Below are 144,179 nucleotides of genomic sequence, written 5' to 3'. Positions count from 1 at the left end.
ATTGCTGTTTGTGGGATCTTGCTGTGCCGAATTGGCTGCCGCGTTTCCTACATTACAACAGTGACTACACTTCAAAAGCACTTCATTAGCTGTAAAGCACTCTGGGACATCCTGAGGTTGTGAAAAGCGCTATATAAATGCAGGTCTTTCTAACTTTTTGTTTCAAAGTATGAAATCACATGTGGATCTGAGACATCAATTGAATCTGAGAACTCAGCCCCAATTATTGTAGCGACAGGGCAAGTCACCCAGTGAAAAATACAGTATTATGTTCTGCAGTCAGCCAAACGGTAAATGTTGATTGGCTTCAAACTGGAAACATAATTAATTCTGGAGCCAAGCCTAATATCTACTTGGCTGCAGTCATGGATTTATTCAACCACCACAGGCTGTTGTCGAAATAGCTGAAGATAATAAACTTCTCTAATTCTCTCCCTTGTTAAGTGGAGTTGGATTGCCAATATGGTACTTTCAGTGCAATTATGTCTTGTAAAAATAAAAGAAATCCACTGCGATAAAAACAGACCATTTTGGAAACATACAGTAGGCCAGTTAGCATCCGAACGAGAAAAATAGGTTGATGCTTCTGGTGGGACACTACAAAGAAACACTCGGCCTCACCTGCAATATTAACCTATCTTTCTCTTTCAGATGTTTTTATTTTAGATTTTCAGCATTCATGATATTTCTCTTCTACCCTCAGGGATAAGGGATTTCATAAGGGATGGTAGTGTTGGGAATGGAATAATTGTGCCCCCTAATGATAGCATCAAGTATTCCTAGTAGAGAATGGGTTGATGCAGAATAAAGTTTCACTTGTGGTAAAGTGATAATAGTGGGGTACATTTTCATCTTGCAGCCTGGGTGTAAAACTGTTGATGTGGATTGACTGCCTATTATAGGAACAGCCCGATTTCCATTGATTTCAACATGACCTTAGAAAAGCACCTTCTATTATCTCGGGCTGTCCTTTTTTCTTCATTTCTAATTTTGCACCAATTTGAGCTGAACTTTGGACAGTGTTGTCGTGCAGACCAGATTGAGGCTGACTCAACTTAATTTCATCTTGGATCCTTCCAGGCTGCAGGGAGGGGAAGCTTTCATCCTATCAGTCTGGCCTCGGCTTGAACCCGGATCCCAGAGCTTTAAGAACACTATTCTAACCCATTGCTTTAATCAGTCTTCTACTGCGGATTAAGTTAATAAAGAGCTGGACAGGAATAATTAGAGAACTAGAGACATAGGATAACAGATAGCATCATTTTGAGATTAAAGACTGAAGTAAAATTAGTGGTTAAGCCTGAATAGAGTTTGGGTTTGGATGGTCATTGTAAGGCCCTGATTAAATTGAAAAATTATGAAGAGATTTGGGGAAACTGACCTTTTTTTATTTTCTTATGTCCTTATTCAAATACATCGCGACACAAGACCAAACGAATAGGGATGATTCAGCAAGATCTGAAATGAGATATGAGGTAGATTTTCCAAGCACTCCCCCGCCCCCCCCCACCGCCCCCAGCATTGCCAGTCACGGCCTCGCACACAGCCAGCGGAGCTCATGAAACAAAATTGCACACCCGATTCCGTCTTTCAGATGTGACGTTAAGCCAAGGCCCCGTCTGCCTTCTCAGGGGGACATAAAAGATCCCACGGCACTATTTTCAAGAAGAGCAGGGGTATTTTCCCCGGTGTCCTGGCCAATATTTATTCCTCAACCAACGTCACTAAAAAACAGATTATCTGGTCATTATCTCATTACTGTTTGCAGGACCTTGCTGTGCACAAATTGGCTGTTGCGTTTCCTACATTATAACAGTAAAGTACTTCACTGGCTGTAAAGTGCTTTGGGACATCCTGAGGTCATGAAAGGTGCTAAATAAATGCAAGTTTGTTCTTTCCTTCTTTCTTTAGAATATTAATTGTATTAAGGCAAAATTACTTTGAATATTGTAGAGATAGGGAAAACAACCCTACCTCACTGACAGATTGATGATAAACAAAAACAATATTATAACATTCCTGCATTGCAACACTTCAAAGGTGCTTAAAGTGCTTCAGAGGTCGTGAAAGTACTTTCTTTTTCATTTATATTTGGGGTAAAAATTCAATGATAGAATTTAATGTCAAATTGGAGAAAGAGCTGATGATAAACCCTCCAACATGAAGGATCAACTTGTTGGATTGGGAAAGTCAGGACATGGCCATCTTACACTAAAGTGGGAAAACAAATGCTACTATCTTCTATCATCATGCCAATTAAATCAATTAATATTAGAAAGAAAGAAAGACGTTGCATTCATTTAGCGCCTTTCATGACCTCAGGAAGTCCCAAAACGCTTTACAGTTAATGAAGTACTTTTGAAGTGTAGTCACTGTTGTAATGTAGGAAACGCGGCAGCCAATTTGCACACAGCAAGGTCCCACAAACAGCAATGAGGTAATGACCAGATCATCTGTTTTAATGGTGTTGGTTGAGGTTTAAATATTGGTCAGCTAAGTGTGACCAGATAGGACCAGCTTTCTGATAATCGGTGTGTAAATGTATGCAAACTGGTATTCAAAATAAAGTGGCAGCGATGCAGTAAAGAACGCACTTAGTCTGGTGTATATAGATGAAATTTATTACTGTCAGGACTTATTAAAGTGTGCTGTGAGTTTTACTGCATCTAACAATTACTGTATCTGAGCTGGGAGTGCTTGATGCTGCAATGGGTGAAAAATATGTTCTGTTTCCCCAGCAGTGAAATAATCTGTCATAACGTCATCCCTCGATTAGCACAAAAACAGAAAATAAATTAAAGAGGAGCTGTCTTCTAGACTGGGAAGGGAGAAAAATAATTAAGTCACTTTGTACAATGGGTTTATACAGCTCCTTGTGTTCCAGTGGGTTTGTACACCTCTGTGTTTCAGTCGGTTTGTACAGCTCTGTGTTTCAGTGGGTTTGTGCAGCTCCATGTGTTTCAATGGGTTTGTGCAGCTCTGTGTTTCAGTCGGTTTGTACAGCTCTGTGTTTCAGTCGGTTTGTACAGCTCTGTGTTTCAGTGGGTTTGTGCAGCTCTGTCTTTAAGTGAGTTTGTACTTTCGATATATTTTCATGGGCTTGTATGTGTTTTTGTGGCTATAGGCTCTGTGTCACCCCTCTTGACAGAAATCTTACTGTTAACAGTTCTAATAAAAATACATGACTTTTGCAATAAAACGCTCTTTGCAAGTTTTGGCGTAAGTGTTACAGTGCTGTCATTGCATTGTGGCAATAACAGGAAATTGTACCCTTTCGTGATAGGGCTCTGGTACAAGTTTATGTAATGTGGAACAAAACCCTTCTGAGCCTCTTTGAAAACAGCAATCTTTTTTGACAAAGTGTCAGCATTCAGCGTAGAGTTTAGTCTGGCTGCATGAATGTCGAGCGTTTCGTTCCATCCTGTTTGTTAGTCTGGAACATGCAGTCTGAGCCTAACTATCCCCAGCCAAGGCCTAAACATCTGGCGAACCAATTTTGGAAGAACTTGGGTGTATACTGAACATAAACCAGGTAGGGAGCAGCAGAATGAGTATTAGTTGTTTGTCCTGCGTCTCTTAATGTTATTTAAAAAATAGAATTGTCTTCATTTATTGATTAAATGCAGGATATTGTTTACCATTTTCTTTTGGTCAGCTGGGTGTTTGATACTAGTGGAAGCTTGTCACCTTGTGCAAATGCCAACTCATCCAAAACTCTGCCTTACTCATCCCCTCCTACTCTCCTACCATCCCTGTCCTCTCCGTCCTCAACTGGCTCCTTATTCTCCATTGCATTGATTTAAAAATCCTCATCATTGTCTAGAAATCTGTATGTAGCTTTGCCCAAATTTATCTCTAACTTCCTCCAGTCCTAATCCCAGTCACCACTCTGCTCTTCTGACTTCCTTCTAGTGTGTTCCCCCCTCCCTCTGCTCCATCATTGGTGAGAAAGCTTTCAGTCCTCACAGCCACAAACTATGCAACTGTCTCCCTAAACCCCTCCACCTTGCTGCATCTCTCCCATCACTAAAAGCTTTCCCAAAACCCATCTCTTCAACTATGCCATCAGTCACCTCCCCAACTCAGTTCTATCTCTTTCTTGGTGTCTGTCCCATGAAGCGCTTTTGGACATTGATGGTCCTATGTAAGTGTAAGTTGTTATAAGAGCCTCCAAAACAAACTACTGAGAAATCGATATGAGTCGGGTTCCTATCCACTTACTAAGCACTGGCAAGCTTCCTGTAGCTTGTCCAGCCAGTGCCACTCTACCCATTGGGGCTTTGCCTTTTCGGGTCACCTGAAGATGAGGGGAAGGAATCCCAGGCCCAGTGGCCGGTCTATCCTTCTATGCCCCATTAATCAGTCAGACTGGCTGGTCAACCATCAACAGTGCCCTGGAATATTGTGGTGGTGCTTCACTCAGGTGTTGGATTGCAGAGTCTGCCACAGGGCATCACTCAGTTCCAATCTCCCATCACCAGGTGTGTCACCTTGGAGCCAATTCAAGTCTATGCTCCCTGCTAAATTGCGAACCATTACCATGAAAGAACTACACTCAAAATTTTGGGATCTTTTATACTCTGCCATCAGCTGACTTGTGGTGAGAATGTTGGACTCAGATCTGTCTCTGTGAGGTTTTTGCAGACGTTTGCTTGATCTTCTCATTTATTTCCTGGCTGGAAGTGACCCAGGTCCTTCCCTGTCATGAAAGTATCTGGTGGCTGATGAGAAAACAGCAGGCAGTTGGATTCAAATTGGGCAATCTCAACTGTGTTTCAAAGCCTCTAAGGAGGATTACCTGCTTTGGAAATGTATTGGTATGGAATTCCAACTGTGTACATCAACACACACCACAGTTAGGCCATTTGTAAAATGTCAAACGTGACACAAAACCTTCATTGCAATGATGATCTCTTCCGCTCCCCAATTCACCTTCACTGACAATACTTCCACACTGGGTGGAATATCTGCCACTTCTGCCTCTCACATGCTTTCCTGGGATAATTATCCGAATTTGTGTTCCCAGCCTTTCCCGACAGATATGCATGTTGGGAATTCACCAGCGAGGCTTCCCGCTGGCTGTGCGAACTCAGAAGTGCTAGCCTAGATTATGGGCTCAGGTCTCTGAAATGGGATTTGAACCCAATACCATTTGACTTGGAGCCAAGAGTGCTATCACTGAGCCAAGACTGACACCAACAGAGACTGGCATATCAGAAATTCCTTGAGTAAGAATGAAAAATCAAAATCATGGACTCTCTCTTCCCAAAATGAAACATGCTGGTGCAAGAAGCCAAGATAAGATTTCACTCCTGACAGGAAAACCTCTGTAAAATGACTGTTTTTTAAATAGAGGTTCGTCGTTTCACAGACTGCTGTCACACTGCTTTATCATAGTCCATGAATTGTCTGAGAGAGTTCCATTACCAGCAATCATAGATGCTGCTGAGCCCCACATGTCTGTTCCAGTGTCCTTACATTGAGTTACATCAAAACTACAGCACAGAAACAGCCCAACTGGTCTATGCCGGCGTTTATGCTCCACACAAGCCTCCACCCTCCCTACTTCATCTAACCCTATTTGGATATCGTTCTATTCCTTTCTCCCCCATGTGTTTATCCAGCTTCCCCTTAAATGCATCAATGCTATTTGTCTCAACTACTCCTTGTGGTAGTGCGCTCCACACTCTAACCACTCTTTGGGTAAAGAAGTTTCTCCTGAATTCCCTATTGGAATTATTAGCAACTATTTTATATTTGTGACCTCTAGTTTTGGAAGTGGAAACATTTTCTGAACGGCTACCCTATCATTATCTTAAAGACAACTATCAGGTCATCCCTCAGCTTTCTCTTTTCTAGAGAAAAGAGCCCCAGCCTGTTCAGCCTTTTGCCTTTGTCGCTTTTTTATTAATGCCTCTTCTTTTGCCCCCTATCAATCCTCTCCATCGCATCCTTATATTCACTCTCCTAAACCTTCCCTTCTCTCCCCTATTGGTTTGCCTGCAAACCCCTTACCTCCCTCAGTGTTCCTTACTCCAATCAATTTCAACCATTTAGACCCCAAGCTTGGTGTCACCTGATCACTAATTCCTTCTCCTCTCTTTCCAATGTTTTCTAATCTTGGTGTTGTGCTACACTATGCACCTTGACCCTTCGCCTAGGTTTCTCAACATAAAAAAAAAACGTAGTTGATGAATTGCATTGTTTTGATTTATTTTTGGTCTTTACATCAAGTCACAAAGCTCAAACTCTAATGGCGAAGCATGTTCTGTTCTCCGCCAAGATAACCATATCTGGCTGAATCCTCTTCACTCTACAGGACAGTAACTATCTTGCAATAACGAGTGCTTGAACATTACTGTACGTGTCATACTCTGTATCAAGAAGACTGAAGAAGTTCTGGTGCGAATGTTAGAGGCAGAGTCCTGTTGTTGTGTTGTTTCATGTAAATGGATCAAATGCCACATATATGAGATAATAATACATCTTACTCCCTTATTTTACTACCCACCTGGATTATATAAACATCTGTATTTTACAATGTTTACGATACTACAAATCCTAATTTGGATGAGAACTTGGAACTGAGCCCTCCTGAGAATTCTTGGGGGTCATTTTCAACTTTGCCAGCCAGGCGGAAACCTGGCAGAGCGGATCGCCCGTCCTTTATAGAACCCGCCCTATTTCCGTTCCATTGATTTCCAGCATATTTCATGGCTCTTGTCCATTTTATCTCCTTGGTGTCTTTATAACATCCACTTTTACCTGGGGAATTCAGGCAGACTAAAGCAGGAGTGTCCAAACTCTTTCTGTGCTGCTTGGGTGCTTACCATGGCCACTTGACGGCCTAGAAATTCGATCGTGCCACAACCATTTTTCAGGCGCTAAATGGGCAGATAAGCCTCCAATATGCTGGGCAGGAAGCGCGTGATCATTTCAAGCCAGAAGTGCGTCACCTGCCATATTAGATTAGGCTTCTCCGTAGGTGTCCAGAGCGCATGCCAGAACTATGGAAAACACTGAATAATTTATTCAAATTGTAGTGCAGTAAAAAGATGAGAAAAGTATAAAATGTCCCTCTGGCTAGAAGTCATAAACACTTCTAAAGCAAGCTTCTGCCAGGCTGAGAAGGTTAGAATGCAGGATGGAAGTTGGAAGTTATTTTATTTAAGTCAAGGAAGACAACCCATCAATGTGGGAAAGTGTAGCATATTCATTGTTTTGTATCACTAAGTTAAGATAAGTTGTACTGATTGAATGAACTGAGTCTGACCATAACTATTTCTCTGTATGTCCACTTGATGTGAAGTAAATCATATCTGGTCCCATCTTACAAATGTTTTCACAGTCTGCCTTGGAAAAGATTGCAGAGGAGCACATGCGGACATTTCGAAAGACACAAATATCCAGTTCAAATTACAAGAAGATATTATTGTTACACCCCTGGGTTACGCTCTTGTATAGTTAGATATTGGGCAGTGCAGGCAGATCCCTAAACATAAGATGCTCAGACTTCTTACGGAGGTGACTAGCACAGCTGTACCCCAGGAAATATCTAAGGCAAGACCCAAACTTGTAACACTATCTTATGTCTGTGCAGACTTTTTCCATTGTAAATTCTTATGTCCACACTTACAATGGAAACTGTCTATGCAAACTTGTCACACTAATTACACCTACCACTAGTGGTGGTGCTGTCGTGCCTCAGTGTTGTCCCCAGTTCCTCCGCCTGTACTGCAGAGAAACTCCTGTGCTCTACTCATCTTGACCTCTCTGCCTCCCAAATTGACCTACATTTTGTTATTTAACTATAAATAATGATATAAAATCAAAGTATTATATAAAAATAAAGACAAAATGTATGAATTTAAAATTGGGGACTGATTTACATCTCCCGCCCAGTTCACCTGAGGACTACTCCCCATGGTCTCAACTCCTCATGTGGGAACGCCATGGGTGACTGACTAGTAATCATTCAGCGTGAATGTTGTGATACATCAATGATACACAGCCCGCTGGATCTTGACGCCAGCACCGGGAACTGCAGTCTGCCATTAGAGAAACCCAAAACTAGATCAAACTGCTTCACAAAGTTCACAGTGTGCATCATTAAAAAGATAAATATTCTGGAGTAATTAAAGGGCTATAATTACTGGCTCTTGGGAGTTTGTGTTATGGGAATAGCAATGGATTCAGTTCCTTCTTTTGATGTGCATAAGATGTTTAAATGCATGGCTAATTAACTTGATATCCAGTCGAAATGTACACATCCTGGCTACACTGGAGACTTCCATGCTGCAGTAATACCATTTCATGCATGACTGATACTGCACAGGTGGACTGAGTATCAGTGACTTATTTGCAGTGGATTCATTTTGAAACTGGCACCTATACTATTGAAATTGCACTATGCGTCGCCACACACACAGGTACAAGCACATATATGTAGTCCAGAACAGTTCATATGTATTGGTCAAAACAACCCTGCCAGCACAGCCTTCTCTAACCGGTTCCTCCCTTCTGACCTGCACTGTGCTAATGTCACATGGAAAACATGGGGGTAATTTTAACTTTTGGCGATAGTGTTCCTCAGCGGAAAGGAAAAGTCAGGAGTGGTGTATAACAGGTGGCCGATTGGATGTCACCCGTCTTACACAATCGCCCAAAGTTAAAATTACTCCCGTGGAGCGGATCAATTCACTGTTATTTTTTATTTGTTCTGGGTCTTTAAATTACCCTACCTTGTTCGTGCAAATTAATTTTTAATGGCTTATTCAATCCTTGCTACAATATTAACTTCTTGAAGATCCCTGCAAGTCATACACCATCCTGACTGTGCCATATATTGCCATCACGGGGGTCAAAATCCTGGAATCCTGGGTCGAAATCCTGGGATTCCCAACCGAACACCGTCGTGGGAGCACCATCAAGGTTCAAGGAGAAGGCCAACCACCACCTTCTCAAGGGCAACTAGGGATGGGCGATAAATGTGGCCTGGACCCAGAACAAATAAAAAATAAATGCTAATAAAGAACGGAAACCTCGTGAACTGCTTTGTCCAGGTTTACACTCAACTTGTCACGTGAAGGCCTCACAATGTAGCGACTTGTACTCCTGTTTGATGAGAACTCCCCATAGGTTAATTCTGTCATGTTGTTCTTACTGGGCTGTGCAGCTAATTTCTTTAATTCTGCGCATAATGCAATTTTAAAGTGAATTACATAGTATTGCATAGAATCCACAGCACAGAAGCAGGCTATTTGGCCCAACTTGTCTATGTTGGTGCCTAGGGTACTGGGTACAGGATACCAATGGCAACTAGTCTGTCATTCTGGCAGTTTTTAAAGATGGGTACTTGTTACTTTAGACTGAATTGTTCAGATTTTTTTATCATTGGTGCATGTTGAAAGTTAGTATTGTAGACTTCCCCCTATTGAAGCTGGGTTGAGGTTGCCATAACCTATTTTGCTTTCAAGTCATAAGACCATCCAAGCCACCGTTGGCTGTTTCATTTTGCTGAGGTCTAGAGATTCTCCCTTACTGCTCGTCTATCTTCCAGCAGTTTTTTTTAATTTGTTCATGGGATGTGGGCGTCACTGGCGAGGCTGGCATTTGTTGCCCATCCCTAATTGCCCTTGAGAAGGTGGTGGTGAGCTGCTGCCTTGAACCGCTGCAGTCCATGTGATGAAGGTTCTCCCACAGTGCTGTTAGGAAGGGAGTTCCAGGATTTTGACCCAGTGACGATGAAGGAACCGCGATATATTTCCAAGTCGGGATGGTGTGTGACTTGGAGGGGAATGTGCAGGTGGTGTTGTTCCCATGTGCCTGCTGCCCTTGTCCTTCTGGGTGGTAGAGGTGGCGGGTTTGGGAGGTGCTGTCGAAGAAGCCTTGGCGAGTTGCTGCAGTGCATCCTGTGGATGGTACACACTGCAGCCACAGTGCGCCGGTGGTGAAGGGAGTGAATGTTTAGGGTGGTGGATGGGGTGCCAAACAAGCGGGCTGCTTTGTCCTGGATGGTGTCAAGCTTCTTGAGTGTTGTTGGAGCTGCACTCATCCAGGCAAGTGGAGAGTATTCCATCACACTCCTGACTTGTGCCTTGTAGATGGTGGAAAGGCTTTGGGGAGTCAGGAGGTGAGTCACTCGCCACAGAATACCCAGCCTCTGACCTGCTCTTGTAGCCACAGTATTTATATGGCTGGTCCAGTTAAGTTTCTGGTTAATGGTGACCCCCAGGATGTTGATGGTGGGGGATTCGGCGATGGTAATGCCATTGAATGTCAAGAGGAGGTGGTTAGACTCTCTCTTGTTAGAGATGGTCATTGCCTGGCACTTGTCTGGAACGAATGTTACTTGCCACTTATGAGCCCAAGCCTGGATGTTGTCCAGGTCTTGCTGCATGTGGGCTCGGACTGCTTCATTATTTGAAGGATTGTGAATGGAACTGAACACTGTGCAATCATCAGCGAACATCCCCATTTCTGACCTTATGATGGCGGGAAGGTCATTGATGAAGTTTAATTCCATCTCTGTGTGCTCCTGTAGAGGCAATGGCCCTGGGTTTTTTTGCCTCTCCCAGGAGATTACATGGCTGCGGGGGTGGGTGTGAGTTGGGGGGGGGGGGGGGGGCGAGGTCGGGGGAGAGAAGAAGTATTTAGCTACGATGGTCTGGCCATCATGCTGTGGGGCCAGCTTGATGGACCAGCTGATCTATTCCTGCCCGTCAATTTTGTTTATACTCCACACGAGCCTCCTCCCTATCTAATTACCTCTTCCCACCCAGCCCGTTATCCCACTATTTCCTTCTCCCTCATGTATGCATCCAGCCTCCCCTTAAATACATCAATGCTATCTCCATGTGGCAGTGAGTTCCATATTCTCCCCACTCTCTATGTAAAGAAATTCCCTCTGAATTCTTTTTTTGGACCTGTTAGTAGCTATCTTATATTGATGCTCCCTTGTCTTGGGCTCACTCACAAGTGGAAACAGTTTCTGAAATAATACTGGCTGCTCATGGTCTCAAGCAGAGAGATTCCCCCACCCAGAATTCCCGATGATGTCATTAGCGCTCACTATTTGTGCAACAATAGTATAAAAGACACAGCACAAAGGGAAAGAAAAGTAAGAATAAACAAAGCAGAAGGAGCAGTTAGTTGTTTATAACCTTTCTGTAACAGGGTTGTTTATCTCTCTGTGATATATTAAAAATCTTTGCTGGGAATTTCCGCAGGAGTTTCCGATTGGCCACCAAGACTTCAGCGGGAGACTGTCGGAAACTTCGGATACGCTGCGTAAATGGGGTTTGCACTGGTCTCCCGCTGAAGTTATGGCAGCTGATTGGGAGAACTGCTGAGGAATTCCTGGTGCTTATGTTTGTGTGCACTTCCTGTCAACTTCTTCCATTATAAAGTCCAACACATTGCAACAGTGACTACACCTCAAAGGTACTTTATTGGCCGTAAAGCGTTGTGGGATGAACTGTGGTCATGAAAGGCACTATATAAATGCAAGTTCTTTCTTTCCTTATGTCCACATTTATAATGGAAACTGCTTACAGCTCAAATCCAACAGCAGTGCGATGCGCGGTATGTAACTATTCTTGCTCGCATTAACAAACTGCTATCTCTTTTAACTGAGCTCATTTGTTTTGATAAACAAGAGACTGAATTCCTGCTTTTCAACCTTCGGTGAAGTCAGAGATAAGCACCTTTCATTGTTCTTTAAGAAAATTAAACATTTCCTCCTCTACAACCCCACCCCCACATCTTGATAATTAGGTCAAATGGAGAATCTTCTGCAACGAAATGAGTCTCAAATGACGGAATCATTGCTCAAAAGTGCCACTGATGTTGATTCTACTTGAAGAGCTCATACTGCAACTACTAGTTTCGGATGGCTGCCTGCGAAGCTGATGCGGTTGACAAACCTGAGTTGCACTGCTGACTGCGGGTAATACTGAAGTCAGTCACCAACAGAACTCTGTGCACGCGTGTGCTTGGGAGCTCATTTTTAATGTCGGGAGAGAGTGTGCAGGAGCATTGCTTCTCTCTTAACGTTAAAAAGATTGGAAAGTAACGGACTTGCCTTTATGTAGCGCCTTTCACGGCCTCGGGATGTCCCAAGTAAGGGTATTAAGTCCCCAGGTTGTCCAATAACCATCTGCGCACTTTTAAAATAAGGCACTGCAATGGGATCTGAATTATCCTGCCACTTTTCCATAAAACCACTTTGCATTGATACGAAACTGACGGCATAACTGCACCCCATTTACCTCCTCCGAAAAATCCCTTGCCGATAGGAGCTTCAAGTAATCAGAGTTTAAGGGCCCCATTTCAACCGTGATGTCTAGTAAGAAACTTGTCAACAACTGGTCTCAGTGCCTTTGGAGTAGGGAGAGGGACAATCAGCCAGGGTGTCAATATGCTAGAGGAAAACTTAAATAGCATATTTTAATGTTATTATGTATGTTTTTTTGTGTGATGCTTACAACTCATCACTACAAATTGCTCTCATCACTACCACTATCGGTAACAGATCTGCAACCAGTATTATGTCACCCAGCAACGCCTCAATTTTAAAATTCTTATCCTCATGTTCAAATCCCCCCAATGGCCTTGCCCCTCTCTGTCTCCATAACCCCCTCCAGCCCTGCAACCTTCTGGGAACCTGTGTTCCTCCAACTTGGCCCTCTCGTCCATCTCCCACTTCCTTCACCCCACCAAGGGCCGCCGTACCTTCAGCCGTCAAGCCCCTAAACTCTTGAATTCCCTCCCAAAATCTATCCATCTCTCTCCTCCTTTAAGACGCTTCTTAAAACCTATCTCTTTGACCAAGTGTTTTGTCACCTGTCCTAATATCTCCCTATGTGGCTCGGTGTCAATTCTTATCTGATTACGCTCCTGTGAAGTGCCTTGGGTCATTTTACTGTTTTAAAGGCGCTATATAAATGCAAGTTGTTGTTGTTATAAAGCTCAAAATGCTCTTTCCAGATGTAACCCAAATTTGTCTCGAATCATATTGCTGTCTGTTCCCAAGTTGACACTGGTCTTTTTTTTTAACATGAACATCATTAGATTTTGTTGAAGTGCTAGTTGACAACAGTCTGATACCAGGAAAGTACCTTAATGACTCCTGGGGAAGAATATTGTCACTGCATCAACTTTCTTCTCCAACTTGCACTTAGTACTGAATGCTAGAAAACTGGGAGTTTTCAGAAACCTAGATGTAAAGCTGATGAGAAGCTACATCCAGTCAATGCCCTGATGTCAGCCCCCCTCCCTCCCACCATGGCCTAAGGGGTAAAATGACCTTTCAGTGTAGGACTAGATCACACAGACCAGAAGGTCCCAGCTTTGATTCCTAGTCTAGCCCAAGTTCACAATTGACTTTGGCGCCTTTGGGCTTAGGAGGAGAAAATAAAACGATGAATCAGGATTTCTGGTCCTGATTGCTGTCTGGTGACTCCTGCTGGGAAATATGATGCCTTCCATGGTCAAATAATAAGAACATAAGAAATAGGAGCAGGAGTAGGGCATCCGGCCCCTCGAGCCTGCTCTGCCATTCAACAAGATCATGGCTGATCTTCTACCTCAACGCCATTTTCCTGCACTATCCCCTTATCTCTTGATGCCTTTAATATCTAGAAATCTATCAATCTCTGTTTTGAATGTACTCAATGACTGAGCCTCCACAGCCCTCTGGGATAGAGAATTCCAAAGATTCACCCCCCTCTGAGTGAAGAAATTTCTCCTCATCTCAGTCCTAAATGGCCTACCCCTTATTCTGAGACTGTGACCCCTGGTTCTAGACTCCCCATCCTCCCTGCATTTACCCTGTCGAGCCCTGTAAGAATTTTATATGTTTCAATGAGATCACCTCTCATTCTTCTAAACTCCAGAGAATAAAGGCCTAGTCTACTCAATCTCTCCTCATACAACAATCCTGTTATCCCAGGAATCAGTCTGGTGAACCTTTGTTGCACTCCCTCTATGGCAAGTATATCCTTTCTCAGGTGAGGAGACCAAAATTGTACACAATACTCCAGGTGCGGTCTCACCAAGGCCCTATATAATTGCAGTAAGACATCTTTACTCCTGTAAATATGTCGCCATTCACTATTGAGGCTCACACATTAGGAATGGCCACTCACATGGGGTACTGGAGGGCTGGTCTTGCCCACAGAACCATCAGTATCTTCAGCAGAGAAACCTGGGGGGGTGGATTTGCACCATAATCCCTTGTTATCTGCAGACACCATGTTGTTTTTCCTACGACGTTCGTGAATCACGCTCAGCCACAGTCTTTATGTGGGAGGTAAAGCTACTATTCATTTGAGCACCGATGGAAAAATGCTGAGAAAAGTAACAAATTATTGCACTCCAGTTGTAGCTACTTTGCCAAGAAACGTTAGGTTTGAATCAGGATAAACTCAGATCAGCATAGCTGGTCGTCTGAGATAAAAAAAAAGGCCACTTTGCTAATCTCTGTAACTACACCCCATTGGATCATTCATTGATAAACTTAATCTAAGCAGAAACAATAGAAAATATGTAAGAAAAATACATGTGGACCTGGGCAGTGACTTGACAGTTTGCTGAATCATTGAAATCTGGATGAATAAGGAACACGCTGAAAGTATGTCTGGATCTACTAGTCTGTAGAATGAAAGAGTGCAAAAAAGATTTACTAGGATGCTACCGGGACTTGATGGTTTGACTTATAGGGAGAGGTTAGACAGACTGGGACTTTTTTCCCTGGAGAGTAGGAGGTTAAAGGGTGATCTTATAGAAGTCTATAAAATAATGAAGGGCATAGATAAGGTAGATAGTCAAAATCTTTTCCCAAAGGTAGGGGAGTCTATAACGAGGGGGCATAGATTTGAGGTGAGAGGGGAGAGATACAAAAGAGTCCAGAGGGGCAATTTTTTCACTCAAAGGGTGGTGAGTGTCTGGAACGAGCTGCCAGAGGCAGTAGTAGAGGCGGGTACAATTTTGTCTTTTAAAAAGCATTTAGACAGTTACATGGGTAAGATGGGTATAGAGGGATATGGGCCAAGTGCAGGAAATTGGGACTAGCTTAGTGGTATAAACTGGGCGACATGGACATGTTGTAACTTCTATGATTCTATGATTCTATGATGTAGGATATGTTGAAACTCTAGAGCAGAATGATGCTTAGATTAGCTAATGCATTTTGTGGGATGCACTATAGTGTTTAATAAGCAGACAGCAAGTTGAAATTCTGCGCATCCCTGGCAGTGCCTTCAATCAGAACATAAATCCAAAGCAGCTGGTCATTGGAATTGCAGCACTGCATCAGCTCCGTACAAGGAAGCAGCTTTGGTATCGCTGGCCGATATAGATCTCGGTAGCCACTGAGGAAGGTAGTGCTGTTTCTGCCTTTAAGTAACAGAATAAGGTTGATAGAGGTTGTATCCTCTAGAGTTTAGAAGGTTAAGGGGTGATCTGATCGAAGTTTATAAGATATTAAGGGGAACAGATAGGGTGAATAGAGAGAAACTATTTCCGCTGGTTGGGGATTCTAGGAGTAGGGGGCACAGTCTAAAAGTTAGAGCCAGACCTTTCAGGAGCGAGATTAGAAAACATTCCTACACACAAAGGGTGGTAGAAGTTTGGAACTCTCTTCCGCAAACGGCAATTGATACTAGCTCAATTGCTAAATTTAAATGTGAGATAGATAGCTTTTTGGCAACCAAAGGTATTAAGGGATATGGGCCAAAAGCAGGTATATGGAGTTAGATCACAGATCAGCCATGATCTTATCAAATGGCGGAGCAGGCACGAGGGGCTGAATGGCCTACTCCTGTTCCTATGTTCCTATGGTTCTCCTTGATGAGCTTTCACTCAATCTGATTGGTGCCAATCGGCTGTGTTCATGGACTGTTTGCAGATAAGCCTCTGTTGTTGTTTCTGTCTCAAACACTGAAACTGAGGCAAAAACAGTGAGACCATAAAGACAGTGAGTTGCACTGGTGAGTCATTCCCCATTGTTTTATTGCCAGCAATACAACTTACATGTTATTGTGTCTCCCCATAGAATCGCCTATCTGCACGAGACAAACGTACACATATATGTACAAAGGAAGAACAAAACTAGTTTTTATACAGTGCCTTACCACATCATTCACATGCTTCACATAGAATGTATTACATTGTGCAATTATTGTTGTTATGTGAGTAAACAGTCACTAATGGACAGCAAGGTCCTACAAACATCGATAACGTGAGTGACCAGTTAATCCCATTTAGGTGATGAGGGAAGAATGTTGGCTTGGACATCTTTCTGCTTCTCTTTGAATAATACTATTCAACGAAGAGTATACTACACTGTGTGTGAAGCCAGATTATGTGCTCCAATTGGGTTTGAACCCTCAACCTTCGAACTTCTAAGTGAGGAAGCTAACAATGGAGTCAACATGACACAAAGCTAAGCAAACCCATACAAACACATGCAACCACACACATGAAAACAAACACATGAAGATAAACATATTCACACGTAGTGAAACACATGTGTATACAAGTACACATGAAACACACACAAAGATAAGCATCTTAAAATGTACATAGAAACACACACAGACTAAGCTAAACATAAACTCAAACACGCGTGAAGCAATCACGCACAAGAAGAGACATAAAAGTACATGCATAGAAGACAAACACCATAAAGATGTTGGCATTTCCTCATCAGCACAGTTCCTAAAACACCCTGCTTCCGAGCCCTCTGCACTAAACCGTCCATCGTAGGTGCTGGAGAGCAGCCCTATGATTCGCTGACAGAGCACTGGTGCTATACACTGGAATATCAATGCATGGTGCCAGGCTGTGTTGGGGTTTGGCTTTGTGCCCATAATCCCCTTCGGTGTTGAGTTGCTTATAGATGGAAACCAGCAGAGGGCAGTTATGTATTGAGTTTTGTAGCGCTGTTTGCAACATGAATAAGGAACATTGTACATGTGAAGCAATAGTGGAAGACTCAGCTTACATAAACGATATTACGTTATGCATGTGGTGCAATCTAGGAACTTTGAGAGCTGTTTCCAATAAACAATATTAGACATGGGTGATGTAATACTGGAAACTTAGAAACTTGTCTGAGAGAAAAAAATGCTTTGTTTACAAACAACGAATATGATTTGAACAATTCTCAAGTTGAAGAGCAAAGAGCAATTTAATAATGATGCAATGACATAGTAATCATGTAAATTAGGTTATTGTGTCTGGTTAGCAATGGAAAAGGTTTCCCAAACACTTTCCCACAAATACCGGGTCCTTTAAGGGCTGTTTTAAAGTAGAATGAATAGCATTATGCTATACCTGCCATGGCCATGATGTGGCCCTTACCAGCAAGTCACACCTTGGTCCCTCCCTTTACTCCACTGGTATCATCTCCTTCTTTGAGCACTTCACCTTGGTCCACCCTGCTCATCTCTCCTTTAAAACCGTTGTTGTCCACCACCCCATCAAGCCCTACCCGAGGAGAGTACAGTGACTGCACTTCAAAAGAACTTTATTGACTTTGAAGTCCTTTGGGATGTCCTGAGGAGGTGCAAGGCACCAAATAACAACAACTTGCATTTATATAGCACCTTTAATGTAGTAAAACATCCCAAAGCGCTTAACAGGCGCATTCTCAAACAAAATTTGACACCGAACCAATTAAGGAGCTATTAGGACAGGTGACAAAAGCTTGTCAAAGAGATAGGTTTTAAGGAGCATCTTAAAGGTGGCAAGAGGTAGAGAGGCAGAGAGGTTTAGGGAGGGAATTCCAGAGCTTAGGATCTAGGCAGTTGAAGGCACATCCACCAATGTTGGAGCGATTAAAATCGGGGATGCGCAAGAGACGAGAATTGGAGGAGCACAGAGTCTCGGAGGGTTGTAGGGCTTGAGGAGGTTACAGAGATAGGGAGGGGCGAGGCCATGGAGGGATTTGAAAACAAAGATGAGAATTTTTAAATTGCGGCTTTGCCAGATTGGGAGCCAATGTAGGTCAGCGAGGGTGATGGGTGAACTGGACTTGGTGCGAGTTAGGATACGGGCAGCAGAGTTTTGGATGAGCTCAAGTTTATGGAGGGTGGAAGATGGGAGGCCGGCCAGGAGAGCATTGGAATAGTCAAGTCCAGAGGTAACAAAGGCTTGGATCAGGGTTTCAGCAGCAGATGAGCTGACACAGGGCAGAGACGGGAGATGTTACGGAGGTGAAAGTAGGCGGTCTTGGTAACGGAATGAATACGTGGTCGGAAGCTCATCTCAGAGTCAAATAAGACGCCAAGGTTGCGAATGGTCTGATTCAGCCTCAGACAGTGGCCAGGGAGAGGGATGGAGTCAGTGGCTAGGTTTGTGGCAGGGATCGGAGACAATGGCTTCAGTCCTCCCAATATTTAGTTGGAAGAAATTTCTGCTTGTCAGACAAGCAGCATGACAAATCAGAGACAGTGGAGGGGTTGAGAGAGGTGGTGGTGAGGTAGAGCTGGGTGTCCTCAGCATACATGCGGAACCTGACGTGTTTTCAAATGGTGTCGCGAGGGGCAGCATGCAGATGAGAAATAGTAGGGGGCTAAAGATAGATCCTTGGGGGAACTCCAGAGGTAATGTGGAATGCAAGTCTTTTTTTTTCTGTTGGTTTAAAGCAGTTATTAGGAGAATCTCAAACTATTCTCGTGCACCCATTTGGCTTAGAAGTAAGTCATCTGCCAACCTGGTGCAAAGACAAGGGGGAAAACAGGATAAAATAATGTGAAAAGGAGGGATTAGTATCCTCACAAAAAAATACTTTTGTTAGTAGCCATTCAGACTATCTACTTATCAAATTTGATTGCCTCCAAAAATAAATCTCAACCATTAAGATGCCAGAACGATAGAGTTGGAAGGTACCCGGTTTGCTTCCCAGTCTGTGCTGAGCTAGTTGGCCTCAACCAGGGCAGTAGAGGGTGTGCTTCCTTTGGCTTCAACATCCTTGGACTAGGAAGAAGCAAAAAAAAGCAGTCATGGTTCTTGCTCCTGATTGCTATCCAGTGACTTCTGCTGGTAGTTGAGTGTGGATGTTGGAATGAGCTCCAGAACCATAGCTTGCTGACACTTGCTGCCTAAGCTTGCGGGTGAAGAATGGCTGACTGAGTGAGATAGTGGGAGGCACATGGTGCCCATGGAACCATATTTTAGTATGAGTCAGTGCCATCAGAAGTGGAAATTGGAGGTGGAAAAATAGTGATTTGCATCCTGGATGAAGTCTCTGTTTTTAAATTGGATGCACTAAATTGAAAAAGAAATTTCAATAATAATATTTTAATCATCTCAATTACATGGAATTTATAATTGTAAACAATTTTACAACACCAAGTTATAGTCCAGCAATTTTATTTTAAATTCACAAGCTTTCGGAGGCTTCCTCCTTCCTCAGGTGAACGAAATGAAATCCTCGAAATGAAATCGCATTTATAATTCACAGAACAATGCTTGGTGATTACAGACAGTTTTTTCAACTGCCCGTTGCCAAGGCAATCAGTGTGCAGACAGACAGGTGTTACCTGCAAGGTCTCAGAATATACAAATCACCAAAAAAAAAACTACAAACAAAAAAAAAACAGAGATAGAGAGGTAGAAACATAGAAAAGACAGCAACTGACCCGTTATATTAAAAACAGATAACATTTGTTCGCTGGTGGGGTAACGTGTAGCGTGACATGAACCCAAGATCCCGGTTGAGGCCGTCCTCATGGGTGCGGAACTTGGCTATCAATTTCTGCTCGACGATTTTGCGTTGTCGTGTGTCTCGAAGGCCGCCTTGGAGTACGCTTACCCGAAGGTCGGTGGATGAATGTCCATGACTGCTGAAGTGTTCCCCGACTGGGAGGGAACCCTCCTGTCTGGCGATTGTTGCGCGGTGTCCGTTCATCCGTTGTCGCAGCGTCTGCATGGTCTCGCCAATGTACCATGCTCTGGGGCATCCTTTCCTGCAACGTATGAGGTAGACAACGTTGGCCGAGTCACAGGAGTATGAACCATGCACCTGGTGGGTGGTGTCCTCTCGTGTGATGGTGGTATCTGTGTCGATGATCTGGCATGTCTTGCAGCGGTTACCGTGGCAGGGTTGTGTGGTGTCGTGGACGCTGTTCTCTTGAAAGCTAGGTAATACGCCAACATTTTCATGCACAAGTTCGAGCAGGACTTCTTCACTGCACAAGACCTCCAACCAACACTATACACCAGATACATCGACGACATTTTCTTTCTATGGACCCACGGCAAGGAATCACTAAAGAGACTACACGATAACATCAACAAGTTCCATCCCACCATCAAGCTCACCATGGACTACTCCTCAGAATCAGTTTCTTTCTTGGACACACGAATCTCCATCAAAGACGGGCACCTCAGCACCTCACTCTACCGCAAGCCCACAGACAACCTCACGATGCTCCACTTTTCCAGCTTCCACCCTAACCACGTCAAAGAGGCCATCCCCTATGGACAGGCCCTGCGAATACACAGGGTCTGCTCAGACGAGGAGGAACGCGATGGACGCCTACAGACGCTGAAAGACGCCCTAGTAAGAACGGGATATGACGCTCGACTCATCGATCGACAGTTCCGACGGGCCACAGCAAAAAATCGCATAGACCTCCTCAGGAGACTAACACGGGACGCAACCAACAGAGTACCCTTTGTCGTCCAGTACTTCCCCAGAGCGGAGAAACTACGCCATGTTCTCCGCAGCCTTCAACATGTCATCAATGACGACGAACACCTCGCTATGGCCATCCCCACACCTCCACTACTCGCCTTTAAACAGCCACCCAACCTCAAACAGACCATCGTTCGCAGCAAATTACCCAGCTTTCAGGAGAACAGCGTCCAAGACACCACACAACCCTGCCACGGTAACCGCTGCAAGACATGCCAGATCATCGACACAGATACCACCATCACACGAGAGGACACCACCCACCAGGTGCATGGTTCATACTCCTGTGACTCGGCCAACGTTGTCTACCTCATACGTTGCAGGAAAGGATGCCCCAGAGCATGGTACATTGGCGAGACCATGCAGACGCTGCGACAACGGATGAACGGACACCGCGCAACAATCGCCAGACAGGAGGGTTCCCTCCCAGTCGGGGAACACTTCAGCAGTCATGGACATTCATCTACCGACCTTCGGGTAAGCGTACTCCAAGGCGGCCTTCGAGACACACGACAACGCAAAATCGTCGAGCAGAAATTGATAGCCAAGTTCCGCACCCATGAGGACGGCCTCAACCGGGATCTTGGGTTCATGTCACGCTACACGTTACCCCACCAGCGAACAAATGTTATCTGTTTTTAATATAACGGGTCAGTTGCTGTCTTTTCTATGTTTCTACCTCTCTATCTCTGTTTTTTTTTGTTTGTTGTTTTTTTTTGGTGATTTGTATATTCTGAGACCTTGCAGGTAACACCTGTCTGTCTGCACCATGATTGCCTTGGCAACGGGCAGTTGAAAAAACTGTCTGTAATCACCAAGCATTGTTCTGTGAATTATAAATGCGATTTCATTTCGAGGATTTCATTTCGTTCACCTGAGGAAGGAGGAAGCCTCCGAAAGCTTGTGAATTTAAAATAAAATTGCTGGACTATAACTTGGTGTTGTAAAATTGTTTACATTTGTCAACCCCAGTCCATCACCGACATCTCCACATCATGGAATTTATAGCACAGGAACAGGCCATTCGGCCCAACTGGTCCATGCAGGGGTTTATGCTCCACGAGCCTCTTCCCATCCTACTTCATCTCACCCTATCAGCACATCCTTCTATTCCTTTCTCCCTCATGTACTTATCCAGCTTCCCCTTCAATGCATCGATGCTATTTGCCTCAACTACTCCTTGTGGAGTGAGATCCGCATCCTAACCACTCTCTGGTTAAAGAAGTTTCTCCTGAATTTACCCGCAAGAGTTCACTTAGACATGTACGTCCAATGACTTCAGTAATTCCAAGGAACCAACAATGATAGAGATAAAGTTTGTAGTGTGATGATACTTTGCTCCAACTGTCTTCCGTGTTGCCAGCTCACTGCGAATCAAGAGGCAAAAAGTGATCCTGCAAATCAGAAGGGAACTGATATTTCCACGACAAACATTTAATACAAAAATATTAAGATGTACATGTACATACACGATGAGGAACTGTGGAACGAATGGTGTGACTTGGTGACTCATGATGAGTTGGATACGCAACTGCTAATCCTCATGCATTTTGTTTATACCAAATTTTGGTAAGCAATTAAAATGATAAACATTACACATGAACTATAGTTATGTGCTGATTGAAGACTGGCTCCAGTTTTTAGTCATAATGCTATTTTTTTCTTGATCCTGATATCGTTTCCACAGGACATGAAATATGAGATGTTGACAAGTGTATAAACATGTTACACATCTTCGCTATTCTATTTGTCTATGTTCAAAATCAAAACACAGCAGGGACTGCCATCATTTAATGATTTCTTACTGCATTCCTTTGTCAGCTAGTATAGGGTAATGCAGATTAACTCGTTTTCTTTAATTATTAACTTCTGTTGGTTTTAATTTGTGTGGTGCTGTACCGCCACCTATAGGTTAGGCAGCAGGTCTCCCTCCATTTTTGGAGAAAAGATTGGTGGTGGCATAAACTGAATTAAAAAACTTGCAATTTAGATAACACCTTTCACATCGTTACAGTGCTCCAAAACTCTTCACAGCCAATTAGTTACTTTTGAAGTGCGGTCACTGTTGTTCTGTAGGCAAACACAGCAGCAAGGACCCACAAACAATGTTATAGGTAAAGAACTTGCTTTTATATAGCACCTTTCACAACTTCAGGGCATCCCAAAGCGCCTTACAGCCAATTATGTACTTTCTGAAGTGTAGTCACTGTTGTAATGCAGGGAAATGCGGCAGCTAATTTGTGCACAGCAAGATCCCACAAACAGCACTGTGATAATGACTAGATAACCTAGTTTTGGCCAGGACACTGGGGAGAACTCCCCTGCTCTTCTTTGAATAGTGGCTGTGGGATCTTTTACGTCCACTTGAGAGGGCAGACAGGGCCTCAGTTTAATGTCTCATCCGAAAGACAGCACCCCTGACAGTGCAGCACTCTCTCAGTGCTGCATCGAAGTGTCAGCCTAAATTATGTGCTCAAGTCTCTGGAGTGCAGCTATGAACCCACGACCATCTGGCTCCGAGGTGCCAGTGTTACCACTCAGCCAAGAAGACCCCTTTGCTGGTGTAGTGAACCTACTCTTCCATCCAGAATTAGTAAAAGATTCTCAATGGAACACCAGCCGTCAATAATGTTACCTGTGCCTTTTTCTAGAAAATTAGTATTTTTCTGGACAGAATTAATATTAGGGGAGTACCTGAATTTATATTCCATGAGGATAGGTCTTTTCCTCTGCATCAACGCCCTGGATTTTTACAATGGCTGTGAATGCACCAGAAATTGACAGAAACCACAAACCATTCAAAGCATATTGAGCGATAAAATAGAACATTTTTTGATTGCGACGGTGCTGAGGATCATAAGTGGCACCATGCTAGCACTCACTGGTAGTTGTTTACAAGTTCAGTTCTTGAGAGGCAGGTGAGTAGAACCAAATAGGGAGACAGCAATCCTGGGAGAAAATAAGGACAGGGGCAGTTTAATCAAAATGTTATTGACGATATCTGGAAATACGTTGATAAATTCTGAAAATAAATTGACAATTTAGTCCGTTGGATTTGTCAACAGAAAAAGACAATGGGATAGATTTTTAACTTGCTGCCCAGGTGTTTACATAGAATGTACTGCACAGAAACAGGCCATTCGGCCCAACAGTTCTATGCCGGTCTTTATGCTCCACACGAGCCTCCTCCCATCCGACTTCATCTCACCCTATCAGCATATCCTTCTATTCCTTTCTCCCTCATGTACTTATCTAGCTTCCCCTTAAATGCATCTATGCTATTTGCCTCATTTACTCCTTGTGGTAGCGAGTTCCAAATTCTAACCACTCTCTGGGTAAAGAAGTTTCTCCTGAATTTTTTATTGGATTTATTAGTGACTATCTTATATTTATGGCCCCTAGTTCTGGACTCCCCCACAGGTGGAAACATCTTCTCTGCGATTCCCCATCGAACCCCTTCATAATTTTATAGATCTCTATCAGGTCACCCCTCAGCCTTCTCTTTTCCAGAGAAAAGAGGCCCAGCCTGTTCAATATTTCCTGATAGTTGTACCCTCTCAGTTCTGGAATCATCCTTGCAAATTGTCGTTGCGAATCGGCAGGTACATTATAGAAACTGCCTAATTTTCCTTTCCATTGAAATCAAGGGAAACGAAAATCAGGTGGTTTCCATAACAGGCCGCAGATCCGCAACACAATTTTCAGCCCAAATTGTCATCGCCCCGTTCACGATGGTAAACAGATGGAAACTGCCCCCACAAAATACTAATACGAAAAGGAACGTTGCGTACTTTATTCACCACGAACAGGAGATTAAACACAAATAACAAAAGAAGCAGTACAATGAAGTAGTGTCTCACACAAGGCTTTGTCCTGCAAAAATTCTGTTGGAGAACTGGGTTGGTGGATTAACAGGAGTGCAGATAATGGAGGATTCAATGTTCTATTGTTAGCAACGTGAAAATGGTAATTTTTGTTTAATACAAGTATACATTGAAGTCATTGCTCTCTGCTAAGGCCACTAATTTGAAATAATAGTGACTGAGGAAAGGCTCTGGCTTGTCTTCAGTCTGAGCCCACTTCTCAGGAAGCAATGCCTACGTAGATAGACATTGCTGGCTAATTATCCCCAGTCACCATACATGTCTATAAAGAGTTCAGCGGGACGTGGGATTGCTAAGATGATATGCATCTTTAAGTTAAAAGAAATAATCTGAAGAGGGAACAGTGTAAGACAGTGGATTGTGCTGTGCTTTGAGTTTGATTGGATGAAAGTTTCACCTCTGCCAGTTGTAAGGGTTACTAAATGCAATGAATCTAACCCCAGTTCCTAGCACAGCAAAAACACTGCCTAAATTTGACACAAATTTGGAATCACACTGAGAAAGATCATACAGATGTCTATACAGATGTCTAGTATGGTAAGATTCAGACTGTTTTGTAGTGGGGTGCTCTTCTGAAAGAAAGAACTTGCATTTATATAGTGTCTTTCACAACCTCAGGATGTCCCAAAGCGCTTTACAGCCAATGAAATACTTTTGGAGTGTAGTCACTGTTGTAATGTAGAAGGTTGAGTTACGGTTCAGAGAACCTCAAGAATGTGAACATTAGGACTGGAGGGTCAGACTTGTCCAAAATGTCAGTAATGTTGAGATTTTGCAATTTTCCTGTGGTCATACAAGGATTAGTTTTTAAGGCCACATTAATATGGAGGATAGGGATATTACTTCAATTTACTAAACACTTAAGTGTCAGTTTGGCTCAATTGGTTGGTTTTGCCTTTGAGGTGGAAGGTTGGTTCAAATTCACCTCAATGCAGTGCTGAGGGAATACTGTATTGCCAGATCAAATGGTTCCAGGTAGATGTTAAATAACCAATGGCACTATTTAAAGAGCAGGGGAGTGCCCAAGCCAACATTTATTCCTCAACTAACACAGATTAACTGGTCATTCTTTTTTTTTCATAAAATAAACTTTATTCATAAAATTTATAGCAAAACATACAAAACAGTTGTCATATTACATTCCAAACGTACACAATACAGATTATACAATTTGCAGGTTACATCAAGTACAGTTCAACGAAAACATTGTACATAATTACAGTTCATGACACTCTAGGGTGTCTCTTTGCATTACATTCAATACAGATTTTGGATTACAGATTCATTACAGGTACATTACATCAATTCGAATTTTACATTCTGCCCGGGGTGGTTTTTCCCTGATTGCAGCCCCTCGGTATACAGTGGCGGGAAGGCTCTAAACGGTTGCCTTTCCCCACAGAGCCTTTGTGGCGGCCACACCCATCCTCAGTGCGTCCCTGAGCACGTAGTCCTGGACCTTGGAATGTGCCAGTCTGCAACACTCGGTCGAGGACAGCTCCTTGCACTGGAAGACCAGCAAGTTTCGGGCAGACCAAAGGGCGTCTTTCACCGAGTTGATGGTCTTCCAGCAGCAGTTGATGTCCGTCTCAGTGTGCGTCCCCGGGAACAGCCCGTAGAGCACAGAATCCTGTGTTACGGAACTGCTTGGGACGAACCTGGACAGATACCACTGCATTTCTCTGGTCATTCATCTCATTGTTATTTATGGCGCTTTGCTATTTGTTTTTGATGTTTCTCAGGATATGCTAAGGTGCTCTATTAAGTGCATCTTTTGCATCCCACTAAACGGAAATGAGAAAAATTACACAACATAAACCACATGTTGTGTGTAGCAGGAAATTAAATCGCCCTAGATACAATCATACCTTTAGAAGGACTTAGCAAGTTAACATTTTGTTTCTAGTTTAGAACCTGTAGCTTCGAAATTCGATTCCTATTTTCCACTCCTTCAAATAAACTGCCTATCCACCAAATTTTCCCAAATCATATTTCTGCCTCACTGATACATATTTTTTCCATGAATTTATCTCCACAGTTTGACAGCAGTAAATCTGTTTATGCCCAATTAGGGGACAATCCACACTGTCTTCCTCCACTCATATCTTAAATCTACAAATATTGATCTCTCCACACAAGATGCTGACGAAGGACTGTTTGCATCGAACTTAGGAACAAAAGTAGTCCATTCAGCCACTCGAGTCTGTTCCGCCATTCAGTGAGATCATGACTGATCTGGATCCTAACTCCAACCACCCACCTTGGCTCCATATCCCTTAATACCCTTGGCTAGCAAAAATCTATCGATCTCAGATTTAAAATTATTAACTGAGCTAGCATCTACTGTTTTTTTATGGGGGAGAGTTCCATACTTCTATCACCCTTTGTGTAAAGAAGTGTTTCCTAACTTCTCTCTTGAATGTCCTGGCTCTGATTTTAAGGTTATGTCCCCTTGTCCTAGACTCCCCCACCAATGGAAAAAGTTTCTCTCCATTTACCCTATCAATTTCTTTCAAAATCCAAAGCTATTTGGTTGGCAATTGCCTTAAAATAAAGTTGCAAAGACAAAAGATATGAATGTTTTTTGTGCCTGGAAGAGATGCAAGTCAAGTTTGTTTTTCCTGAGGCTCAGGACGGTTCGCCAGCTTTCAGAAAAATGCCTCATTCTTGTACTCTCTGGTAAGTCAAGTTTGGCTGTCAAATCATTTTAACATTCGAAAAGTGCTCTCTTGTAAGTGGAGTAAAATAATTGTGCAAATTGTCCTGCATCCCAGGCGAGTCCAGTTTTGCCCTAGAACGAGGCACAACAGCGAAGGCGGAAGCAGATTGGAGGCACACGCGCAATAATTAATTTCCTTCCTCTCCAATATCCTCAATTAAGCAGTGGAAATTATGTCAGTATTGAGATCTAAGACAGTGATAAATCTGATTTTATTTTGAAGTAGGGTAGGGCAGGCAAGAGGAATTTAGACCAAATACTGACTATGTAGACAGAGGTGTTCCCTGGAATGGGGTTTGGAAACTTGGGATGTCTGCATGTGGTTCTGAGAAAAGTACACACTGGTCTAAATTTTAGGAACAGCCTGTCTACCCTAATATTATCCAAGGGTGTATTATTTTAACATAAGATCTGGTTTATATCATTTCCAGCCCTACTGTTAGTATCTCCTCATCTCAAGCTGCGGAAATAAAAACTGGAGAAAAGGAAAAACAAACAAATATGAAACGGCATGGTTATGAAGAAAAGGAAAATAAATTGACTGGGGTAAAAAACATGGGTTAGACTTAATTCCATTATGGTGAAGAACCCCACCAAATTTGGGTGTTCCTGCTGGAGTGACTCATGCTAAAGATCGTTGAAAGCTTTTCATAGCCACGCCTAGCACTGGGTGCCGAGACCTAGAGGCGGACTGACCACTATCACGAAACTATATTTAGGTCAAAAGAAAATACACCAAACTATATATAGGCACAATAAAAAAAAAAATCCACTGCCTCAGATACACAGCGTGCACTGGCATTAGTTTGCAAAGCAGCTTACTTTAGTTGCAAAGAACTAACAAATGCTGCATAACCTTTCAGCAGCTTATAGTTTCACCTAAGATTATAAAATACTTCTTCTTCCCTGCACATCACAGGGCCCTGGCTCCAGCCAGCCCTGAAAAGGATTCCTCAAGTCCCGCCTTCCTCTGCAATGATTAGCCCAATGACGGCACCACTCCACATTCTGATTGGAGGATAGGGCTGTCAATCACGCAGCGGAGACACGATGTGGAAAGGCGCTAGATGCATTCTTACTTAAGATGTGTTTAAACTCGGCCACTATATACTTGCCTCTTACTGTCTTCACTCATATTCGAGATTATATTTAAAATAGCTCTGTTTTGAAATAAAACCCCACAGAACGCAGCCAACAAAACCGCGCGGTGCGCGCTGCAGCACCAACTGCTGCAGTCTCTCGTCGCCTTCCCTGGATACGGCGATTCCATTGGTGGAGCGGTCGTCACGCAACCGTAAAAAAGCCGTCTTCTCATAGGTCGAATCCGCCGTCAATCACGCTGGAGGGCGGGCACCACCCACAGCTTTCGCAACGATTGGTGAACCGATTGGCGCAGCTTGGATGGGGGAGGAGGTGATTGGCGGCGGGAGCTGTCAATCAGCGGGAGGCGGGGCCCCACGCTCGCCTACGAGGAGAGGGCGAAGATGAGAGGAATTTAAAACTTGTTTCCAGCGGAAAGTTGGAGCGGGAGCGCGTGTTTGCGCCTCAGTCATTTAATTTTTTGAGGTAACTCAGGCCCTTTTTTCCCCTTACATGAAGGCAGCCCGGCGACCGACTTGAGGCGGTTGTTTTGCCCTCCCCCTCCGGCCTGGGCATCTCAGACTGGCAGACAAGTCGAACCTGCAGCTTTCCTCAGTGCATCTTCACTGAAGGAGTTATTCCTGCAATCACTCTCTCCTCGCACTCACCGTGTGCATATGTGTGGGGGGATACATTTCCACTCATGAACTTTTGCATTATTTCGATTTGTTAAATAATCTCCAGCACCCGTCATGTCTCTTTCTAAAGGTAAGTGCAATAATCTGAGATTGGCTGGGCTTTTTATTTTTTTTGGCTTTTGACTCATTTGCATGGTATTTATTCATTATTATTTGCAATTCCTTCACATTTTCTGGTCCCTGTCGTTGCATGCTTTTATTGTATTTTGCACTTCTTTCATCCTTGCTAATGTTTTCTCATTTCCTTTTTCACCAATGCATGATTTAAAAATTATATATATGTGTAATCTGACATCTATTTTCTTTTAATTTTCCAGCTAACGCTGGAATTATGTAATTGCATGCTCATTTTTAGTCAGTGACACAGAAGTGGGTTTAATTCTTTGTATGGTGTTGCATAAGATCTGTAGGAGGTAATAAGTATTAATGTACACACGCACAAAAGAGGTTATTAAAATAAATGCTTGAAGAGGCTCATTATAGAGGATTTTATACGTGTTCTTTTAAAATTAACTGTAGAATTATAGTCCGTATTAGACAATGGCATAATGCAAAGAAGCAGGCCTGAACAGAAAAAAACAAATCAGAACTTTATACATAAAGATATAAGATGTTGGTTGTTGCTCTAGCAACAAGAACAACCTTGGTACTGTCTCTAAGATCGGTTGGTGCTGTGTTTTGTGTGTGCTAAATGGGGAAAAAAGGTGATGTCTTTCAATGGGATCATCCTGAAGTCTCTTTATTTCCTGTTGCTGCTTGCTGTTTTGTGTAGATGTACTGTAGTCATGGCTGTGAGTCAGCAGTGAGCTGAGTCAGTGTAATATTCCTGAATGGAGGGGTTGACTCATGGCCAGTGCATGCATGGTCAAAGTCACAGAAAGGTACCCACAGGCTCTAAAACTGAGAGATAACATGTTTGTAGGTTCAGAAGGTTTCCTGGTGACTCGCTGTCTGATTGGATTCGTGTCAGTGGGCATAGAAACCTAAGATGTAGTACAGTACAATTTTTTTTTAAAGCAGCCTTCCTTGTAAGACATGTTAAGTTTGGACGAGATTCATACAGCAGCTTTTTTCACTTGTAGTGCAGAGTGTAGATAAACAGTCTGACCCTTTTGAAAATAAGCCTATGCTAAAAAAAATTACCCGCAAATAAAACCTCCACAGCATGGATCTGTACAGCTGAGCACTCTTGTGTTTGGTTTATGCTGGAAATAGTTTTTCCCCCCTCCCCAAACATTTGTTTTCACAAGAGCAGAAAGAGTTCTTAGTGGAAGAAGGAGATGCAAGGATCCCAAAGGGCTTAATGTTCCATCCACGTTTATCATAATATTGTTTCTTTTTATTGTGCACTTTTGGGACCTGGTAAGCAAAAGACTACTTTTTTGTGAAAAAGCTAAGTGCGGATGGCTGCTAAGCTCCAGAAAGTTTAAATCAAAATTTCTTTTTGTGCTCAAGGTGAGGGATGTTAGTGCTGGGGAGAGGAACACTTCCCATTTCATTGTCAGGGTCAAGCACCCACCACCACCCCGGTCAGGTATAGCATAGCTAGACGCAGAATAAAGTTCCCTCTGCTCCGGCGTATGATGTGGCTCAGCCCTGGGGAGGACCTTGCTGTGTGCAAATTGGCTGCCCCATTTCCAACATTACAACTGTGACTACACTTCAAACGTACTTCATTGGCTGTAAAGCGCTTTGGGATGTCCTGAGGTTGTGAAAGGTGTTGTATAAATGCGAGTTCTTTTTTGCTTTCCAGTCCCAACTTCAGAAGAGCATAGTCTACTGCATTAGTATGCCATTTGTGGCCATTTCCCACATAGGCCACCCTGAGTGAAATTGCCAATTAGTGCTGTATTGGGGACAGTTTTGTGCTTTAGGTCCATACACACTAGGACCTAGATTGAGACCGCCCAAATCTAATTTTACATAGGACCCTTATGGCCAATATACAGTGGAGACGTTTATCTCATTAGTCTGTGCTGAATTTGAACTCAGTTCCCAGAGATAAAAAAGTGTCTAACTCTAGAAAGTTATGTACAGTATGATGTGCCTGGATTGCATTCCCTGGTTGACTTAGACGGAATATTACCATATCAATGGCTTGGCGACTGGGATATCTATCTTTCCATGCCCAATACCCACACTTAATCAATGGGCCTTATTAGCGTTGTGTTGCTTTTTTCTTTTTCAGTAGCTGACAAAATGATCAATAACTAAGATTTGGTTACGGTGAGTATTGAAAATCCCTACCCTGTGATGCTCCTTCTTGTACGAGTGTCTGTTTTTGCAACCCTGCAAGATAAAAAACAGTTTGTGCTTGTCAAAACACTGACTTATCAGTTTTGGCATGTTCAATTCCAGACCATGCTGGAATCATTCCTGTGGTAGCACAGTGCCACTGTGTGGTAATACACAACAGTGCACCTGCAATTTCTTCCCCTCCCCCCCCCCCCCCCACATAGTCGCCTGTCAGCATCAGCTGAGTTCCCAATCTCGGCTGTGTCATCACGGGAAAGTGCTGTAGCAGAGGCAACAGGCATCTTTGACAGGGAGGACGGTATCAGAATGATCCTGGTAAAAGCCTGACCTACATGCCACCCTTCCTGCTGGGGCTACTTTGTGGCATGGAGGGAGGGAATCAGGGACAAAATAAATAAATTACCTTTTTATAAGGAGCAAACACAAGCCCTATTTGGTTATTCTTCTCCGATTGCATCGATTTCCCTTTGACAACCTCTGTTCCTGAGCTTGGAGTAATTCATTTGTGTATTAAGGGACACAACTTTTCCTATTTAAATGGAAACAGAATATACCTTTGCCCCTCAAAAGGTGACCGTATTTAAAGCCCATTCTCACAAATTTTAAAAGGAACCCTCTTGCCACAATTTCGCCTCATTCCTTTCCTCCTGTCCTGCGGTATGATTCCATGGATGCCGTCAGCCCTGTGATACCTCCTCACAGTTGCCGTTCTTGATGTCAGTGGGTTACCGAGCTATTCCACTGTGATGCCATAATAGCTAAATGTAAATTTGTCCTTATCCAATATCCAGACACGTGTAATTTTCAGTAGCACTGATCAGGAGCAGGAGCCCGGGATTATGCTTTTCCTTGCTTCTTGTATCAGCAAATTTCCGAGAGTATCTGGAATGAATTTGATAGAGGGGTATGAGAAGTATTGTGGGATCTGATACTTCCTAGACAGTGGGACCAGCCAGATGAACAGCAATAGACTTTTCCAGTCCTCCACATTCCTAGTGTCAACCCCCATTGCAGCGACTTGAGCATATAATCTCGGCTGACACTCCAGTGCAGTACTGAGAGAGTGTTGCACTGTCAGAGGTGCTGTCTGCCCTTGTTAAACCAATGCCTTCTCAGGTGGACGTAAAAGATCCCATGGTACTTATTGGAAGACGAGCAGGGGAGTTCTCCCCGGTGTCCTGGCCAATATCTATCCCTCAGCCAACATCACTAAAACAGTCATTATCACATTGCTGTTTGCGAGATCTTGCTGTGTGCAAAATTGGCTGCTGTGTTTCCTACATTACAACAGTGACCACACTTCAAAATGAGTAAAGTTGGCTGTAAATCACTTTGGGACGTCCTGAGGTCGCAAAAGACGCTGTGTAAATCCAAATTATTTCTTTCTATGTACTATAAACTAGGATAAGCTAACTCAGCACAGACCAGAGATAGAACCTGGCAGTATCCTGTTCTATATGGCTGAATACCACACTGAACCATTGAAGAGAGCTTTATTTTTAAGGAAACGTACCGTGGGCTGCCTGTGAAACTGCTGTCTGCCCAGCCTTCCTGTACTTAAAATTGTGGCTGCATAATAGGGATGCGAGTTTGCTTCACTTTCTTTAACAGAAAAGCATTTAAATTTTCATTGCTGATAGAATTTTATTCTTGGCATTCTAGCAGTTATGTTGCCAGGTAACATATCACAGTTCCCACGACCATACTTTCTGTTGGCTGCAAGTTCCATGCAGGTCTTGGCAATTTGAAACTTGCATCTTGCACCTCTCAAAGTTGGTTTGTAATTGATTAGGAGTAATTTAACACTTTATCATTCTAGCTATTTGTAATCATAATCATGCCACTAAAAGTTCAGATCAGTAACTTCTAGTGATGCTTACAATATCGAGTATTTTGCTGTATAGCCTACGAGCCTGATCGTAATTGGTGAAGCTGAACATTGCAAAGACCACGAACATCCAAAGCCTTTTTACTTACTCTGTAGAAGCTGACACACACAGCTCTGCCTCCTAATATTACCCTGCCTTTTTTTTTTGTTGGAGGGCAAGAAGAGGAGACTGAACAGCAGTGAATCCCAACATCCCATTGCCAGGCAGGGCTGGAGACACAGGGAACAGCAAGTCTGCCGAATGAAGGGGGAGCTGAGCTGTAAATACCCTGGGCTGTATAACCCAGCTAAGGCTTAAGGCACTCTAAATACCTAAAGCACTTCAGATGTAGGTCTGAGGTCCCCTGCTGTTATAATGTTGCAACTTTACTAGTACCGCTTTACTATATGCTTATGTTTCCGGGAAGCGCCTTTGGACACTTTTGTACGTCAGAGGTATTATTACAAATGCAAGTTGTTACTTGCAGAGTGATGTGGAATGGTGTGGAATTCAGCCTAGATTAATTAAAGAATTGTCTCAAATCACTGAAATGAAGGGAAGGCAACAGGATGTAATCAACTCTGCTTATCTGATATTTGGGTGTGGGGCAACTTTGCAGTTGTACTGGATTACTCAGCAGCTGAAACCAGCTTGTTTTTGGATAACATGTATGGAAGTTGCTGATAGATAAGGTGAGTTACAGTTAGCGACATGTACTAGCTAACAATGATTGCAGGAGATGAGCCTTAAGTGACAACTGTTGTGCTCCCAACTTTTACTTTGATACGTACTTTATATTGGTGTGCGTGGTGCTTCGAAAGAACCTTTTGTTTTCAGTCTCTTTCAAAAACTGTGTCCTTTGATGACAAAATAGTATGCCTTGTATTCAAGGATAAATATGGTAACATTTTATTAATTATCAATAGGTGAATAAACAAAATGATACAAGGTTGGCTTGTGCATTGAATCACATGCCCCAGCGTTTAAAATTAAGGCGGCAGAAAAATATATCTGATTGAAGGTAATGATTTGCCAACACAATAGAAGTTTACTTACTCAAAAGCTACTTTTACTTTGGGAGAGCGATCAGTGTGTGTGTCAGTCTCCCACATTTACATTAGGTAGCAGTCTGTATAGGATACATGATGCCGGTGATGGACTGGGGTGGACAAATGTAAGGAATCTTATAACACCAGGTTATAGTCCAACAATTTTATTTGAAAATCACAAGCTTTCGGAGATTATCCCCTTCGTCAGGTGAGTGAATGAATAAGAGGTTCTCAAATCGCATATCTTATATTAGGCTGGGACACTATCACACCAATCAAAATGTGTCGTTGGTGTTCAGACAGGTTAGCCACGGAAAACAGTAGGTCCCAGTATGCTGAATACACATTGTGTCAAATTACACAGACAGAGAGAAAGAGACCCAAAAGGCAGAGAGAGAGAGAGAATATTAAAAACAGATAACTTTTTTTTCCCCTTGCTGGTGAGGTTACGTGTAGCGTGACATGAACCCAAGATCCCGGTTGAGGCCGTCCTCATGGGTGCGGAACTTGGCTATCAATTTCTGCTCGACGATTTTGCGTTGTCGTGTGTCTCGAAGGCCGCTTACCCGAAGATCGGTGGCTGAATGTCCTTGACTGCTAAAGTGTTCCCCGACTGGGAGGGAACCCTCCTGTCTGGCGATTGTTGGATATGCTGGGCTGCAGCCTGTATGAGAACGATCTAAAAGCAGTGCCAACAATTAAATGGATCCAACACTTGAGGGAACCAGGGATGAGAGGTTATGGTTATGACGCTTCATCATCAACAACAACAACACCTTGCATTTATATAGCGCCTTTTAATGTAGAAAAACATCCCAAGACGCTTCACAGGAGCGATTATCAAACAAAATTTGACACCGAGCCACGTAAGGAGATATTAGGACAAGAGGTAGGCTTTAAGGAGCGTCTTAAAAGGAGGACAGAGAGATGGAGAGGTTTAGGAAGGGAATTCCAGAGTTTAGGACCTAGGCAGCTGAAGGCACGGCCACCAATGGTGGAGCGATTAAAATCGGAGTTGTGCAAGAGGCCAGAATTGGAGGAGCGCAGAGATCTCGGAGGGTTGTAGGGCTGGAGGAGGTTACAGAGATAGGGAGGGGCGAGGCCCTGGAGGGATTTGAAGACTAGGATGAGAATTTTAAAATCGAGGCGTTCCAGCACCGAGATCCAATGTAGGTCAGCAAGCACAGGGGTGATGGGTGAATGGGACTTGGTGCGAATTAGGATATGGGCAGCAGAGTTTATGGAGGGTGGAAGATGGGAGGCTGGCTGGGAGAGCATTGGAATAGTCAAGTTTAGAGGTAACAAAGGCATGGACGAGGGTTTCAGCAGGAGATGAGTTGAGGCAGGGGCAGAGACAGGCGATGTTACGGCTGTGGAAGTTGGCGGTCTTGATGATGGAATGAATATGTGGTCGGAAGCTTATCTCGTGGTCAGGTAGGACACCAAGGTTGCGAATGGTCTGGTTCAGCCTCAGACACTGGCCAAGGAGAGGGATGGAGTCGGTGGCTAGGGAACGGAGTTTGTGGTGGGGACCGAAGACAATCGGTCTTCCCAATATTTAGTTGGAGGAAATTTTTGCTCATCCAGTACTAAGACGCTCCTTAAAACCTACCTCTTCGACCAAGCCCTATCCTAATATCTCTTTATGTGGTTCGGAGTCAAATTTTGTCTGAACACTCCTACGAATCACCTTGGGATGTTTTTACTACGTTAAAGGTGCTTTATAAATGCAAGTTGTTGTTGAAGAGAGACTAGAGAAGTTAGGGGTTTTTTTGTAACTAGAGCTGAGAAGGATAAGGACTGTGGTAATGTAAATAGTGATAACTTTTTTCCACTGGTTGGTGAGATGATAACAAATTTAGGATAATGACAAAAAGGGGAGGTTAGTAAAAAAAAACGTTTTTACCCAGAGATTGATTAGAATGTAAAATTCTCTGCCACAAACTGTTGTTGAAGCAGAGCCCATAAATTCTTTTAAAAGGGAGTGAGAAAGTTGCTTGAAAAAGGGAAGGGTATGAGAAGCGAACAGGAGAATGAATTAGACTAGGTGATTCATGTGGAGAAAAACACAGGTGCAGACATATTCTGTGACCAACCTAATGCAAAACAAAATAAGACATACACCTTAAGTCAGTAACCAGCATAAAATAAATTTCTGTGTTAATAATGTGTGAAAAGTGTTAACACTCTGTCAAACGAGGACAGAAGTACTATCTTTATGCTGGGAGGATTAGCTGCATTTCTGCTAATACATGAAATGAAGGAGAAAAGAAACACTTTGCACTTCATGACCTCCGGACATCCCAAAGCACTTTACAGCCAGTGAAGAACTTTTGAAGTGCAGTCACTATTGTAATGTAGGAAATGCAGCAGCCAATTTGCGCACAGCAAGGTCCCACAAAATAGCAATGTGATAATGTTCAGATAATCTGTTTTAGTGGTGTTGGTTGAGGAATAAATATTGGCCAGGATAACGCCCTGGGATCTTTTATGTCCACCTGAGAGGGCAGATGGGGCTTCGGTTTAACTTCTCACCTGAAAGACGGCACCTCTGGCAGTGCAGCACTCCCTCAGTACTGCACTGGAATGTCAACTTAGTATTTTATGCTCAAGTCTGTGGAGTGGGACTTGAACCCACAACCTTTTGATTCAGAGGTGAGGTTGCTACCACTAAGCCACCTCTGACACCAGAGACTTTCATCCCATCGATCTATTGCAAGGTGACTGTCTAACCCACTCCCCTGGCTTTTAAAATATTATGAGTAGGCATTGCCTGCACGTGTATTTGTCTGGTATGAGGAAGTATTAAGCATTTGGAACTAGCAGTTTGCTGTACTGGAGCGCCTCTGAATAGACAGTGGTGTGAGGCTTACTCTGCAGGTGGGTCTCGTGTTTAGAAGAGTGCTGATTTGGAACTGGTAATTCAGGTAGTTTATAGTGCAAAGGAAATTAAATTTTTGCAACCTTTTCTTGCAGTAAACTGGAAATTATACAGCTGATGTCTTGAGTTAGTTTGCTTCATGAGTGTGGAGCGTACAGCATTGGCAATGATTCAGTGGACCAAAACTGCCAAGTGAAAATGATTCTGTGATACGCTGGAGTCCACCCCGTTTACGTTGTGGGACACTGTTGTGGAATCCGATGGCAAACAACTGCTCGCGGAAATTGCAAACTGCAACTTTCATTTCTGGCTGCAGGTTTTCCCCAAATGGCTGGGAAAAGTCCGCACAGATCAGCAGTGATGAGAGTGCATTCCTGGCCTGCGTGGGTTGACTCAGCACTCAGCCCACACACACAGCCAGACAATTGGCAGTGATGACTTTGGAGGAGACCTGGATAAGTTGCCCCTCTGGAGGGAATGCTGCCTCATTTACCTGCCATCGCTGCTGTCGACAGTGAAGTTAAGTAAAATGATTATCCATCTTCCAGATTGGTATTCATTTGAATCCTGCATCCATGCATCGCAGCACAGTAACTCTGACACAAACATAAAATCTTTGCCTCTAGAACTAGCTGTGGTGTTAGGAACGAGAAGTTCTGCAGTTTCATGATTTTTAAAAATATTAGGAGGAGGGGTTCAAGGCTGGTGTAAATAACAACAACTTGCATTTATATAGCGCCTTTAACGTAGTAAAACATCCCCAGGCACTTCACAGGAGCGTAATAAACAAAATTTGACAATGAGCCACATAAGGAGATATTAGGACAGGTGACCAAAAGCTTGGTCAAAGAGGTAGGTTTTAAGGAGCGTCTTAAAGAAGGAGAGAGAGGTAGAGAAGCAGAGAGGTTTACAGAGGGAATTCCAGAGCTGAGAGCCATAGACAGCTGAAGACACAGCCAAACTATAGCAGTATGACAACCTTTTGAACCTGTTCAGTACAGAATTGCTGCAGGACCAGTTTTCTTTTTTGACTTCAGTGTACCAAGAGCGTCTAGTGGAAGAAACATTAAACAAACTGTTATCAAATGGTGGTGAACATCGACATTTTAGGTCAGTTATACTATGCAGTTTGCATCAGTTGCAAAGTGATTTTTAGCTTGGGATCAATGCAAGCACTGTTTGTACGAGTGTAAATAGTGTCTCACATCGCTTCAGCACCACACCTGCTACAGCATAACTGCAACTGATGTCAAATAAATTTTATAAAATTCCCAGGTAGTCTGGGGACTTTTTAAACATAATTTTTCACCTTTTTAATTTTAGCAGTGAGCAGGATTTTTGCCAGCAATGAAAATGAACTGGCATTTGGACATCAACGAGCTCAACTTTCCCTGACTAGCACTAGCAGTTGGATCTGCTTTGATCTAAGCAGATACCTGCCGTGTAATTGACCTACATTGGCTTCAGGTCCGGCAACACCTCGATTTTAAAATTCTTATCCTTGTTTTCAAATCCCTCCATGGCCTCGCCCCTCCTCCAGCCCTACAACCCTCCGAGATCTCTCCGCCCCTCCAATTCTGGCCTCTTGCGCATCACTGATTTTAATCGCTCTGCCATTGGCGGCCGTGCCATCAGCTGCTTAGGCCCTAAGCTCTGGAATTCCTTCCCTAAACCTCTTCGCCTCTCTACCTCTCTCTTCTCCTTTAAGGCGCTCCTTAAAACCTACATCAACCTGTCCTAATATCTGCATATGTGGCTCGGTGTCAAATGTTGTTTGATAATCACTTCGGTGAAGCGCCTTGGGACGTTTAACTACATTAAAGGTGCTATATGAATGCAAGTTGTTGTTGTTGTAATTGTGCCTCTGACCTGTTCGAAGATGCACAGGTAATTGAGGCAAGTGGCTAGCTTGTGTGAATTTGCCCAGTCCTTTGGGCGCGTATTTATCCTCTGTTCAGCTCCTGTCCTTCCCGGCACATCTGAGATGGAACACTCGCTGTGTGGGAGATTGCAGACATGAACCCAACATCCTGCCATTCTGTACCAAGTGCACCAATGAACTGCCCTCCCTGAAAACCTCCAGTACTTGGAAATTACCAGCTCTGCAGAATATTCAAATGAAGGTTAGAGTGAGCAGATCTCTAATCTGTGAAACCGTAACATACAAAGAATAGACGTTGGAAATTTAAATCAGCCACTGTAGAATTGGCCATTGTTTATATTAATGTAACCAAAGCTTGTGATCGATGGGGTATATGTGACAAATTGACCAGGAGTTTAGGTGCCCCTCTGCCTCCTATTCCAGAACCAAGATTTCAGGACAGGCAAGTCAAAACTGGAAGTGAAAAGAAAAACTGCAAATCTGAAATAAAAGCAGAAAGTGCTGGAAATGCACAAAAGGTAATATGTTAATGTTTTGATTGGGCCTTTCACCACAATAGTTCTGGTGAAGGGTACTGCCCGAAACATGAACTCACCTTTCTCTTTGACTAACAGTGCATGTCTGGCACTTCCTACTTTTTATTTCCAGCCGAAACTGGAACTGTTTAGCTGAGCCAAGACATCTGGTCTCTTTTTCGAAGGTGTGAAGAAGTCTTCTTAAATAAGTGCTGTAAAGCCTTGTGGTGATGGGCTAGATTTTCTGACCTTTGACTATGAATCATTGGACAACGTAGTCCAATATTTATATTGGATATATTTATATATCTAATATAAAGTAACTTCACTGGGCTCCCCTGTTGGCTCAGTTGGTAAAGACAATACTTATCTGGGCCTTGGAGACCAGTAAGTCCCAGTTTAGATTCCCGCGCTGTGCTGCATTAATTGATCTTGGCTAGGTGGCAGAAGGAATGCTGCGGCTGGCATTTGCACCTCCGGGTTGGGGAGAGGAACATCTTCCAGGGTTCCCACTTCCGATTGCTTTCCAGCAACCTGTCCTAAACGGTACTCCCATGTGAATGTCAGATGAGGACAGGGTTGATTTGGGCTCCTATGGGTGGGTGAATAACCCGCAGAGACTCAATGTCTAAACCAGCACGGAGAATTGCCACTCGGGCAAGACACTGGAGAATGCGAGCGCCAACAGAAATTATACCTTCAGCGGAGAAGGAGAGAAAAAAAAACCCCTTCATTACATATTGAGATTTACTTTAAGATCAGGTGTGTCAACGGTCATACTAACAGCTGCGAAAAAGATGAAGTATTGGATATGTAGGATGCAGTCAACAGGATGTGTGTATAATAAATTTTTTAAAAACTTCATCCCATACACATCTGCTTCCTGTAAACAGAAAAAACTGAAGTTGATGTTTTTCCATTTCCTTGAGCTTTTTATAGATTTATATAATCTGTTATAAAGGTCTCCTGTTTAAATTCCTCTACCTATTTTAATGTGTTTCAACCTTATTCATGGGTAGGAGTCTAGAGTCCATAAGAGGGGGGCGGCAGGTGGAACTTTCTGCTCTAGTGCTGTATATCTTGGGTTTGACAAAAATTTGATGAGTAATTTGCTGATTCCATCTGTGGTGACTTGGACTATTGGAACATAAATTTATGTCTAGGTGTTAGCAACTCTGTGATATTGACAAGCATGTACATTTCTCCTCCCCCCCCCCCCCCCCCCCCCACAACTCCCGTAACAGTCTTGTCCTTCCCCCACCTTCCAAATATGCTCTCCTACACATTCTTTCCTCTCCTTACATCCTCATTATGTTGAAATCAAAGGGGTAATTCTGTGATTCCACCGAGGAGTCCTGATTCTCTGAGCTGTACTCTTTGCAAGCAGGGTTTCGCAATGGGAGTGGGATTTACTCCTCAAAACACATTGCATCATACAGCACAGAAGGAGGCCATTCGGCCCATCGTATCTGTGCCGGCTCTCTGAAAGAGCTACCATTAACTCCTAATAAAACTCATCCTTTCGTATGGTCTCAAATCCGTGGACCTCCTTACCTCCTTTAGTCTTCTCTTTGGTATAAAATTAAAAGAGGGTGCGGGTGAGAAGTTCAGGTTGCAAAAAGAGAGAGGTAATTTTGATAGATCGTTGACCCTCCTCCCCTGAAGACGACGACTCTTGCTGCGGTGCACCTTCCAGCATCTTGCCCAAGTTGTTGGTCTTCGCCCTTGATGGTGATCCTTTTACTGTGGAGAGCATCACAACTGAACCCCATCTTGTCGTCGTCTGAAATTTTCACACTTTCCAACAGGTGTCACTGGATAATGATCAGGGGTGAGAACCCTGGCTGATTTTTATTTCCCCTTCCACCACCCCCCCCCCCCCCCCCCCCACTTCTTAGCAGTACTTCAGAGGAGTAGATCAGTGCCCCTTCACAGCTACTATTCTGTTATCCTTAAGACTTTCAATCCTTGAATATGACCTGGGAACAGTTGATAAAATCATTGAACCTTTTTTTCTAATCCATATTCTCCTGCCTATGTATTCTGCACTGTGTACAGTAGTGTTGAAGGTTTGCCAGAACAGTGTTGTACCTGGATCTGAGACATTTTCAATAATCTTTGCCAAATATGTTGACTACAGATGTTAATCATAAAATTGTGCTGGAGGATGCAGGATATGATGCAAAGTATAAAAAAAAGTTGCTAAATGCTTCAAACTGCAGTGTCAGGTTTACATATAGATTTACTCATATTATGTGTATATTGGATTTAAACATTGGTCTTTCATTCTTTAATATGTAACATGAATGATTTACATGTGACATGGGTTTTCATAGTGTTCTTGCAATCTTCAAAATCCATCATTGTGGTATAATTAGTAATATGGAAATGCAGGGCAGTGTGTGTGTGTGTGTGTGTGTGGGGGGGGGGTGGGGGGAAGTAATAGCAAAATTAATTTGAGGCTGTGTGCTGCTTTTTAATTGCACAATTTAAGAGTAGTCCAGTGTTATTAATGGATGGTATACAAGTCCTGGACCACATCCTGTTTCCTGCCTTTATATGTCATATTCTCTTGTCTGTTTGTTTTTCGACTGTGCCATTCCCTATCTGAGAGGGCAGGCAGGCAAGAGAGGCAGTAATGGCCCAAGACATTACTGTTGTTGGTGTTGCTAAAGAATATATGGAATGACTTCCTCTTTATTCCTCCCCCTCTCTCTTGTGCACAAACTATGTAGAATCTTGACACATCTCCAGCTCGGCATGGCTGAGATCTGGAGCTTGTGCAGGGAACTGCAGGGCAAAACCTGCCTCCGATCATGTTGTGAAAGAAAGAACAAACTTGCATTTATATAGTGCCTTTCATACCTCAAAACATCCCAAAGCATGTCTAGATGTAGTGCAGCATGTCCAGATGTTAATGTGCTGCATCACCTGGATGGTGTAAATTCTGTCTTGTTTTAATATATTTTTGAGAAGGAATTTTATACCATAATTGCTGGAAAAATAATTGGTCATAAAATAATATTGCCATTTATATAGCACCTGATCATGTCATTGAAGCACCTTAAAATGCTTAACGTCTTGAATCATTTTAAAAGTACAGCCATTCTGCAGAGAAAGCCATGAAATTAATGATGAGTTTAATCTGGGTTTTTTGGTGTTGCTGGCTGATAGAGGAGTACTGACCAGGACACCAGGAGAACGCCCTGCTCCTTTTCATACTGCGTAATAAGATCTTTAATGTCCACCTGAATGAGTCGGTAACCAGAGGACATAGATTTATGATAATTGGCTAAAAGAACCAGAGGGGAGGTGAGGAGAATTTTTTTTATGCAGCGAGTTGTAATGATCTGGAATGCACTGCCTGAAAGGGTGGTGAAAGCAGATTCAATAGTAACTTTCAAAAGGGAATTGGATAAATACTTGAAGGGGAGAAAATTGCAGGGCTACGGGGAAAGAGCAGGGGCTAATTGGATTGCTCTTTCAAAGAGCCGGCACAGGCATGATGGTCCGAGTGGCCTCCTTCTGTGCTGTAAGATTAACAACATGCTGTTGGTGCCAAGTGCTGGGGTTTGGTCAGGGAAAAGAGCAACCGCTCTTGTGCAGAGGTAGTTTGTGCAATAAAGCATTTCCTTCAGAACTCAGCTGTCCATCATAAGTATTTGGTTTTTTGCTTTCAAAATGGTTTAAAAGGGAGAGAAAGTAAGAAACACCTACATAAAGTTCACAGTCACTTTTAGACACAGGGTGTGTTATTTAAAAAAAAACCTCGTACCTCTGTAGCCTCCGTGTCTGGCAGCTTTCCAACTTCCTGTGTGATGTCATGGTCGAGATTGGCTTATTGCTGCAGCTTCTACTCAGCTTCTGGCAGCTGAGTTGAAAGGAAGGACTGAAGCCGGTGCAGTTGGAGAGAGAGAGAGAGGGGGTTTAACATAAGGAAGCAAATTGCCATCAGCCTGTGTCAGGCAGCGGAGAGAAGAAAAGAAAGGAGGAGGAGGAGGAGAAAGCATTGTAAAGCAAATCAGCAACAGAGCGTTTTGCAAGAGCAGCGTGCATGCAGGTCTGCAGAGTGGGGCCCAAAGAGTGCAGCAAGGTCTTTGAGTTTGTTGATGAGACTTCCCCTAAAGGCACGTCACGCCTCAGCTGCACTTCTGGGAACTCATGGACAGGAGACAAGGTAAGTTTTGCAATTTTATTGAGAAACTCCCTATCTAATTCATTGTAAGGTTTATGTTTAAATCTTTCTATATGTGTGTGTGTGTATTGCACACTGCACGATGCATGAAGCTAGCTCAGTGCAGCAGGATTTTGGAGTTAGCTTGTTTACTTTCATTCGTTGCACAATCAGCCTTCATTTACAGTAGCGTGTTTGCTGCAGAGACCTAAAGCAGGGAGTTACCGTGAGCTGCAGTGCCAAACAGCAAATGGAGCCAGCTTCTGGGAGCTGAAGGTTGCTAGCTCAGCACTGTTGCATGCAGTTTTGTCCTTTTAAAGTGACCCAGCATGGTAATCTGTATTGAAATCTGCAGTGCAGAGTCTTTGCACAACACTTAATGGGCACCCTGCTGCTGGGAGTGTTCATTTTAAAGGGAGCATTGGCTCAGGCACCAGTTCAGTCTGCTTGTTGAACATTGTTCCTTTAATAGAAGCATTTGGGTAGAGATAACTATTTGCTTTGTCTGGGGATTTCAGTGTATTTTCTGCATCTGTTTCTGCACTTGCATTGCTGCAGTGTTGTCAGAACCGTGCATGTGTGGAGATAGCAACATTCAAATCAAATATCCATTTAAAATTATTTTCACTTTTGCTGTTTTGAATATTAAATCTTTTTTAAACTTTGAAAATCTGTAAATCAATAAAGCTGTGTAAAATAACCTGAAAAAGAGAGGATTTTTATATTTGCAAAAATTACTTTCAACTTTTTTTATTGTGAATTTTGTGCTCATTGAGGTGATTAATGTTAGTTCTGGGGAGTGGAGCACTTCCCATTTGGGGCATCAAGCACGCTCGGGTCAGGTATGGCACCACTAGAAAAGCTTTATTCTCTGTGTATTTTTATTTAAGTTTGATTAGAGTTTTCAAACATCAAACACCATATAAAGTACGCAGAGCAAAATAAATATTTCAAAATAAACATGCATAATCAGGAGTAAGCCATTGACTTAGTGGTAGCATTCCCGTCTCTGAGTCAGAAGGGTTGGGTTCGAGCCCTGCTGCAGACAGCTGCGGAGAGTGGCGATTGGAGTGCCGGCTCTGAATACTGGATTGATGTCTAGAGGGGGTACTTAAGTCCGATGGGTGCAGGTGCCCCCCCCCCCCCCCCCAATTGGTAGGTAACTCTTTTGTCTCTGGTTGCAGCCCACCTAGGAGAGGACACCAAAGATAAAAACCACAAGGAAGGCAATGGGCTCAAGATCTCATGTATGAGACTTGAGTTAGGACCAGCCCTTGGGCAGAACACAACGGAGGGACGGAGGTGCATAATCACATATACTTGTCCAACCGTATATATGTAAAATGGTGCATCTAGTGTGTGTCACACTTTTCTGTATGCAAATTTTATATCTTTCAAAAAAAGTGAAAGCAATCATTTGGAATATACAGAGCAACTCCCCCACAATAAAAATAATAGCTGATTGATCCAAGAGTTAGAATGTAAGTAGTTTCGAATTGACCTTGGCTATTGCACTTTTTTTTAAGAAATGCCGATGACCTCTAATTGACCCGACTGTCTACTAACACCAAGCATCAACCAATTAATTTCAAGAATGCAAAGCAATTAAAGGGCTGCATACCCGGCCCTTAGCAGCAGAATAATGCACTGTGCATTACATGGTATAAAGTTTTTGTCCTATCCGACATCACATCTTCTGACTTGCAGTGAGTAGTGCCATGGAGGTCCAATAATACCCACATATTAATGCATGCAGTCCAAAATTCTAATACATATACCTGACTATTCAGCATTTTTTAATCCAATTTTCTTCGTACCTCTCCTATAAAAGCAGTGATTCATGCTGGGGTATGGTTCTGCAGGCTCTGGTCACTCTCTGGTGCTTTGGCTATGGATCTTCTTTAGACAGCCAGTTTGGACAGACTTCAACCATATGGCGGACGTATTGTTGAGTTTGATCCCGTTTTCATCCAGTGTCTGTGCATGTGCACTTTCCAAGAGAAGTCACTGTGTAATGATCATAAGTGGCTTATTCTTCCCTCCAACCTTCTAGTCCAGGGTTAGAAGGCCAATTACAGTTTTCCAAAGTCTCTGGGTGAGATCAGCCAACCTGACATGGACCAGGAATTGAAGCTGGAGCCTTCTGGTCAGAATGGCTTAGAGCTACACCAGGTGGCGTCTTTGTCTAATAAGCTATCTAGGAGTTTTTAAATTTGATTTTTAATCAAGGCTTTCGGACATCAAATGCAATGCCTAAGGGATATAAACAAATTTACAAATAAAATCTTTATTTCAGGTTCCATCGGTAAATCCTGTATCTTGATTATCCTATACCTCAATGTTAAGTATGCTTGTGTACTCATTAATGTATGCATAAGTTCACCAAATTAGATAAACCATCCAACCTTTCATTCTCCGTTCTGCACAGTGCAGATGGAGGATCAGTTATATCTAAACCATATTTATTGTGAACAGGCATTCTGGAAAAGAAAGAACCTTGCATTCATATAGCATTTTATCACATCTCTTGGAAACACCTCATATACAATTAATTATTTTGAAGTGACCATTACTATGTAGCAAATGAGCAGCTGTTTTGTGCACCATAAAGGATGATTGAACAGCTAATCTCTTCTTAGTGGTGTTGGTTGAGGGAAGAATGTTGTCCAGAACATTGGGGGAACTCTGTGATCTTTGAATAATGCCTTGGGATCTTTTACATTCACGTGAAGTAGGTTTGACGTCTTATCCAAAGGACTGCACTTCAACCCAGACTCCTTGGTGCTGCATCGGAGGGTCAGCCTAGGTTATGGACTCAAGTTCTGGAGTGGGGCTCAAACCCACAACCTTTCTGACTTACGCCATAAAAGGAGTCTCTATTCTTGTGAGTGTACCATTCTCCCCACTTTTCTTGTCCTGTCCTGCATCTTATGAATGAAATTAATTTTTAAAAATTCCCACTCTTGTTTGTTACTCACCCTCAATGCAAGGAATTGCATCCCATCACTCTATAGCATAACGTGTTGCTAAACCATCAGGGGAGACTCTTGCAGATGAATTCTAGTTTTTATCCTTTAAAAAGTTACTATTTTATTTCTTGGCTCTGAGACCCAGAAGGCTTGTGATGTAATGTTTTTACGAGCACAGAGCAGTAGCATACAGAACACAGCGTCTGAACAGTACAGTGGATCAAGTGCAAGCAAGTTCTGCACCCTCTGATCAGTTTTTATGCAGTTGATCTGCATGTGTTGCAGGTCATGTTCTTTATCTCTCTGTAATTAAACCAGCTGGATGTAGCTTTCCCGTCTCCTTTGAATGTGGAATGTAATGGATGAAAATGCTGGCATACCAGCTGTGCCTCATTAACTGGCAAATCTCCAACGTGATTGAAGATTGCTTTCTTTACTCTGCGTATTTTGTTGATGGGGTCAGAGCCGCCCTAAGTACTGCAGACACCACAGAGGCAGGGTAGTAAACTTACCTCTTTGACCATGCTTTTGGTCAGTTGTCTTAATATCTCCTTATGTGGCTCAGTGTCAAAGTTTGATAATGCTTCTGTGAAGAGCCTTGGGATGTTTCACTACGTTAACAAAACTTTTTAAATGCAAGTTGTTGTTGTCTGATTTATTTATTTTTCTTTATTTTGAATTTCACTGTGGCAAAGAGGGGGGTCAGTTGGATGTTATCATCTTCCTTTCAAATGTCGGTGAGATACTAGTGTCACCTGTTTGTTGTCTCAGCGTTTATACTATAGTGCCAAAGTTCTGTTATTGAAAGCAGAATGCAAAATTCTTACTTTTTGTCCGCTTGGCAATCCCATCTTGGCAAATAATTTTTTAAAAAGGGATAATATGATTACACTCTGCTGTAGTTGCAAATGATCACAGCTGTGGTCACATTTTTACTGTTGTATAACGACAGTAAGGCAGTGGATCTGCTGTTGGTAGTGGATGGAGGCCTATATTGGTATAGCTCCACCACTAGTGGATAATGAAAGGCTAGAGTAAGACGGTGCCTTAAGTATTAGACGCATCACAAAATATTGGAATGTAGAGTCCTTTCGGCCTTACCTTCTAGAACTCATGACAAAGCCCCTCTGCCTTCCTACCTCTCTCCCTGCCTCTTTAAAATTGCCCTTTCGACCATGTCTTCAGCCATCTTTCCTAACATTAGGCCTGTGTCCCATCTGTTGGATATGAAGATCTCTGTGATACCGAATCCCGCCACAACATTTGCCTGTTGGCCACTTTTGAATAATTCTGAGTGACTTAAGATATTTTATTTAGTCCTAAACACTTACTAAGAGCAAATTCTCACTTGGAATGAAAATAAAAAGTGCTGGAAATACACAGCAGGCCTATGAGCTTCTGTGAAGAGAAAAGACTGGATAACATTTCAGGGGTAGACTCAAAGGGTCCTTGTTTAAAATACTAACCTGCCTTTCTCTTTATAGATGCTGATGGATCGGCTGTGTATTTCCAGCATTTTTTGTTTTTATTTCAGATTTTCAAAAAAAAAATTCTGCAAAAGTTGAAGTCCTAACCTTGAGATAGAGGAAAGAAAATCTACTTCCGATTCTCCCTGATCACTGTGATTTATTATAACACAAAGCTGCTTTTATACTGCAAGCTGTTTGAGTATGGACTCTGGGAGGCCAGTGTCTGTGAGCCAACTTCCAGCATTTACACTGCTTAATCCGGCTCCCTTGCACGGTTCACCCAATGTTTTGTTGGTGTACCTGTGTGCCATCAGGATAAGGGAGCCTGACTTAGCTGAGTAAATGCTAAGAGCTGGCTCACAGTTGCCAGTCTCCCAAAACATTGCTTAGTTTGTTGTATCTGCTATGTTTCATTGTGGTCGTTAAGCCATATCGGTTTGGTCAAGCCATTAGCGGAGTGAATCCCAACTTTTGGTAGCTCTAAGATGCTGGTTGTGTTGAGACTGCTGTCCTTAATGTGACTGGCTTTATAGCACTGCGTCAGGTATTGTTTGCTGTAATGTGTGATATCATATGTACAGTATCTGGACATTGGCAGAGGTGCTCCACTACAGTCCCAACATGGAAAGTTGGGGACACCATTCCTTCAGTTTCAAAAGCTCGTTCTGAACGTGGACCACAACCTGCTGCAGAACTGGAGCCTTTAGTCCTAGTCACGCCCCCATAGTTAACTGATGATTTTAAATGTAAACAAACACAAGCTATGTATTACTATAGCTCAGTAATTAAACTAAATTGTAGGTTGATTTTTAAAAAAAAATGTTTTCATGTCAGATTATCTTGGGCAGTGCTTTATAATTAAATGAAGAACATTGTGGCGTCATGCAGTTTTCCATGTGTGTGTCGGTATCTATATTTTTTTTCTCCCATCCCCAATAATATATGCACGCATCTTAGTCATGTAAGGTTAGCAGACAGTGGCGCTTCTGTTGGTAGTGGATGACCGCCTATATTATTGGCATGTCGCTACTGCTGGTAGATAATGATAGGCTAGACTAAGCTGGTGCCATAAGTATCGGACATATCACAAAATATTGGAATGCACAGCTGTCTCTGCCCTACTCTCTGGAACTCCCTCTCTAAACCCTTCTGCCTTGCTACATCGCTTCCTGCCTTTAAAAGCCGCCTCAAAAGCTATCCTTTCGACTGCTTTGTCATCGTGCCAGCTTTGGCTGTGGTAGCACCCTTGCCTCTGAGTCAGATGGTTGTGGATTCAAGTCCCACACAAGAGACTTGAGCATATAATCTAGGCTGACGCCTCATTGCGTACCAAGGGAGTGCTGCATTGTCGGAGGTACTGTCTTTTGGATGAGACATTAAACCGAACCCACGTCTGCCCTCTCAGGTGGACATAAAAGATCCTATTCGAGCAGGGCAGTTCTCTCCGGTGTCCTGGTAAATATCTATCCGTCAATCAACATCACTAAAACTGATTATCAGGTCGTGATCTCATTGCTGTTTGTGTGACCTTGCTGTGTGCAAATTGACTGCCGTGTTTCCTACATTACAACAGTGACTATGCTTCATTAGTCCTTAATTGACTGTAAAGTGCTTTGGGACATCCTGAGATTGTGCTATATAAATGCAAGTTCGTTCTTTTTCTTTCAGCACTGTCCAATTCTCTATGAAGCGCCTTGGAATGTTTACTATGTTAAAGGCGCTGTATAAATGCAAATTGTTGTTGCTGTTAATGGAATTTTGGGGAAAAAGCTAAAATTGAGAATATACAATATGGTCTTATGTAGGACAGAATGATGGACAAGGTGAATCCTTTTTAATGCAAATGTAAGGAATCTTACAACACCAGGTTATAGTCCAACAGTTTTATTTGAAAATCACAAGCTTTCGGAGGCTTTCTCCTTCGTCAGGTGAAAGGCTTTCTCCTTCATCATGGCTTTTTAATGCAGATAGTCCCCTTGGAGAGCAAGGCAGCTTCCAGCCGCACAGTATTGTAGGTGTTGCTTCTGTAGATTGTCCATAGCGCTGTATGGATGGAGTTGTTTTATTGTGGACTGTCAGCTTTAGAACTTTTCGGAACAGGGAAAGGTCAGTGAGTCCAACGACCTGTTCCTTTCTGATGGTTCTCACTGCCACCTACCTATCTTTTCACCATATCCCATCTCTCTCCGGAATCTCTTAAATGCATTCATACTGTTGGTTCAAAGGCCTTTGCTGGTAGCATTAATCTCGTCTTTTCAGGAATATAGAATATTTGAATTCCTGAACCTCTGAAATTGGAGCTGCTATGGTGCAGATTCCTGGGCTGTTAAGATGTTGATGTAGCAGTGTGGGTCATTCACGTACTGACATGCTACCCCACTGCATCACGCTTGCTTTTAGCCGGGATGTTTTTGGTTTAGGCAGCAAGGAGGGTTGAGAGCGGTTGGAATTAGATTAAAGGAGTTTTGAAGGATGTACCATCCCACGCTGGTTCCTCCTGATTATCTACTTTTGCAGAACTGTTCTGACAAAGGCCAGGGAATATCCCCTTTTATCTGGGGAATGGTAGAGGAGGTAACTAGAGAAAAGAAAATATATTCTATAAAATGTCAGGATGAATGTATTATTGGAGTTCTGCGACGATTAGTATAAATCAATGGCAAACTAACTTCCATCATGCTTGTGTGACCATGTTCCCCGTATCTTGTTGTGAGGCAGTAACTTTTACGCTATAGATCTGCCACCACTGTGAAGCCTGTTAACCCATTATACCTCTGCTAAAATAGTGGACAGAGAAACATCATGCGGATGCTTCAAATCTTCATGCGCTAATATCACAATCAGTAATTTCCAAACTTGTGCTCCCACTGAATCACATGGGATACTTGCTTCACTCAAGTGATTTCTTCATTGCTGGAAACATCTATGGGATTTTGTTAATTAATAATGTGTTATAATTCTTTAAATTACAGTCAATTATTCACTAATAAGCAGAGTCGTATTAATGAAGAACTTGACAATACCCACTAGCTAAAACAGTGCTGCACTTTCTAACAAATGAGCAGGTGTATTTACTAAGTCCAAATCCTTGGTGGACATACTAGTAGCAAATGGATAGCCAAAACATGATTTATTTTCAATTTTTGACACGTAGTTATTTAAAATAAACTCTTCTACTTTCCTTCCACTCTTTCTCCCCAACCCCCCACCCCCCCACCCCCCCACCCCCCCCAAACAGCATTTAATTAATAACAGACAAACGACCTGCTCCCAGACATGTACTGAAATGCCTTCTTGTTGGGACGAAGCAAGCTTCATGTCTGCAATGGACTGATAATATAAGGAAAATCTTGTGACTTGCTGTGATGAGAACATGGCAGGAACTTTCTCTTGCAGTATCTGGAGTTTGTGCATGGAATTGACTGCTACTGTATAGATGAAACACCCTTTTTGCCGCACATTAGGCACGGTTCTGTTATTGAGCAATGCTGTGGTTACTGATGCAGCTTGATTTTTTAATCAAATCTGGTCTTCGTGCAAGACAAGCGATGGGAAGCGTGAGATTAAAATGTTTCTATGCAGTCGTATACAGCACTATGTTTTAGAGCTTTGTTAAACAGTACAGAGTGATGCTGCTGCATTGAAGCTGAACACATTTTTGACCCATGTGTTCAAAGTAGAAACGAAACCTATTGAACATCCCTTTCCTAAATCTTGGGCAATTCAGAAATTGACATGTTTAGCAAAGTTTTGTTTTGGAAGGAATTCTCAAAATGACAGCAATTCTAATCAGGACTCTTAATATTTCCCTATCCCTTCTGATTGTGACACTAAGATTGTTTTCAGGTTGTGGCATAGAAATAAGCTCTGATCTTGCAATGTAACTCTGAATCACCACATCAACAGTTTTGTTCACTGAGCAGTGTTATCACTGGGATTTTTTGCATAGGCTAATCGTGAATGTGTGAGATTTTCTGATCGGGTCCACTTGAATTATGAAACGCAGCCAGCGATGAAATTAACAGTTTTGCCGTTCCAAATTTAAGTTGTGTCTTGCTGGACAATGCTAGTGAGAAGCACTGGTGGTAACAGGTCTGTGATGGTAGTGGTGGAAGCAGTTTGAGGTAGTGAATTAAAGAGTATTTTACAAGAAGCATATTGTTATAAAACTAAATGTATGGTCTGAAGTACAATCTTTTGCATGGTATATTGGAATGAGATGTCTTTCACTGTCAGGATAAATTACCCTGGAGTTACAATAATTTATAACAGATCAACAAAAAAGTGGTTGAGAAGAAAAAGCGGCTTTTATTTATTTTTTCAATTTAAGTTTAGGATAACAACAATTAATTTTATCATGATTTCTACTTCCTGTTGCTCGGGGGCCCAATTTTGTTTTTAATTAGCTTATCAAAGAAAATGCCGTTCAAAAGGCAAATCCAACTTGGAAGAGTTTGCTTAACCTTGAAAGAGCCAAATAGTTAGTGGTAATCCTACCTTATTACAGTATTAGTTTTGTATTTTATAAACAGAATTGTTCTTGGCAAAAATTAATCAGCACCATCTCAGGTTAAAGAGTATGCTGAAAATACTTTTCTTTGAATACTGCGGGTTATGGCACAATCTAAAATACTGCCACCTTTAAAATACTTTGGAATATACATGATTTGAAATGGTTTTAATGTCAATTAATACCATGGAATTAGCTTCACCCTTGGTCAGGAGTTGAGAGGGCTGAGGGAAGTTCAACGTTTAGCAATATTTTAAAAAATGTATGTATCTTAGGGGTGTGGTAAAGTGGTGAGCTGGATGGTCTTATTTACTCATTTGCTTTTATTTTGGCGTATTGAGTGTTGCAGGGGGAGGGAATCAGACACAGTGTTTTGAAGATATCCTCCCCCATACCTCACTCTGGGCAATAATGAATAACTAGGGGTTTGGGTAGGGATGGACGTAAATCAAGCTTTAAAAATTGGGACCTGAGTCAGCACTGAATATTTCCTGCATTTTACAATGGTGGCTATTTTCTAAATTAAGGGGTATTCTAACTGCATGGTATAGTATACTCCATTCGGCTAAAAAAAATCCCAGCAGACTAGTGGATTTATCAGCTTTGCAGCAGCAAGCGCTGCTCCAACCAGCAAGATGAATATTTATAGCAAGGCTTACTGCCCTGAGGCCATCGGTTATCAGCCGTTCATCTTTATTTGGACATCCAGGTCATCTGTCTTGCTCTCTAGGAGAGTAAATGTCGCCACAAATGGAGTGAAATGTAAAAGATAAAAGACTCTGACAAGTCTGCAAGACTAAAGGTGTAATACCATGTGTAAGGGAAGGACAGGAAACCAGCTAAGAAAGGTCAGATAAGTAATTTAAATCTGAACTGCTAAACAGGAGCTCTTGTATAGCTGTTCAGAGTAGCGAGTGATGCGTTTATATCCAGTTCGAACTCCGAGCTAGATTGTTGGAAAGCACGTCGAGTTAGAAGCACCTGTGGGAGTGTGCTACAGGGCTTAAGTCAAGCAGATCAGATGATGTCTTGAACCACAAGGGCCAAACTCGAATAACTCATGAATTTCTTCTGAACCCAGAGATAGAGTAGCAGCCCTAGACTGATTCCCAGATATTGGTTAATGAGCTATATAATTTTACGCTAAGATTTGATTTCCTACCATTGCTTGGGTCATTGATCTGGTGGTTAAGGAGGACTTGTATAAGAGAATTGATGTTGATTTGTGATGAGACCCAAAGATACTGCATTGAGCTAGGTAGTTATATAAACCGCTAACGGGAATCTGTTAAAAGTGGGTCTGTCTCTGAGATGGGGCAGGGAATCTGGTTTTATCCTATTGCCGATAAACTATCAAAGAGCAGAATTTGCAGCAGTAGGTAAAGAGCAATTTATCTGCTGCTTCTTTAGTTTAGTGGGTCAAAACACTGCCAGATTGTCTACTGAACTATTTAAACCTGGATGTTCAATCAACCTCTGGTCTGTGCTGAGTTAATTGATATCAACCAGGGTAATATTAGGACCTCAGTTCCCTGGACTAAAGAGACCGAAATCAGTCTGCGTTGCTGTCCAAGATCGCTATCTGGAGTACTCCTGCTGGAAAGTGCCAGTGTGTGAACTTTAGTTGAGGACGGGGCTGTATTGCAATCTCACACCTCTGAAATACACTGTGAGCACTCGCTGGCCGGCCGGCCTTGCACCCTCTGTAAACTTGAGCCCATCCGAAACTCTGCTGCCCGTATCCTAACTTGCACCAAGTCCCGTTCACCCACGATCCCTGTGCTAGCTGACCTACATTGGCTCCCGGTTCTGCAACGCTTCGATTTAAAAAAAAAATTTTCATCCTTGTGTTCAAATCTCTTCAAGGCCTCACCCCTCCCTTTCTCTGTAACCTCCTCCAGCCCAATAACTCTCCGAGATCTCTGCCCTCCTCCATTCCTGGCCTCTTGCGCATCCCCAATTTTCATCGCTGCACCATTGGCGGCCGTGCCTTCAGCCGCCTAGACTCTGGTATTCCCTCCCTAAACCTCTCCGTCTCTCTCCTTCTCTCTCCTTCTTTAATACGCTCCTTAAAACCTACCTTTTTGACCTATCTATTATCTCCTTAAGTGGGCGGTGTCAAATTTTGTTTGATAACGCTTCTGTGAAGTGCCTTGGGATATTTTACTACGTTATAGGAGCTATATAAATGCAAGTTGTTGTTTGTTGTTGTCTATGCTCACACCGAGGAATGATGATTTGGGCAAGGCACCACAGGGTGCCTGACACTTGTGGAACTGCACCTCAACATGAGGTAGTACCTTCATGTAAGCAGGCAAGAAAATGGGGGAGGGAATAAAAGAAAAAAGCTGTTTAACATTCTTAAAGACTGTAAGTGCATGCTTCCAGCAAACTGTTACAAGACATCATGTTGAAGGAAAGGTATGTTCTTTCTGGCAAGAGGATTGCTGCAAGCGAGCTCCAGGTTACAATATAAATATAATGTTATAGAAACAACTGACTGTAGTTGGAGCTGGAACCAGGAAGTAAATTCTCAGTGTGCTGTGAACTTGACTTCCTCTATGGAACACGCACTCCATAACCATGTCACAAGAAGACAGTATCAATTATCTGTTTCTTGGCCAGAGGAAGTCCAAAGTCGCCAATGAGGTGAAGGTGGGGGGAGGAGGAGAAGAGAAGTCACAATCTATTAATGAGTTGATTATTAATCACTTTCTTTAAATTACCAATTTGGCACAAAATGTTATTTTATTTGTTATCCAGATATGTTCTCTGAACTGGTTAATGTGTAGCATGCAGTAAGTACAGAACAATAGTCATCTGGCAGTGAGTCACAGGGCAGTGTTCAAGTGGTTCTGATGGTGTAAACTGTGTGAGTGGTTTATGAACATGGGTAGAATTTAAATTGAATTGCTGCCCTAAATTCCCTGCCAGCCATTTGTTCTCTATAATGGCCTAGAGTTTACTTTTATTTTTAAACATTTATTTTAACCGTTCAGTGTCAACTTCACAAAGTGTGGTAGAGGTGATACAGGAGAAAGTATAACAAACACTAGGAGTGTTAAGAGCTGAGGAAGTTGACATGCATATCTTGTGTATGTATTTGCTGAAAAGTTCACAATAAACAAGAAAGATATAAATGAGATGGTTACGGTAGTATTTTATATATCTTAAAATTGTAGCTTCTCCCAGTGGTTCAGTTGGTAGATGCACTGTCCAGTGTGGAGCAGAGCACTATCGAACAGGAAGGTCCTTGTTTGGATCTAGTCCATGTTGAGTTACCTGATCTCTCGCCCAAGTGACCAGTCTTCATTTGAGAGCCTAGACGGCAAAAGACAGCCGACCTTTCAGCCACGTTCAGGACGTCCCAAAGTGCTTTACAGCCAATGAAGTACTTTTGAAGTGTAGTCACTGTTGTAATGTAGGAAACACGGCAGCCAATTTACGCACAGCAAGATCCCAAAACAGCAATGTGGTAATGACCAGACAATTTTTTTTAAGTGATGTTGACTGAGGGATAAATACTGGTTAGGAAACCATGGGAATTCCCCTGCACTTCTTTGAATAATGCTATGGGATCTATTACGTCCACTTGAAAGGGCAGACGGGGCCTCGGTGTAACGTCTCATCCAAAAGATGCCACTCTGATAGTGCAGCACTCCCTTGGTACTGTACTGGAGTGTCAGCCTAGATTTTGTGCTCTGGAGCGGGTCTTGAACCCACAGCCTTCTGGCTCAAAGGTGAGAGTGCAACCAATGAGCCACGGCTGACACGTGTTTTTTCCAGCAAATTTCACTGGGTATTGATCAGGAGCAGGAACCCTGGCTGATTTACCTTTCCTATCCTAGGGGTGCTCAGACCAGCATTAACATCCCCCCGCCCCAACTGCTGCCTTGACTGTAATAATTGACGCAGCACAGAACAGGAATTAAACTGGCACCTCTTGTTCTTTTTTTATTCGTTTATGGGATGTGGGCGTTGCTGGCAAGGCCAGCGTTTATTGCCCATCCCTAATTGCTCTTGATAAGGTGGTGGTGAGCTGCCTTCTTAAACCGCTGCAGTCCGTGTGGTGAAGGTTTTCCCACAGTGCTGTTAGGTGGGGAGTTCCAGGATTTTGACCCAGCGACGATGAAGGAACAGCGATATATTTCCAAGTCTGTATGGCTTAGTACTACACCAGCCATTGTTTTTATTTACTCATCCATGAGCAGTCATGATTTGTCTCAAACACTCCTGGACCAATGAAACAAAATGACTGCAAGCTTTTGTATCTTTCTCCCAAGGCCTGGTGGAAATAAATCTGACCCTTATCGCAGTACTTCCTGAACAGACAGGGTTTGTAGTGATTCTATCTGACATCCGCATCTTTTATGAGTTGCCTATATTTGGATTTGTGATGATTTTTATGCCTACTTTCTGCCAAACAGAAAATGGGAGTCATGAATTTGCAAACTGATATTAGCAAGTGATTTACTCCAACTATATGGGGCCTTTGTTAAAAGAACTGCATTTCATGCTTACTGGACAGTTCTGACTCTGAGGAGGTGCTGCCTACCTTTTCCGGAAGTTTGAAATATTTTGCAGTCATGGACTTCGGCCAACTCTTGGAGGGTCTGCAATTGCATTTGATGTGACGGAAAAAAAATATGTTTAGAAGAATTGTTTGATGAAAAATTCAGTTTCTGTAAAATGTGGTGTTTGTGCTTTGACTTTGCAATGCATTTTACACCCTTTTAAGAAAAGTACAAACTTGTGTTTATGTAGCAATTTATCACCTCCTCAGAATGCCCCAAAGCATATGGATTACCTTTGAAGCACAGTCACTGTTGTTACATAGAAAAATGTGGCAGCCAGTTTGCTCACAGGAAGATCACAGAAACAGCAAATGAATGACCAGATAACTTGCTGTGGTGGTGTTTGAGGGAAGAATGTTTGCCAAGACACAAGGCAAAATCCCTATTCTTTTTCAAATTGTGCTATGAGGCCATTTACATCCCCTTGAGCTATCAGACGTCAACCCAGTTTACTATCTCATCCAAAGAATAGCACGTTTAACGACACAGCGCTCCCTTTATCAGCCTAGATCATAGGCTCAAGTCAGTAGTGGGACTTGAACCCACGACCTTCTGCCTCTGAGGCACGAGAGCTATCAACTGAGCCAAACTAATACTCTTTTTTTAAGCATCAAATTTCTGTTGGGTATTATAACTTACAGCTGGTGAGGAGTTAGGATTCTGGATATTGGAATGCACAGTATTCCCAGTGAGCAGCAAGTGAATGTACTTATAGCAGCTTAACTGTCATAAATTCCTTTTTGCACATGTCTGAAAATAGGTTTAAACATAAAATAAAAGTTAGTTTTGCTGTGAGATCTTTGCTTAATACATTGGCCTTGGGACAAGTTTTAAAAGAAATGTAGAATAGTGGTTGGTTTGTATTAGGTTAGAACTTTGCAACATGACTGGGAGCACAGGTGACCATTGTGAAACACTGGTGTTAAACGTAGTTAGTCTCTTATATTCCATCAGTAACTCTTTCCAATTTAACTGTGAAGTGGGCAGGGCACTTTTATACTTACCAGTTGCTACAGTGTTGTAAAGTCCACCATTGCGGTCTTCTGTACACTTTGCCTCATTTTCAGTGTGACATAGTTAATCATTAATTGTCATCCAGTGCAAGTGCTGAAGCTGTTTGGATGCACTCGGCTGCAGTGTAATAAACTCCATATATTTTGGAGTTCCTAGTTGTTAGTCTTATTCAAGGATTGGGGCACTAAAATTGTAGGTACAAACTCCAAGTAACAAGATGTAAGATAAAAGCATGCTGACAATTAGAAAATGTAGAATCAATAAAGTCATAGAAAACCCTCTACTGTAATAGTTCGGGAGTGTCAAATATGAAGCTGGTTTGTTTAGCTGCTGTAAATTAGATGTGCCATTTGGAAAGGGGACTCCCCACCCCCAGAAATAATAAGTTTTTTTAATACAGTTTCTATATGATTGAAAAGTTTGCACAATTCATATCTCAGTGCAGATCTTTCTCAAGTATTATTGTACAGTCATATACTTTGCTGAAAAAAAGAGAATCAAAAACCAAGAGTTGGCTCGTGGAGAGGTCAGTTATATTAGCAATGTGTCTCTTTTTGGTGCCCTGCTGTTCTAAGGTCCAGTTATTCAAAGTACTCAGTTCGCTTCCAAGTAGTGAGCTCAAGTTTATAGTTTCACTTTTTTTCTCTCAAAGGTTTATTTTCAAAAATGGCATTTCTTTAACCACCCCCCCACCCCCCCAGTTAAATTGGCATTTTACTTGCTTTTCCAGGCATGTTATGTGCCAACATACGGTAGCATAGTGGTTATGTTACTGAACTAGTAATTCAGAGGCCGAGACTAATAATCTGGAGTCATGAGTTCAAATCCCGCCATGGCAGCTGGGGAATTTAAAATTCAATTAATTAAATAAAATCTGGAACTAAAAAAAAAAGCTAGTACTAGTAATGGTGGCCATGAAACTACCGGAATTGTCGTAAAAACCCACCTGGTTAACTAATGCCCTTTAGGGAAGGAAACCTGCTGTCCTTACCCAGTCTGGCCTATATGTGACTCCAGACCACAGCAGTGTGGTTGATTCTTAATTGCCCTCTGAAATGGCCTAGCTTAGCAAGCCACTAAGTTATACAATCTCGCTAAAAAAAGTCACAATAAGAATAAAACCGGATGGACCACGAGGCACCGGACACGACAAAGGCAAACCAAGCCAGTCGACCCTGCAAACTCCTCCTCACTAACATCTGGGGACTTGTGCCAAAATTGGGAGAGCTGTCCCACAGACTAGTCAAGCAACAGCCTGACATAGCCATACTCACAGAATCATACCTTTCAGCCAACGTCCCAGACTCATCCATCACCACCAGAGGGGGCGATACAGGATATAAGGTCAGGAGGGAGTGGCCCTGGGAGTCCTCAACATTGACTCCGGACCTCATGAAATTTCATGGCATCAGGTCAAACATGGGCAAGGAAACCTCCTGCTGATTACCGCCTGCCGTCAGCTGATGAATCAGTCCTCCTCCATGTTGAGCACCACTTGGAGGATGCACTGAGGGAAGCAAGGGCACAGAATGTACTCTGGGTGGGGGACTTCAATGTCCATCACCAAGAGCGGCTCGGTAGCACCACTACTGGCCGAGTCCTGAAGGACATAGCTGCCAGACTGGGTCTGCGGCAGGTGGTGAGCGAACCAACAAGAGGGAAAAACCTACTTAGCCTCGTCCTCACCAATCTACCTGTCGCAGATGCATCTGTCCACAACAGTATTGGTAGGAGTGACCACCACACTGTCCTCATGGAGACAAAGTCCCGTCTTCGCACTGAGGACACCATCCAACATGTTGTGTGGCACTATCGTGCTAAATGGAATAGATTCAGAGCAGCTCAAAACTGGGCATCCATGAGGCGCTGTGGGCCAGCAGCAGAATTGTATTCTAGCACAATCTGTAACCTCATGGCCCGGCATATTCCTCACTCTACCGTTACCAACAAGCCAGGGGATCAACCCTGGTTCAATAAGGAGTGTAGAAGAGCATGCCAGGAGCAGCACCAGGTGTACCTAAAAATGAGGTGCCAACCTGGTGAAGCAACAACTTAGGACTACATGCATGCTAAACAGCAGAAGCAACATGCTATAGACAGAGCTAAGTGATTCCACAATCAATGGATCAGATCAAAACTCTGTGGTCCTGCCACATCCAGTTGTGAATGGTGGTGGACAATTAAACAACTAACTGGAGGAGGAAGCTCTGTAAACATCCCCATCCTCAATGATGGCGGAGTCCAGCACGTGAGTGCAAAAGACGAGGCTGAACCATCTTCAGCCAGAAGTGCCGAGTGGATGATTCATCTCGGCCTCCTCCCAATATCCCCACCATCACAGAAGCCAGTCTTCAGCCAATTCAATTCACTCCACGTGATATCAAGAAACGGCTGAGTGCACTGGATACAGCAAAGGCTATGGGCCCCGACAACATCCCGGCTGTAGTGCTGAAGACTTCTGCTCCAGAACTAGCTGCGCCTCTAGCCAAGCTGTTCCAGTACAGCTACAACACTAGCATCTACCCAACGATGTGGAAAATTGCCCAGGTATGTCCTGTCCACAAAAAGCAGGACAAATCCAATCCCGCCAATTACCGCCCCATCAGTCTACTCTCAATCATCAGCAAACTGATGGTAGGTGTAGTTGACAGTGCTATCAAGCGGCACTTACTCACCAATAACCTGCTCACCGATGCTCAGTTTGAGTTCCGCCAGGACCACTCGGCTCCAGATCTCATTACAGCCTTGGTCCAAACATGGACAAAAGAGCTGAATTCCAGAGGTGAGGTGAGAGTGACTGCCCTTGACATCAAGGCAGCATTTGACCAAGTGTGGCACCAAGGAGCCCTAGTAAAATTGAAGTTAATGGGAATCAGGGGGCAAACTCTCCAGTGGCTGGAGTCATACCTAGCAAAAAGGAAGATGGTAGTGGTTGTTGAAGGCCAATCATCTCAGCTCCAAGACATTGCTGCAGGAGTTCCTCCATCATGACGTCAGAATTGGGGATGTTCACTGATGATTGCACAGTGTTCAGTTCCATTCGCAACCTCTCAGATAATGAAGCATTCCGTGCCCGCATGCAGCAAGACCTGGACAACATCCATGCTTGGGCTGATAAGTGGCAAGTAAGATTCGCGCCAGACAAGTGCCAGGCAATGACCATCTCCAACAAGAGAGAATTTAACCACCTCCCCATGACATTCAACGGCATTATCATCACCAATTCCCCCACCATCAACGTTCTGGGGGTCACCATTGACCAGAAACTTAACTGGACCAGCCATATAAATACTGTGGCTACAAGAGCAGGTCAGAGGCTGGGTATTCTGTGACGTGTAACTCACCTCCTGACTCCCCAAAGCCTTTCCACCATCTACAAGGCACAAGTCAGGAGTGTGATGGAATACTCTCCACTTGCTTGGATGAGTGCAGCTCCAACAACACTCGAGAAGCTCGACAGCATCCAGGACAAAGCAGCTCGCTTGATTGGCACCCCATCCACCACTCTAAACATTCATTCCCTTCACCGCGCACTGTGGCTGCAGTGTGTACCATCCACAGGATGCACTGCAGCAACTCGCCAAGGCTTCTTCAACAGCACCTTCCAAACCTTTACCATCTAGAAGGACAAGGGCGGCAGGCACATGTGAACAACACCACCTGCACGTTCCCCTCCAAGTCTTACACCATCCCGACTTGGAAATATATCGCGGTTCCTTCATCGTCACTGGGTCAAAATCCTGGAACTCCCTCCCTAACAGCACAGTGGGAGAACCTTCACCACACGGACTGCAGTGGTTCAAGAAGGCGGCTCACCACCACCTTCTCAAGGGCAATTAGGGATGGGCAATAAATGCTGGTCTCGCCAGTGACGCCCACATCCCGTGAACGAGTTTTTAAAAAAAACTGGGTCTGTGCCACGCTAACCTTCCAGGTAGGCCATGCACTGTCATCCACTCTTCCAGGGTCCATGCTGAGAGATGCATGTGCAATGCTTTTGACAAGAAAGCTGCTGACTCTTTATGAACCCTCTAAGCATTGGGGCACAGTGGGACCGTGCTCCCTCTGCCCCTCTACCAATGTTGAAAAATATCCATTTACTTACCCTTTTCACATCCACCAAAAGCCAATTTATGAATTCGGTTGGATGTACAATAGCAACCTCATTATACCTACACCAATGAGTGGAATTACTAACATGCTAACGAGTTACAGGTGGGACAGTGAAGGAAAATGAAAAGCTAGGTAGAGTACTTGCCTAGTAAAGTATCTCCCACCCTCTCAAAGCATGCAACACCTCTCCGTAAATGCCTATTTTTGCAGGGTACTTTCAGCCTTCCCAAACACACTGGGATTATGGAAGACAGGAGCGGCATGTATGCCTCCTGGAGCAGCTCGTTCGATTTTAATGAGTGCTGGTATTTTTCCATATCAGCTGTTAATATTTTTCTGGGGTCAGTCGATTCCAGATCTACCCTAGCACCACTCTCTCGTCTGCTCCAGGCTGGTTTAAAATGCATCTATGAAATTACTCTGGTAGGTACATGGGCCAACCCCAGAGCCTAGCTCAGCACAAGTGGATTTTTGGGCCACGTTTAATTAAAACTTTAGTTACAAATTAAACACTTAGTGATGCAGCACCCTGAAGGCCCAACAGGTGTTCCCCCAATAGACCTATGTGGGTTGCAGTACTGTAAAATATGGATCAATCCAAAAATATTGTGTCCTCATCAAGAGAAATCTTCAGGTCTGTATTCTCAGACTACTAGTAGATAAGCACATCAGTAACACATCCCATATAATGCAGACATTGAAGTAGCATGTCAGATTGTAACTCAACAAAAAGAAAAGTACCATAAGGCTGAGAGAGGAGAAACTGATTAGGTCAAGCAATAATTGGAGTGAAATTGGGCTGTGTGATAATTACTATCTAATACATGAACCTTCTTGTATGAAATTGTTTTGCTATTTTAACAAAGATATTGGGCTCGATTTTTGAAACAAAAGTGTGGGTGCATTGGGGGCCGGAGGGGCAAAGAAAATCGCGTTTTCCAGGAGCGGGCAGAAATCCCGGCTCCAAGAGGCCTAAGAACACGCATGACCCAGAGCCATCTGGGTGCGCGCGCCATTCCCGAACCCGGAAGTCCCGCTGGCAATTGAAGCCGGCGGGACAATATTTAAAGCAGCAATTGAAGTATTTAAACTAGTTAAAAAATCCAAAAATGCAATTAGCTATGAAGGCAAGTGATTTCAACGCTGCCTCAACATGTTTCCCGTGCTGTATGAAACATGCCATGGGAAACGAGTCGTGTTGCAGCCGGCAGCCATTTGGACATTTAAATCCCTGTTTGACAGATGGGGATAAAAGGTGAGTTATTGCAGCAGGGCACTCAGTTCTCTCAGACAAACTTTTGGCTGGGAGATCTTTGTGTTAAGACTGAGAATTCTTGGTTTCCACTCAGAATTGTTCTGTTTACACATATTTACTAACTTTTCGGAGCCGCTTCAAACTGACACCATCAGGATGGGGGGCGATGGCTGCATTCACCAGTACATCCAAGGACGAGGAACATCACCATCCTCGCTAGGCATGGCGTGCACTTCCTCCATTTGTAGCTCTACAACAAGGTGCTGCGCCACAGGCACCTGCACAAGAGTACAGAAGGGAACAACAGAGGGAGCGACGTCACAGGAGCACGACCCTCGTCAACAGGGTCGACAGACCGAGGCTCAGCTTCCTGGACCTCTCTGAGGAGCAGTGCATACGGAGGCTGAGAGTGAGTTGCCAGGTGGTCGCAGACGTGTGTAGCCTCCTTCATGCCGAGCTGCTCCCAGCTGGGCCTGGCAGCATCTCATTACCCGTCACTGTTAAAGTTACCACTGCCCTCAACTTCTTCGCCTCCGGATCATTCCAGGGTGCCACCGGTGACATCGCCGGGGTCTCTGTCATCTGCCCACAAGTGCATAAGGCAGGTCACCGATGGCTTGTTTCGCAGGCCCTCGCAATATGCCAACTTCCCCATGGATGACCTCAGCCAGACAGAGGGCAGTGGGATTCCACTCTGTGGCTGGCTTCCCACGTGTACAGGGTGCAATCGATTGCACGCATATAGCAACCCGAGCACCTCCACACGAGCCAGGACTGTTTATCAACAGACAGGGTTATCATTCCATCAATGCTCAGCTCGTTAGTGACCGCCATAAAAGATTTCTTCACGTGTGCAAGATTCCATGGCAGCTGCCACAGTTCATTCATTCTGAGATCCAACATCCTGGACCTCTTCCACGCACCGAACAGCGTTAAGGGCTGGCTCCTCGGGGACACGGGATACACGAGGCTCATGACACCTCTGAGGAACCCCATCAGTGAGCAACAGCGTCGATACAACGACAGCTACATCATCACCAGGTCTGTAATTGAACATGTGATAGGACTGCTGAAGATGCGATTTTGGTGCCTCGATCGTTCTGGGGGGAGCTCTTCAATACGTACCAGCGAGACTGGGTCGCATTATGGTATGTTGTGTCCTGCACAACATGGCGCAACAAAGAGGGGTACTGGTTGAGGAGGCCCCTTGCCCTCATCCAGCATCCACATCTGCAATCAACATTGAGGAGGAGCAGGAGGCAGAGGAGGATGAACCCATGGGCAGAGCAGCGGCTCACCTGGCTGTTTGTGAGGTCAGGGAGTCACTCGTATGTGAACGGTTCTCGTAAGATCTGAAAGTGAGAAGAGTCCAGTCCTTACACCATCTGGAAAGAGCAGTGCCAACACCAGTCCCGCCCCTGCACAAAACAGTCCTGCAACTACACATACACCCACTGTAAAGTCACCCACTGGGTGGCATCAAGTGTCGCCGTTCATGATGAAGCACACGAAAAGGCGCTATCTCAAAAGCCAGTCAAGAATGGGCAAGACGTGGCAGTAGTGATGAGAATGATAACATTTAATGTGACTTCAACAAAAATCAAATATAAATGAAAAACATGACAGTCTGTCAGGCATCCTTCTGCATGCCCTTGGTGATCACAAATCCTTAGCCTTTCTCTTCCTATCACTTCTACGTGGTGCATCCCCTGTTGCTGCAGCAGAGGTAGTGGTAGATTGCTCATGTCCATGGCTGGACTGCTTAGATGCTTTCGGCCTACACCCTCTGGGTTTTGGAGCCCATGAGGGCCCCTCCAAAGACTGCTCTACCTGCACCTGTGCAGGGATAGACTCAACCACCTGGAGAGGAGGCAGCATTGCGGGTACTGGTAAGAGAGGGGGACAACGGGTGAGACGTGGGAGCGCTTTTAGTGGCGTCTCCACTTCCATGTCTCCTTTCGCTGTCATCCCTCTCCTGGACCAAGCCACGTCAACTCCTACCACCCTGCTCGGGAACAATTTGGAGGACATGTATTGGAAGCCCAGTTGTAAAGTTTCTGCCCGCCTGTTTAAGGTGGCAGAATGTTGTACATCATGAGTCCAAACGGCCGTTGTCAGGGCCTGAACGGACTCATTTGTGACCCGTGCTTGAAGCTCAATGGCGACTAGCCTTCTCTCCCTCGCAGACATTCCCACACCTACCTGCGACACTATCTCAGATATTTCCGCAGTTACGTGCAACACTGTCTCAGACAGTTCCTCACGTCCCTGTGATACTATCGCAGAGATTCCCTCACGTATCCGTGCCACTATTTCACTCATGCAGGAGTTGGACTCCTCCATCCTCTGCGCTACTGTGGAGAGTGTGCGTGGCACCTGTTCCAGTACCTCACAAATGTGCTGCTGTCCCTCGACAATTCTTTTAAAGGATGGCCCCCGGTGTTCAGCATCTGCGTCCAGCTGAGCAGAGCCTGGAGAGGAGTGCACCCACCGATGCGGACTCTCCACAGCTGCCTCTGCCACCAGTGTCTGCTTGTGCTCACTTGTGTGTGGTGACTCATCAGGTGCCAACCCAACTAACTGACAACAAGGACCTACTGCAATGTGAGTACCTGCGCTGGTGGATGGCTCGCTAAGATGTGATGGTGCACCCTCAGAGGCCGGGAGCTCCTCTGAGGAATCACCATCTCCTGTCACTGCAGTCGTTGAAGGGACTGGAAGAGAACGGAAAGCAATATTAAGCATAGTCACCAATGTGTCATGTTGCAGTGAGCTTACTGAGGTGTTCAACATGCCAAGTATTGTTAATATCAATTTATGCTGTGTGAGATGAATGTTAAAGTTGTGTCAGCAGACCTTTTGTGGGGTGCCAGTCTTGGCGTCCCTCGTGGACAGGCACTCGAGGGTGCCGCTGATCTGCATCTGTGTCTATGAGGACCACTACTTGTTCTGGCCTACCTCTAGTCCTCGCCCTCTCATGTGCATTTTGCGCTCTCTTCTACGAGGGGAGAAAGTACAGACATGTGAGAGAGTGAGGGTGAAGTGGCCAGCCGATGAATGCATTGCTTTGGGTGAGGCTGACCGTGAAAAAGGTGCATCAGAGGATGAGTATGAGACCGAGATATCACATTGAATTAGGATTGGGGTGAGTGGTAATGGTGGGGTCACAAATAGGGAGGTGAGGAAGTGCTCAAGAAGTGAAGGTAAGTTAAGGATGAGCCTTACGTGGGTGTGAGGAGTGATGTGATGGAGTAGTCTTGGCAGTGAATGAGTTAGGGTGGGGTGATGTGCAACATGAAATGCAGGAGAATCAGTAAGTACTCACTTTTGTTGACCTGGTTAGGTCATTGAAATGCTTCCAGCACTGGTCCAGAGTGCGGCTGATGTTGCTGCTGATGGTGACCTCCCCTGCCACTTCGAGCCAGGCCGCCTTGGTGGTAGAGGCAGGGTGCCTCCTCCTGTTGGCCGGGTAAAATAGTTCCCTCCTCCTCCTCACCCCGGCCAGTAGCACCTGAAGTGTGACATCGCTGAATCTTGGAGCAGCCTTGCCCCTGTGCTGCTCCATTGGGTCTTCTGGCGCTTCACTCCAGCAAAATCCATTGGAGCAATGGCCCTTTCAATCTAGACGCTCCAGCTGATAGCCTGTCATGCGGGTGCGCAGTCTGTTCTCTGCACATCTTTCGGACGACAAACCTGGAAACAAGGTTAAGGGGCACCAATTAGGTCGCGATCGCGTGGAGAATGTTAAGGTTTTGTTGTTCGAGTTTGCCGCACACCCATTGACCCCCCCCCCCCCTGCCTTCCCACCGCCCTTTTAAAATCAAGCCCATTAACTCTCTTATTTTGGCACCTTTGTCAGACCAGCAGACAGAGGAATTTAATACGAATATATTCATTATTAATGTGGCACTGTGCAGTTTCAACTCAGCCTTTTGTAATCTCCTTCCTTCTGGCATATACCAGGTTATCCATGAGCCACCCATAACTCATCATCTGATGCCAAACTGCCTTATATCAACAATGTATTGTAATATCTGAACAACACATAACATTCTGTGTTACATTTAATATTTGTAAAAGAAAAAGTTTTATTAAAATACTTTTGCTCCCCGCCCCCAAAAGATTGTCAAATCATAAGCATTAGAGAGCCAGAAATTACTATTGTATTCATTCGTTAATATTGCAACCAGTAATTTCATGACTAGTAAATTTACAAAGGTTTATTGGATCAGAGTTGTTCAAAAAGTTATAATAAAAACATGATACAATACTTCCTTCCTTGTTTGAAACATAATTTATTTGGGCTTGTTAGTAGAATGGCTTCAGTTTAGAAATAATCTAATTTTGCGTCAATGTGATGTGAAACGCTTCTGTGATCTTTGATAGAGCTGATATAAATGTCAACATGCATCATTTTCCATGAACCTGCTCCCACTGCATCTACACATATGAGCAGGATTTCAGTCAGGCATTATTAGCCAGGTTATGTTTGGCCTATTTTTTAACTTTCAGTTCCAACATTAATGGTTGTAATGTTCTGTTCTTAAGCCTTTCAACATGGAATTTCCTTTGTGTGTGTGTGTGTCTCAAACTCTGAATGTTTCTTGTCCGTAACATCTGCAAAGTTAATTTATTAACTCTTATAAAATGTGAGAAATGTACAGCAGAACAGATTTTCCTTTGCAGTATTCTTGGACAGTGTCCTGATTGCAAGCTGCTAAAATTGGATGGTGAACTGCAGTCTGACAAATAGTAAAATGTTCTGCTCCAAACCCACGTACAATGTGGATTTAAACCAGGATATTAACTCTGCAGATGGCTGCAGGTTTAGATGGCTAATCTGACGGGTAATTTTTTTTGTATGTAATTTAGTTTCACCAGACCAATTGGACATCCTAATGCGTGCTGACCTAATAACCCTTAAACTGCTGGGGAAATTCCTGGGTTAGCCATTTAAAAAAAAAGTTTTCTGTCCATAATTTTATAGAGCAGATATCATGTTGAAATATTTTGTTGCTTTACACAATGAATTACACGTTTGAGGTGCATTGACTGTTGTGCAATGTGATAGTGCAACAAATACTAATGTTTCAGTAATAAAGCTTTGAAATATCAGGAGTGGCTTTATTGCTGTAAGATTATATGTCCAAAACACTAAAAGAATAACATTTTGCTTGTCTTGTATTCTCTTTCCTCCATTCATTAACTTTCCCCATGATCTCTCATTTTAACTTTACTTTCTCTTTCTAACAAAATTTTCTTTCTTAAAAAAAAAAGTAAGTTTACAAACTTTACCTTATTGGCTCACATCTTTTCTTTCTAAATTTGGACATATGCTTATTTTTTTCAGCAAGGGGAGAAGGCTGAAATTTGGGGAAGGGGGTCCATCTGCGTGCCAATATGGTACTTGCCTTTCTTTTTATGGGTTAGGGTTGCCAACCTTCCAGGATTGTCCTGGAGTCTCCAGGAATTGAATATTAATCTCCATAACACTGCTTCAAGTAACCCAGGAGAAAAATCATAGGGGCATCAAAACAAAATGTGCTTTTTTTCATTTTCTTTGAACACTTTTGTTTTAGTTATAAAAATATTGGCGGTGGGGGAGGGGGGTGGGGAGGCTGTTTCACTAAGATTATTTCAATTTGGTAACAGTCTGTTCCCTTTCCAATTGGCCATGGGAAGGCAGTGCGCCTGGAGGATGGACCAATGGCGAGAGCGTGGGAGTGGGGCAGTTCGAGGTGAGAAGTCATGTGACGAAACCTCCAGGAATACACCCAGCCAGAGTTAGCAACCCTACCCTGGGTCAAAGACACGATCGGACCAATCTTTTGACATTTTTATAATCAAACCAGAAAGGATTGGGACAGGACAAGTTCACATGTTCACGAGTGAAGGAAGCCATTGGGCCCATCCTAGATCATACATTCAGAAAAACTGCGAAATTCCAATTGCAGCATCCAGTTGTTTCATAAATAATTCAAGGTTTTTTCCGTCCAATACTCTTACCTGGGTGTCTGTTCCATGTGTTGATTGTTGTTAGTGTGATGAAGAACTCGGTCCTAATTTTGCCTTTTACTAATTTGAACCTGTGTCCCTTTGTCCTAATTATGTAATTTATGTTATCTTGGATCAGTGGTAGCACTCTCACTTCTGAGTTGGAAGGTTGTGGGTTCTAGCCCCACTCCAGACACTTGAGCACACAATCTAGGCTGAAACTTCAGTGCAATACTGAGGGAATGCTACACTAGGGATTAACTTTGTTGCACGTCTCTGCACTGTTTTCAATGCTTGAAAGTCTACCTTGTGTCTTGGTGACCATAACTGAACACATTACTCAAGGTGTAACAACACATAGTTTGATCATGACTTCCTCTGAGTTGTATTCTATTGTTTTGACTATATAGTTTAACTTTCGATTGAATTTGTTGATTGGTGCTTTGTATTGGTTGGACAAATTGAGTGTCGTGTCTACCAAGATTTCAAGATTTCTTTCAATTTCATCCTTAGCTATTTAAACTCTACTCATGGATTATGCGTGTCTCCAGTTTTTCTTTCTATCTTGTTCGCATTAAATTTCATCACCCATTTTTCTGCCAATTTACGTATTTTGTCCAAATCATATTGTATTTCGGAACTGCCTCCCTCGTTTCCACTGTTTCCCTCCCCCACCCCTCAGTTTGGTGTTATCTGCAAATTTAACCATTTTGCATTGAATTTTTGAATCCAAGTCATTGCTTTAAAATAGAAACAATAGTGGTCACCGCACCAATCCCCAGGACAGTCCACTTTGTGCCTTCCCCTCCACCCCAACATAACTCTTCTAACAAGTACCTGTTGTTGTTTTCTACCCTTCAGCCAATTTCTTCTCCATTCTCAAGCATTACCCTCAATCCTGACCGCTCTGAGCTTTTACTAACAGCTTTTATGTGATTGTATTGTTTGAAGCCATGGGAAACCAACTGTACCCTAGGAAGATGAGCTGTTCATGGCTCTGGTGTAACCTTGGTTCTAGTTAGATTTAGTAACTAGTTGATTCTGAATAAAGTTAAAGAGGGAATCTCTGCATCACTATCTGTTTTAAAAATCAGAGCGTGTGAAAGACATTTCCTATTTTTTTAAAGCTAAAACCAGAAAATGTTGAAATATACAGTGAGTCTGTTGGCATCTGCAAAGAGAAAGTCAGAGTAATATTTCTGGTGTAGATCCTGTTGGCGGAGCTGAAAAATAAACCCTAGTGGGTTTGAAAAAGAAAGGAGAAATGGGAGGGTGGAGAGTGGGGAAAGAAACTACAAATACTTCAATCACAGAGAGGAAGTAAATGGGTTGAATGGCCTGCAAAGTGCTTGCTTTAAAAAAAACAGGAAACTGTTAGATGATATAACAGATCATCTCAGTCAGAATGAAAAGGCATTAGAAGAACAAAAGAAAGGTGCAGCTGGCTAAGACAGTGGAAAGTCCCAGACAAGGATAACAGGCAAGAAAATGGGGGAATTTGGAGATAAAGGAATAAAATCCTACAGTTGCCGGACATCTGAAACTATAGCAGAAAATGCTAGGAACACAAACGTGTCTGTCAGTCCTGAAAAGAGAAAAATAAAGGCCAACACCTCCTGCTCCCCCTGAGAACTGAGCTCTGGTGAAGGGTCTAGGGCATAAAGAGAAAATGTTCGGAATTTTACCCTAAGTCTCATCTTTGGGCCTCGAGTTTCAGTTTCACTTCACTTACAGTCTGGAAGAAATTTTATTTGTAGTTTTAATCTCGTTTCTTTTGTTCCTAAATTTTAATTACATTTTGGCCCCGATATTAACTTGGAGCCGGGAAGAGAGCGGGGTGGGGGGTTTTGTGGAAGGGAAACTCAGAAGTAAGGGTTTCTCGCATGTCCTACTAAATTTAATGGTAGGACCTGCTTTAAAATTTTTCAGAAGATTTCCCACCCAGTAGCCAGCTGGATTCACAGGCTGGCTGCATGTCGGGCAGGAAAGCAGCTTGGATGGTGTGGGGGTTGTGGAGAGTTCGGGATCTTTGGGGGTTGGGGCTCGGGGAGAGATCGGGATCTTTGGGGGTTGAATGGGGGGGTTGATTGGGGGGAGGGTGGTGGCAGTCGGAGATCATTTGAGTGAGCAATTGGACGTTGGAGGGGGTTTCGGACATCGAGGGGTGGGGATCGGACGATTGCGGGGGTCTGATCGTGGTAGGTAAGCTTGTTGGGCCTGGAGGAAACACTCCTGTTCCTCTTGGCCCACAAGCAGTGCATTAAAGGCACTTACCTCATGACCCGGCCCTTCTTGCCTTCTTTTCACTGGCAAGATTCAAGAGCCCCGGGAAACCCGCGCTGGAGGCATTAAATTTAAAGGTTGGTGAAAATCAATTTAAAAAGACCTAATTAACGTCTCATAAGGACGTTAATTGATGCTATAAATACCCGTCCGCCTGCACTAATTAGGGTCTCGACTGTGGTGAGTAGGTTCATCGCATGCATCCAAACGCGCCTTTGTTAAACCCGTTGGAGCCGGGTTGCGGTCGTGCTCGAAAAATCAATTATTTTAACTACCCACCCGTTCTTGGTTAAAATTCCCCCCCAAATATTTCTAGTGTTTTTAGTCAAAACTATTTTCAATCTCTTTTTCAGGAGTTTCTTTTGTAAAGGACAGATGAGAAATAATAAATTGGGTCTTGAATAACTGAGAAAAAAACATGCCAATAATCCTCCCTACTCTGCTTCTTTTTCCTTTCCCTCACTAAACTAGAGAGTGCTTTTAATGGAATTGGTGTGTGGGGGTCTGGGCGGGCATGGGTTAGCTGCCCATTCACATTAGGGCCTGATTTGAACCCATAACAGGCTTCTCTCCCTCTGCTAGCTGTATGTGAAATGACTTTGCAGTTTTAACCTCGTTCCAAAGTGGGTGCAGACCCACAACACCCCCATCTGCCTCTGACTTTTGTACTAATTGGTAATCTCGGGCCATAATGACAGCTGCTGGATGCAGTAGAAAACATCACACTGGTATTGCCCTTCTGAGGTTGGGGCTGAGGCTCTTTGGGGCATTGGTTGGAGCTGTGCTCGACCTGGGAATGCTTGATGCTGAAACTGTCTGTGGATGATAAAATTTGAAAAAATGTTTAATTCCCTAGTACATCCTTCATCTTGCTGACCATAAAATATACCCAATAAATTGTTTCTTTTTATTTAAGAAAAAGGGACAGGTGCTTTTATTTAATTTTTAAATAGAATCGTTACAGTGCAGAAGGAAGCCATTCAGCCCATCGAGCCTGTGCTGGCTCTTTGTAAGAGCAATCCAGTTAGTCCCATTCGCTCGCTCTTTCCCTGTAGCCCTGCAAATTTTTTCCCTTGAAATATCTATCCAATTCATTTTTGAAAGCCACAATTGAATCTGCATCCACCACCCTTTCAGACAATGCATTCCAGATCATAACTACTCGCTGTGTAAAAAAGTCTGTGAGGAAGTCTGTGTAATAATGCAATCACCTCTCCAGCAGAGTTATCTTGTGGGCAAGTATAACGGCGGCCATTATTGTAATTCTGTTTGTGCAGGTGCCAAATTATTTATTTTATTTAATTTTACCTGGAAGAAAATCTCAAGTTTCCTGTCAATGACAGAAGTAGATGACTCATTGGGATGGTGGGGAAAAGAAACAAAAGCAGTGATACACAAACAGTGAACACTGAGTAATGCAGTACTGTGCATAGAGCATGGAGCAGTAGGGAAAAGGAGTGAATTCTACTTTTGTGTGATCACAATTGCATCATACCTATACAATAAATGTTTGAATAAAAAGGGGGAAGAAAAACTGCAAATGTCAGAAACTTCAACATCAAGCACTCCCAGGTGGTAATGCACATCAGGTCTGTCAGCCACAGTGAAGAGAGAGGGTGGATTAACATTTGCTTTCTTTTGCAGCTGCTGATGTGCCTGCTATCTACTTCCGGCATTTTCCATTTTTTTTTATTTCGCACACGTTGAATTTATCGACTGACAGTTTTATATAATACGCCTCTGTTGGTAGAAAAGTGGCCTCGGGATGAGATTTAAGAACATCTTAACCAGAGCTTTCTAAATGTGTTTACACAGAGGCCCTGGGGCAGTACTGCAGGAACACAAAACCACATGCATTACCCAGATATGCTTACTTGCCAATTACCACAACATTTTGTGATACTTATCATGATTTCACCCTATTCTTTTGGGGAGGGCAGGATAGGGGAGAATGCTTTCATTTCATTTCTTTTTAAGCATGTTGACGCACTGGCTGTGCAGTTTCAGTGTTGCATTTATTCTTGTCTTTCCTCCCCTCCCTCTGTTGCGCCTCCAACTCCTTCACCCACATCCTTCCTGGATCAAATTTTGGGATGTTAAACTTGGGCAAGTATAGGCATGTCACTAATGTGTGTTGAAATCTTAAATAAAAGCAGAAAATGACACAAATGCACATCAAGTTGATCAGCATCTGAAAGAGAGAGAAAGAGAGACATTTCTGACGTTAATTCATTTCTCACCATTTAATCTTGACCGTCCTGTCCAAGTCCATTATGTTCCGTTTTTAATTTCAGATTTTCAGCATTTATGATTTTTTTTTGGTCTCATGTTGCACATTGACGAATTTGACGTTTGCAAAATTTGAAAAAGAACAGGGAAGTTCTCCGGTGTTCTGGCCAATATTTATCCCTCAACCAACATCACTTTAAAAGAAAAAGATTATCCGGTCATTATCACATTGCTGTTTGATGGACCTTGCTGTGTGCAAATTGGCTGCCGCGTTTCCTACATTACAACAGTGACTACACTTCAAAAGTATTTCATTGGCTGGAAAGTGCTTTGGGACACCCTGAGGTCATGAAAGATGGTATATAAATGCAAATCTTTCTAATAGGGAGTGGTGGGGCAGGAAAAATTCCCACTAATGCATTATCTCCTCTTTGTTGAGGCAGACATAGCTAAAGTGAAGGTGGTTTAATCTAAACAGCATAGATTGTATTAGTACTATTCACAACTGGACAGGACATCTGAATAACATTTGTGTCGTTGTATACCAGCAATAAATATTGTTTAACATTGTACATCCGAGGAACAACAGCCCTGATTTTTTAACATTTTGATAGCATGGTGAAGTGTCTCAATTCACTGTCAAACTATTTTAATGCTGTGACAATTTGAGCCACTGCTTGAGTTGGTGACTGCAAGGTACTACTTGTTATTCAAAGTGTTTTTTTATCCCATTTCCCCACTTCTGCCAAAACCTTCAGTCTAAATTCTTCTCCTACAGATTGAAGCTTTGCATTCCAATCAGTGTCACCTATGTTTTTAAATGCTTCCAATTTTCTTTGCACTTCTTATGAAGGTGCTGACTATTCTGGGGCACGGTTCCACAGGTGCCAACAGCTCCGAGTTTTAGAGATGGCCATTCTTCATGAGTGAGCCCAAGCAGTGAGTGTTGTCAGGGTGCTTGACTGTGGAGTTTATCACAGTCGAGCCCAATTTACGTGTGCATATTTTCCAATGGGGATGATTTATTACCCCCCACTCCCCTTCCTAACGCAGGGCACGGAGGTCAATTGTAGCACCCTAACTGCTGCCATGAGTGAAATCAGCTAGCTTGGTACAGACTGGGCTGAAATGAGACTACAGCACATAATCTAGACTGATGATGCTGCACTCCCTCACTTATGCACTGTCAGAGGTACCATCTTTTGAATGAGACATTAAATCGCTCCTCGCCTGCCTGTTCAGGTGGTCTGGTGAGCAACTGGCTAGGGAGGGTGATGGAGCCAATAGCAAGGGAACAGAGTTTGTAGCAGGAGCCAAAAATGATGGCTTCAGTCTTTCCAGCATTGAGCTGGAGGAAGTTGTGACTCATCCATGACGTGATGTCGGACAAGCCGTTTGACGGCACGAAGGTGGTCAAAGGAAATGTTGGCGAGGTAGACCTGTCAGTCAGCAGAGTACATATAGAACTGATCCCATGCCAATGGATGATGTCGCCAAGGAACAGTACGTAGATAAGGAAAGGGAAAAGAACAAAGGTTATGGTGCGAAGGAAGTAACAGAAACCATTGCTGGAGATATGCTGGCTGTGTTCCAATAGGTTAGAATGGAACAATTTAAGGGCAGTCTCATGCAGCTGAACCGTGCAGGAAAGGCAATGGAAGAGGATGTCAAAGGCTGTAGAGAAGCTGAGGGGTACAAGGAAGGAAACACAACACTCTCAAAGTCACAGAGGGTGTCATTTAAACTAGGGTGGTTTTGATGCTTTGGGAAGTATGGAATCTAGATTTGGAGGTTTGAACAGGGAGTTTCAGGAGAGACACTTGGAAAAGAAGCATCCTATTGTCAAAACTCAAGTATGGAGGGAGGTCTGTGCCTTCCTGAAAATCCCATGTGGCCTGTTGGTCCTCATCCCAATCTGGCGCAACAAGGAGCTCCCAGGAGGATTAGGCCTAGGTGGATTCAGAGCCTGTCACGTGAAAGGGCTCACTAGATCCTGAAGACCAGTTCATGCCCTTTCACCAATTAGGCAACAAATTTCACCTCCTCTCCGCATTCCCAATACCGCTATCTCCAGATACAGCACTACCTCTAGAACCCAGCAATACATCAGCATTAATAACTCCCTCTCCTCCGGAACATTTCCTTCACTCCCCAACAATCGCCCGCAGATACATCACCACCCTGTGCACTGTCTTCACCTCCAGGATCAAAGACAGGGCAGAAAACCTGAGAGAAGCCTGGGAATGAGAACTAGGCCATCCACTGAGGGAGGAGGAATGGAGATAGACCCTCAGCACCATCATCTGTCTTTCTTACAGAGTCCTCTTTAGAGCACTCTTCAAGAAAGCCCCTGAGGTAAATCAGAAGTGCCAAAAGGACAGAGATTAGAAGCTTGCAGAATCCCTGCGAGTCTGACTTCCTAAGACTGACAACTGTTTTATTCTCCCCTGTTCATGGTTGTGACAATAAACTTGAATTGAGCTAATGTGGTGGTGAATGAGCTACCTCTCCATTCTAATTTAACTCCTAATCTTTTAACAACAAAAGCTAGCGATACAACTCCTCAGTTTTCCTCTTTATCAGAAGCAAGACATGCTTGGTACTGCAAGTTAATAGCAGGTCTGACGGCGTCCAAAAAGAGAAGACAGTTAATGTTTCAGGGGGTTCTGACAAGGAGTCTCCACCCGAAACTTAAACCTATCTTTTCTCTTTTCAGGAGCTGATGCACTGACTGTGCATTTCCGACTTTTTTTTCCCTTCAATTTCTAATTACCAGCATTTGTAGTTTTTTTATCATTTTATCGTAAAATATATCCAAGTTGTCTTTAGGATATTAGTAAAACTTTAATGGTGGGTATGTGAAATATTCATTCAATACCCATTTCTACCAGAAAAAGCACCCAGCAGCTCAATTTGAGATTTCTGTTTCATCCTTACAAATTTGGGTTGTTCCTGGAAAATGTATTTTGAGCTATTTAAGATCAGGTTGAAGTACAAGTGAAACAGGTGATGGCAATAGTGGAAGCAATTTGAGATGATGAGTTCATAGCACAAGCAGCCTGTCAAACAGTATTGGCTTGAATGTAGTTTTCTTTATTTAGTGCATTGGTGCCAATAAATAAACAAAGTAACTTGTATAGAGCAAGTGCAAAGGGAGAATATCCAGTATCAAGCCCTGTTTGCCTGATTATTTTTTGCCAGCTCATTAGCTGCGAAATTTATATGAAAGCTAGCATTCATTTGATCTTTGACATCTCTTTTTTTTGTTATTTGTTTTACAGGAAAAGTGAAGAAAAAACCGAACTTAAAAATCTCCGATGATGTCTTCAAACAGCCAGTTACCAGCCCGACGTAAGATAACCCCTTACTAAACTGGAGTCACATTTCTCTGCGTGTGTGTGTGTGTTTAAAGAAAGTAGCAGAAGTCCTTCCGATGGCTTTGTAGATAAAGGCACAGCTCAGCATAATAATAGACCATATAGACCAGAAGGTTGCAGGTTTGGTACCTGGTTGGTGTTGTGTTAGGGGTGCGAGAATTGCTCGGAGTGCTCTGGGACAGGGTTAGTAAAAAAAAAAATTAGCCAAGGTTCCCGTTTCTCATTGTTATCCATTGACCCCCTGCTGAAAAGAGCCCGTGTGGATGTCACAAGAAGGGGGATTGTGTTTGAGTGTGATACCTGCTGGTACTTGTTGTCTAGGTTCATGTGGGAATAATGGGCACCAGGTGAAGTACTAGAGGGCTGGCAGCACTTCTGCAACCACTAACCAGCCATAGCCAGCACCAACAGGAGAGGAGACGACCAGACTTATGTTGGTTGGGGGAGGGAGGGAGAGGAAGCTGGTTGAATAAGAAGTATGAGGATTAGAATGAATGTTTATTCACTGAATATTGTCAATAAGGTTTAGATCTTTTGAAAATTTATTTAATATTCCTTTATACACTGCATCAGAAATTGAATGAAAATTCTATTTTTCTGAGGTTGTCATTAAAAGCCATTGATATATATTTTGAAAGCTGTAAAAACATTCAGTCTGAAAGAGAATAATGTGTGCTTTAAACCACGAGACAGTGGTTTATAATGTCATGCAAACCTTGGGAGTCTGTTGTACCTTGGAACACCTTCCCAGCCAGATTAGAATTTTTATATAGAATGCATATATGAATATATAACAACAGCAACTTACATTTATGTAGCGCCTTTAACATAGTAAAAACATCCCAAGGTGATTCACAGTAGCGTTGTCAGACAAAATGTGACAGAGCCATATAAGGAGTTATTAGGACAGGTGACCAAGAGCTTGGTCAAAGAGGTAGGTTTCTTTTGATTGATCTAACTATTTACCCAGGGATTTTTGTGCCTATTTTCCTTCTATCTGATATTCTCCCCTCTTTTAAAGGCTCAAGTTTGGGTACAGCTCCAGCGACATCAGCTTGTCCTAGTCTCCAGCACCTTGTTGTAGTGGACCTTCATATACGAAGCTAGACAATAAGCATTAGTAGGTGATTCAACCATGGTGGGGAGGGGTGGTATCAGAGCCGAGTCTGATCCTGTACTATCCTGGCCCTGACGTCAACCCGCAGGCACCTTCCAAGAGTAATTGGATAGCAATCAAGTGTTGGAAGCCTCTTTGATTTCCCTCAGCCCCAGCCCAGGGACAACAGAGGCCAATTTTAATTCCCTCACCATGGCCCTAGCTAAGATTGAATAATGCAGCACAGACTTAGGATCAAACAGAGAACTCTTCCAGTCTGTATGGCCCAGTTCTATGCTGGAGAGTACCTTTACCAACCCAATCATCGGGGTAGCTGTACTTTTGCTCTCTTGTTTAAGCTTTGATGTTAGAGGTTGTCGCCCACATTGTGGCCGTTGAATTTCACCATGTGGCTTTGCATCATGTGCCTGGTGGTAGGATGTTTGACCAGATTTGAATACTACACCACAGATATTTCTTTAATTGTTCCTCATACTTGACAGCGAGAGGAATTTTATTGAAAGATAATCCTGTTTTATTGAGTTCTGACACTCATGTATATATTAAAAATGGTCAATTTCATAATGTCGAGGTGATGCAACTTGTGTTGCTCGGGGATTGTTTTTCAAAATGTGGGGCAACTTGGATCATTTGACAGAACATTAAATCTCAGCAAGAGAGAAGAGTATTGAAGCTATTTAGTTGCTAATGATTCTTTGCTCTCTTTCAACTTGTGCATAATATTGTTTAAATCCGTCGCATAATAACTTTTGCCCACGAAACTTATTCAAATAGTGTTCTGTCAATAGGAAACTTTTACTTGACAATTTTTTCCTTCCCTTCTCCTTAAAGGGCTGTTACTGAGCTAGGTTCCACGGCACCCGACGCTCTTCAGTGCCTTGCCCAAGTGATCGTTGTTAATGTATGAGTCTTGACGGTGTCTGTCGTCAGGCTGCTCAATTGTGGGGATATCACGAGTTGAACCTGACTCTGTCCTCACGCAATGTCTGCATGCATAGCAATGGGAACTGTGGCTGAGGCCAATTGTAGTACCCCTACTTCCATCCTAGCTGCGATCAGGTAATTCAGCACCAACTGGGGATTCAACTTGGGAACTTCTAGGTCTGTACGGTCTAGCCACAAGTTAGATAAACTTTCCAAGCTGCTGAGGGAGTTTGCAACAGGAATTCTTGCTTTTGCTGGCCTGAAAATGAAATATCTCTAATCACCTTTGGTGCCTGACTTGGCCGGTTGTGAGGATAGGTGGTCATTTAATGCAGGCTAAAATCTGAAACCTCGTTCCCCCTTTATATTGCAGTGTTGCAGCCGGCAGCAGTCCTAAATCCGGCATCAGTCCCTTTACTATAAATGAGGAGCCACCAGAGAAGCGGAGAACCACCTCAGGAGGTTGTCATTTTTGTTTCTAGCTGTAGGTGGATTTTGAACTGCTGGCCTGTATGAACGTTCCCATCCATCCAGAAAAGTGCAGCCAAAAAAGAAAGTTGTGTTCTGTGACATTTAAAACAACCACGCATGTGCAAGATCACTCGTGCAGCTTTCTCCATCACAAATGGTGCTGTGGAATCGGTCCCAGTGTAAACGGGGCAGATTCCTGGCCCCAGCATATCACACAGCCTCTTCTCAATGAAGCTGGCCTGTAATATAAGGGAATATCAATTCTGCTTAGTGGTCTGCTGTACACAGCATTGGATTTTTCCTACAGACTTGCTCTCTGAGAGAAGCATAGAAAGGTCCTTTTGTGGTTTCTTTTAGACATAGAATCATACAGCACAGAAGGAGGCCATTTGGTCCATCGTGCCTGTGCCAGCTCCCTGAAAGAGCTATCCAATTATTTCCACTCCCCTGCGCTTATCCCATAGCCCTGCAAATTTTTTCTTTTCAAGTATATATCCAATTCCCTTTTGAAAGTTACTATTGAATCTGCTTTCACCACCCTTTCAGGCAGTGCATTCCAGATCATAACAACTGGCTCCGTAAAAACATTTCTCCTCATCTCCCCCCTAGTTCTTTTGCCAGAATCTTCTCAAACTCCCATACAACTACCAGAAGACCAGTCTCACGTGTAAGCAGTTGCATATTTGCCTCTGAGAGGAACTCGCTGCTCAGACTTCTCAATATGCTTGTTCCTTACTAGAACGGTAGTGCTGTATGATCAGTTTTTTGGGGGGATTTTCCAGCAACAGACTGAGGCCAGGTATTTGAGGAATGTTTGCAGGTTGCTTGGGCCATGTGTGATACATGGAAACTATTCCCAGTTTAGACCTGTTGGAATTTCCCAGGCTGTCCAGATTGTCACTGGAATTTGGCTTTGATGACATTATTTTGGGTCTTGTTTAATGGAGACACACTATCCCTATTCAAGGGGATCCAGCAGGCAGTGCGATGTGGCTCAGGGTTTTCTGACTCACTATTCAAGGTAACAGACCAGGAAGGAACCCGTCTACATGTGGCCAATTTCTATTGTTGGCACTGCCAAGAGCGCTGTCTGCTTCTTTCTTTGCCTCCCTTCCCATACTTCTATGCCCTTAGACTCCACTGCAGTCCTCTGTAAGATATGCTTTTATTTGTACACTATCATATTCAGAGAGGGTACTCTAAATCCGGAAAAATGCTAATCTTATATTTCAATTCTCTACCTTTTTACGCTTTTCTCTGTTCTGATGGTGTTTTCCTCACACTTAGAAATTTGCCAAACAGAGGGTTTGCTTTTTATCAATTTACCAATATGTTTAGCTTGTGGCGTAATTGTTTTTGTACAATTAATATAGTTTGCTGGGAACTTACATATATTTCTGTTTAAATTTCTTTTCTAGACCACCCCGAGATCTGGATTCAAAAGCTTGTATTACAATTGGAGATCGAGTAAGGACTTTTTTTCTTGTTATTTTAACCTTTGGTTAATTTGGATTATTCAAATTTGATTCCTGTGCTCTGGTCCAATGTCCTGTTGAAATGAAATGTTTTAGATGATTTATTAATATATAGCTGAATCTGTTTATTTTAAATTGAGTTAGTGGGATTCCTTTAAGTCAGTACAGTTTTATAACTAAATTCATATATAGTGCATCAAACCATGGTCACAAACAATTTACACTTTTAACAATAAATATTGCATATCAGTGGAGTTTCAAAGCATCAACAAATTGTAATAAGCTCTGTCTAATATACACTGAACTTGATAGATCTCAGTAATGAACAAACGCCAAGGTTGGGTGCTGCTATCTTTTGGATGAGATGTTAAACCGAGGCCCCGTCTGCCCTCTCAGGTGGACATAAAAGATCCCATGGCACACTTTGAAGAAGAGCAGGGGAGTTCTCACCGGTGTCCTGGCAAATATTTATCCCTCAACCAACATCACTAAAAACAGATCATCTGGTCATTATCACATTGTTGTTTATGGGATCTTGCTGTGCGCAATTTGGCTGCCATTTTTCCTACATTACAACAGTGATTACACTTCAAAAGTACATCATTGGCTGTAAAGTGCTCTGGGACACCCTGAGGTCATGAAAGGCGTTATATAAATGTACGTCCTTCTTCATGGGTTCAGTTTGTCCGAAGATGATGTATATTATCTAGAAAAAGTTTGGCAAGTTCTTGAAGCAGGAAAGTGGTACATGGTAATTTGCTATAACTCCTTGCTGAATTCATTGATGAGGGGACATGTGGATTTGTATTATGCATACCACAATATTTAGGTTTTAACCTGTGCTGCTTGATACTTAATGTTGCATCACTGTCTGCACAAGTGGGAGTAAAGTGCAAGGAGCTCTGTGAAGTGCAGTAATGAGGCAGGTAGTGATCTTTGCCCTTTGCCTTTAAGTCAACATTTTGTTGACTCTGTAAACTACCCACGAGTTTTATTGGTCTCAGGTGCTCACATCCCGTTTTGTATCTGTCTGGTTTGCCTCGTAGTGCATTAACTTCTGAAATAGTGAAAAGACTCAGAGTTGTGGGAGTGACAGCACAAAATGCCTTTGAGGTGCATTTTCCTAGCCTCAGATAATTGATTTTGCTGGAAATGGACAGGGAAATTCTCCAGCTGAATGTGTCGTTTTTTTTGAAGAGGAAGAATAAAGAGGCAAGTAGTGTCAGAATTTAAGAAACTGGAAAAGTAGGGAGATGTTGAAGGCCAGTGATCACAAAGGGCAAAAGCCAGAGGAACACACTGACAGGCAATTAAAAAGCGAGATTGATAGTGACAGAACTTTGCAGGCTTACGTAGGCAAGGTCATTTAAGAGGGGCCAAGAAACATTGGGGGATAAAAATCCTCTTACTTTCTTACGGTACATTTTCTGGGGAAGAATAATGGGCAATTAAAGAGATTACATTGTGTACTTGTGATGATGGTGACAATTGCAGGCATCCCCTAAGAATTCCAAGTGTTTCTCCTTCTGCAAGGTTCATATTATTGAGGTTGAACACTAATTTCCGTAACCATATAGGGACTTGGCAAGGACTGGCAGACGGAGCTGATATTAAAGAGGCATCTGATTATTTCTTTGTTGAAATTTGATTGTATGTAGAGCTGACCTAAAAAAAATCCTATTAAAAGCTTTATATTGTTGAACAGCAGAGAGTTGCACTCTGCTGGTTAGAGCTAGTTATTTTTTCTTTGCAGTTGCCACTGAGTGGTGTGAAATTCTTTTTGTCCCTATAAATAGTTTGATGCCAATAAAATGGTTGAAAGTTTGACCTGCTGGAAACAAGATACTGCAGTGAACAAGTCAAACAGCAGGTTGACATATTGGATTCATAGAAGCTGTGATTTTATATAAAATTGTTTCTGGTGACCCCTTCACTTCTCAAAACTATATTTTATGAAGATCAGAGCATAAAAGGAAGATCCGAGGGCTTTCCTTTTCATCCATTCTTCCTCTTGTAATTTTCTTCCATTTGAAGAAGAGGACGATACAGGGGTGTGGGGACAGGGCAAGGCAGTGGGAATAGGTTTGAATTGCTGTAGCAAAGAGTCAGCATAAACACGATGGGCCGAACGGCCTCTTCCTGTGCTGCAAAACTTTTTTGGCTCCTTTTTTGACTATGTTGAGTCTTGCTGCGGCCTCAGTAGCCGTTCCTCATGTGCGAACCTGGATAGTGAGTGTTGATGGGTTATTTTACTTTGCAAACATCACAGCTGAACTTGACACCAGGCCTCATCCAAAGTAATACCTGTGTTGATTAGATACTGGTTAGGAGCAAAAAGCCTAGCTGATTTTTTTTCCCCCTCCCTACACCAGGGCCAAGTGAGGCCAATTGTTGTCAGCCCTAAGACCTGCTAACTCAGCATAGACTGGGAACTGAACCTGGGACAGCGTGGCCTGTGTGGCTGTGCCTTTTACCGACTGCACTCCCAACTACCAATTTAACAACTACATAGTACCTTCCTTTTAAGGGTTCAGCTGAGCTGTATGGCTCTACTATATATGGCGTTCCCATAATAAGGAACTGACGTAATATCATGGGAGTGCCTAACTAATTAGATCTTGTAGTAAAGTGACATCATCTGTATTCCTGTAGCTTTTCCTGTCAGTAATTACATCACGGTGTTGGCATTTGGCTGACCAATTCGGTTATTTTAAGAGAGACCAATTTTGCCTGCAGATGTCAGTATTTTGGATGTGAAGACATGGAATATTTTTTCCTACTAGTTCAACAGTGCATTGAGTGGTTCAAACACTTGTGGAACTGTTATATCCAGCCACCTTACTCTGGCAATGTTTACATGACCAAGCACAGCCCAAGTTTGAGTCCAGACTAGAATCTATTCAATGTGCAGCAAAAATTAGTATATAACAGCATACTGGGATTATAAATACCTTCCAAATTACGTCAGCTATGTCTGTGTTTCTCTTAGGTGTCTTTTTCCACAAACTCCTGCATTATTGCATTCATGGACACACCACAGTGCTGGACATGGTTTGTCTTTCTGAAAGCATGTATGGTGTGTTTAAAAAGTTAGGGGGAGGAGGGGTGGGAGAGGGGAGAAGAGTAATTTTTGTTCCCTACTTTATATTGATTAGGAAAATAGGTGGATATTCTTGATGTTGCTCGTGGTGAGCTTGGCTTTTTATAATGTGGAGTGTGTACACAATGTATTATTATATAATGCACATAAGAGGGCTCTATCCAGTAACATATGGTGTTATAACTGAACTTGCTCTTCATGACATCGCTCATGGACATTTATTGGGCACGATTTTAAAAGTGAAAAACAGGTGGGTTGGGGGCGGGGGGCATTCAAAATCGCAACCATTTCAGATCTGCCTCCAACCTGCCCATTCCCGGCTTTCATGAAATGGTTGAGAGCCTCCATTTTTCCCACAGCCTTTTCCCCCTACCCCCCCCCCCCCCCCCCCCCCCCCGCAATCTATACAAACAAAGATTTACCTGAATCCGTCTTCTCCCTGGCTGGCCTCCCGGGCGACTGAGACCAGCCTGTCAATCCGGCCAGTCAGTCGGACGGCAAACCGACAAAAAAAAATAAAAGACGTCCTTACGTCAGAATCGTAAGGACGTCCAGGAAACCCGTACTTCCGGGTTTCCCGTCTGCAATTTGACCCCCCACCCAGCCCCTTCCCGGCTCAGAGTCTTAATCATGCCCATTGTGTGTCTATCTTTCCGTACCTGTGCCTTCTTGTCTTGTACTCCCTTATTCTTACTTTCTCCTTCTCTGCCTTCACATCTGCCTTCTACTCCTTGGCATAGACATTCTGATCGTTTCACTAATGAGATGCCATTCAAAATGAAAGGATTCCCATACGTGTTGCAATTGTGGAAACTAGGCCGTTCTGTCTATATATTTCGCTGATTAACTACGCCTCTTCCACTCTTTGGTTTGTGTCTCAGTATCTCAACATTTTGCTTCAACTCTCCAGCCCGGATATTTACAAGCAAGTGGGGAGGGAACAAGGGTGCCTGTCTGTGGCTGAGAGCAGAAACCCAGATATACCGAGAAGGCGGAGGTCCTGCCGAATTTAATGGCAGGACCTCATTAGAATTTTTTTTTACTCCGTTTCCCACCCGGCAGCTGGCCAGATTGAGAAGCTGACTGCCGCCAGGTGGGAATCGGAGAGGAGGGAGGGACGGAGAGATCGCGGGGGGTGTGGTGGGGGGGAAAGAGATTGGATCGTGAGGAGGGGTCTGAAGATCACGAGGGGTGGGAGGATCAGCAGGTTTGCATTGGGTGGGGGGGTGCCGGTGGGGGGAAGCGCTCCTGCTCCTCCTGGTCCATGAGCTGTGCTTGTAAAGCACTTACCTGCTGGATCTGGCAGTTCTCGCCCCCCTTTAGCTGCCGGGTTTCCCGAGCCCTGGGAAACCCATGCTGGAGGTGTTAAATCCAAATGGCTGACAAAATCTGAGGCCCGGAGCCTCACGAACATATTACAATTACCGACCTGCCTCTTAAAAGCATTACTTACCCAGCCCCCATTAAACCGGAAGTAGGCGATTTGGGGTTGGGTTTCCCATTTTTAACAATTTAATCACTCCCTCTACCTCCCCCCGGCCACTGTCCTGCCTGTCGTGGGGGAGTTAAAATTACTACCTCTCATTATTCTCTCTCCCTCTCTCTGGATGTCTCTCCTTTCCTTTGTTTGCTCTTTCCTGGCCAATTCCCAATGATATCATCACTAGTCACAGTTTACAGTAAAAATAGATTTATAAGAGAATTGGATGGAGGGACGGGGGGGGGGAATGGGGGGTTAGTGGAGATGTCAAGACCCCTGACCTGACCACGGCCACCTTCCCCTTGGCCCCAAGGAGGCTGATCCTGAGAAATTCTGAATAAAAAATAAAACACAAGTTTTCTTTGTGGGTGCGGGCCACTTCCCTGGCCTGGAGGGGCCCATGTTCACTCATGTGGAGACTGGTTTACCTCACCTCAGTGGCCGTACCGACCCCCACCGATGCATCGGGTTCCAACTCTGCCAAAGGAACAGGAGCTCCTGGCGTAGGAGTCCCTGCTCCTAGCTCCTTGCTGCCATTTGCCTTGTAAGGCACAGCTTGCAGTTCTGCCCCTAACGAGGCAAAGGCGACTCCTCAAAATGGCGGAGATCCAGCGCGACCGGGTCTCCGCTGTTTTCTGAGAGGTCCCGCCAGAGGAATTTTAGCACTAAGTTGTCCAAAGTGGAAAAGTGTTCCTTTCAGCACTACTCACTAACCTCGGGTTCGATGCAAACAAAGAGGGAGTAAGGAACAGCAGCCTCTCTACCTCTCTCTCCTTTTAAGATGCTCCTTAAAACTGACCTCTTTGACCAAATTTTTGGTCGCTTGTCCTAATATCTGCTTGTTTGGCTCGGTGTCAAATTTAGTCTGATAAAGCTCCTGTGAAGCACCTTAGGACGTTTTACTAGGTTGAAGGTGCTATATAAATGCAACTTGTTGTTGGAAGAGTAAAACAAATAAGATATGAGCTACTGCCATCATTAGTGGTTTTTGGGTGAGTGATGCTGCCTTAATTATGGGCTGCCAAACAGGTTGATAGGTTGCCAAAAATCCTTGGTATACCTCGGGAACCGAGTTAGTTTGTCTGCCAAGATAATATATTTTTTTAGGAATAGATGCTGCTGATAGGTCCCATGAACATAAAGGCTTGCTTTCTTTAGCATTGTACCAGTATAATACACAATGAATTTTACCCAGCTGTCTTGTCAAATTTAAATTTTCTAGATATTGGTTGAAATCCTTTTTAGCCCATGGTGGACCCTTTTGTGAAATGCCAGAGCAATTAAAAAATGTATATATTGTGCAAGCTTAACTTTTCTAGTGACTTGATATCCAAATCTAAGCTCAGAGCTGGTCTTGTTAAAAAGGAAGCTGGAATTGAGTGGCCTTTTTTTCCTGCATGCTATATTGTAGAGTATTTTATACCTTTCTAATAATAAATTCAAGCTGGAGGCTAAATCCAATCTTAGTGTTTATATTTAGACGGGAGAGCGAAAGATGCTTTGCTTATTGAATAATGAACACGAGAGATCTGTATTTAGCTTTTGGTGTAATTATGTTTGTTTTTGCCATGGTGTAAAACTGATACTGGCGTGTCAAACCTTGGATTAATGCATACCTTGAAGCCATTAGTTAACACGTTATTGTGCTGTGTGTGGCTCCGGTTAAATGAAGCAGCTCAAAACAGCCAGGCTTCTTCACATTCTTGCTTGTCGGTGGAACAGAATCTCCTGCCCGAAATTTAAGGAGGAAGGCTGGTAAAGGGGAATACTTTTTTTATTCCAACTACTGGATACTCTGCATACCTGGTGGGTAGCATGTATTCCCACTGGTCTGGCAACTTTTGATGGAGCCTTGAGCCAGTCTGAAGTCACAGTCCCCAAATGCTTTCAGTGGAGCTGCTCCCAAAGCACGCAGGGCTCCTCCCTGTTAGTGAGGTCACCGGAGTGACCCAGGAGCTGGGAAATGACCTGGAGGCGCTCTGTTGCTGTTCCAAGATTTGACATGTTAAATAACAGCAACTCGATATTTTTACAACAGCTTTGAATAAAAAGTTCTCCCACCCCCAATTTTCCTTTTCGTAGCCGTAACGTTTTCAGTGACTAACAAGTTTTTTTAAAAAAAATGAATCAAAAGCCATTTGCTTGTGAAGTTTGTTTGTTTCTTATGGGTACTCTTACTGTTTCTCCAATTAGATTAGCTACCTAGATGCTATACTTGACAGGTCACAGTGGTGTGCTGAACTGCTCTATTCACCACCTTTCACTTCCATACACAGTAGTCCTGGTAACAGCAGAGGATTTGTGGTCTGAATTTTGATGGAATATTGAGATGAAATTTTATAGACTTCAAGTCTTGCAGATATTATTTCACTTTGATTTTACTTTGATTCGCATGCAGTTTGATTTCTGACCTAAAGATTAGATACCTCATTTAGTGGACATTTGACTAGAGTGTGCGACATTCCTCAGGCTTTAGTAGTCTTCGGGGGAAAGAACAGGTCTGAGGGGGTCAGTGTGGCAGTCTCCTTCATGCTTGCTCGCTGAGATCATACACCTTCTGCAGAACAGGTGCCAGCAGCCTGGTAAAACCATTAGTATCGTAAGATAAATTACATGATATTAGAACAGTAATTGGATGCAGAGCTGGCCTCTAGTGATACAGAGTGAAGAGTCAAGGGGTGATGTGGATTTAACTGGTGTAGTAAAAATTAATCGCATGCATGTGTGTGCGTGTGTATGCATGCGTGTGCCAGTGTGTGTGTGTGTGTGTGTGTGTAGAATTTCCACATTCACACCTCCCACTTACAATTACCAGGACTGCAGTTACAATACAGTAAATATATATACGCTAATATATTGCTAGCACTGATATAACATAAATACAAGTTATGCAATCCTTACTAAAAGAAAGCCATTCTACAGGTTTTGTATGGCTCCCTAGGGACTGTTCATATTGTCTTCTGTCCCATCACCATACAAAAGGTATTGTTTCGTTTCCTCCCCTTCTCTCAAATGGGCACTGTAGATAGATGAAAAATCATTTTTATATGTCTAAACTCGCACATGAAGAATGATCACACGTGAGACAAGGTACTGGCAGGCTGCTGACACCTAGCAAGAGTAATACCACCAGGGGAGGAGGGGAAAAAACTGGCAAAAAATTCAAAGTATTATATTTTATAGTATTTCCCAGAACATCCTTTTTGAGAGAAGTCAGATTTGTGTGCCATAAAAAGTTAGAACATGTAATTATATCCTGATCATGCAGTCATTAGCAGCCAGAATTTCAAATTTACTTCATACAAAACAGGAAACTTGTTTCCATCAGGTTTACATTTCTTGGGTTGTTGATGCTTAAGGCCATACAACAGGCTATACTCGGATTACTGTGTACAGCAGTTCATCGCTCAGTAAAATATTTATTGCCCTCGCTCACTAACTCAGGTGCTGAAATCACTCAAATGTACAGTAAATATTAGTTTCAGTAGTTTTCTGCAGGACATCTGAATAACAAAGGTTTGCAGCCTCTTTACAGTTTAGTGTGGGAATATTGAATCATAGAATGTTGGCCTATTGTGCTACTACTGCTAGCTCCCTTGCTAGAGCTTTCTATTGTAATCCTATATCTCTGCTCTTTCTCATATCCATTAATAACTTTATTCTTCATGTGTTTATCTAATTCACCCTTAAATTGATTCAGTTTCAATAGCCATTTGTAAACTATTCCATATCCTAATAGATCTTTGCTTTTAGTATAAATCAAGAGTGTATGTCCCGTTTCGTGTTCACTCGCCTATTGATACCTGAATCCTGAACAATTTAAAGCCTCTTTACAAAGAAAATTTCCTACCAAAAATGGGGAGAGGGTGCAAGGATTTCTTGTTCAGCTGTAAGCAATGGTTAGGAGTTTCTTAGCTCATCAGTAACAATCTGCAGACCCTGCTTGTACAACAGCTATGATAAATTAGGATGTGGAATTGTAGCAGGACTGAATGTATTTAGGTCATCCCTTTAGGCAAACTCTTGACTGTTCCAATCTTCTGCTGGTAATCAGTGCAAATGTTTATGCACTGCCGACAGAAAGCTCCCTGGCATTTTGCAATATCCTGGAAGCCTGCTTTTAACAGCACCAAAAATCTACAAAGGAAGTAAATGTAACAATAGGGTGGAACCATCATCTTTTTGCATCTCCCAGGTTAACCAGATGTTATTATTGAGCATATGGCGAACATTATTTTCCCTAGAGTTCCAGCCAATGGGTCACTAGGGTTGCCAGCCCTCCCGGATTGTCCTGGAGTCTCCAGGAATTAAAGATTAACCTCTCGAGAGGGTAATGAAGAGTCTGTTCGCTTTCATTTGGTGTGGGAAGGCGTTTCACAGCGAGGATGGACAAGTCGAGCGACCGATGGCAATGCAGTTGGACGTGTGGTCATGTGATGACACCTCCTGGAATACATCCAACCATAGTTGGTAACCCTAGTGGTCACCAGTCTCCACACTCAGTTCCCAATTCCAGCCATGCTGTCTTGGGGAGGCCAGGCATTTTGACTTTGGGAGAGGGAAAAGCAAATTTGGATGGATTGCCACTTGGGAACTTAGTCGTGCAAATCCCAGTAGTACAGCATTGACAAAGTCCAGGGAGCAGTTCACCTCTCTGCCTCTCAGCTGCAGTTTGGTGTCTGTTGGTGGAAGACCCAGGGAGGAAACGAGGGAAAATTTCCTTGTACTGCTATTATATCTTATGAAATAGTTGCACCTAAAGAAATGTAATAATGGAATTTAACTTATCCACACACAATAAACACTGGTTTACGGTGACTAAGCCAAATTTGTTCACAGCTCCACCAGTGTTTTGGAGATCACGTTCCCTTTATGCAAATAGTTGGCCTTGATTTTCCAACCACTCAACAGTAACTGTATTTCTGTTGTGTAGATCTTCTGTACCATCAGTTAGATGGAAAACAGGGCCTTTGTTTATTATGTGCCTGGATATCCATTCAAAGGAAAGGTGCCTGATATTCCCCCTGCTGTGCGAGTCCAGTCTGACTGACTAAGAATCATAGAAAGGTTACAGCACGGAAGGAGGCTATTCGACCTATCGAGTCCGCGCCGGCTCTCTGCAAGAGCAATCCAGCTAGTCACACTCCCCCGCCCTATTCCTGTAGCCCAGCAGTTTTTTTCCTTTCACGTACTTATCCAGTTCCCTTTTGAAGGCCATGATTGAATCTGCCTCCACCAGCCCCTCGGGCAGTGCATTCCAAATCCTAACCGCTCGCTGTGTTTTTAAAAAAAGTTTTTCCTCGTGTCACCTTTGGTTCTTTTGCCAATCACCTTAAATCTATGCCCTCTGGCTCTTGACCCTTCTGCCAATGGGAACAGTTTCTCTCTATCTACTTTGTCTAGACCCTTCATGATTTGAATACCTTTATCAAATCTTCTCACAACCTTTTCTGTTTCAAGGAGAACAACCCCAGCTTCTCCAGTCTATCCACGTAACTAAAGTCCCTCATCCCTGGAATCGTTCTAGTAAATCTCTTCTGCACCCTCTCTAAGGCCTTCACATCTTTCCTAAAGTGCGGTGCCCAGAACTGGACACAATACTCCAGTTGTAGCCGAACCAGTGTTTGATAAAGGTTCATCATGACTTCCTTACTTTTGTACTCTATGCCTCTATTTATAAAGCCCAGGATCCCGTATGCTTTTTAACCGCTTTCTCAACCTGCCCTGCCACCTTCAACGATGTGTGTACATATACCCCCAGATCTCTCTGTTCCTTTGCCCCTTTTAGAAGTGTGCCCTTTAGTTTATATTGCCTCTCCTCATTTTTCCTAATGAAATGCATCACCTCACATTTTTCTGCGTTAAATTTCATCTGCCACGTGTCAGCCCATGTCACCAGCCTGTCTGTCACCTTGGAGTCTGTCACTACCCTCCTCACTGTTCACTACCATTCCAAGTTTTGTGTCATCTGCAAATTTTGAAATTGTGCCCTGTACACCCAAGTCCAAGTCATTAATATATATCAAGAAAAGGAGTGGTCCCAGCACCGACCCCTGGGGAACACCACTGTACACCTCCCTCTAATCCGAAAAACAACCATTTACCACTATCCTCTGTTTCCTGTCACTTAGCCAATTTCGTATCCATGCTGCTACTGCCCCTTTTAATCCATGGGCCGCTATCTTGATGACAAATCTACCATGTGACACTTTATCAAATGCCTTTTGAATGTCCATATACACCACATCAACTGCATTGCCCTCATCTACCCTCTCTGTTACCTATCAAAAAACTCATTCAGGTTAGTTAAACACGATTTGCCTTTAACAAGTCCATGCTGGCTTTCTCTAATCAATCTACACTCGTCCACTGACTGTTAATTCTGTCCCTGATTATCGTTTCTAAAAGTTTCCCCACCTCCGAGGTTAAACTGACTGGCCTATAGTTGCTGGGTTTACCTTTACACCCTTTTTTTGAACAAAGGTGTAACATTTGCAATTCTCCAGTCCTTTGGCACCTCCCCTGTATCTAAGGAACTAGTTCCAATCCTGCCTGAATGGTAATGTGCTAACAGTACTTCATTTTTTTGGTCAGCTCATTTGCATCAGTACTCACAGATCCAATGTAGATCCGTGCAAATCTAACAAGCAGATTGGTAGTGGGAACAGAAATTTGCGTGTAAGTGATATATAAAGAATGGGGACAACAAAAGGCATCCCAACCCATTAGTAACCCTTGCCCAGACTGAGGAGCAGCGGATTAAGACGTGACAAAGAAAATTGAAGAGAAAGGAAGGCTTGAGGCCTCAGCAGAACGATTCTGTCACTAGCTGCACTCGCCCTATGGTATATGTTAGCAGTGGATATCCCTTTAGCACAGCCATGCAGCTGCCGAACTCTGAAGACACTTCCCTGCAGCCATTGCAGGTAGTACGACCACTGCCAAAGGAAAATAGGGCTGGTAACATCCTGGCAGGTGCAGCCAATCAAACAGTGCAGGCTAATGATCACCTTGGCATGTCTTCCTTCATGCAACACCATATAGACGAGGCCTTGTTTTAACGTCTCATCTGAAAGACGGCACTTCCGACAGTGCAGCGTTCCCTCGGTATGGGGACTGGAGTGTCAGCCTAGATTATGTGCTCAAGCCTCTGGAGTGGGACTTGAACCCACAACCTTCTGACTCAGAGGCATGAGTGCTACCCACTGAGCCATCAGCTGACACCTTACTGTGAAGGGGGTGTTTCTGAAGAACAATGCAGCACAACAATTAGTCAGGCATGCACACAGATTCATGCCATCAGGCCTGCTGTTGGAATTGGAACCTCTACATGCACTATCTGTCCGCCAAAGCAAAGTCTAGTCACCTCTGTCGGTAGACATGGATGGGCATGGAGCACCTCTCGTGCATCCTGACTGGCCTGGCATCCCTTTGGGTAATTCTGTTCCTCTTCCCAATACCTCACATAGGGGATTCCCATTGGCAAACCCCAGTGGCAATCAGTAAATGTGCTGTGGACAAAAAATAATTAAAACATTTGGCTCAAAGGCTCATAAGAACCACAGGGCTAGGAGGAAAAAATGAAAATGGGTCAGAAATGGCCTCAAAACTCTAAAAATAATCTTTTTAGCTATTTAAATGTAATTACCTCTGCTGCTCAGGGCCTGGCATCCCCTGGCCGTACAGTTACATTGGCGTTGATTTCAGTTGCTGTAGACGCTGTGTTAAAGGCACAAAAGAAATGAAGCTCGTGCCTGTTTCAGGTGGGAGTTTCCTTTGCCTGACCCCTCCCTTAACCCCAGCACACTGGAAATGCAAAAACTGGTGGAGCGTCTAAGAGGATTGGTCTGTTCAGTAGCCACATCCCGTCATGGATGCATTTAGTTCTCTTGAGGGTTCTTATCCACCTTTGTTACAGTACTGAATATAAATAGAATTTGAAACTTGTGAATCTGAACCCACAGGATTATTTCCTTCCCATTTATTATTCAGGAAGTATTCATAGGTGTACCTATCATAACTAAATACAGTACAAGTTCCTATTCAACACAAGTGGCTTTTTATTGTAGTATACACAAAATAGTTGAGGCAGCGTGTGTAAATGTAGCTACAGTGTGTGTAGCAAAACGTAGGTTCGATCCTGGGATCAGGATCCTTGTCTTTGATCTCCGGTTGTCCAATGAGAGAGTTTCCACTAACATTGGACTGTACAATAAACAGCCCACAGTAGTCAATCACAAAGATCAAATAAACCATTAAACACCTCTACAACCAACACTCAAGTGAAGTGAAGGGAATAGGTTAGTAAAAAAAAATGTTTCTGTGAACTGTAGCAAGATTGTCAAATGCTAAAGGAAGTATTATACTCCTCCCCAAACCACTGTAAATGTTGGCATCTCCACAGCAGTAGGGTTGGGCCCAGTGCATAGTCACACCACAGGAAGTCTCAAACACTTGCCAATGGGAAGTAATGAACCAAACTCTGGGGCACCGACACTTGACTGCTCCCTGTTGCTGTGGTTTTCTGTGTCTGAGGCACTGCCCCAGCCATTGGTTCACAAGCTACGCAAGGAATGTAGCCGGAAGTTCGTTGTGTACTGCGGATTCTTCAGTTTCATTTTCCTTGTCTTTATCCTTGATGTGCAATTATGTCGGGATGCTTCAGGCAGATGCTACAAAGCTGAAGTTCCAAGGAAGCAGCCTAGGGGGAAACGAGCTACCAACCTCTGATATTGAACTATATTAAATTGATTTTCTATATTTGCAGCACTAACATTGGTTATTGGGGATCTAAAGGCATGATCAAGGAGAAGAGGTGAGTTGATTTTTGTTTGGCAAGGGTATTAAGGGTTACGGAACCCAGGCAGGTAGATGGAATTAAGATTCGGATCAGTCATGATCTAATTGAATGGTGTAACAGGTTCGAGGTGCTGAATGGCCTCCTCCTGTTCCTATGTTGAGTTAGTATTTAAGTTACAGAAATGCATTTGATATATTAAAAATTCAGTCTTTGGAATATAGGGAGTCTCTGTTGTAGGTTGTTATGAAAGATGCACTTTGCTTTCAAATAATTTGTTGTCTGATGAGCATGACTGTCTTGGTAATTGCTTTTCAGAAGCATCACCTGCATCATTTTGCCAAGATGCAGCATAGTCATCATATAGTATATGTCATTTATATGTCCATTTGTGAATCGGCTCTGCAGGCATAGAGGCCGAGAACCAGAGCAGAAGGTTAAGGGGTTGAAGGCAAAACAAATTGAGGGCATGAACAGCAGCATAAAGGCCAACACAAAACTAGAGGGAAAGACAAATGGAAGAGCGAGAGATCGTGGAAGCCTGTAAGAAACTGAAACAAAGTTTTTAAAAACAAATAATAATGATTGATAAAATACAATATTATAGCCTTTTAAGAAACATAATTAGTAAATCTTCTCTAATAAAGCACTGACACATCAACATACTAGTGCTGGCTTGATGTCAGGTTTATTAGCTTCATTGGGTAGGGACAGGTTGTTGGGGATCGGATTCTTTCCTCAAATTGGTGTAGAGTGTCGGTCTAAACACTTCCTCTGGTGAGCTGTATCTTAGTCCCTTTGCTCCCTCTGCTTTCACTGTTCTCTGTTTCTCACTTCTACTACCCTTTAGTAAACATTGTTCTCTGTTTTTGGGTTCCGTTAATACTTACAACCTGATAGTGGGATGCTGTAAGGAGTATCTATAAATTCAAACAAGCTGTGTTAAACGTGAGTTTTGTTAATAGGACTTGGACTGTGTTTTAAAAATAAAGTCAAGTGCAACACAACATATAACATCGTTTTTAAAAAAAAAACTCTCAACCAATCTTGGTGAAATCAGTTACTATACCATATTGTAAACATTTTAGTATATTTTGTTTAAAGTTTTTATTATATATAAAGTTAATTAGGCAGACCTTCAACTGAATATCCTTTTATCACTCCAGCTGTTATAATTTTTGATTTTTTTTCTCTATAGTTTCACAGCAGTTAGTTGACCTTGTTGACTATGATCTGGAAGCTGTACCTCTTCAGAAATATGCCCTTGCAGAATTGTGAGACTCAAAAGATTAATAATTGTCATTAGTTGCAGTAACCTGCTTACAGGATTAACCGTAGTCCTGTGCTGCAATACCACTCTCCTCAGTGGAACATCAAACACAGACCAGAGTGTTTTCCAGCTCAAGCAACAACTGTATATTTATTTTTCAATTAAATGGAAATACAAAGCACAAAAGAAAATAAATACTATTGAATGCAAATATGAAATGGAAATATACGTGAGCTAAGACCGTAAAGGGTTTATTCTTTTTGAGTTACGTCTTTGGGTGGATAATGACACAATCTCTGGATTGGAAAATTTTACCCATCTTGACCTGTCATTCCATTTCAGCATTAGTGTAGATCAGAATTGTATTGTGATGTGTGCAATGGAAGCCTCATGTCACGGAGTCCTCCTGTCCCAGCAAATCCCAGAACTCAGTATGGACTGCTGAACTGAAAACCTTATGGTTTTTAATTTGACAGTCGCAGCTATCCTTCCTAAGAAATCCTTTTGCAGCAAGAGAAAATGAAATGCTTTCTGATCAGCATATGAGGTTACTTTTGGATGCTTGTAGTTTGATTCTTAGGAAACCGTTTTTTACGTTTAATAACATCCAGTGACCCACTGAAGCTGAGATGCATTTTCATCTGCAAAGCAATGGACCATTTACATGTTTGCAGACAACCATGATGGACCCCCACTAGTTCGTTCAGGAAACAGGAAATTTTGCGATTTAAAAACAGTGCCCATCATCTGCACTATACTTTAAACTGACACAAGCAGATCCATACCAGCTAACATGCACACATCATTTGATGTAGTAGTTTAGATCCAGACTGCTGCGATAGTTTCTTTAACAAGAAAGAAACATGTCCTTTTCCCAGGAAAATTATATGCACCGTCCAAAATGAATCATCTAAATGAGATGGAGATGATTCAGTGTCAAGTCAGTAGTTTATCATGATGGTGAAAACACATTGCTCATCCAGTATTATTTCGAGGATGGTTTACTGTATCTGAATTGTTGGTTGACAGAATATTCAATTACAATAGCTAACTGGTTGAAGGAAGCTTACTTGTATCAGAATATAATTGGCATTTTGATAGCACCCTCCCCCTGCCCCCGTCACTGTTGTGCAAAGAGAACGTGTTTAAATAAGAAGACTGAGGACTAACAAAATGTCTCGAAAACCCTGGCTATTTTTTTATGCCTTGCTTCCCTCCCTAGGCAGGATTGCTAACTAGGAATTGAACCTTGTCTGTATGGCTAGTCAAACACATCTAAATCATCTTAAATCTTTAAGGGCATGTATTCTTATCCCCCTCCAAAAAAAATCATGGCAATGTAAGGTTCTTGCTGCAATTGTAAATGACTAACTATTGCGTTAAAGAAAGAAAATCAATTTATATAACACCTTTTCATGTCCCAAATCACTCCACCTACAGCAAATTACTTTTTGACATGCAGTAACTGTGGTGTGTAGGTAAATGCAGCAGCCGTCTTGCACCCAGTGAGCTCCCACAAACAGCAATGCAATGAAGGACCAGTTATTCTATCTTTGGCGGTTACGGTTGAGGGAGAAATGTTGTTTAAGATAGCGAGGGAATTCCATGCTCTTCGAATAGTGCCATGGGATTTTTAACATTCACCTGAGCCATTGGGACAGGCAGAAGGGGCCGGATTTAACATATCATCCGAGAGATGGCATCTCCAAAATGCAGTACTTCCTCAGTACTAGTGTAATTTAAAGGGGCACAGTCTTTTTGAAGAGGTGATTGGCAGACTTTTTATTCTTCTCATTTTCATATTTTGCCTAAATTGATACTCTGCTATTCTCCTTCCCACAGTTGGGTCGATTTTGACTGCCTTTGCCTGGCGTTAACAGGATGGTAATGGCCTCAAGAAGGGGTGGGTAGCCTCATCGCCCCTGTTAACACCAGCGACAACACCGGCTCTATATTGAAAGGGTCCTACTACTGGGTGTGCAAAGTGCCCGCCCATTTCAGGCCATCGCCCCCTTTTTAATTTGGAAACCGGGGTCCTATTTACGTCACAGGACCCAATTTCTATTGTGGGTCGTAATTGGTTAGAAGCGTGCCCAGTGCAGGCTGCGACCAGTTCCACGGATGATGGAATTGAAGAGGCTTTCCTCTGGGTGGCGGCTGCCCTGGGACCCCTACCTTCAGGATGCCTAGTTGGTGTCCCCGCAGCTCGCCTGCCAGATTCAAGTGAGGCCGGGTTTCAAAATCGCGGTGGGCGGGCCTTTTTGCCACCGGAATGGGCGACCGACCAGCGCGTTCCACCGATTGGACGATCAAAAGTCAAACTCGTCCCTCAGTGCCTCTTTGAAGATGCATGTTGCCACATACTCCAAACAGTTAAGCAAAGGAGTTTTCTTCCTATGTTCTCTGATATGTATTCACTGAACTTACAGTCCATGGGAAAAAGTTTGTCCTTGAGATGCAGCTACAATTAGTTTTAGTGCCAGCAGGATGTGAAGCATTTAAGAGCAGCTATCTAAAGTGGAACGATTGCAATTTGTATATCGGAGCTGCATTCAAGTTTTGTGTGTCCATTTGTGTGTGACTGACTTGCCATAAGTTACTTGTTTGTGGGCTCACAGCATATGACTTTTCTACATGTGTGAAAAAAGTGCCAATTTCTTATACAACCTTGACTGGGGCAGTAATGGTATTGCCGTTCCCCTTTGTATGCAAGCGTGACCAAAGTAAGTGACCTCGTTGTGGCTGTCCTGACTTATTGCATCGAACAGAACTGGATGTTGCTCTATTTTTGACATGACTGTTACAGATCAAACTTGCCACTAACCTGTGCCCCAGCGGACCATCCTCAGCATCTCAGTGCCGACACAAAACCTCACACACATTAAGTGACCTTCTGATTTTTACCACGTGGACCTGTTGGATCCCAAAATGGCATGGGATCAAATTATGGCTGTAAGCTTGTGTCATTACAATTATGATTAAGGATTAGATTTAACCATGGTAACCGTGGCAGTTTGCCATTATGTAAGTCGGGATGGTCTTAGCAAGAAGGCTGTAAAATTGACTTTATTTTAAAGCAAACTGCACTATTTGAAGGTACAAAGCATTTTGTTTATATTCAAGAAGCTATCTCTTGAAATGACAAATGACCCAGTGATATTTTACCACACGATCTGTGCAGATTTTGCAGGAAAATCTAGGAGCTCTAGACAATTGATGGATCAGTCATTTTGCAGTGTGTTTTGTGGGGCGGGGGATTGGTTGAGTCTCAATGTGTATGTTGACTTATTATTTGAAAGTTAACATATTCCATTGGCAGTCCACTTGATCTCAATTTTTATACACTTGTTATTGATGAATTTTTATGCAGAAAAGCAAAACAAATCTGGGGTCTGAAAATCAAATGGGGACAGGCAACAATGTAGGAAAAATGCCAAAGTGCACAATGCAAGATATAAAACTGCTAATAGCAGGGTCGTGTTATGGACCTCATTATTTTAATAGGAAATTGCTGTATTTGTAGGGGTTTCTACATAAAGCCAGCTTGATATTTGACACCCTTTTTATGGCCTTTCTAATGTGCAGTACAAAATTGATTACTGCTTTAGCATGTTATGTAATTTCCTCCATTGAGCTATTAAAGCCCTTCCCAATATTGCAGATGAATGTACAATCTTCTGAGGTTTTGCATCAAACACTAAGATTTATTGCAAGTCCTCCAACTTCAAGCACCAGGCATTTAAGAAATGGTGCATGGACCTCCCTAAAGCAATGCACAGTAAACACCTTACCTTACGTGAAAGGAATCTGGCTTCAAGACTGTGCAGTTTTATACAATCTGATGGACTTGGGCTATAGACATCAGCTCAGTGGGAGTCATAAGACTGCAGAATGAAATGCGATGGGGAGGAAGAATCCCACCTACATCAGGAAACAAGCTGAAATATGACAACCCTGTCACTATCCAGAAAATTAACTGATGTTTATGGCTGGCTGCCAGTTTTATTACATGGAGCAAACACCAGAAACACAACAGTTCAAAACTAATTACCTAAATATATTGTATCATAAGAAAAGATCAAAAATTGATTTGGCTGATTTATATTTAATTAAAAAAATGCATCGTTCTCTCCTCACTTTATTTATTTATTTATTTATTTATTTTTTGACCCCACTTTACTTTTTAATTATCTGCCAGTTCTCTGATCTGCAAGCTCCTGTTAGGTGTGTGATAGTGGTCTGGGATGAACTGCTCTACAGATCTTTCACTTCCTTTGTTCGATACCTTCTCCTGATAAAACAAGTCACGATTGGGCTCGAATCCTAATGCTCCATCTATGCTGGAGTATTTATAAGTTGCATCACACAGCAGAATGAGATTTGTGCTCCTTAGCTATTTCTAACACATGTTTTAGGTGGTGAGTAAAATGTTTGATTTTTATCTGTGCGGTTTAATTGCAGAATTTCGTGGTGGAAGCTGATGATCTGGTGCCTATCAGTGAACTGGGTCGAGGAGCGTATGGAGTGGTGGAGAGAGTACGGCACACACCCAGTGGAACCATAATGGCAGTGAAGGTATTGGCCTCGATCCTCTTTGCTGAAGTTAGATATTATAAAGAAAAGTTATGGGCACAATCTTAAAACTCGAGCTAGGCCATTCAGGAGTGAAATCAGGAAGCACTTATTCATTGCAAAGGTTAGTGCAAATCTGGAACACTCTCCAAAAAGCTGTTTGAAATTTTCAAGACTGAGATAGATAGATTTTTGTTAGGCAGGGATACAGAGGGATATGGAGCAAAGGTGGGTAAATGGAGTTGAGGTACAGATTAGCCATGACCTAACTGAATGGCTGTACAGGCTCGAGGAGCTGAATGGTCTACCCCTGTTCTTGTGTTGAGGAAGTAGAGTAGAATTTTTTTATCAACTTGCAACTTCATATCCAATTAGAGGGTGAGAAGGTTGATTCTCAAACAAGCGTACTGAGCTTGAATAAAGGAGACTATGATGGTATGAGAGCGGAATTGATTAAAGTGGACTGGGAAAATAGATTAAAGGGTAAGACGGTACATGAGCAGTGGTGTTCATTTAGGGAGTTATTTTACAACTTTCAAAATAAATATATTCCACTGAGGAAAAAAGGGTGTAAAAGGAATGACAGCCACCCGTGGCTAAGTAAAGAAATCAAGGATAGTATCCGACGAAAAACAAGGACATATAAGGTAGCCAAACTTAGTGGGAGGATAGAAGATTGGGAATTCTTCAAAAGACAGCAAAAAGTAACTAAAGGATTGATTAAGAAAGGGAAGTTAGATTATGAAAAGAAATTAGCAAAAAATATAAAAACAGATAGCAAGAGTTTCTATAGTTATATAAAAAGAAAAAGGGTGGCTAAGGCAAACATAGGTCCCTTAGAGGATGAGACCGGGAAATTAATGGTGGGAAACATGGAGATGGCAAAAATGCTGAACAAATATTTTGTTTCAGTCTTTACAGTAGAGGACACTAAGAATATCCCAACACTGGACAAACAGGGGACTCTCGGGGGGGAGGAGCTAAATACGATTAAAATCACTCAAGAGATGGTACTCAGTAAAATAATGGGACTCAAGGCGGATAAATCCCCTGGACCTGATGGCTTCCATCCTAGGGTCTTGAGGGAAGTGGCAGTAGGGAATGTGGATGCTTTGGTGATAGTTTTCCAAAATTCCCTGGACTCAGGAGAGGTCCCGGCAGATTGGAAAACTGCTAATGTAACACCGTTATTTAAAAAGGGTAGTAGGCAGAAGGCTGGAAATTATAGGCCAGTTAGCTTAACATCTGTGGTGGGTAAAATTTTGGAGTCTATTATTAAGGAGACAGTAACGGAACATTTAGATAAGCATAATTTAATAGGACAAAGTCAGCATGGCTTTATGAAGGGGAAGTCATGTCTGACAAATTTGCTTGAGTTCTTCGAGGATATAACGTATAGGGTGGATAAAGGGGAACCAGTGGACGTAGTGTATTTAGACTTCCAGAAGGCATTCGACAAGGTGCCACATAAAAGATTATTACTTAAGATAAAAAATCACGGGATTGGGGGTAATATTCTGGCATGGGTGGAGGATTGGTTATCGAACAGGAAGCAGAGAGTTGGGATAAATGGTTCATTTTCGGACTGGCAACCAGTAACCAGTGGTGTTCCACAGGGGTCGGTGCTGGGTCCCCAACTCTTTACAATCTATATTAACGATTTGGAGGAGGGGACCGAGTGCAACATATCAAAATTTGCAGATGATACAAAGATGGGAGGGAAAGTAGAGAGTGAGGAGGACATAAAAAACCTGCAAGGGGATATAGACAGGCTGGGTGAGTGGGCGGAGATTTGGCAGATGCAATATAATATTGGAAAATGTGAGGTTATGCACTTTGGCAGGAAAAATCAGAGAGCAAGTTATTTTCTTAATGGCGAGAGACTGGAAAGTACTGCAGTACAAAGGGATCTGGGGGTCCTAGTGCAAGAAAATCAAAAAGTTGGTATGCAGGGGCAGCAGGTGATCAAGAAAGCCAACGGAATGTTGGCTTTTATTGCTAGGGGGATAGAATATAAAAACAAGGAGGTATTGCTGCAGTTATATAAGGTATTGGTGAGACCGCACCTGGAATACTGCATACAGTTTTGGTCTCCATACTTAAGAAAAGACATACTTGCTCTCGAGGCAGTACAAAGAAGGTTCACTCGGTTAATCCCGGGGATGAGGGGGCGGACATATGAGGAGAGGTTGAGTAGATTGGGACTCTACTCATTGGAGTTCAGAAGAATGAGAGGCGATCTTATTGAAACATATAAGATTGTGAAGGGTCTTGATCGGGTGGATGCGGTAAGGATGTTCCCAAAGATGGGTGAAACTAGAACTAGGGGGCATAATCTTAGAATAAGGGGCTGCTCTTTCAAAACTGAGATGAGGAGAAACTTCTTCACTCAGAGGGTGGTAGGTCTGTGGAATTTGCTGCCCCAGGAAGCTGTGGAAGCTACATCATTAGATAAATTTAAAACAGAAATAGACAGTTTCCTAGAAGTAAAGGGAATTAGGGGTTATGGGGAGCGGGCAGGAAATTGGACATGAAGCTGAGTTCGGATCGGTCAATGCCCTGTGGGTGGCGGAGAGGGCCCAGGGGCTATGTGGCCGGGTCCTGCTCCGACTTCTTGTGTTCTTTAGATTTGTGGTTGGGATCAGATCAGCCATGATCTTATTGAATGGCGGAGCAGGCTCGAGGGGCCGATTGGCCTACTCCTGCTCCAATTTCTTATGTTCTTATGTTCATACTTTCCTTTCATATGTCCACTTTTTAATTCATGCCCTGTATTTCCCATTTGTATTCTTCCGCTCAGAATCTAAATAGCTTATTCTTCCATCTACGACTTACATCGATTCTCCGCAAGAAATTTTGTCAGAATCTGGGTTTGTTTTGCATATAACAGCTAAAACGCAAATGAAGGCTTTTAATGTATTTTCACGGTCTCTGTGTTCTTGATTTAGCATTTTTAAAATGGATATATGGCACGAGGTAATTAAATAGACTAATCAAAAGCTTAAAATCCCACTGTCAGATTAACTATAGGAGACTCTTGATTCTCAATGGTTGGGGTGCTCCTCCATTATGATGGGTAATTGTGATGCCACTGTATCTCCTTTATTTCATTAAATTGTCTTTCAGATCTAATTTTTTGTATTCTTTTGTTTTTATTTAATTCTGCGTTCCTTTCCCTTTATCAGTCATCATTTGTTACCATTTTAAGTTCTTCTCTTTTTCCTTAACCTTTTTAATCACCATTTCTTACGCCCTCTTCATATTTTGTTTTTGTTTTGTCCAGTTTCCTCTATGTTCTGAGCTCTTTCCTGATATAACAGAAACTCTGAATATATTTTAAGTTGTTCTGGTTTTATATTTGTCTCTGCCAACTTATTTAATAATTCTGGGTGCCATCTAGTGGTATGAAAATAGAATTCCTTGCAATGAGCTCGGAATCTCACAACCAGTAATGCATGATGAGACGCTCAGGATGCAGGATGGGTCCTGAAGGATGGAACAATTATTACTGCTCTTCTGCATTATGTGAGCAACAATATATATTTAAAAACCAATGAATGCATTTCAATTAGCATTGAGCAGATTTCATTAGAAGTGCCCCCTCAGTCTGCAGAATGTTGCACTATTCCGAAACCCACAGTTCTTTCACTTAGCTAATGTGTAATATTTTAGTTATCAGACGCACTGCAGTTCAGGTATTGTCATGAAGCATATTTAATTATACCACACAAAAATATAATGAGCTGCTCAGAGGGGAGATGATCTGGAATGCACTGCCTGAAAGGGTGGTGGATATATACTTGAATAGGAAAAATTTGCAGGACTATGGGGAAAGAGCAGGGGGAGTGGGACCAATTAGGTAGCTCTTTCAAAGAGCTGACACAGGTACGATGGGCTGAATGGCCTCCTTCTGTAACTGTAAGATTCAATGATATTGATTCAGCGCCACATTGGAGTTCCTTTTTTTCTGCAAATGCTGTTGAGTTCAGCGTCATTTGCAATGTTTGTGACTCCACATTTGTTGAACGGTAGTAAATAACACTCAGCACAGAAACTGTCGCCTTTTGTATTGTGTGACTGAATCTTTACTTTTGAGGTAATACAGAGCACATTGTTCAAAAATCATCACTGAGAAAGGAGAATTCCTATTTTACTGGTCTTTTTAAAAAAAAATACAGCTAGGAAAAAAGGGAGGTATGTGGTAATGTGTCTGCCCACAGACTTTCTAGCAGAGAGTCACGGGTGATTGATGGAAACCTCCCAATTGATTTTTTTTTTCCCTTCTCCTTTCCTTACCCTAGAGGCACTAAGCCAAATTGCAGCACCCTGACCACCGCTGGATTGTCTAAGATCCACTACATTCAGCACAAGCCAAGGATTGCAAACACAAACAAAAAATTAAATTGTGGGAGTGGTGTAGCTTTAAGTCAAATTGACAGAAATTTCATCACCTCATCATCTCCGCAAGGTGGCCAAGCAGGGAGATAGTGTGCTAATTCAATGCAATCGTTGCGTTTCTAATTCCCATAAATCAGCTAACATTGTTGCAATAAATGTAGACTGCATAAATAATTAATTCTCCTCTTTTTCTGTTCTCCAGTTTATTAAGCAAACACACAACTCTGTTCCGTGCATTTGCTGGCAAAAGCAGCTGGGTTTGCTCCGTCTCATTGCTCTCCAGTTAACTTGTGTTCCCTGTCTCCTGTTGTACTGTGTTTGCTTGGTACCGGACAAGCTTTTCAGCTCCCAGAGTATGATTAATTGTTTTTAATAATTGCTAGGAACATTCAGTTACAAGAATAACGGGTTGTCACGGCCCTCTTTAGTTTCTTGCCAGGATTGGGCTGCCACCACTCCCATCCTTTACTGTTTTGAGGGCACTGCAGAGTTCATACGGAAAAAAATAAATATTTGACTCAAATATTTGAGGAAGGATCCCCTTTTGTTGGCCCAACTAGGCAAAGTGCATGAAGCCATCCCAGATATTTGGTGTTTTATTATCTCATTGAGTCATTATGTTGAACTGGTTTCAGATGGTATTTATATGCTTTGTCCATTCTTGTACTAAAAGATCACCATAGAAAATTAGCCTTCACCCTGGCGTGCAAAAAAGTACCTACCTCCTATACCTCTGAATCTTGATAGCCCTTGATAGGGAGGGCGAGTTAACCCTGATTTATGATTTCTCTCATCGACATTTCAGGGATAATCTCAGCATTTTGGTCTCCAAACTCACAATGGTGTCGTCTCCCCACCAGTGTGTTTTGAATATGGTAAGCCCACTGACTTGGTCTTCTAGTGAGTTGGCAGTAAGCTGAGCTTTTTTGCTGATTCTTTGTTTCTAAACACTGTCGCAAGAAGCTTCTTTTACAGGCACCAAAGGAACACTGTGACCTGGGCAACTCTGGCCCTTCTGTTCTAGAGGTTCTTTGAAGTCAGCCTTCATGGTTTGTTGTGTTTCTCTGCACTTTGGAAAATACTCAAAACTGGCAAATGCTATTCGAAGTCAGCTCAATTGGATGTAGGAACAGGAATAGGTCATTTAGCCCCTCAAGTTTGTTCTGCCATTCAGTGAGATCATGGCTGATCTGTGACCTAACTCCATATACCCACTTTGGTTCCATATCCCTTAATACCTACGGTTAACAAAAATCTATCAATCTCTGATTTAAAATTAACAATTGATCCAGCATCAACTGCCATTTGCAGAAGTGTTTAACTAACCTGATAGAGTGTTTTGATGAGGTAACAGAGAGGGTAGATGAGGGCAATGCAGTTGATGGACTTTCAAAAGGCGTTTGATAAAGTGCCGCCTGGTAGGCTTGACATCAAGATTGCGGCCCATAGAATAAAGGGGGCAGTAACAACACGGATACACAATTGGCTAAATGACAGGAAACAGAGTAGTGGTAAACAGTTGTTTTTCGGACTAGAGGGAGGTTTACAGTGGTGTTCCCCAGGGGTCGGAGCTGGGACCACTGCTTTTCTTGATATATATTGATGACTTGGACTTGGGTGTACAGGGCACAATTTCAAAATTTGCAGATGACACAAAACTTGGAAGGTTAATAAACAGTGAGGTGGATAGTGATCGACTTCAAGACGACATAGACAGGCTGGTGGTACGGGCAGACACATGGCAGATGAAATTTAACGTAGAAAAATGTGAAGTGATACATTTTGGTAGGAAAAACGAGGAGAGGCAATATAAACTAGAGGGCACAACCCCTAAAAGGGGTACAGGAACAGAGAGATCTGGGGTATATGTGCACAAATTGTTGAAGGTGGCAGGGTAGATTAAGAAAAAAGCATACGGGATCCAGGGCTTTATAAATAGAGGCATAGAGTACAAAAGTATGGAAGTCATGATGAACCTTTATGAAACACTGGTTCGGCCACAACTAGAGTATTGTGTCCAGTTCTGGGCACCGCACTTCAGGAAAGATGTGAAGGCCTCAGAGAGGGTGCAGAAGAGACTTACTAGAATGATTCCGGGATGAGGGACTTTAGTTATGTGGACAGACTGGAGAATCTGGGGTTGTTCTCCTTGGAACAGAGAAGGTTGCGAGGAGATTTGATAGAGTTATTCAAAATGGTGAAGGATCTAGACAGAGTAGATAGAGAGAAACTGTTCCCATTGGCGGAAGGGTCAAGAATCAGAGGACATAGATTTAAGGTGATTGGCAAAAGAACCAAAGGTGACATGAGGAAAGACTTTTTTACATGGCGAGTGGTTAGGATCTGGAATGCATTGCCCGAGGGGGTGGTGGGGGTAGATTCAATCATGGCCTTCAAAAGGGAACTGGATAAGTACTTGAAAGGAAATAATTTGCAGGGCTACAGGGAAAGGGTGGGGGAGTGGGACTAGCTGAATTGCTCTTGCCAAGAGCTGGCGTGGACTCGATGGGCCGAATGGCCTCCTTCCGTGCTGTAACCTTTCTATGATTCTATAAGAGTGTTCCAAACTTCTACCACCCTTTGCGTGTAGAAGTGTTTCCCAACTTCACTCCTGAAAGTCCTGGCTCTTTTTTTAGGCCCTAGTCCTAGACTCCCCAACCAGCAGAAAAAGTTTCTCTCTATCTACCCTATCAGTTCCCCTTAATATCTTGAAAACTTCAATCAAATCACCCCTTAATCTTCTAAGTTCCAGGGAATACAACCTTAGTTTGTGTAATCTCTCCTAATTTAACCCTTGGAGGCCAGGTATCATTCTAGTAAATCTACGCTGCACTCCCTCCAAGAGCCAAACATGAGCCTGTCTATTGAGCAACAGTGCTTTGGCGCTAAATCTGACCGCCGTGTCAAGGCCTCAAAGCCTGCTTGAATCTGTAATTGGCCATTTGCAGGCTACAGACCTCTAGTAGATGTTTCAGATGCCCTAGTCATGTCATATAATTTGACCATTTATTGATACACACAGTTTGCCCATTTATACTTTGAGTGCTTTTCTGAGGTGCAACTTGTACCTTGCAGAGTCCAGCTGCATGGATTTGTTGTGGAGGGGAAAGGTTCAGTAGTCCCCCCCCCCCCCAACTGTGTGATTTGCCTACTTTGATTTTCAACTAGAAATACAATGGGGGATAAAAAAGAAAGTCTTGCATTTATATAGCACCTTTCACGACTTCAGGACGTCCCAAAGCACTTTCCAGCCAATGAAGTGCTTTGGAAGTGTAGTCACTGTTGTGCGATGGTCACACCCACGATTTCCAGCTGGGCGTCACTGGAGAGCAATCAGGAGCAGAATTTGTAGCAAATTTTTCTCTTCCCCAGCCCAGCAGTGTTGTGGCCAGTTGTGCTCTTACTGCTACCTAGGCTGAGACCAAGTAACCCAGTGCAGATTAAGTCACTCACCAGCTGACACATTTGTCCACTAAAGCCATTGGGGGATCTATGGAATAAAGCTGTTCTAATGTGCACGTTTTGCTTTTTGTTTTTCAGAGAATCCGGGCAACCGTGAACAGCCAGGAACAGAAGCGATTGCTAATGGACCTTGATATCTCAATGAGAACTGTGGACTGTTTCTACACAGTCACATTCTATGGAGCTCTGTTTCGAGAGGTAATGAGAAATATTTAATGGAGATTTTGCTGGAGGGGAAAGGGTAAAAAAAATGCAACCTTTCAGCTTGAAAATGGAGGTTGAGAATCTTGTTATAGATCAACGAAAGCATCATTACTCTCCCTTCACCTTTTAAGAGAAGGAAAAATTGCTCTAAATGAGCTTACTTTGACTTTTGTGATTGATGTCTACTCTGACATGGCAGTGAAGGGCAATTGTTTAAATCAAAATAATTTTTTACTTCATATTTTGTAATGGATGCATCAGGCGATCTGATATTTCATAGCTGATATCGTCTCAGTACTCACATACCCCACATTGCTCATGGTGCTTTGGTGAACGTTCTCAAAACTCTAGTGCCGTTGCAATTCTTTTTTTGTCATTAATGTGCAAAACCATCTTTAGCACAAAGCGCAATCTACTCCAGTACTAATATGTTTGCCAATCAGTACAATTTTTCCCTGAGGGGATTTTGATTCTCAAAAGTTGAATCCAGCTAGTCTTGGGTTTAAATAATCTGTTTTTAGGTGTTAGTTGAGGGATAAATGTTGGTCAAGACACTGGGAGAACCCCCCAGCTCATCTTCAAATAGTGCCATGGGATCTTTAATGTCCACCTGAGAGAGCAGATGGGGCCTTGGTTTAACGTTTCATCCGAAAGATGGCATCTCTGACAGTGCAGCACTCCTTCAGTAGTGCACTGGGAGTGTCAGTCTAGATTTTGTGCTCAAGTCTCTGGAGTGGGATATATAACTGGTTATATAAATGTTAAATAAGTTAAAGACATTGGCATCTTGTAGACTTTAATTAGACGGTAATTCCTTCCATACTGTCAAAGGAAGCAGAAACTCAGATCAGCTTTTTAAATACTTCTTTTCCTCACTCAATGTCTCCACCACGAGATCAAGCTGGACTCTTAGGCCAAGGCTTGCCATGGGATCCGAGAATAACAAAAGCCTTGCCCTACCAGTAGGTAATCAGAATCCTTTGAAACACAATGGTAGTTTATTCAACGTAGTGGAAAAAGCACGATGGAAATGTTAAGATGTTTGCGTTGGTCTTAGTGTTTGTGTAATTTTGTTTATCTTTTTGTTTTCTAATTTCAGGGTGATGTGTGGATATGTATGGAACTAATGGACACCTCACTGGACAAATTTTACAAAAAAGTGATCGAGAAAGGGAAAGGAATCCCTGAGGATATTTTGGGAAAAATAGCTGTGTCTGTAAGTTTGATGCTCTGATGGATACTGATTTCACTGTCCAATTAACTATTGCATCTAGAGGCCCATATTGGTGCCATGGTGGATCTTCAGTAGGCCTAGATGAGGCTGTTTACCAACTTGTCCAATGCATTTTTATCCAATGACAAACTCAACTATTTAAAAAAAAAGTTACAATTGTACCCTGTTTAAATAAATACGCTTGTGGATTCTTCACATGCAAATCATTAAATGCCTTTGGTTTGCATGGCTCCCTTTGCCACCTGAGTTCCACAGTGGATATAGTTCGATATATGCTGAGCAGTTCTGCTTTTTCTTGCATCTCCTAAGGCTGCTTTTTGGCAATGAATTTTGTGTTGATCAAGGTGCTCGGGAATGGAACATCCAGTTCTACTCCAACATTGTTTTTTTCAAGGTCAACCAGGTGTCTAAAAACAATGGAGACCTATTGGCATGTTTAACAGTCTCCGACCCAAGCTATTGAGAATTTTTTAATGTACAATTTCTATTTTCCTAATGCAACATAATTACGGATGAGGAAGGGACTCTTTAATCTAATTTTGGACCTATATTCCCAAAGCTGTCCACCACTGGGGTTTTCCTCATCTCACGTCTGGGTCTGTTGTCGACTAATTGATAGAGATTGATTGCTATGATTAGACACAACTCCATTATCATTGTATCATGTGACTACCAGGATGGAAGTACTCGAACTAGATAGACCTTGGTCTTTCTTTGTCTAGTGATTCCTATGTCCCTAATTTCTGTTTAACTCTTGAGGCACGATTTCAAAATGCCGGCGGGATGGCAGCAGGGGGGGGGTCAATGGACACGCGGGTAACGCGAAAAGAAAATCTTACCGTTCCTCTCGTGATAGAGACTTAATTGATGTCCCTTAACGTTGTTTCCGGGTTTGTCGTGCAAAAGCTGCGCAGCGGGCAGACTGCGCACCCGCATGACCTGCTGTCAGCTGGAGTGTCTGGATTTAAAGGGCCATTGTACCAACGGCTTTTGCTGGAGTAAGGAGCAAGCGTGCAAATGGAGCAGCAGAGGGGCAAGCTAGCTGCAAGATTCAATGATGCCTCACTTGAGGTGCTGTTGGCCGGGGTGAGGAGGAGGAGGGAACTATTTTACTCGGCCGACAGGAGGAAGTGCCCTGCCTATGTCACCAAGAAGGCCTGGCTCAAGGTGGCAGAGGAGGTCACCAGCAGCAGCAACATCTGCCGCACTTGGGTCCATTGCAGGATGCTAACTAGGTCAGCAAAAGTGAGTACACTTACTTATTCTCCTGCATTCCGTGTTGCACATCACCCATCACCCCCCAACCCCCCCCCCCCACCACATCATTCTGCACTGCCAAGACTACTCCATCACATCACTCCGCACACCCACTTAAGGCTCATCGTCAACTTACCTGCACTTCCTCACCTCCCCATTTGTGACCCCCCCCACTACCACTCACCCCAATCCTGATCCAATGTGATGTCTCTGTCTCATACTCACCCTCTGATGCAATGTTTTCATGGTCAGCCTCACCCAAAGCAATGCATTCATCGGCTGACCACTTCACCCTCCCTCACTCTTTCCTTGTAGGGGAAGAGAGCGCAAAATGCATGCGAGAGGGCGAGGACTGGAGGGGGACCACAACAAATAGTGGTCCCCTCAGAGGCGGAGGAGGAGGCCCGACAGATCAACCACACCCTCGAGTGCCTGTCTGTCGGGGATGCCTAGACTGGCACCCCACAAACGTCTGGTGACACAACTTTAACATTCATCACACACAACATGAATTGATGTTAACAATGCTTGGCATATTGAACACCTCAGTATGCTCATTGCAACATGACACGTCTGCGTTGATGCTTAATATTGCCTTCTGTTCTATTCCAGGCCCTTCAGCGACCGAAGTGACGGGAGAGGGCGATTCCTCAGAGGAGCTCCCGGCCTCTGAGGGCGCACCATCACATCTTAGCGAGCCATCCACCAGCGCAGATACTCACACTTCGTTGGGTCCTAGTAGTCAGTTAGTTGGGTTGGTACCTGGTGAGTCACCACACACACGTGAGCACAAGAAGACACTGGTGGCAGGGGCAGCTGTGGAGTGTCTGCGTCGGTGGGCGCACTCCTCTCCAGGCTCTACACAGCTGGGCGCAGATGCTGAACCCCGGGGGCCATCCTTTAAAAGGAGAATGATCGAGGAACAGCAGCACATTTGTGAGGTACTGGAACAGGAGCCACGTGCACTCTGCACAATAGCGGTGAGGATGGAGGAGTCCAACTCCTGCATTAGTGGAATGGTGGCACAGATACGGGAGGGAATGTCTGGGATAGTGTCTCAGGTAAGTGCGGGAATGTCTGCAATGGAGAGAAGGCTAGCCTCCGTTGAGTTTCAAGCACGCCTCACAAATGAGTCCATTCAGGCCCTGACAATGGCCATACAGACTCAGGGTGAACAACATTCGTCTCACAAGACAGAAACTTTTAAACTGGGCTTCCAAGGCATCACACATGTCCTCTAAGCTGTTGTCCAGCAGGGTGGTAGGGTGATGTGGGCCTGGCCCAGAAGAGGGACAATGGCGAAAGGGGACATGGAAGTGGGGACACCACTAAAAGCATCTCACCCGTTGTCCCCCCTTAACCAGTAACTGCAATGCTGCCTGCTCTGCAGGTGGCAGAGTCTGCCCCTGCACAGGTACAGGTGGAGCAGCCTTTGGCGGGGCCCTCAAGGGTTCCAAAACCCAGAGGGCGTAGGCCAAAAGCATCTCAACAGTAGGGCATGAACATGAGCAACCTGCCGCTATCTCTGCTACAGCCACAGGGGATGCACCACGTAGAAATTGTAGGAAGCGAAAGGCTAAAGTTTTGTGATCACAGAGGGTATGCACAAGGGTGTCTGACAGACTGTCATGTTTTTCATTTATATTTGTTTTTTATTAAATTCACATTAAATGTTATCATTCTCATCACTACTGCCACATCTTGCCCATTCTTGACTGCCTTTTGTGATAGCGCCCTTTCATGTGCTTCATCATGAACGGTGAGACTTGATGCCATCCAGTGGGTGTAGGTGTAGGTGTAGTTGTAGGACTGTTTTGTGCGGGGCGGGGGGATCCCGCTGGTGTCGGTGCTGCTCTTTCCAAGACTGGACTATCCTCACTTTGCAGAATCGTTATGAGAATCGTTCAAATATTAGTGACTCCCTGGCCTCTCCAGCAGCCAGGTGAGCTGCTGCTCTGCCGATGGGTTCCTCCTCCTCCTCCTCAATGTTGATTGCAGATGTGGATGCTGGATGAGGGTATGGGGCCTCATCAACCGGTATCACCCTCTGTTGCGCCATGTTGTGCAGGACACAACAGACGACTATAATCCGACCCATTCTCGCTGGTGCGTATTGAAGTGCTCCCGCAGACTGAACCAGGCACCAAATCGCATCTTCAGCAGTCCTATTGCATGTTCAATTACAGACCTGGTGGTGATGTGACTGTCGTCGTATCGACGCTGTGCCTCGCTGATGGGGTTTCTCACTGGTGTCCTGAGCCACGTGTGCAGGGGGTATCCCTTGTCTCTGAGGAGCCATCCCTTAAGGCTGTTTGGTGTGTGGAAGAGGGCTGGGTTGTTGGATTCCCTCAAAATGAATTATTCATGGTAGCTGCCAGGGAATCTGACACACGTGAAGAAATCTTTTCCGGAGGTCACAAACGAGCTCCATGTTGATGGAGTGATAACCCTTTCTGTTGATGAATAGTCCTGGCTCGTGTGGAGGTGCTCTGATTGCTATATGCGTGCAATCAATTGCACCCTGTACCCATGAGTAGCCAGCCACAGAGTGGAAACCCACTGCCCTCTCCGTCTGGTTGAGGTCATCCATGGGGAAGTTGACGTAGTGGGACGCCCTGTGAAACAATCCATTGGTGACCTGTTTTATGCACTTGTGACACCCCGGCGATATCCCCGGTTGCGCCCTGGAATGATCCGGAAGCGAAGAAGTTGAGGGCAGTGGTCACTTTAACTGCCACAGGCAATGCGATGCCACCAGGCCCAGCCCGGAGCAGTTCGGCATGAAGGAGGCTGCGGATGTCTGCGACCACCTGGCGACTCACTCTGATGCTCCATATGCACTGCTCCTCAGAGAAGTCCGGGAAGCTGAGCCTTGGTCTATCAACCCTCTGACGAGGGTCGTGCTCCTGCAACGTCGCTCCCTCTGTTGTTCCCCTCTGTGCTCTTGCGCAGGTCCCTGTGGTGCAGCACTGTGTTGTGGAGCTGCAAGTGGCAGAAGTGCACGCCGTGCCTGGTGAGGATGGTGATGTTGCTCGTCCTCGGATGTACTCGTGAATGCAGCCATCGCGATCCTGATGTCAGCTTGAGGGGGTCCAAAAAGTAGTTAAATATGTGTAAACAGAACAATTCTGAGTGTGAACCAAGAATTTCCCGTCTAAACACACAGAACTCCAAGCCAAAAGTTTGTCTGAGAACTGAGTGCCCTGCTGCAATTACTCACCTTTTGTCCCCATCTGTCAAACAGGGATTTAAATGTTCAAATGGCTGCCGGCTGCAATCCGCCTAGTTTCCCATAGCGTGCTTCACACAGCACAGGAAAGACGTTAAGGCAGCGTTGAAACTGCTTCCCAGCATGATTAACTACATTAATGAAGATTTCAAGTACCTTAAGTTGTTTAATTCCTGGTTTAAATAGTGTCCCGCCGGCTTTAATTGCCAGCGGGACATCCGGGTCTGTGAACCGCATGCACCCAGATGGGTCTGGGTTGTGTGCGTTTTTTCAGCGGGTTGGAGCCGGGATTCCTTCCCGCTCCGGAAATGCCCGATTTTGTTTGCCCCAATGCACCCGGACTTCAAAGATTAAAATCGTGCCCTTGATGTTTCAGGAAGAAAGTATTTCATTGAAACATATAAGATTGTGAGAGGGTAGATGCGGAGAGGCTGTTTCCTCTGGCTGGAGAGTCTAGAACTAGGGGGACGTAGTCTCAGGATAAGGGGTCGGCCATTTAGGACTGAGATGAGGAGGAATTTCTTCACTCAGAGGGTCGTGAATATTTGGAATTCTCTACCCCAGAGGGCTGTGGATGCTGAGTCGTTGAATATATTCAAGACTGAGATTGATAGATTTTTGGACTCTAAGGGAATCAAGGGATATGGGGATTGGGCAGGAAAGTGGAGTTGAGGTCGAAGATCAGCCATGATCTTATTGGCAGAGCAGGCTCGAAGGGCCGTATGGCCTACCCCTGCTCCTATTTCTTATGTTCTTATATATAATTTTACCCTAGTGTGTACCTGCATCGTGATTCAGAAGGGCTCATGTAACTAATTTTATCGTGGTAGCTTAGCAATACCTCAACATACCACAGATTAATTTGTGAGAACTGCTGCAAGCATAGAGTTTAGTAGCAAACAGCACGACATGCACTTTATTCAGATTGATGTCTTGATATGGTATACTTTCCGACCAGTGTTGTATCTGTACGAGTGCTTAATACACTTGTACAAAGTCCCTCTGGGGTTTTTAACATAGCCTTTATATTGATAAAGTAAACAGGTTAACACCGGTTTAAAAGAGCACATAGAGAGATTTGGTACGAGCATGTTAAGCATTCATACGGGAACAGTGCTAGTGGGGAAAATAAACCTCCATAATTCTGTGTGCGTGGGCTCCGCAGTTATGAGAAGGGAAAATTTGCAGGGATATATTAGTTGAACTGTTAAGATATACTAAAATGCTGAAAACTAAATCCCACTGTCTGATGTTAAAGCCCTAACCGCAGCCAAGAAATGATTTTAAACTGAATGCAAATTCGCAAACTGCTATGGTGGGATTTGACTTTACACATGCTGGATTATTAGCCCAGTAACATAACCACTATGCTACCATACCTATGTACAGACTGGGGATCGAACCTGGGACCATCTCGATCCGTATGGCTCAGTTTCACATTGGACAGTCCACTTGCCCATTGAGCAATCGGAGAAGCCCTAAAATTACTAGCCCGTACAGTGATCGAGCCAACCACCTTGGCGTTCCTAGCACCACGTTCTAAACTAACTGAGCTAACCAGTCCAGCAGTTACATAATATGCAATTGTTTCCACCCTGCTGGTTACTTACCCGTCAAAGTGCTTGTTTACCTTCAGGTATATCCCGTCAGAAAATGTCAGTTCAAATTAAATTGAGATCTGCAGTTAGATAATATCTAGAGCCAGCACTGTTCAGAAAAAAGTGTTTCCTGGTTACTCTTGATTTCCATCTCTTGAAAGTTTCAGAAGAAAATAGCTTGGATGTGTTGAGCTCTGCTGGGAGTTACTCCTGAGTTTAGAGGTCAAATGCTAACATGGTTATGTAATCGGTGTTGAAGAACCGCCCTTGTTTGGCCATTGTGTTTGTGTGTTTGAACATCTTGGGAGAAGGTTTTCTCTGCTCACTATTTATTTGTGGCAAAGTTGTGAATGCATGTATAAAAGAATGAATCTGCCAACACTTAGGGAATTGCAGTGGTATCTGTCTGAGTTCAGGTTACATGGAACTTCCAGCACATTACAGCAGTGCCTTGTGTCTGTGCCACATACCATTTCAGAACTGCAGAGTAATGACGTACATGAAACTGCATTTGAAATGGTGTCTGTGTTTGTCTGAACTTTCAGGACCTAAATAGAATATTGGCCTTGGAGGGAGTGCAGCGTAGATTTACTAGAATGATACCCGGACTCCAAGGATTAAATTACGAGGAGAGATTACACAAACTAGGGTTGTATTCCCTGGAATTTAGAAGATTAAGGGGTGATTTGATCGAAGTTTTCAAGATATTAAGGGGAACTGATAGGGTAGATAGAGAGAAACTATTTCCACTGGTTGGGGAGTCTAGGACTAGGGGACATAGCCTAAAAATTAGAGCCAGGACTTTCGGGAGTGAAGTTAGGAAAAATTTCTACACGCAAAGGGTGGTAGAAGTTTGGAACTCTCTTCGGCAAATGGCAGGTGATGCTAGCTCAATTACTAATTTTAAATCTGAGATTGATAGATTTTTGTTAACCAAAGGTATCAAGGGATATGGAGCTAAGGGGGGTATATGGGGCATGATTTTAGCCCGGATCCAGGAAGGGGGCGGGGGGACGGGAAACCCGGACCTATGGATGTAAGGACGTCGATTTTTTTTTTGCTGCTTTCTCACCCGACAGACCAGCCTGATTGACAGGCTGACCTCAGTCGGACGGGAGAAGAAGAAGGAAGAGGACGTGATCAAGTAAGTGTTAGATTCGGGGGGGGGCGGGGGGGGGGGGGGTCACAGGTGGGTGTCAGTCATGGGGGGAAGGGGGGTCAGTCATCGGGAGGGTCATCGCGGGGTCGGAGATCGTGGTGGGGGGTCAGAGATCATGGTCGCTGCAGGTAGGCTTGTTGGGCCTAGGGGAAACACTCCTGTTCCTCCGGGCCCACAAGCTGTGCTGTAAAGGTGCTTAGCTGCAGTTTCAGGCCTTCTCGCCTCCTCTCACGTGGCGTGAAGGAGAAGGCCGAGGAATCCAGGCCCCCAGGGGATAAAATCAAAAAAGCTTTGAAAATGGAGGCCTGCAGCCTCCTTAAAAGCTTCTAATGCCCGACTCGCCTCCAAAGATCGGGTTGGTTTCCCCCTCATCCCGCCCCCGTGAAAACCAGAAATGGGCGGATTGGAGATGGGTTTTAGATTTTTGCAATTGTTACTGCCCCTGCCCCAAACCCACCTGTTTTTCCAGGCTAAAATCATGCCCATGGAGTTAGGTCACAGATCAGCCATGATCCCATTAACCGAACAGGCTTGAGGGGCTAAATGGTCTACTCCTGTTCCTATGTCATTTTCTTCCTGCAAAATTCATATAATGTGCATCACTTTTAAATATGTCTGTCAAGCATTTTAAAAATAGTTAATAGGTTTTTAAAGCCATTAGCTGCTGCTTCAAGAAAAAAGCGAGCAGATCTAAACTCTTCAGGGGTAATTTTGACTTTGTGCGAAGGAGTAAGACGGGTGATAGCGAATTGGCCGCCCGTTTTACATCTCTTCCGATGACTTCAATGGAAATAAAAATTGAGAGAGATGTAAAATGAGCTGCCGATATGCTATCACCTATTTTACACTCCCACAAAGTCACAATGACCCCCTTCCTCTGTTGTTAGCCCACCCTCTTTAACCTCCTGTATTTAATGCTGTAAAATCCCAAAGTACTAGTTCTCCCCTGCATTGCTTCAGGGGTTTAAATGGATAGTTGATGCACTTAACAAGCACTACTCTGCTTTACTTAACGTGACTCCATATTGTTTGGCCTGCTTTGCAGGTGTTGAGAGGCATATTTTAACGCACCTACTGATATCACTAAAATCAGGTGCTGGACAGCTTTCCTTCTCCCACTCAGAACCTAAAGTCGCTCAGCAATCCATGATTAGCTCATCAACTGCCGACAAACAGAAAAATATGCATCATAAATGCTGCATTGCAATGACATATAAGTTGTCTCCGGGTGTGACAAAAAAGTGCCATCACGTCACTTGCTTGTGGTGAAAATGTCGCATGGCTGTAATTATCTCCTTGGTAACAAAGATGGCGCCTCTTTAAAATGGAGGGGTATGTTTAAGGGATAAAAAGAGGAAAAACTGCAAATGCTGGAAATTTGAAATGAACCAGAACATGCTGGAAATACACAGCAGGTCAAAGAGAAAAGATGGGTTAACATTTCAAATAGCGACCCTTTTGTCAGACCAGTCATTAGTTTATAATGTTTAATAAAAAAAATTTCTGTGATTTTACAGAGAAAGGAATGTGTACACCTTTTTGAAAAGTCTGCGTAGTATTGTTGACAGTATTGCAGTACGTATGGAAAGTCAAGTTTGATTTTGTGATTATTTTTTTTTCTTTGCAGATTGTAAAAGCATTAGAACATTTGCACAGCAAGCTATCTGTGATTCACAGAGGTAAGTGCTACCACTTCAGACAAGAGGCAATGGGTGAAGCATGTGGTGTTCAAGTCCATTAAGGGCAAAAATGTTCACTGCAGTAGGTGGCAGCCAGGTGCTTTTGTAGCAGCAATGGACTGTGCCATTAATTTGGAGTTTTTATAAAAGCTTTTGAGTGGCACCTGCAATGTTTATTAGTCATTTTTCTTTCTTTCCTCTGGTGCCTTACAGCCACAAACCAAATCCCAGCCTCTCAATGCTGCCATGCAGCTGGTAGTTAGAGTTGTGTTAAGGTGGTCTGTATTGACTATCTGACTCTGTTACTGTGGGGAAGGATCTGGCCAAAGCATGGTACCATTCTGTGACAACTCTTGTGTTATCACTGCACTGAAACACCGACATACTGCTCAATTCAAAATTACACCTTTTACCTGCTTCCTGGAGTTGAGGAAAGAGGAGAGTTAATGGAAACTTTTAGAAATCAAGCCCAACTAAAGCTGCAATGTCCCATAATAGCCTCATCCTTTAGATTTTAATTTCAGAATTGAAAATAGCTCCCGTTTCAAAACCATTGTTTAACTTTGTAGCAGGCTGTGAGAGCAGGACACAAATGCTCTGTGCACTATAGCATTGATCTTTGCTCTTTGCCTTTGATTTTTGGTTCTGTGGTAGGTAGAACCAGTAATAAAGCGTGGGAATCAGTGCTCTGAGTAGACAGACTTTGGCTGATTATCAAACAGAATACAAAAGATGTGCACAGTTGGCGAAAGTGCCTGTAATATTTCCTTTTGAATGAACAAAATCCTCTTGCAAAATGTGTATTGATGCATCTTGCTGTTGCTTTTTCGGTATTTAGGTTAAATAATCTACTCTGGTTTAGTGTCACCAAACATTCCAAGTGGATCTCATGTCCTGTACAGTCTGGAGTGTGCCTTTACCTGGCCAGTATCTAGGTAAACAATAACAAGACCCAGGGGTCAATATATTCTCCTGATTTTAAATAGGTCTGTGATTTGTCCCACATTTCATGAAATTTCAGTCCTAATACTTACACAACACTGACATTGGATTACTTTTTCCCACCCCCCTCTTCTCAGGCGAGCATATTGATACTGAAATAATTATCTGTGTAACTGGTATTTCTCACTTGTTACCCTTTACAGATGTGAAACCTTCAAATGTTCTTATCAACAAAGAAGGGCATGTGAAAATGTGCGACTTTGGCATTAGTGGGTATCTGGTAGACTCTGTTGCCAAGACGATGGATGCAGGCTGCAAACCATACATGGCTGTGAGTAAAAACTTGGAATTATGTCTCTCTTATCCTCCAGTGTTTATATCAGCCAAGGTTGCTGTATGTTTTTCAATTAGCTTTTGTACTCATCGATGTGCTGGGTGTCAACGCTGTGGATGGGACACTTGCCCACTTGGGCATCAAATGCTCTCAGTTCAGGTGGTGTAAAGTAAAGCTCCTTCTGCACTGCCCTAGCAGTGTGCCCTAGCCCCAACCTCCGTAGAAGACCCCCCCCCCCACCACTTCGATGTGAATTTTCCATTTTTCACACTGGTCACCCTTAAGGTTATGTAAGAATAAACAATACTTGTATTTATAGAGCACCTTTTGTGTTGAAATGTTTCTTAAGTGCTTTACATAGTGATTGCTATGTAGGATAAGGTTACCAGTTTAGTGTTTAATCAATTACAGGTGGTTTGCTGCCGTGGATCTGTGCCCAATATGACCTGTTTTTGGTGGCACATGGCATCCATGAATCCAGGAGTGAGAAGGGAAAGTTGTGAGCCTTGATACCTTCAAAAATAAGAGTTAGCCCTACTGGATTTTGCAGCTTCAGTCAGAGTTGAGCTCTAATGGTTCTGTAACACAATTCACGCACTTCCTTTTTCAATGGTGAGGGATAATTTGCACCATGCATTCCTACCAGTTGATCGTGGTGTGTGTGTTTATTAAATTTACAGCCGGAGAGGATTAACCCTGATCTGAACCAGAAAGGTTACAATGTGAAGTCTGATGTCTGGAGTTTAGGAATCACAATGGTATGTAAAGAAATCAGCCAGTTTATTAATGGAAAGATTCTCGGGTTGCATTCCCAGAATTTCTTCTCTTACAAGATCTTAGGAAGTTGTATTTACAGTGATGAAGACAATATTCCCCCTACTCCCCCCACTTCAGCTCCTCTGACTCCAACAGCAAAGAAACTGAAATACAGTCAGGGATGAGAACAGATCATTTGGCTCATCAAAGCTTGTCCCTCTAGTACCCTTTCTCCCATCCCATTTTGAACACCCCTTATGTCTATAACTTGCAGGTTATCCCAAACATCTCTCACTCAGTATGAAGTTCTGCCTAGTATCTGTTTTAAAATTTATTTTTCATTAAGTTTGTATCTTCTAGTACAACTAACCTAACATATAACTGGGTTTGTCGTATTGATACATTTAATATTTTATATATCTTGATAAAGTACCTTCCATTAATCAACTTCTCTTAAACTTTTTAACTCTCATCTATCCTTATAGCTCTTCCACTTCACAGTAGGCTTAAAATATGGCCATGTGGATAAATGCACTGTCCAGTCTAGTACTAAGCCATACAGATCAGAACGCCAATGCTTTGATACCCTGTCTGTACTGAGCTAGGGGATCTCAGCCAGGGAAACAGTCAGAGCACTACACTTTTTTCCTCAGCATTCCTGGTCTGGGAAAGTCAGGATTCTTGCTCCTTTTCACCATCCAATCACTGCTGTTGGATGTGCATGGATGAGGAAAGGAGCGGCTAGCCTGTAATTGAATAGCCTGCTGATGCTCATCAGCTAGGCTCAGACATGAAGAGAGGCCACTTGGATTAGGTACAGGAGGGCTGCAGTGGAAGAGGAGAGACAAAGGGTGAAATAATTGCCCAAAAAAATGTAAATCCTCTCTGTGATCTCCATGCTTTCAAACTCCATTTCTTCCTGACCAGCCTTGTTGGTTCTGTGAGTACTTTGACAACATAATGAAAAGATGCTTGTCACGTAGGTAAGATATCGTGGAATGGTAGCTGCTGATATAACAAGAAAGGGCTGTATTATTAAATTAAAGGGTCCATTTCCTATCAGAGATATGAGTGCAGTTAGACTGCTGTTGCTGTCGCTAATACATGTACCAGAGACACCTTTGCTGGTAGGACAAAGCCCAGAGTGGTGGCTTGTTTTTTCTGCAGAGTTGCAGTTAATTATTCGATTCGTGTATATATTAAAAAAAAAAGGATTTTAATCTTTTAATATTGCTGCAGATTGAATTAGCAATCCTACGATTTCCCTATGAATCCTGGGGGACACCGTTCCAACAGCTAAAGCAGGTTGTGGAAGAGCCTTCCCCACAATTACCCGCAGACCGCTTCTCCAAGGAGTTTGTGGATTTCACAGCGCAGTGGTAAGTAAGGCTGTGAAGTATGTGAGCAGGTTTAAGTGTCACTTCTTGCCTTGGGATTTTTAAACAGGCCAGACTATAAAAGTGAGTAAATCCAGTTCTTGTTGCTTGACTTCTTGGGGGAGGCAACGTCTAATTATAAATAGAGGGGGGGGGGCAAGTTTAGTGTAATATTTCACAAATATTAAATGTCATTGTTTTTTGTTTTTTAAATGAGATGACCAAGTAAGCTCCTTAAATACGTACAATCAATTACACTTCATGGGCCTTTCCGGTTTCAAATTTGCTCGAGTTCTCTGGAGAAGGTATAGTTTGATATTAAAATTAATTTTCATCTCTTAAAGCAAACTTGGGGCGAGGAGAGAAGTAGTCGTATTGTTCGTACTAATGTGAAAATATTATCACCATCAATAGTTCCCAAATAGTGAATTGATTATAGGTGATGTTGCTATGATGACTTAATTTATTCTAGACATATTTTTAGCATCGGTGTTTCTAGCTACTCATAGGTGAGCTCTCGCTCGTTCTATGTTCTTGAGTGTTGACACGTGCCCTGATATCTAGATATGTTTGCTGGTATACCCAGGATAATAAAGAGAAAACCCTTTTGTTCACTTCCGCTACTGGTTCCAACCCTTGTCACCAAAAGATCCTCATGCATTCCAGAAGTGGCAGAATAACCCTGCACAAGACCTTGGTTTAGGATTTAAAGCCAAATTAATTTACTAAACAACAACTACTTGCATTTATACAGCGCCTTTTAATGTAGTAAAATGTCCCAAGGTGCTTCACAGGAGCGTTATCAAACAAAACTTGACACCGAGTCGCATAAAGAGATATTAGGACAGGTGACCCAAAGCTTGGTCAAAGAGGTAGGTTTTCAGGAGGAGAGAGAGGTAGCGAGGTGGAGAGATTTAGGAAGGGAATTCCAGAGCTTAGGGCCTAGGCAGCTGAAAGTATGGCCGCCAGTGGTGGAGTGATGAATATCAGAGATGCGCAAGAGGCCAGACATGGATGAGCACAGAGATCTTGGAGGATTGTAAGGCTGGAGGAGGTTATAGAGATAGGGAGGGGGCGAGATAGGGAACATAACGGAATTATCAGTGTGAAACAGCATCATGCCACCCCATGGCACATACTAGCATTATTAATGTTGAGATATCCAATTCTGATTTTATTCCTGTTCCTCCTTTTAGTTTAAAGAAAAACCCCATAGATCGAATGAACTACATTGACCTTATGGTGAGAAGTCCTTCACTTCTGACATTTGCATTCTGAATGTGTGGGTTGCAATTACCAGTCTTATTCATGTGTACATTTTCCTTTTTTTTCCAACAGGAACACCCCTTCTTCAAAATACATGATGCCAACGAAACAGATGTGGCCTCCTTTGTAAAAGAGGTTTTAGGAGATGACCCTATCTGACGTCTGAGTGAATTATAAATACAACATTGATTCCTTTTTTGTTCTCACTTATCATCCAATGGGATTTCTATTTAAGAGTGAACCTAGTTATTAAGAAGAGGCAGTTGAGTTTATGGCCGTTTGTGCAAGTTGCTCTGTGCCAGTCACAAATCTCTGTGCTACACTCAAAAGATTCTGAGAGGCTTTTGTTTGCACCTTTGTGACTAAACCTAGGCTGACACCAGCTGTAACATCCAAAAGCAGGACTTGCTATTTATACGCAAATCCAAACCCAGATGCACCTCCGTTGGGGGTAAGCGGGGAGGAGAAGAGCCCAGCTATTGCCTCTCCCAGTGCAAGCCTGGCCTGGAGATGATATGGTCTTTTGTCCCTGTTCCAGACCATGTTCTTTGCTTCTCTCTATTAGGTTAACATTCAATCCAAGCCCAAGTAGCCATAAACTCTTGGTAATTCCACTCCCGGTCAGATTAGCGTTGGCCGTTTGTATATATTTAAGTGAAAGAGTCCTGGTTGTAAAGAACAGAAAAAGAAAAAAGTTCTTATTTTTGACAGACACATATGCTCTTGATTATATTTATCTTTTTTTTTGTTGTTGCATGGTTTATCATTCTGAGTGTGACTGATGGGGCTTAAACGTGTAGCACTTCAGAAATCTGCAAGGACCTTGAAGTAGACCAGTTACTGTGAAAACCAGCATAATTAATACAACCGGCTGTGAAGAGGTGCACGATTTAATGGCAATCCTACATAGTAAATGAGGAAAGATCTCCCCAGACAATGTAACTTGCACGGTTACCAAATTAAATGGTGTCTTAAGGTTGGTGTTTCTTCTTGTGATGGTGCCAAGTTTTCTAATCTTGGTAACCTGTCCCTCGCCTCTCAAAACCATCCTTTTTTTTGTTGAATTTAACAATATGTATTCACACAATAAGTAATTCATCTTGATAGCAATCAGAACATCTGGGTCAGGGCAAATTATGTATTTCAAAAATATTATGGCAAAAATTTCCACAAAGGAATTCTGGGGCAGCATGCCATGTTGTGCTGCAGAATAAAGCGATGAGGGTTCATTCCCTCTGTCCCCACACGGGAGTCACCTCACACCTTGTGGAGGGAAGTGCTAAGTGGAGGCCAGATGCTTCCACATGCCACGGAAAATAGGAGGACGGGTTTGCCCTCAGGTATTCCAGCACACTCCCTATTCACCCACGTTGGTGTAGACTTGGCATCCAGTTATCTAAATACTGTGTGATGTACAAGGGTAAAGGAGATGGGGGGTTGTTGAAGTGCAGCATAGGTGGGGAGTGCAAAAAAAAATGTAAGAAAGAAATTAAATAAAACTCCATGGTGACCTGCAAAATATACCTCCCTCTCCTTCCCCAATACAATATTGGAATGGGAACAAACTGGATCCTAACCTCCTTCAGGAATTGAAATTTGGGATTTCCCAACTTTATAAAAAGATGTTCGGAGGTAATTGGGAAAGAGTCATTCCTACCTCATCACTCTTGTCACGTGCGCCATTTTATTGCGCCAAGCTGTGTTACGTCTGCTCCTTGTTTTATAAACGTTGATAAGTGTTTCGAGGTCCTTGCAGAGTTTATATAGTCCTTTGCACTTTAAGACCTACATCGAGAAGCCACTGACTGGGTACATTCTGTGAGGAGCTGCCATTGTTGTGCTGCCTTTTTCATTATTTTTCTGACTGCACAAATGGTGGCTGCACGTACTGTAACAGTGCTGTAACGTGATAAAATATATGCAAATCAACATACAATGGCCTGTATAAACTGTGCAGAAGAAAAATCCCTGTTTTTAAGCATACTTTATAACTCACATTGGTGTAATGTGGAAGCTACACAACTATACTTCAAGACTTTTTTAAAAAAAAGACAGATGCAAATTTATACAGCAGTCTATTGTTGGGAATAAAACAATCTCAGACCATTGAAATACATCAAGTAGAATTTAGAAATACACTGCATAGCTCCCTCGGTTACTCTGTTGTTAAGTGCACTGCCCAGTGTGGAACTGAGCCAAATAGACTGGGAAGATCCCATGTTCAATGCCTGGTCTGTGCTGAGTCAACTAATCGCAGCCAAGGATGGTGATGGGGGCGCCATTTATTATACAGTTGAGTCCTTTTAGGAATCAGTGCTCACAAGTTCATGAACACTTTTTGATATTAGCTTATTAATATGCTACAGTTATGGGGTCTAGGATGGCTCAGAGAATTTATCTCGTGGGTACTTAAACCAGGATGGTTCCAGGCCCGATTGCCATGTTATGCTGAGTTAACTTATTGCAGCAGAGGTGCTGTAATTGGCCTCAGCAGCTCTGGGGTTCCACAACTGATGGCTTTAGGGTGACCTGTCCTGGAAATGTGAATGTGTGAAGATTGGGTGAGGGCAGGAAGGCTCGACTGTGATACCTCTGCAGTCAAATAACCTGCCAACACTCACCATCAAGGCTCACACTTGGGTGAGATCCTGGAAGGTAACTGGCGCCTGTAGAATCGTACCCCCACGAGTCAACAGCCTAGAAATTGGATCTCAATCCCAGTGCAGGCCACGCTGCATGCGTGTACTGAGTACTGAGGCGGGTGGCATGACTGCGGCAAGTTGGTCCGCGGCCTCATTCGCTTATCACTGGCGAGTTGCGGCCGCTTGGGTGGGGGGAAGGTGGCAGCAAGATCAGCCAGCTCTAATAACCGATCGAGGTCCTTAGGAGACTCCGGTGGGGGTGAAGCGGCAGTCAGAATGGGGCTCGAGCGGTGGCTGGCAACGGCCCACGGGTTTAATGTGGAGCCAGGAGGAGCACACCTGACGTCCCTTTACGGACCACTGGTTTGCCTACTAAACACCTGAAGAAACTGAACGCCTCTGCAAGAGCCTTACCCAATATGGCGGGCAGCGCACTTCTGATGTGGAATGAGTGCCGCCTGCCATATTGGACCCATAGGCGTCCGTTGTATGCCTGTAAAGCGGGAGCAACGCGATCCAATTTCTAGGCCAATGTCTTCAGGAGATTAGAAAGTAAAAATAATTGTCGCAGTCTGCTATTTTTAATATAGTTTGATTCCCAATGATATTATTTTATACTTAAATTAATTCAATTTACCAAAGTAAAAACTTTTTACAATTCTACATGGGGATTTAACTTTAACGATTGGACTCGCATACAATTTCTAATGTGATTGCTGCTGAGCTCCTCAGTATAAGCTTGTGTCACACTGAAATGTCCAGACTGGACATCCTGGTTATTGTAAATGTCAATTAATTTTCACCAGTTAATCTTTGACACATTTTTGTCTCCATTGGTTTTAAAGGTAATCAATTCTGGGAAATTGTGTAGAGCTTTACATTTTGAAAATATACTTGAAGCTTCACCAATATACACTTATATTTTGTACACTATAAACCATACAGGTATTTAACGTGGCTGTGTCCAGCTGTATATAGTTTATAGTTACTGAAGTAAGAATGAACCTTTTATTAACTTGTAGAGGAATAATTTTACCTGATTTTCAGCTCGGAAGTGATAGAGTAAAAGTACTTTTACGTAAGATTTTTATTGAATTTTTTTTTTAGAAAAAAATTCTATATTTTTGGGGCCCTAGGTTTAATATATGCTCAGACTAGGAAATTCCACAGTCCAGATTTGCAACCATTATGGATTAGTGCAGTGTTTCAGGCGTCTGCCTACCTCAAAGGTTATCTAACACGTGGGCATGTGTATTCCTAATGGTTTCTCTCACATTAGTCTGAATATATAGAATAAAGATTCTCATCCGTGGTGGGGGAGAGGAGAAAGACTACTTTTTCTGACGGTCAAATTGCCACCAAATCAAAATGTCTTCTAGCCAAAGATCATATTAGAGTGACCACTGTGTGTAATGTGCACACTTGATGTGGGCTGGATATAGTTACCATTTTGAGACTTGTATTTTTGTTTTGATGCATAATTTAAAGTTGTGGCCAGTGCATGTTGTCCTCTTCTCTCTTCCCTCTCCTCAGGCTACGCAGCGTTTACATACTGTATGGAGTTGAAAAACAAAATCTGGGGGCAGTTTTAACCTAACCCACCCGTCGGGAAACTGACGGGATCGGGTGCGACCCTGGTTTTACACCCCGCCCGATTTTACTCTCCACGGACTTCAATGGAGAGTAATATTGGGCGGGGCATACAACCAGCGTTCCACCTGATCCCATCAGGTTCCCAACGGGTGGGTTAGGTTAAAATTACTGCTATTATGTCTCCAGATCGAGGATGGTAAATGTGACGTGTTGGAATTGGTGTGAACAGATGAATCTGTTTGCTCGGGAATGAGCAGGTAATTTGTGATGGGAAGAGTGGACATGGAAAAGGTTCTGTTTGTACACTTTTTTTTGTTGGATCCCGAGCTTTTTGTTTTGCCGGGGTCGGGGGAAGAGTTAGACATTGGATTGTGTGATTTGCGCATGCCTACGTCAGCTAGATAAAGATTCTGTTTTTATTACTCAGAGGGCAGAGAAGTTGTTGGTTTGCCTGTCACAACCATTGGAAAGGCATTTGAATGCTGTGAATACACAGCAGGTCACTGGGCATCTGCAGGAGATGGTGGACGTTCTGGGTTTAGTCTTGGAACTCAAGACACTGAAGGCTCCCAGCTGAAGCGTTAATCTGTCTTTCTCTCTCAGGTGCTGGGTCAGCTTGTTGCACATGTGTTTTTTAAAATTTCTGCTGGGCTGATTTCACTGCTCATTATTTCACCTCTGCTGTTATGTCACCCAGACACAAATGGAGGATCTCTCATTGACCCAAGGGATTGTATTACATTTGTTAGCATTATTACTGGAATCTTATGTTCAACTTGTGGCTTTGTTTCATGACTGAAAGGTGGGCAAGTTTTAAACAAAAATATAAATGTGCTTTATGTTTTGAAAACACTATTTGCACAAACCTCAATTTGCAGAGCAGTTAAAAATGTTTTTAAAATCAAAATCATGCATTAAATGATGTATCGAATATTGTTAAACATTCTTTTAATATTGACAATTATTTCTGATCACCTCACATGAGAATAAAAGGATGATGCCTTAACAGACCCTTTCACCAGCATAAAACCTACCAATAGGGACAGAGCCCCTGAATGTTTAGGGAATAAATTGCTGTGAATTGGCAAAGTAATGTCCCATGAATGAAGTTGCATGCTGGTGTTTCCACAGTTGGGCAGATGCCTGGTACACAGGCCTTCAAATTGCTGTTCACTATATTGAAGATAAGTTGTGAGGTTGAATCCTTGCTCATTGGCATTTTTTTTTCAGTCACTCTTTTAAAATATTAATAGGACATAGGAAGTTGGATGGGCAGTTGACCAAAGACTCGGATGCACCATCTGATATAGAAGTTTATAATCTCGTTACATTATGCTTTAAGGACCTAGGAAGTGGGAAGAAATGTTTTCACTGGCAACAGATTATACGTGGATTAGGTCCTGGCCCTGTGGATTCACAATCTGCAACCCCCCCCCCCCGAAATATAGTGTTGGGCAGTCCCCACTTAGAAGCAGCCATGAAGTCCAGCACTTGAGGTACAACAAGATTTTCATTAGGATTATATGATACAGAATGGCCAAGCAATGGCTGACCCAATGATGCCAGGTGTGAAAAACCAAGGATATATCCATTAAGATAATTTTTTGCAACCATTATGAACACCATGTCAAGAGTCCTACACAGGTTGAGTACTGGTCTCTTAAAGGAGTCTACCCCACCCTTCTTTTTCCCCAATGTACAGTCCTCTTAACTACACAACACCCCATTTTTTTTCTTCCTTTTGCTAAAATTAGAGTATACCGAAAGTCCATGAGAAGTTCCATTTTCTTCCTTGTCCAGAAAATCTGACAAGAAATTCCCTCGACTGCTCAGTAAATGCACTGTTCCATCTGGTACCGAGCCCAGTTTCAAGTCCTGGTCCGCGTCGACAGGCAGGCTGTGATAAAATTGGCCTCCATATTCCTGCATTAGGGAGGGGAAGAAAACACATTCAGGGCTGCGCTTTACATAATTTTTGCTAGATGCAGTGTAGTGAGAAATACCACTTTAAACCAGCACCTACTTATTCTCTCAAAATAGCAGACAGGGAAAATTATCCCCCCCTCCAAAACAAGTTTCTAGAGCTTGTGTACAGTAACACACTCTGGAGTCTGATCCAAGGATGAAGCCATTGGAGGTTGAAGGCCGGTTAATAAACTGGTTGGCCTTTGCTCAAGTGTTCCACTAGGCCAGTTATGGTGCACAGTTCATGTCGATGCACAATAGCTTTCGGCTTTGCGTTGAAACAAATCGTGCAGTGTAATTCAGGTGTGAAGTCCACCTTAGTTGAAATGTGAGCGCACCTCCAGCGGTCACTCTGTTTGACCTTTGCACCCACTGCGGCATAGCCACCAGGCTGGTGCAAAGCCAAGTTTTTGCTAAGTTGCTCCAGGGAAAAGGTTTTTTTTTTCCGTTGGCAGAGAGCAACACGGGAGTTGGCAGTGCAGGTCAGACCTGCCGAACCAGCATGTTTCTAAGCAGGGACTGGTATCTGTTGGTACAGTAACACCCCTCACCCACCCCCCACCAAGTGTCACCTCAGCTCCTCCATATCTTGGTGCATTGTTGTAGCCTGCATGTAATATACCCAAAATGTCTTCAGATTCCCCCTCCTGACAAAACCTGTAGACTTCTGTTTTTTTTGGTATTGCTGTTTTTTTAAATCTTTTTGAGTTGGAGAAATTATAGCACAGCTAGTGTGCGTGCTGCGAGGATTTATACAGAGACACAAACTGTTCTATCTTTTCCACTGCAGGGGAGCAGAAGCCACATGTGATGTATTGATAGGATGTGAGGTCCAGTAACCTTGTCTGGGATGGTGCCGTTTACTTCACCTTTGTGTTTTAATTCAATATTGCCATGTTTTGAGACTGTATAATTTTATTTTATTTTGCTGACTAGCTGTCTTGCTGAGCATGCGTGTTAATGTGATTGGGGTACTGGTCTGAGATTATATGGTGCGCCAGTTCAGTGGCTGTTACGCCAATGCAGTTTTTTCCTCGCCTATGTAAACAAATTAAAAAAAGGCATTGTTTTTATACTGACCTCTGTCTTTTATTGTTTTGTGTTTTCACTCCCTCTTTCCCTACCCCAGGTTCCAACTCTGCTGGGACAGTAATCCACAGGCCGCAGTAACTCATCCAAATGGTCATTATTCAGACGTGAAGCTAGAGAATGAAGGCAACATTTTCCGAGGCCAGATGATGTCACTGGCGTCGTGACCTATTTTTAACCTCAACGCACGGTGGGGGTCCCGCGCGGTCTGCCCGGCAGCGAGGCACGGGGGGGTCCCGCGCTGTCTGCCCGGCAGCGAGGCACGGGGGGGTCCCGCGCTGTCTGCCCGGCAGCGAGGCACGGGGGGGTCCCGCGCTGTCTGCCCGGCAGCGAGGCACGGGGGGGTCCCGCGCTGTCTGCCCGGCAGCGAGGCACGGGGGGGTCCCGCGCTGTCTGCCCGGCAGCGAGGCACGGGGGGGTCCCGCGCTGTCTGCCCGGCAGCGAGGCACGGGGGGGTCCCGCGCTGTCTGCCCGGCAGCGAGGCACGGGGGGGTCCCGCGCTGTCTGCCCGGCAGCGAGGCACGGGGGGGTCCCGCGCTGTCTGCCCGGCAGCGAGGCACGGGGGGGTCCCGCGCTGTCTGCCCGGCAGCGAGGCACGGGGGGGGTCCCGCGCTGTCGGCCCGGCAGCGAGGCACGGGGGGGTCCCGCGCTGTCGGCCCGGCAGCGAGGCACGGGGGGGTCCCGCGCTGTCGGCCCGGCAGCGAGGCACGGGGGGGTCCCGCGCTGTCGGCCCGGCAGCAACACACGGTGGGGGGGGGGGTCCCGCGCTGTCTGGTGCCTGGCAGCCTCAACACTGCAGGAGGAGCTGACTGGCCAATAGAGGCTCAGGTAAGATTTAGAACGTTGGCTGGTTTTAAAGCTCCTTGTGGGCCGGGAAGAGCAGGAGTGCTTCCCGTTGGCCTCACAACGGCGTCCCCAGCCCAAACCTCCCCCCTTTCCGATCGTGGCCATCAGCAGCCTCATCCCGATAATGGCCTGAGACACCCCCCCTGTCCTGACTGATGGGTTCCCAACTGCGGCCTCCTGCCACTAAATTTCTGTACTTGCCTGCTGGTCAGGCAGTCAATCTGGCCAGCTGTTGGGCGGGAGTCTGCACAGAATTATTTAAATGATCTTATCGGCAGGGTTTCCATGTCCCCGGCCTTGCTGGGTTCTTGGCCTGCTGCCAGACTCCCCGTAATAACACCCTTGGTGTTAAATCTGTCCATGCAGCAAACTTAACCGGTGTTAGGGTTGGCACTCAAATGAAATGAACTAGGATAGATAGGAAAATAAAATCCTTAGGCCAATTTAGAGAAAAAGCTCTGGGAAATTCCTCTCTGATCCCCAAAGATGATCAAGCAATCTCATGAGGCCATGGTGATTGAGTGACAGGATCCACAATAGGCTGCCTCTATTTCTTTTCCCTATTCCATCTCAGAACTTGTTTCTCCCTCCCTCCCATTCTTCTATCTTCAATATTCAGTCCCTGCTGCTCATGTCTAGTCCTTACCATGGTGTATTTGAGCTTCTTTGCCTCTCTCCAACACATGCCCTCTCTGTTTTCATCATTGACTCTCCACTGTTTCTCTCCCTGAACTGCCAATGCCCTTTACTAGCTTAAGTGGAGTAATATACTCCATTAGTGACACATCTGTGAACTGTTCTGAGTCATGGATTCCTGAAAGCACTCAACCTCTCCTGCGTAATTTAATTTCCTGCTTTAACCCTCTCTATTTCACTGATTCTTGCCTGCATAAAGCTGGCACTGAGGTACATCATATTGAGTCAGAATAACATACAATTTTCACACAGTTCCGTCACAGGCATGACTTTTGCTGGAAATTAAGCAAAATGTCCTGTGACAGTAATGATTTTCGATCCTGCCTTATATCAGGTGTGTCACCGGTGTTGTCTCTTCTATTCAGTGGGAAGAGTGGGACCATTGTTGGCAGGGTGGCATCATCAGTAACGCAAAGCCTGTACAGGCGGAGCGAGAACATGGCCACGGCCAAAGCAAAATGGCAGCAGGCTTAATTGAGACTCGCTGTCCTCCCTCCCCAGTTACGATTGCCAACATTGCGCCTTGACTCAAGCAGTGTTGGGAGAAAGCTTGTCATGAGTTGGTACTTGGTGTTGCCAGAGGGTTCAGTGCTGTTTATATAGCAGTACTGCCTCCAGGGGCAGTATTTGCAATAGGGAAACAGCCTTAAAAGGCTATTAATTCAATTCTGTAGGATGTAGAAAAATGGGAGCACTAAATAACAATATAAAAATACAAGAAAAAAAATCCACACTGTACACCCAGTACTCACATTTACGTAGTACTTTCTTACATCAAACCATCTTAAAGTGTTTCACACCATGAATTAGTGCAGGGACTGTAAAAATGTCGATATTAACAGAAAGGCAGGGCATGTCGGAAATACAGACAAGTTGAGCATCTGAGAAAAGAGAGAGAGATTAATGTTTCGGTGGGACCCTTCATCGAGTACGAATCTTGTGACAAATGGCAGTTAATGATCTCTCCAAAGCACATAATGGTTGTTATCGGGGATGGGGAATTTGCTTTACGCACTGGTTTTGGTCTGCGCAGTAGCGAAACGGCCTTCATTCTCTGAAGTATTCCTCATTAATTATTAGTACACCTGGTACAGCACCAGACTGTTGATGCCCTCCTGTTGACAGAGGATATCAGATATGCTCTCGTTCGTGTGTGTGTTATTCACACACCCAATTTTCTCTCTCTAGCCTTCCTTAGCTGTAGACTGCATCTCCATCTGGGGCGCGCACACACACACCAGGGTCCCCAGTCCAAAATCTAGAGAGGGTGTCCTTAGTCTAAGGGTTTGGCCAATGTGATTGACAGTGGCAGCGTGAGAAAGAAAAATGGGAGCAATTAATGCCTGGATTCTTATGATGTGGAGATGCCGGTGATGGACTGGGGTTGACAATTGTAAACAATTTTACAACACCAAGTTATAGTCCAGCAATTTTATTTTAAATTCACAAGCTTTCGGAGGCTACCTCCTTCCTCAGGTGAACGATGTGGCTACCTCCTTCCTCAGGCGAACTGAAATGTTAGCCTGTATTATGTGGTCAAGTTCTGGAATGGGGTTTGAACCAACATCCTTTTGACTCTAAAGGGACCAACTGAGCCGAGCTGACACTCATTACTATGAAGTGGCACACAAGTGACGCGGTGATGTGTTTGGATGCACTAAACATCACTGAATCCTGTGTAGATAAACAAAGAATGTGAGATTTTTTACGAAGGAGATGTTCCTTTAAAATATCAAAAGAAGGGAAATGAGGGAGACTTAATTCGCTACTTATGTAATTGTGGAGGAATTCTGCGATATTTCAGAGGATATCTTTTAAAAATTCTGCATGTTTTCTTTTATTGAAGTGTTTCTGTCTCGATCTACTTGTGTTTGATAAGTGAAGAGTGAGTGACAGCAGCAGCAGTGTAAAACACGGTCAAAGACGGTCAAGAGTTGCCCCATGTTAAATCCAGCCCAGATGGAGGGGATGAGTCTTTTCTGCTGTCCTGACATGAAATGGGTTTTGGGCAGTCTCAACCCAGTTCATGGTGGGCATCGGCTTAAACTGTCCTGAAGATGGCATTAAATTGGCACTAAACTGGCAATCTCACTCAGGCTGTATGGAAGACTGGTGTGAGAAAATGTTTCACTGGTGCAGACGGGGACTCTCTTCCGAGGTTCAGTCTGAGGAACGTTGTTGGTGCAGAGTAGAGGAGATTTGCTCAGCATCTAACCCAAGCCTTCCACTGACGCTGTAATGTGACTGAGAACTGACAAAACCCCTCTCTGATCCTGTGCAGGTGACAGCTCACAGAGCTGCTGAATGATTTAAACCTGCCACAACAATGACTTGGAGTAAAGCAATCATTGCTGAGGAGATTCAGTCGAGCTCAGTGATTTGTAGAACAGATTTGTAAAACTGCTCTGTGCCTTTCAAAAACAGTGTTTCAGCTGAACTCGATTGTAATTCAATGCAGCTGCCACAGGATGCCGCTGTTTCACCATTTCATTGCCTGTGGTTGAACTGACCGTCAGCTCACCCTGGTTAATCTGCGCAGCGAAGGTAACCAGGCCTAGGAATTGGTTTACGCCAGCCCGCCCGCGCAAACTGGGCGCAGAATTCGATCCCTGCGCCGGAATGGGTAGGCCCGAGGCTCATCCGGTATTGTGTCTCGGGCCTCGTTTACATCAGAGCGGCAGACGCCTACTGGGCCTCCCCGAGGCAGCAGAAGGTCATTTCGATTTCAGGCCACTGTCGGCGACGCAGGTAGGTCATTCGGGGGGGGGGGGGGGGGGGGATGCGGTCGGAAGACAGGGGTGACTGTGAGAGGAAGGGAGAGGGAGACCAGGAGGGGTTTAGAGGTAGTGATCAGGAGAGGGAGACCGGGAGGAGGTTCGAGATAGCGATCAGTAGGGGGCGTGAGCAATGGCGACAGTGACCCGTGGTTTTAATGCAGGGGCGGGCGCACTCCTGCTCTTCTCGGCTCCACAGTCAGCAAAGTATATTTTAAAAAGGTACGTTTTTGGTGGCCTGTAGCGGTCCCTTTAAGAATGCTTGTAGACCTGGTTTTGCTGAACCCCAGTGCCGGATGAGTTCAAGGCAGCCGGATTTTACAAAGGCGGCCTCAGACTGGCATTAGGCCCCTTTATTTGCATATGCAAAGACCATCTTGAAGCATGAGGGCCGAGCCAGGCGTGACACACTGTGCCTCAGAGTGTGGCAGGACATTACCTGGAACTCCCCGTTGGATAAGGTCTCAGTCAATCGCCCCGGGGCTGTACCCGTGTACCCCCCCCCCCGACCCCGGCCTGGTGGAGGCCCGAGACCAGGTCACCTGTCTGCTCCCCTCTCCACCCGGGAATGGTGTGTGGCGCCAGGGGAGGGGGGTGTCAAGGGCAGGAAGAGAAATTGAAACAACTTTCCAGGAAAAACTAGGGCAAGGTTTAAAATAGCAGCTGTGGGAGTTACATGGAGACATTGACTGATAACATGGAAGGAAACCAGAAACGTTTCAAACTCGCTGACGATCACAGCAACCCAGGAGCAACTTAGCTCGAGTAAAAATAATATCTGTTTCGGCGAAGGTCAGCAAAAAAAACCTTACCAGTGAACTTGCGAATCACCCAGACAACAACTTGCATTTATAAAGCGCCGTTCATGTAATACAATGTCCCAAGGCACTTCACAGGAGCGATTACCAAACAAAATTTAACACCGAACCACATAAGGAGATATTAGGACAGATGACCAAAAGCTTGGTCAAAGAGGTAGGTTTTAAGGAGCGTCCTAAAGGAGGAGCGAGAGGTGGAGAGGTTTAGGGAGGGAATTCCAGAGCTTAGGGCCTAGGCCGCTGAAGGCCCGGCCACCAATGGCAGAGTGATGAAAATCGGGGATGTGCCTGAGGCCAAAATTGGAGGAGCACGGAGATCTCGAAGGGTTGTAGGGCTGGAGGGGAGAAGTACTCCAAGCAAGATAGATGCCTCCTAACAAACACACATGCTAATGGTGTTTTGCGCCTCTATTTAAACTTGCAACTACAAAAGTGATACTTTATACGTCCTCAACTAAAACCAGCTGTACCTCACACTGGTTAGTTGCAATTCCCCCATTGGGGTTCGGCTGACTCGAGCTCATCCAAAACTCTGCTGCCTGTATCCCAACTCACACCAAGTCCCGTTCACCCATCGCCCCTTTGTCTTTGCTTAAAGTAGCAAGGCCTTAAAAGGAAAGGAGTGAGGAAAATAAAAACACCTCTGGAGTGCACTCAGACAATTAAAAACAGCTAAAGTAGTAGCTGCGGTGAATCAGCGCCTGAGCAGCAGCTGTGTTCCTTAGGGTTGATAAAAGTGCAAATTACAGCGCTGGTTCAGTGCTACCAGGCAGAGCAGGGTTTAAAATGCATAGCCTGTTATTAACAGTAAAATCAACCACAGCCTTGGATCATAAAACCATCTGCACTGTTAACCATTAAGAGTGACCTTTGTTTCTGTGTGATTATCTTTTAAATGATTGAACATTTTATCAGTTGAATGCCCGTACAGGGTGTACTGCTTATTCAGCTATTCCAACAGCTCTCTTAATTTATCAGCAGACTCGAGGCACCAAGTAGCTCTCTCTCGCGCGCTCTCAATTTTTATTTTGCCTTATTTGAACCAGAGATAACAATCGAGTCAGGTTTTCCTCCAATTAGTTGTTACATAACAACTGGTGCTTCACAAAAATATCCTCCATCTACGTAGACTGTAACAAGGTATTGTCACGGCTTAGGGACCACCTCCTCTTGTAATTTGTAAAATTTGCTCCCTAAGGCTTCTAGAGTAAACATTTTTTTTAGGCCCGTTTTCCCTAGCAACAAGGGCACTCTTCTATGCCATTGCACAGCCCAGTGGAGAGGAAGGCAGATATTATGCAATATATGATAATCAGGCAGTTTTGAGTGTTGTCACTATGCAGCATGCTAATTTTACCTATGATTCATACGTCTGGAGAGGGTTTAATTGTAAAATACTTTAATTAAACGAGTACAATCTATTTGGTTAAATATACCTGCAAGGGAAGGTTTTACGGCTTTTAGTAGCTGGGTGTTCAGCTCCTGAGGTTTAAATTATAGACAGTGTGTGACGGCAGCTGGTTTCAAGCTGTGTTTGAATCTGGCCACCTCTGTTCAGTTCGGAGCCCGCAGTCTCTGTTCAGGGCTGCACCTGCAGACAGATGACACTTCTCGTGCTGCATTTCCCTGTTGCTGGTGGCAACCCTGATATTGGTAATGGAGCTGTAAAGTAAGCATAGAATTACAGAGAATTTACAGCACAGAAACAGGCCATTCGGACCAACCGGTCTACGCCGGTGTTTATGCTCCACACGAGCCTCCTCCCGCCCCTCTTCATCTAATCCTATTAGCGTATCCTTCTATTCCTTTCTCCCTCATGTACTTATCTTGCATAAATACGTCCCCTTAAATGCATCAAAGCGAAACAGCACTGCTTCACCCCAAGAGTCTCAAAGGTCCACCTCAACAGGCGGTCTTTGCCATAACCCTTCCAGGGAACCAGCTGCCATTTTCCACTGGCTACGACAGTAGTAGGGCTCTAAGTTCCTAGTCGCCCGGGGTGGGGGAGGACGTGGCACAGCAGCAACGCAATTTGGGCCGGCTGCTCGGCTGGAATTGGGGTTGGACTTGGTTCCACGAGGTCACCACTCCTTTTTCCGAACACGGCCAAATTCCACCAGGAGTGGGATTGCATGCTTTTTGCATCAGCACCCTCCCTCCCCCATGAGCTAGCTACCTTCAGGTGGAAGAAAGAACCTGCATTTATATAGCGCCTTTTACGACCTCAGGATGTCCCCAAAGCGCTTTACAGCCATTGAAGTACTTTTGAAGTGTAGTCATGGTTGTAATGTGGGTGACGATAAGACTATAGACACACAAGCAACGTTTCACCTATTCAAAGTTTAATCTTCAGGAGAAGAAAGTCCACCAAGACCCAGAATCCAAAACTAGGGGTCATAAATATAAGATGGTCATTAATAAATCCAATAAGGAATTCAGGAGAAACTTTCTCACTCAGAGAGTGGTGAGATCGTGGAACAGCTACCACAAGGAGTAGCTGAGGCGAATAGCATCGATGCATTTAAGGGGAAGCTGGATAAACATATGAGGGAGAAAGGAATAGAAGGATATGCTGATAGAGTTTGATGAAGAGAGGTGGGAGGAGGCTCGTGTGGAGCATCAACACCGGTATGGACCAGTTGGGCCGAATGGCCTCTTTCTGTGCTGTACGGTAGCATAGCTATGTTATGGCAGTTGTGTTACTGGACTAGTAATCCAAAGGCCTGGACTAATATTCCAGAGTCATGAGTTCAAATCCCGCCATGACAGCTGGGGAATTTAAATTCAATTAATTAAAAAAAAACTAGTATCAGTAATGGTGGCCATGAAACTACCGGATTGTCGTAAAAACCCATCTGGTTCACTAACATCCTTTAGGGAAGGAAACCTGTCATCCTCCAGACCCACAGCAATGTGGTTCATTCTTAATTGCCCTCTGAAATGGCCTAGCAAGCCACTCAGTTGTTCAAGAAGGTGGCTCACCACCACCTTCTCAAGGGCAATTAGGGATGGGCAATAAATGCCGGCCTCGCCAACAACACCCACATCCCATGAACGAATAATTAAAGAAAACATTCTATGTAAAGTATACAACCTTTGAGCTCCAACTTTTTGGGTTGGATTCAAAGTCCACTTACAATTTGCCAGCTTTTTATACCTTTCTGAGCTACAAACCACTGATCTAAATGTCCTTATAAGCCATGCGACCACCTCTGTAAACTACAAGATGTATATATATGACCAATGGGTGAAGTTATACTCCCGATCACTGTTCGAAAATCCGTAAACCAGTTTGCCTGCAGTTTTGGCCACTGCTAGCTTTAGTACTGAAAGGCGACTATCAATAAACTGTGGTGTGTAGAAAATGGAAGGGCTCCACTGGTGAGGCAGAGAGTGACAGTGGCACTGGAAAAGGACATTTCGGTGTTCGCTGACCTGCATTGGCTCCCGGTCCAGCAACATCTCGATTTTAAAATTCTCATCCTGTTTTTAAATCCCTCCATGGCTTCACACTGACAATTCCACAGTCTCTGTTATGTTTCCTATCTCGCCCCCTCCCTATCTCTGTATCTCCTCCAGTCCTACAACCCTCCGAGATCTCTGCACTCTTCCAGTTCTGGCCTTTTGCCCCCTTGTTCTGGACTCTCCCACCAGAGGAAATAGTTTCTCTCTATCTACCCTATCAACTCCTTTAATCATCTTAAACACCTCAATTAGATCACCCCTTAATCTTCTATACTCGAGGGAATACAAGCCCAGTCTATGCAATCTGCCCTCATAATTCAGCCCCGGTGACCTTGTTTAACTGTTTAGTCTTTGTCAAATTGCTGTAACAGGGTTAGCGTTTTCCTGTGGCTGATGTTCAATTCATCCGGAAAGCCCCTGGCAAATTCTTTTTACATGAACTGCTTTGATTTGATCTCAGTCTCAGCTAAACACTCCAGCACACCCTGAGGCCAAATATATCTGTGGGTCAAATTGTAAGTTGTTTGATGAGTTCTCAGGAGTCAGGATTTCTATCATCCTTTCTCTTTAACTGGGGCAGTGAGGTCGTGAAAGGTGCTGTAAAAATCAAAGTCTTTTCTTCATCTCTGTAGGATTTTTTGGTGTGTGCATTGGCCCACATAACAAGAGTCACTGAACTTCAAAAGTTATTGATTGCATATGAAGCAGACCTCCTCCATTGTATGAAGTGCTTGAGATGTTTCTGAGAGAGGTGATAAGGCGCTACATAAACGCAAATCATTCTTTGTTTCCTTATATAGTATCAGGATCAACCTCCAGGGATGATTTTGTTTGTACCAAGAGACTGGTCCTGCTAGTCTTTCTCCTCCCTTGAAATGACGTGCTTCATGGCGCTTCGACTGGGAAACTGGTCAAGAACTAACCAACTTCACCCAGTGCTGACCCCTGAACTCGAATGACAGTCAAGGCTGCAATATAACCCTCTGATTGAGAGCTTACAATATTACAGTACAGGTATTGGGATGGATGAACTGCACATTTATTGAAACATGTTTGAGGGAAGGTAGGGAGGAGGGGAGCTATCTTTCTTGATCTGGTGGCAGACATCTATAAATATAAATATCTATAATATAAATATATATACTTACAAATCACTGGTTAGGCCCCAGCTGGAGCATTGTGTTCAATTCTGGGCACCGCACTTTAGGAAGGATGTCCTTGGAGAGGGTGCAGAGGAGATTTACTAGAATGGGACCAGGGATGAGGGACTTCAGTTACCTGGAGAAGCTGGGGTTGTTCTCCTTAGAGCAGAGAAGGTTAAGGGGAGATTTAACAGAGGTGTTCAAAATTATGAAGGGTTTTGATAGAGTAAATAGGGAGAAACTGTTTCCAGTGGCAGGAGGGTCGGTAACCAGAGGACACAGATTGAAGATTGGCAACATAACCAGGTGGGAAATGCTTGAGGGGCTGAATGGATTACTCCTGTTCCCATGTTTCTAAGTTTTTGACCCCTTGCTAGTGGAATTAATCTTTCACTTATTTACCTTCTCAAATCTTATCATCATTTTGAACACTTCTGATAAATCCCTCCTTAACCTAATCAAACACAATCAGGTTTTGTGCTTCAGTGAATACAGCCCTAATTTTTATTTTAAAAGCCTTCCATCATCTCTATTCTCATTCTAGTGAATCGTTGTAGAGTGAAGATGAGGGAGAGCCATACCAAGCCAGCATGAAGATGTTTAATTCAAATGTCAAGTAAATTGGCCCCTGTGGAGCATAAGCACCTGCATAGACCAGTTGGAACGAATGGCCTGTTTCTGTGCTGTAAATTTTATGTAATTCTATGTAAATTGTTTTGAAAAAAAAATCTGCATCAGGAATCTACCTTCTTATTGAGTTCAGACTTTTTGATTCAGTTTTCGTTCATGCTTTGTTAAAGTTGCACCATTTTCTGTGTGTAATTCTTAGCAGAAAGTACAAAATTCCACTTTTTTGATGCTTGTCTGATAGTTCTCTGTAGTGCAATTACAATTGACTGGAGGGGGCATAGAAGTCAGTCTAAATTAGAGCTGTTTGCAGTTTTGATGTTCTTTGATACTTAAAACCATTATATTATATTAAATTTAAGGAACGGCATGTCTTAATTGGCTTTGCTGGCAGTAGGATCCAGCTAATTAATATTGAGATTCAGCTCCCAATATTCTGCCATTTAAAAATATTAAATTACAAAGTGTTTTTTTAAAAGCAAATATAGTTTCAAGTAGGCTCTCACCTGGCAAGGCAGGGCTTTTGCATCTGTACCAAAACAACAACAACTTGCATTTATATAGCGCCTTTAATGTAGTAAAACATCCCAAGGTGCTTCACAGGAGCGTTGTCAAACAGAATGTGACACCGAGCCACATAAGGAGATATTAGGACAGGTGAGATAGGTTTAAAGGAGTGTCTTAAAGGAGGAGAGTGAGGTGGACAGGGGAAGAGGTTTAACAAGGGAATTCCAGAGCTTAGGGCCTGGGCAGCTGAAGGCATGGTCGCCAATGGTGAGTGATGAAAATTGGGGATCCACGAGGCCAGAATTGGAGGAACGCAGAGATCTCGGAGGGTTGTAGGGCTGGAGGAGGTTACAGAGATTGGGAGGGGCGAGGCCATGGAGGGATTTGAAAACAAGGATGACAAGGACAGGCTGAACAGGCTAGTGGCACACTCTCGCCCAGTTGCAATGTGCTCTCGCACGATAGACACATATGGACGTGTGTGAGGTATGAGACACAGGACGACACACAATGACGGAGCGCAATAAAGGACATGTGTGCAGCACATGGCCAGTGGAGGCTGGACACAGATGGGACTGTGTTACTCATAGGCACATGGGCAGGCCAGAGTGCGTTTTGCACAGGCCAACGCACAAGTGTTTTGCAGGGGACAGTACACAGGCTGGAGTGTATTTGTTGTAGCATGGAATGCGCTGTCATGTTTGCCTTTATAAGCACTGATTATTTATTTGTTTGACTAGTCCTTTGTTCTTACAAGTTATGCAATGGCAATCCTGAGGTCATATTAATTATGGAATGGTATTACTCAAATGGATACAGGTGCGCGGGATACACTCAATCTATGGTCATTGACTGGGTCTATGGCTATTTGAAGCCTGCACACCTGACCAAAGTTAATTAATCAATAGTTTTACTTTCTGACCCCATAGCCAGTGAAGTACTTTTTTGAAGTGTAGTCACTGTTGTAATGTGGGAGATGCGGCAGCCAATTTGCGCACAGCAAGGTCCCACAAACAGCAATGTGATGATCTGTTTTAGGTGATGTTGGTTGAGGGATAAATATTGGCCAGGACAACGGGGAGAACTCCGCTGCTCTTCTTTGAAATATTGCCGTGGGATCTTTTACGTCCACCTGAGAGGGCAGACGGGGTCTCGGTTCAATGTCTCCTCCAAAAGATGGCACCTCCAACAGTGCAGCACTCCCTCAGTAATGCCAGCCTAGATTTTGTACTCAAGTCTCAGGAGTGGGGCTTGACTCCACAACCTTCTGACTCAGAAGGCGAGAGGGCTACCCACTGAGCCACAGCTGACACCTAATACAGCCTCTTATCATTGAGTTACATGATCTCAACTAAGGTGCCATTGTACAAGGAAACAACATTTCCTGCACAACAGTGACAGTAGCAATAGACTCCCTGCCATGACTGTCAATCCTAGTGATCTGGAGCAGACAGGTTGGGAGCGCTAGGTTTATTGTTTGAATTGACCTTTACAGACTGTAAATACTGTCTCACTTCAATTCCATTTCATTTATGTACAGCAAAACACTGTCCTGATTTCATGTCTTTTCAGTTATTGGTGAAGAACTTCTGTACAGTAATTTGCCTGCCCACTTCCACCCGTCTCTCTATCTCTGTTTTCTACTCAAGGTCTATTCATGGTCCATTGAGTTCCGCCCCCCCCCCAGTTTTCTCCCTTCCTTTCCTGAAGGTGCTGACTCATATTGGGGTTCAGTTCCACAGGACGTGGAGGGAGATCTTGGAGGTGATGTTGTTCCCATGCACCTGCTGCCCTTATCCTTCTAGCTGGTAGAGGTGGAGGGTTTGGGAGGTGCTGCCGAAGAAGCCTTGGCGAGTTGCTGCAGTGCATACTGTAGATGGCACACACTGCAGCCACGGTGCGCCGGTGGTGGAGGGAGTGGGTATTTAAGGTGGTGGATGAGGAGCTGATCAAGCGGACTGATTTGCCCAGGAAGCTGTCGAGCTTCTTGAGTGTTGTTGCAGCTGCCCCCTGTCCAGGCAGTATTCCAACACACCCCTGTCTTGGAGTAAGTGAATGGGATTTGATTGTTTCTCCTGCTTTAATCCAACCCCTATGCCAGCACAATGCACAGTAGAGGATTTTATTCTAGAACCAAACTGAAAGCCTTAATCAAATGGATGGCCATAATGCAGGCTGGACCCCATTGGGGAAACTCTCTCACATCCAGTGTCCACTCAGTTACTTTGCATATGACACATGGGAAGAGTTAAACATTGGACAGTGTCAATATAAATGCATTTATCAAAAGCCAACTCAACTTAGCACCAGACAGTGAAGCAAGTGAGGTTCTCAACAGGAAAGCTCTTATTTCTTGGCTGTTACAGACTAATTTCCCATTACTAATAGGCACTTGAACATCTTGTCTCTAGATGTGGC

The 144,179-nt window shown here is 43.5% G+C and overlaps 1 protein-coding gene across 2 annotated transcripts; it reads left to right on the top strand.

The window, feature by feature from the left end:
- The first annotated feature begins 28,762 nt into the window (after nucleotides 1-28,762).
- On the top strand, nucleotides 28,763-130,870 carry LOC137340472 (dual specificity mitogen-activated protein kinase kinase 3-like). Of its 2 annotated transcripts, none has more exons than XM_068002924.1 (12): nucleotides 28,763-29,155; nucleotides 77,402-77,471; nucleotides 81,428-81,476; nucleotides 100,593-100,706; nucleotides 108,642-108,761; nucleotides 109,867-109,983; nucleotides 118,872-118,923; nucleotides 120,069-120,196; nucleotides 120,880-120,957; nucleotides 122,195-122,334; nucleotides 123,528-123,573; nucleotides 123,670-130,870. In XM_068002924.1, the coding sequence occupies exons 1-12, from the start codon at nucleotides 29,140-29,142 to the stop codon at nucleotides 123,754-123,756; spliced, it is 1,017 nt and encodes a 338-aa protein (XP_067859025.1). In that variant the 5' UTR covers nucleotides 28,763-29,139; the 3' UTR covers nucleotides 123,757-130,870. The 2 variants fall into 2 exon arrangements, with proteins under 2 accessions (XP_067859025.1, XP_067859024.1); XM_068002923.1 differs by lacking the exon at nucleotides 28,763-29,155 and adding an exon at nucleotides 43,375-43,713.
- The last annotated feature ends 13,309 nt before the right edge of the window (nucleotides 130,871-144,179 follow it).

Source organism: Heptranchias perlo, chromosome 22 (assembly GCF_035084215.1).
Source record: "Heptranchias perlo isolate sHepPer1 chromosome 22, sHepPer1.hap1, whole genome shotgun sequence".
NCBI lineage: Eukaryota > Metazoa > Chordata > Chondrichthyes > Hexanchiformes > Hexanchidae > Heptranchias > Heptranchias perlo.
The sequence above is the reverse complement of the archived record's forward strand: the minus strand, read 5'-3'. Positions and strand labels throughout refer to the sequence as shown.

Excerpts from the sequence above, each read along its gene's own strand:
- LOC137340472 (XM_068002924.1), top strand. Across the intron at positions 120,958-122,194 it reads GGAGTTTAGGAATCACAATG|ATTGAATTAGCAATCCTACG; the intron begins GTATGTAAAGAA and ends ATATTGCTGCAG. Across the intron at positions 123,574-123,669 it reads TGAACTACATTGACCTTATG|GAACACCCCTTCTTCAAAAT; the intron begins GTGAGAAGTCCT and ends TTTTTCCAACAG.